Source organism: Mesoplodon mirus (assembly GCF_964341445.2).
Source record: "Mesoplodon mirus genome assembly, chromosome: 7".
NCBI lineage: Eukaryota > Metazoa > Chordata > Mammalia > Artiodactyla > Ziphiidae > Mesoplodon > Mesoplodon mirus.
Window position 1 is genome coordinate 130,866,545 of NC_138983.1, and position 144,179 is coordinate 131,010,723.

General features: G+C 41.8%; 2 protein-coding genes across 4 annotated transcripts; one reads left to right on the plus strand and one right to left on the minus strand.

Moving 5' to 3' along the window:
• Positions 1-11,050: 11,050 nt before the first annotated feature.
• On the plus strand, positions 11,051-74,777 carry JHY (junctional cadherin complex regulator; the record flags this gene model as incomplete). Of its 3 annotated transcripts, none has more annotated exons than XM_082627162.1 (8): positions 11,051-11,364; positions 26,595-27,111; positions 43,917-44,030; positions 58,862-59,523; positions 63,648-63,942; positions 71,118-71,198; positions 72,461-72,589; positions 74,501-74,777. In XM_082627162.1, 8 exons carry the CDS (start codon positions 11,051-11,053, stop codon positions 74,696-74,698), a joined length of 2,310 nt encoding a protein of 769 aa, XP_082483288.1. In that variant the 3' UTR covers positions 74,699-74,777. The 3 variants fall into 3 exon arrangements, with proteins under 3 accessions (XP_082483288.1, XP_082483289.1, XP_082483290.1); XM_082627163.1 differs by having other exon boundaries at positions 58,871-59,523; XM_082627164.1 differs by lacking the exon at positions 43,917-44,030 and having other exon boundaries at positions 58,871-59,523.
• A 17,028-nt stretch (positions 74,778-91,805) lies between these two features.
• On the minus strand, positions 91,806-95,582 carry BSX (brain specific homeobox; the record flags this gene model as incomplete). The annotated part of the gene is made up of 3 exons (XM_082627436.1): positions 91,806-92,045; positions 93,114-93,310; positions 95,321-95,582. The coding sequence occupies 3 exons, from the start codon at positions 95,580-95,582 to the stop codon at positions 91,806-91,808; spliced, it is 699 nt and encodes a 232-aa protein (XP_082483562.1).
• Between the last annotated feature and the right edge of the window lie 48,597 nt (positions 95,583-144,179).

The window sequence follows — 144,179 nt, forward strand, 5'->3', positions numbered from 1 at the left end:
CACCAACAGGATATATCCTAATGACAAAAAGAACTGCAAACAAATCTTAAACTTGTTTCAGTCAGTAGTCATATTGTTAGTTACCACACCAGGACAGCCACTCTGAAAGCATAATATATATTGTGTAGGATAAGGTGCATAATTAATTATGTTAATATCATTGGAACCACGATTTTCAGCACAAGAGAAAGAGATATAAATGTAAAATCAAATAAGTTAAAACCCTGTATTCTTAAATTTGAATTGAAAACAAAAGCATGCACTTATAATGTATTTTTCTCTTGGAAAAATAAATAAAAAAGTATTTTCTAGCTTTTCCCACTGAAATGACCTGGAGATAATTACCATTTCAGTAGCAATAAGCATCCTCAGTGCCCAGATTGTGGTCTCTAAATAACATTTAACTAAAACTACCCAAAGCTCCTTGAAGAAATGGCTAAATCCAGGTTGGGGCAAGAAACGTATAAGATGAGCCTGAAACATTTTATACCAGAAAGCAAGGAATTTATCAAAGACAAATCAGTTTTGGAGACTGCTCAGCTACCAACTCTTTAATCTGAAATTTAAAATACATTTGCAATACTTTGAAAAATCACTGTGCAATAGCCATAAGTGTGTGAAAAGATGCTCAACATCATTAGTCATCAGGAAAATGCAAATCAAACCCACAATGAGATAGAACTTCACACCCACAAGGAAGGACGGCTATCATAAAAAAAGACAGACAATAATAAATTTTGGAAAGGACATAGAGAAATTGGAGCCCCCATAGATTACTGGTAGGAATGTAAAATGTTTCAGTCACTTTGGAAAACAGTCTGGAAGTTCCTCAAAAGTTCAACAGAGTTTCCATATGCTCAAGCAATTCCACTCCTAGGTATATACCCAAGAGAACTGAAAGTAAACTTCCACAATGGTAACTAGACTTATCATGGTGATCACTTTGAAATGTATGGAAATATTAAATCACTATGTTGAGTAACAGGAACTAACAGTGTTGTAGGTCAATTATACTTCAAAAACAAATACACGAACTCATGGAAAAAGAGATCAGATTCGTGGTTATCAGAGGCAGGGGGTGGAGGGAGGCAGGATTAGATGAAGGTGGTCAAAAGGTACAAACTTCCAGTAATAAGATAAATAAGTACTAGGGATGTAATATACAATATGATAATATACAACATGATAAATAAAATTAACACTATTATATGAAAGTTGTTAATAAATTAAGTCTTAAGAGTTCTCATCACAAGGAAAAGAAAATTTTTTTCTGTTTCCTTAACTTTATATGAGATGATGGGTATTCACTAAACTTATTTTGGTCATCATTTCCTGATATATGTAAGTCAAATCATTAAGCTGCACACCTTAAACTCCTACACTGCTGTATGTCAGTTATATCTCAATAAAGCTGGAAGGAAAACAAAACTGCCTAAGGGAATAGGAAAAAAAGAAAGAACTGTCCACATAAAAACTGTACATGAATGTTCATAGCAGCATTATTCATAATAGTGAAAAGGTAGAAACAACACAAATGGCTATCAATGGTTGAATGGGTAAATAAAATATAGTATATTCATACAGTGAAAGATTATTTTGCAAAAAAAAGGGAATGAAGTACTGACACATGCTACAACATGGATGAACCTTGAAAACATTATGCTATGTGGAAAAAGCCAGACACACACACACACAAACACATATTGTATGGTTCCATTTACATGCAATGTCCAGAAGAGACAGAAAGTTGATTAGTGGTTGCCAAGGGCTGAGAAAATGGCAGGGAATGAGGAGTGACTGCTTTGGGAGAGATGTTCTGGAATTAGTTGTGATGATTGAACAGCTCTATGAATATACTAAAAACTACTGAATTGTGCGCTTTAAAGGGGTGAATTGTGTGGTATGTGAATTGTATCTCAATAAAGCTGTTATTTTAAAAAGTCACTGTAGAATTTGTTTGGATCCTGATTCAAACCCACCAGTTACAAAAAGACACATAGAAGACAGCCTGGGAAGTCTGAACACTGACTCAGTATTAAATGATATTAAGGAGTCGTTGTTAATTTTATTTCAGATGTGACAATGCTATTGCAATTATTTTAAAATTGTCTCTTATGGAACTTCCCTGGTGGTGCAGTGGGTAAGACTCCACGCTCCCAATGCAAGGGCCCCGGGTTAGATCCCTGGTCAGGGAACTAGATCCCACATGCATGCCGCAACTAAGGAGTCTGCATGCTGCAACTAAGGATTCCACATGCCGCAACTAAGAAGACTGCGTGTCACAACAAAGATACCGTGTGCTGCAACTGAGACCGGGCGCAGCAAAAATAACTAAATAAACAAATATTAAAAAAATAAAAGATACATCCTTACATGCTTACAGATGAAACCTCATAACAGCTGGGGTTTAACTTTTAAATAATTTGGTCGGAGTAGAGAACAGTATGTGTAGAAACAAGATAGCTCACAGATTGATCTTTTTTGAAGCTGGACGAGGGCTACCTTTCTCTCTACTGTTGTATGTTCTTAAATTGCCATAATACAAACGTTTTTAAATTATTTTTAGAAAAGAAAACCAAGGAATCAAAATAGAAGAAGAAAGGCAATCGTTGATTATTTGTTAATTTGTATTCATAAGAGCCATTATATGGGATCATCTTGTTCCTAAAGCTTCTGATCCCAGCAGGCAGAACTCCCCTCCCTCCCTCCAGGCTCGCCCAGCACTCGACTAGTTCTCCTAGAACAGTGTTAGTGTTCCCTGTACATCTCCCTGTTGAACTGCACTTACACAGCTTCAGTCCTCTAAAATTCTCAAGACTGGTTATGCTAAATAAGTACATTTTTCTGGATGATTGAGAGTTTATCCCTTGAAATTTTAAACATTTTAATATTTTGGATAAAAATCTTTGTAAAATATATTACCTGATTTTTACCTTTCTAGTATGTATTAAACTGATCTATTTTATATGAGTTTTTTTAAAATTAATCATTATGAAAATTAATCATGCTTGCTCTAACACCGTGATTCTCACACAGGGTTTTCAGCTATGCGGTTGCTTGTTGCCTACACCAAAGGACCCCAGGTGGCTCTGGGTCTTTTTGAACATCTCTTATGTTATTTCTGTTCCTTTACTTGCTGGTATTGTCCCTTCTTTCTGTCCTCAGAGTGCCCTTCTCTCCTCATTCCTAAGCTCCTAATTTAACATATAAGTGAAGGAACCAGACATTTAAACTTGTTAGAGTTATAGGGAGTAACCACACTTTCCGGCTATCCAAGACAATTTCAGGCCATACCTATTGTCTTATTTTATTTATTAATAGCATCTTTTTTTAAATTCTTGAATGTATTCTGGATTTTAAGAATAAGTTATTTAATCATCTTAGTTATGTGCCACATATGAGCATATCTCTAGAAAAAGGCCTAATGGGCTATACTTATCTACTCTCCATTCAAGTGCTGAAGTGTAAGGCATTGTGGCTTTTCCTCAGTGTATACTGAGCATCTATTAGGTGTCATGGGCACAACTAGTCCTTGGTCTCTCAGAGCTTATAGTATAGTGAGGAGGTGACAGAACCATTAACAGCTAATTATAAGCCAGTGCCATGCATGTGTCGGTACAAAGACAGAATCATGCACTTGGGTACCTTGTGGCCACAGACCAAGGGCCGTTAGTCTAGCTCAGGGTTTGTCAACCTCAGCACTACTGACATTTTGAACTGGATAATTTTTTGTTGTGCAGGCAGTCCTGTGTATTGTGGGATGTTTAACAGCGTCCCTGGCCTTTACCCACTAGATGCCAGTAGCACTCCCCTAAGTCATGACAATAGAAAATGTCTGCAGACATGGCCAAATGTTCTCTGGTGGACAGAACCACCGTGGGTTGAGAACTACCCTATTACTATCTCTTTTGATCATTTTTTGACGTGTTTTTCTCATTCTTCTTTGTGTTTTAGTTAGTTCAGCGTCAGATTGCCAGTTTGATTCTGAACAGATGACATATGCAAAAGCACTTCGCAAACCCCGGGGAGTTGTTAATCATATGTAAATTATCATCATTATTACCATAATAATGCACTTTACAGCTTTATTTTGTTCATATGTATGCACCCTGTAATCCTTAAGAATTCTGCAGAACAGTGTATCACTGTGCTGCTTATTAAACCACTGTGTCTCCGCTTCGAACGCACTCATGCACTCTGCTGTCATGGGGGCAACTTCTGCAAACCCCATTTCTCCTTGGCCAGTCACTCCTTGTTAGGCTCTGCCAGTAGGGGGCGGTAGAGGGACACTACACAGCTTGAACAGGAAAAGGGACTGTTCCTCCCCTGCTTCTTCCTCTCAGAGTCTTCCTGACATATTTCTTCACCCCCCCGCAGCTCAGCCTGTTTCAGTAGCAGCAGTTGGTGGCAGTTTTCCCAGTGCTCCCAGAACCAGCTTCATTACACCTCTTAAAGACACCAGCACCCATCAGCTTGGAATTTCCTCCTCGTCCCAGCACTGGCCCCTTTCTTCCAGCTTCTAAATGTTGATCGTTACAAATTCTTCCCTGTGTTCCCCCAGAAATAGGGGGGCGGGTAATTGTTTCCTGTAGCTACTATTCTCAGGATACCTGGGCTCCCCTTGCTACTTTTCAGTCAATAAATCTTCATATTAAATTATTTCCATTAAAATAACTGCTGTGGCTTCTGTCTCCTGATTGGACCCTGACTGCCACCTGTGTTTATTATTCCAGCCTTTAGTGACTCTGAGTAAGAATAATCAGGACAGCCATTCCAGAAGAGGAAGGAGGAAAATCAAGTTCAGGGTATTCCATCCTCTGGGCGTGACTAGTCTCTGCAAGTAGCTGCTGGATTGGTGGATTCCTGACTCATAGGAACCACTCATTTTCAGACAAGCAGAATAAACTCTTTTCTGGATAATGCAGAAAATGCTTGAAGAGTCTGAAGAACGATAGCATCAATTTCCACAGACCAGTAGATGTGACAGTCAAAAAGTGTGAATGACTTAGCCCTGATTATATAACATATCCTGTTAGCTGCTATGAGGAATAAATCCTTCTGCTTGGAGTTTGTTTGCATGTTTGCAGTTGCTCTAATGTTAACTGTATAATATGCTGGACAGAATAACATCAATGCTTTCAGCAACCTTGCTTTCATTTCTTCAAGTAACATTGAGGTCCTATTGTATACTCACAAGGTCCCTGCTGTCAAAAAAGTTTTTTTAAAAAAATCTAACTCTAATAAAAAGCAGAATAAAAAATGGTAAAATTGGACTTCCCCGGTGGCGCAGTGGTTAAGAATCTGCCTGCCAATGCAGGGGACACAGGTTTGAGCCCTGGTTAGGGAAGATCCTACATGCCGCGGAGCAACTAAGCCCGTACGCCACAACTACTGAGCCCACGTGCCACAACTACAGAAGCCCGCATGCCTAGAGCCCGACTCTGCAACAAGAGAAGCCACCACAGTCAGAAGCCCACGCACCACAATGAAGAGTAGCCCCCACTCGCCACAACTAGAGAAAGCCCACGCGCAGCAACGAAGATCCAATGCAGCCAAAACAAACAAACAAAAACCTGTTACTCATTTTTTTTAATGGTAAAACTGAGTACTAAAGATATTTTCCAATGCTCTACGTTTCCTATCATTAATGAGGCAACTGGTATTGAAGAATTCTTGCCTCTTTGAATACAGTAATTCAAATCTATTTGTGGTTTCAATGCTGTGTTAATATGAACATAATTCCCAACCAGTCCTTCCTTTAATCTTCTTTGAAGATTTTTTAATAGTGTAATATTCTACACATACATAAATGTATAGCTTAATGAATTATAATAAAATGAATATCTATGTAACCAGCATTAAAAGTCACGAAATACGATCTCAAAGGCTATTTACAATAGCCAAGACATGGAAGCAACCAAAATGTCCATCACAGATAAAGAAGATATGGTACATATATACAATGGAACATTACTCAACCACAAAAAAGAATGAATTAATGCCATTTGCAGCAACATGGATGGGCCTAGAGATTATCATACTAAGTGAAGTAAGTCAGACAGAGAAAGACAAATATCATATGATATCACTTATACATGGAATCTAAAAAAATGATACTAATGAACTTATTTACAAAACAGAAATAGACTCACAGACTTAGAAAACAAACTTATAGGGAATTCCCTGGTGGTCCAGTGGTTAGGACTCGGTGGTTTCACTGCCAGGGCCGGGGTTTGATCCCTGATCGGGGAACTAAGATCCCACAAGCCATGTGGTGTGGCCAAAAAAAAAAAAGAAAACAAACTTATGGTTACCAAAGGGGAATGGTGGTAGGGAGGGATAAATTAGTAGTTTGGGAGTAACATATACACACTACTATATATAAAATAGATCAACAACAAGGACCTACTGTGTAGCACAGGAAACTATACTCAATATTTGGTAATAACCTATGTGGGAAAAAAATCTGGAAAAGAATACATATATATATACATATATATGTAGGTACATATATATACACAACTGAATCACTTTGCTGTACGCCTGAAACTAACACAACATTGTAAATCAACTATACTTCAATTAAAAAATTAATTAAAGAAAAGATGCCACTAATAAAAAAAGTTATTTCCAAATCAGTCAGAGGCCTCTTAGTCAATTCCAACTATATTTATTTCAATAAAATAAGGGAAGGTGGAAGAAAATTACTTTAAGTTTTTGTAATGAAATTTGACCAGTGAATTAATAAATCATTGTGGAACTAAAAGTCAAAGGTGACAGCAAATATTTTTAAAAATAACAGCATCAACCTCAAGCATATGAAACAAAACTAGGATGTAGCTTTAATCAGTCATGCATCCCTGAGTCATAATCAAATCAAATAAATCAAGCAGTGTTGTAGGGTTCAATTATTTTACCATAATAAAGGTTTTAATTCCCTTGTCAAAAAAATCTAACTCTAATAAAAAGCCGAATAAAAAATGGTAAAATTGAGTACGCAAGATTTTTCCAGTTCTCTGTGTTTCCGATCATTAATGAGGCAACTGATATTGAAGAATTCCTGCCTCTCTGAAGTCAGTTATTCAAATCTATTTGTGGTTTTAATGCTGTGTTAATATGAATACAATTCTCAACCCTTCCTTTCTTTACACTTCTTTGAAGATTTTTTAAATAGTGTAATATTCTACACGTACATAAATGTATAGCTTAATGAATTGTTATAAAATGAATATCTATGTAACCAGCACTAAAAGTCAGGAAATACAATCTCAAAGGCACTCTTCCCTAAAAATCCCCACCCTGCCCTGCCCATCAGAACTGACCACAATCCTAACTTTATGAGAATCACTACTTTGGTTTTGTTTTCATAGTTTTCTTTACTAAGTATGCATCCATAAACATAATACAGTTTAATTTTGCCTTTATAAATATTTATATACAAAATTATTTGGGTTTTTTTAAAAACTCAATATTATCAATATATTTTTAAGATGCCTGTGTCATTGCACACAGCTGTGTTTCATTCATTTTCGCTACTGTATTACTATACAGTATACGGAATACTACAGTTTAATTAACTATTCTATTGTTGATGGACATTTCAGTTATTTTCAGTTTGGGTGCCCAGAAGTACACACAGCTGTGGGGTAAATACCTAAAGGTGAAATTGCTGAACCATAGGGTGTACACATTCTAGCTAATGTCAAGCCATTTTCCAAAGTGTCTGCACGGCCTCACACTCCCGTCTGCAGTATATGGGGTGGGGGTGGGGGTCTTTGCTCTCCCTCCTCTCCAACCCTGGGCGCTGTCAGATATTTTAACGCATGCCCAACTGGTGAGTATGGAGCTATATCCACGGTGGTCTTAATTTCTCCGCTTCTGATTATTAACGAATTAAGCACCTTTTCAATCAACAACAGACAGTTATTGGCCATTGGGTTTCTTTTGGGACATTCCTGTTCAAGTCATTTGCCCGTTCTTTGCCTTCTTAACTTGTAGGAGTTCTTCACGTTTCCTAGCAGTGTGTGTTGCAAATATCTCCCACTCGGTGCCCTGTCTTTCCTTGCATTACAACTTCGGAAAAGCCAGTGTGACCTGCGAGCGGCTTCTTCGAGAGCTCCCGGGGTCCTGGGAGCTCTCCCCTGCCACCCTCATCACAACCGTTCCCACCCTCTCCACCAGGACAAGATAGGGCACGGAGTGATCGGGATGCTGGGCCTGGACCGCACCGGCCCCGCCCTCCCGGTGCGGCCCCGCCCTCCCGGTGCGGCCCCACCCACGGCCATGCTGGGGCGCGCGGGGCGAGTCGCGCGGGGCGGGCCCTGTTGGCCCCCGTCTCCAGGGCAGCGCCGTCGACGCGGTGCGGGACCGCGAGGCGCTGGGCAGCCGGGCTGCGGAGGCGCTGAGGATGAGGGCACGCTGGGGTCGCGGCAGCCAGGAGTGCTAGGCAGGTGACAGGAGGGGTGGGCGGTGCGCCAGAGGAGGGGATTGGGAGGGGTGGGACTGGGAGTGGGGACGGCAGGAAACCTCTCGAGGAAACTGGATCTGGACGGGGAGAACTCAAAGGAGCCCGCGCCGGGGAGCACTTGGGACCCAAGAGGGAAGGGCAGACGGTGACCGAGGCAGGGACGGGGCCCAGGTGGCCGGGATCTGGAATGACTTTGGTGCCCAGACTCCCAGAACAGCCCTAGCGTGGGTTGATTAGACCGGTCCAGGGCATCAGACCCACCAGACCCATCACTTCCTGGGCCTTAAAATGCTCCTGGTTGCCCAGTCTTGTCCATCGGAGAAAAGGGGTGGGGGGTGGAGAAAATAAACCCAACTTCCCTTTGGGCAGCTTCGGGCTTGTTCCAAAACAGGGCACCTTTTCCTCTACCACTCATCTTGGTAGGTGAGTCCTTAAAGCAGGGCTCCTTTTCACCTACAGAAGGAAATGTGTCTCTCCCAGTACTAATGGGCTAGGCCCAAGGTCTTGAAGGGACCCCTAGGGAATTAGCCATTTCTTAGTGCCACCGGTTTATCCCTGTCTCTCTTGTTTACTTAGGAGATGTGTCAGCCCCTCTTGGTCAGAAATTTCAGTGAAAAACTTTGTGCCACTAGGCAGCCACATTCACTACATTTAAAAGGCTCACTTTTAATTTATCTCAGCTATCAGCTTTTCCTACTTTAATCTCATGCTTTTATAAAATCACGCCTTCCACAGACGACCCAACTTGGATGGTATCTGCCTTTGCTCTCTTCATAATCTCCCAAACTTCATTAATGACAAAAATTATATCTTCTTCTATGGACATTTTTAATTGATTAACTCCAAGAAATCCTAGTCCATGTCATTTAAAAGAGAAATTGAAGGGACTGAATTATTTCATGAAGGAGCAATTCCAAATTGAAATATAATGATTATTTTAAGTTTTCTTCAAGATCCCAAGTACAGTGACTTGAACTCTTAAAGTAAGACTGGTGTTTATTACAAACTGTTTCAGTTAAAATGTGTTAGTATTTGAGGGATTTGCCACTTTCTAAAAATATCCTAAAAGCAACAGTTGATCTGCTTATCAAAATTAAAATAATACGGTAGAATGAAATTCGTATTTTTAAAATAAGAGAATTAATACAGCAAACTGGTCTGTGCAGTTTGACAATAATATGTTAGTCTACCAACAAGGGGGAACTTTGAATTAAAAAGAAAACCATAGATATTTAAATATCAGATGTATTTAAGTATGATCGTTACCTTTAGTCTGTTTTGTTTGTTAAGGTACTTTCCTCTAAGGAGTTGAGGATGTTCCTTGGAAACATTAGCAACAAGGTCAACTAGGACTAGGAAGAAGGTCGTGTTATTTAATTAAAGAGAGGATTTGCCCAAAGAACAAGAGCAAGCCATTAAAACAAATTTTACAGTAATCTCTGATGAGAAAGGTTGTTTCTGTTACCTGACCTACAGAAACAAAAACAAAAACAAAAAAACAGCATAAAGGCAGTGAGATGGAAGACAGAGCAAGTAGAAATGCCAAGTAGAGATGAAGGGAAGCACATCCAAAAACATCATTTCCTTTCAATCCTATCTGAACTCAAAGCATCCTTTCCGTAAACCATCTCGTGGGTCTTTATGACAGCCCTTTGAGACAGGGAGGGCTCACTTGGAATCATACTCTTAAGCTAGTTACAAGGGACCCGAGCTGTTATTCAGGCCAATCTTCCACCCACCCAACACTCCCCAGAACAGCATTCCGTTCAGGTAGGTGGACACCCAGCCTCTGCTATGAATCACTGAATGGCAGAATTCACAAGGCCACCAAATCTTTTGTTGAACAGTTTTAATCATTATCATGTGTTTTTTTTTTTCCCTCTGAGCTGAGGTTGATCTCCATGTAATGTCCACCTAAATTACACATTCCCACCTAATAGCAATCTGGATATCAAGAAGTCTTCCAAATGATAGAGTCAGCAAATATAGGGTTAGGAGCAAAACAGCTTCCATCAGCTTTACAGTTCCAACTGTGGAAACCATACTCTACTTCTCTCCCCCTCCTTTATTTTCCAAAAGGCAGACCCTGAACCTGTTTTACTCTGTCCATAAATACTACTGAACATGGCATATTTATATCAGTGCCTGGGTCTTGGAAATAAGGCATTGAAGTACTGTCCCTAATTAGCCATTTCGCTTTGTCTGGGCTTATCTGTAACAGGCCCTTGGAAGCTCAAAAAAGGAATCCAGCCATTTAATTTTCTCAATAAAGCTGCATTTGATTACTCAGACTGTTTATGAGCTCTACATCAGATGTGTTTCTGTAGAGAGAAAAACATAATAGTTTTTCCAATAGACCTTTCTCATACACACAAAAGGGGGCATACAAAAGCCTGCAGGTAATAACAAGTTTCTCTTATTTAATTTTTTGATTAACATTGGAATTAAAGAGATTTCAGTAGTCACAGAGTAACATAAATATAATTTTTTTAGGCAAATTCTTTTGCGAACCACGACTTTAAACATTCAGCCAGCTGCTGCCATCCACAAGAGTATCCCTGTTCCTTTTCGTATTTTCTCAAGATGATTCATAGTAAATTAATTCCCAAGCTCTCTATTCAGTCTCCTGTTCATCACACCAACTTAAAGGTCCAGTCCACAGAGCCACCTTTTAAGAATGAAGACTTACAATGGATTTCAAAAGACTCCTTGGAATCTGATTCAGAAAGCCTCACTCAAGAGATCAAGTCCCAGTCTAAACTTGAAGACCGAATTCAGGACAACGACATGGAGCCTGACAGCTTAGAGGAGGAGAACTTGAGTGAGACGGAAGAGGAAGCAAGCAGAAAAGCAGCTCAGAGAAACCTCCATACCCAAGATGCTGGTGCAGATAACAGGTAAGGAATTGGCTTGTGTAAGAAAACAGTGGGTTCCAAAATTCATTGTTACATAATTACTGGTACTGTCCCAAGTGAAAGTAAGGACAGGCTCTTGGTTTTTGTTTTTTTGTTTTTTGTTTTTAATTTTTATTTTATATTGGAGTATAGTTGATTTACAGTGTTGTGTTAGTTTCAGGTGTACAACAAAGTGATTCAGTTATACATATACGTATACCTGTTCTTTTTCAGATTCTTTTCTCGTATAGGTTATTACAGAATATTGAGTAGTGTTCCCTGTACAGTAGGTCCTTGTTGATTATCTGTTTTATACATAGTAGTGTGTACATGTTAATCCCAATCTCCTAATTTATCCCTCTCCCCAACCTTTCCCCTTTGATAACCATAAGTTTATTTTCTAAGTCTGTGAGTCTGTTTCTGGACAGGCTGCTGTAATGAGCACCTTTGTAGTGTGTGTGGCACAGGTGTCCAAGCAGCTAAGGACAGCTTGGAGCCAAGATTTTTGTCACATTCATTTCTATTAAAAAAAAAAAAACGCACAAGATGAGAATAGTTATTAATAATAAGGGCATTTGCCTTTCTATTGCTCCTTATTTCCTGTCATATTCCAAGTGTCTCCACTGCTGTGACCTCACCTTGGAGAAATCCCCAAAAGCCTGGTCTAGCAAAATGCCATGACTTGGAGCCAGGTGGTCTTGAGTTGGTCCAGGCACTGCCGTTTAGTGTATAATTTGAAATAAGTCTCTTCAGTCTTTCTCATCTGTCAGATAAGCCAGGCTGCTTCTCTCACAGGATTGCCATCACTGTCAGTAAATTACGTTCTGGGGGTAGAAGCCTACCTGAGCTAGGAGAGGTCTACCTTCCCGGGCTTATATAATCACATAAAGATTTAATTTCTACTAATCAGTACTTATGGGGTATTAACTTTAGGCTAGAAGCCACCAAAACATCTAAGAGGATTTAAATGAGTACAATATTACTCAGTTTTAATGAAAATATAAATGATATGCTAGAGTACTGAAGTTAAAAGCTGTTGATTAGACAGGGGTCTTGGGATGGTGGTAAAGTACAGAGCATCTGAAGCAGACCATGTGGGTTCAGATTGTGCCCCTGACTAGCTGTGTGACCTTGGCCAAGCCCGATTAAACTCTCTGTGCCTCAGTTCCTCCTCAGTAGAAATGGGATAGTAATAATAGTTACCTCCCAGAGTTACAGTGAGGCTAAAATAAGTCTGTGTATACATATATAAAAAGTGCTTCGAAGATTGGTGCTTTGTGACCGCCAGGAGGGGTGGGATAGGGAGGGTGGGAGGGAGGGAGACGCAAGAGGGAAGGGATATGGGGATATACGTATATGTACAACTAATTCACTGTTATAAAGCAGAAACTAACACACCATTGTAAAGCAATTATACTCCAATAAAGTTGTAAAAAAAAAAGTGCTTCGAACAGTGACTCTAAGTTCTATATGTGTTAGATGTTTTTTTAATTAGGGTTAAAGTAAATTGAGAAAAGTTTATTGGAAGGCCTAGAACTTGGGCAGGCAGGGGTTTGGAGACTAGGTAAGATTTGGGGAAAAAAAGAATAGAATTAGAATGAATGTGTGTGGCACATTGAACCCCACTTGATGGCAGAGGATTTGTTCTGAGTGTAGGGAAAGTAGACAGAGGAGGGGCCTGCGGACAGGGACTGTCGTGGAGTGCCCCCAGCCCACGCCGCAGGTAGGACGTTGAACACAGAACTCAAGTGACGTGTCCCAAGAATGCAGTCACAGCGAAGACTGGTGCGGGAGCCAGAATGAGAGCCCAGCCCTGAGTCTTTTTCTTCCTTTCGTCTTTCCCTCTTTCTCTCTTTCACTGGAAATGTCAAGTTGAATCGAGCTCATTTGCCTCTTAGGGGATCTCACAGTACAGTACGGTAAATCCCCTACATACGAACGTTCAAGTTGCAAACTTTCAAGGATGCGAATGTATTGTAACCCTATTACAGTACAGTACTCTACAGCCGATTGTGTTAGTTGGGCACCTAGGCTAACTTTGTTGGACTTACGAACAAATTGGACTTAACGAACGTGCTCTTCGTATGTCCACTGTACAAGGGATAAATGCTATAACTGAGGTGCAGCCATAGAGCTGGGGGGTGAAAGAGGGGCTTAGGAAGGCTTTAACCAGCCAGCCGCACCTGACTGGACTGGGTTGGGCACACCTGGAGGAGAAAATGCAGGTTCTTGGGGAGGGCAGTGAGATGAAGCAGTGTTCAAGGAAGATTATTCTGCAAGCTGGTGCATTATGAATTAGAGGGTAAAAACACAGCGGACAAAGAGACTACCAGATGGTAATAATTACAATGACAACAATAAGAGTAATGACGTCTCTTTTGAAGAATTTCACTCAATTCTTCATTGTAACCCTGCAAGAAAGTGCTGCTATTCCCATTTTACAGATTAGGAAGATGAAGCTGGCAGAGATGAAGTCACCCAACACCAGAGTGCTTTGTTATTGATGTTGAGGTGTTTTTAAAAATACTTTATTTAGGTATTTTGGCTGCGCCGTGCGGCTTGCAGGATCTTAGTTCCCCGACCAGGGACTGAACCCGAGCCACAGCAGTGAAAGCATGAAAGCGCCAAGTCCTAAGCACTGGACCGCCAGGAAATTCCCTGAGTTTTTTTTTTTTTTTTTTTTTTTTTTCTTTTTGCGGTATGCGGGCCTCTCACTGTTGTGGCCTCCCCCGTTGCGGAGCACAGGCTCCGGACGCGCAGGCCCAGCGGCCATGGCTCACGGGCCCAGCCGCTCTGCGGCATATGGGATCCTCCCAGACCGGGGCACGAACCCGTATCCCCTGCATCGGCAGGCGGACTCTCAACCACTGCGCCACCAGGGAGGCCCGTGAGTTTTTTAATCAAGAAAAAATTCTAACCTACAGAAAAGTACAGAGAAAAATACCACCTCACCCTTATTGCCATGTTTGTTTCAGATATATTTTTTAAAACATAAAATGCTACAGATAGTTTCCTGGTTCCCCTTCTCAAATCCGTCCCCGTCTTCCTCTCAGAGATAACCCGTACATCAATACATACTCTTTTTTTTTGGCCGCGCCACACGTTATGGGGGATCTTAGTTCCCTAACCAGGGATCAAACCCCCGCCCCCTGCAGTGAAAGCACAGAGTCTTAACCACTGGACCGCCAGGGAAGTCCCAACCCACATATACTCTTATGAGTGTATATCCTTCGTAGCAATCTTTTATTCATTTCCTTCATAGGTAATTTATGAATTAATTACTTCATAGGTAATTCTTTATGTTTATAAAGAATTGATAGGACTTGGTGACAGTTTAGAACTGGGGTTGGAAGGAACAAGAAAAGGCACAGATTACTTTAAGGTTCTAACAATAGTATTTATAGAATGCTTGTCCCGAGCCCATCCCTGTGCCAAACGCTTTACATGTATCATCTCATTTAATCCTTATGGCAGCCTCAACAGGTGGACACTATAATGCTCCCATCCTGAAGACTGCAAATGAGGCTTAAAGAAACCAGTTATGTTATACCCATTTATTCCACCGGGTGAGTGGTGGAACAGAAAACTCCTGCAGTCGGACTCTATGCTTTACACCAGGGGTCCCCAACCCCCCCCCCCCGGGCCGCACAGCAGGAGGTGAGCGGCAGGCCAGCGAATGAAGCTTCATCTGCTGCCCCCCATCGCTCCCCATCACGCGCATTACCGCCTGAACCACACCCCCTCCCCAACCCCCACCCCCGTCCATGGAAAAATTGTCTTCCACGAAACCGGTCCCTGGTGCCAAAAAGGCTGGGGAACTTTAAACCATGTTTGTATTGTAGCTCTAATCTAGGAGAGGCATAGTCTCCTAGGTAATAAATGGTACTTTTATTTACTATGGGGGTGGGAGGGGCATCGGCAAAGAAATATCTTTTGCGGTGGACAGGTATTCTTGTCTGTACTTTTACGATGAAGAAACCAAGGCAAGGAGCCATTACGTGACCTCATTTCCCCAATGTTGAGTTTTTGCTCTTTGAGTGGGGCTCAGAGACCTGACTTTAACCTTGCTTTTTACCCAAGGACAATGTAAATACCACTCAATATATTTCAAAATAAAAAACCATACTTACAAAGTCAAAAGCATCATTAGGGCCTTGGTCTTCTGATTCAGAGATCTTTAAATAATGGTATTTTCCTTGGACGGATTTGCCTTAGAAATCCTTAATGATAGACTATAATCCCCAGGGTTAGAATGGGTTACAGCCCTAGTAATTGTTTGGCTGTACAGTGCTTCATACATTGAACATTCACAGGATCAGTTCTGTACTACAAAGGAAAGCCGAACTGAAGCATTTAGCCAAGTAATGCCTCAAAAATATCCTTCAGGTGAGTGTTTTGTTACTGGCCCCTTTTCTCTGCCTCCCTTTAGTCTTGGAAACCTTTCTTAGGTGTATTGTTACTTGGATCTGAGTAGTTTACTAGCCATGAAATAGACAAATTGATCTCAGGCTCTCAGTATGAAATTCAAGACGACTTTCATTTCTGTCAGGTAGATGGCATTCTGGGAATTGTAGTTCAAAATAATTAGTCAAAGCCTTGCCTTAAAACGGAAGAAGATCTCTTTCTTCTTGCTTTTATGGGCAACCGTTTTAAAAGCTGCCTGACAAAATCACTTGAGCCCTACTCTTGTGTTTTGATGTTACTAGAAGCTCCTCAAAGCAATTACTCCCTTGTTCCTCAGCAAAGTCAAGCCACAGTTCGATGTATATGGATTAGAGAAAACCTTTTACTTAATGGAAATTGGAGCAGCATTGACTGCAGTGAATGAATCAAGAGTGGAAAGAGGATCTTCATATGATAATCCTTAAACCCCACTCCAGAACTAGCCCCATGACACTCCGGCACTCAGGAGAAAGAGATCAATGTAATTCCTAGAGCATTAGAGATAACCTCGTCAGCTCTGGGGCCTACTGAAACCTCATATGTTAAAAAAAAAAAAAAAAAAAAATCAGAAAGCAGCAGTACAGTAACTAGTATATGTGTTTGATAAGGTCTTATTTACAAAAATACTTCAATATAATTAGCTACCATTTGTAGGACTATTTGCTTGATATATATTATCTCATTTATCTTTACAAGAGGCTCTTAGATATCGGCATTATTATCCCCATTTTGCAGATAAGGAACCAAGGCTCTGAAAGTTGTGTAGGTGTACGTAGCTACTAAGTGGCAGAGCCAGAAATTTAACTGAATGAACTCTCTTTTAACATCAAAGTCTGAGCCTCTAATTATAAGTACCTAGATAGGCGATCAAGGGCTGATCTGATAAAGGATTCAGTTTTGCTCTCTAGCAAAAATTAAAGGTGTAACGACTTCAGTATGGACTAAACTGAGGCCAAATTAAATATGCATGTAAAATTATAAATTTTAGTAAAGTAATACAAATTTATAAAGGATCCTGTGCCCTCAGAATACTATAAATTTTTTTTTTTTTCGGTATGCGGGCCTCTCACTGTTGTGGTCTCTCCCGTTGCGGAGCACAGGCTCCGGACGCGCAGGCTCAGCGGCCATGGCTCACGGGCCCAGCCGCTCCGCGGCATGTGGGATCTTCCCGGACCGGGGCACGAACCCGTGTCCGCTGCATCAGCAGGCGGACTCTCAACCACTGCGCCACCAGGGAAGCCCAGAATACCATAAATATTAATGGCATTTTACCTTGGGCAGTGAGGTCATAGAGCCTATATTCCTCAGCAGCTCTGCTGGGAAACGGAATGTTTTCATTCATTGAGCTCTCTCTCATCACCTGGGAAGTGTAGCCTTCACAAAAGAGCCCACGTTCTGTCTCATAAACCACCGTGTACCAGAAATTACTGGGTGGCAGATAGGCACCGTAAGGTATTCTTAGTTGAACTGAATTTCAGAATTGTCTGAAGGTAAGAAAAGGACTCAGGAATAATAATCTGCATTTTTATGGTGGTATATGATTTTTCCTCTCAAACACTTGCATATATAGGTGACTCTTGAACAAAATGGATTTGAACTGAGCGGGTTCACTCATATAAGGATGTTTTTCAATAAATAGTACTGCAGTAGTACAAAATCCACAATTGGTTGAATTAGCAGATGTGGAACCATGGATACAGAGGGCCGGCTCTGGGACTTGAGTATCTGTGGAATTTGGTATCCCCTGAGTGTCCTGGACCCAGTCGCTCGCAGATACCAAGGGACCACTGTATGTTGTTTCTGATGAATAATACGAGAATCAAGTGAAATATTGAATGATGATTTCTAGGACTTCAGTAGCAGTATGGGATAAGCAAAACAGAAAGTGGGTAAAGGGAGACTTAGTAAAAACTAAAACTCAGTATTTTAATTTCCCCAACTGTTTTGTAGGACACATTGGATATATTTAAGCTGAGGGGAGATTACTTCCTCTCATAAGTGTTGTAGAGTTTTGTTTTTTTTGTTTTTGTTTATTTTGCTCTGGTTGGGAGAGTAAATGTGACACTTGAGGCTAGATCTAATATTCTAGTATTACCAAGAACATTCTGAGAGCTTCCAGGAGTCAACTCTCATTCTTGTTAGTTTCTAGCAGCATTCATCCATGTTGATTTATACTGTCTTGATTAGGTAGATTTTCAATTTAAGGCCATTGGCTGGCCAACTGCTTTCAAACACATTCTACTATATACCGAATTCTAGGGGTTTCACACAGTATTTGGGGATAGCTACTAGCGTTTTGGTTATTTATTTCTGATCACATGTGTATAGTCATAGCAGAGAGGTAACTTGTCGTAGGCTGTTGTCATTGCTGTTTTTTTAATATAAATTTATTTATTTATTTATTTATTGGCTGCATTGGGTCTTCAGTGCTGCGCGCGGGCTTTCTCTAGTTGCGGCAAGCGGGGGCTACTCTTCGTTGCCATGCTCAGGCTTCTCACTGCGGTGGCTTCAGTAGTTGTGGCACACAGGCTCAGTAGTTGTGACACGCAGGCTCAGTAGCTGTGGCATGGGCTCTAGGTGTGCAGGCTCAGTAGTTGTGACACGCGGGCTTCAGTAGTTGTGGCTCGCGGGCTCTAGAGCACAGGCTCAGTAGTTGTGGCGCACAGGCTTAGTTGCTCCATGGCATGTGGGATCTTCCCAGACCAGGGCTCAAACCCTTGTCCCCTGCATTGGCAGGTGGATTCTTAACCACTGCGCCACCAGGGAAGTCCCATCATTGCTGTTTTATGCTCACTTGCTCACAAACTGTGCAGCAGTCAAACCCTGATGCACTCCTCAGAGCAGGCACGGTGCCATCATGATAGACAAGCAGAGGAGGGAGTAAGGCGTGTGCTTGGGCATGAATTGTGTCTATCAGAGGCACAGTCCCCACCAGAAATGCTAAAGCCACTGTGACTCCTGGGATTTTATTGCCCTCGGAGACGACCACGAGTTCCTTTCTAGCTTATTTCCAAATGGGGATGCATTACTGTATTAAAATAAGTAAATAGTGAGTTTGAAACCTCACAAAGTGTAATTTAAATTTACATCACCTGCAATCCTGCAAGTTTTTTTTTATGTTGGGGGTAGGAGTTTATTAATTAATTTATTTTTGCTGTGTTGCATCTTGTTTCTGTGCGAGGGCTTTCTCCAATTGTGGCAAGCGGGGGCCACTCTTCATCGCAGTGCGCGGGCCTCTCACTATCGCGGCCCCCCCTGCTGCGGAGCTCAGGCTCCAGATGCGCAGGCTCAGTAGTTGTGGCTCATGGGCCTAGCCGCTCCGCGGCACGTGGGATCCTCCCAGACCAGGGCTCGAACCAGCGTCCCCTGCATTAGCAGGCAGATTCTCAACCACTGCGCCACCAGGGAAGCCCAATCCTGCAAGTTTATCAAGAGGATTAGGAAGGTTGTAACCAAGTAATTAAGGAGATAGTTTAATTCATGACCTCCACTGTATTAATCTGTTCCTACTCCCTGACAAATGTGGAAATGTAGAAATCTTTGGTTACTATAATTTTTTAATGGATTGAATTTAAAATAAATGTTTTTTTCCCAACACTTATATACATTGCTGAGTTTCGCATGATAGGCCCAATTCAATTTAAAAATTAGTGAATTCTGAGAGCTGTTAGGACTCTTAAAGGTCAGTCTATTCCTTATTGTAAAAGGAGAAACCTGAGGCCTGGAGTGGATAACAAATTCACCCAAGTTCACACAGCTGCTCAGTGGCAAAATCTGGACCAGGACCCAGGTGTCAAGACCTGTCTAGTGCTTTTGCCCATGAAGTCACAGCTACCTGGCAATTCTGTTGCTGTAAATATCTGGCATTTAAAATACAAGAGACTCTATCTAAAGAAAGTGTATGCACCTGGAAATGTTGTAAATCTTGGTCCCTGGCTTTTAGCCATTGTTTCTGGAGAATGAAAAGAATATCCAAGCCTTCCACAGAAAATGTCTGGCTTGAGCACTGTAAACTCTCACTGAACGAGAGGAATTATGTTTCTAAATATGTTCTGTGTCATACAGCATTTCCCTTGTGAAGATGCAGCCTTGGTTTCACATAAGATAATCTTAATTAGAAATGACGTACTAGAATTTTACATTGCAATTACTAACACGCCCTCTTAAGATAATTTATTTTCATTTAACACTCAGATTGTCCTTGAATCAAGACTGGTACTAATAAGAACTTGGGGCAAATATCTGGTTATTTTGCAGCCATAAACCTGTTGTCAAAAAGAAAAAAAAAGGGGGACTTTAGTTGGAATTATCTAAACTCTATAATTGCAGTAAATAAAATTCACCAGATAACAATCCAGTCCCTTCACTTGAGTGTGTTTCTAAAGACAGTCTTTGGCCTTCGGTTCATTAAACTACCTTTCTTCTATTAAGATGTTTAATATTTTTAGCAGAAGAAATGCCTGCATTAAATGAAATTTTCTGGGTTGTAAATAGCCTCTCCAAAGCATTTCAGTATACTTGTGGAACCATTTTATTTCATACTTGCAAAAGTGATTTTTTAATCCTTTGGATTTATTTCATTTTATTTACTTAAAGCTGTTGATAAAAAGATTAAGATGAGCACAGAACTCAGAAATCCTTGGAAACAATTGTCAGTTTTATAGCTCCTTAAAGAAGCATTAAAAACTTTACACTTAAAAAAAAACAAAACACTTTACACTTAAACAGAAATTGAATTTGCTGTTCATATGCATAAAAGATTTAATGGCATATAAATTGGGAATAATTGTTCTGTTTAAAAGGATTAAATTAAACCTAAATCAATAATAACATGTGCAGTTTCAATTTAACTGCCTACTTAAAGTGGCAAATAAATAACTGCTAAATGATTAATAGCAATGCTTTTATTCACCTCCTCGACAGGCAAAATGGCCAGTTATTGAATATTTTACTGTGAGTGCAAAGGATGTTCATTGTACTAGAAACATGCTCTAATTTTAGTAATTTTTTGATTGAATACTAAACTGAATATTAGGCTCTTCGTCAAATGGAGATTTGATTTTATTTGGACTGAAGTTGTCACAGTCATGCTCAAATATGGTCCATTAGAGCCAGCAGATAGGATGGCATATGCATATGAGACCACCCTCCCCTTCCTCTCTGCATCCATTTCTAACCTGGGCATCTGAAGGGCAGACCTGGCATCTGTTGTCTGAACAGCAACAAAAGCATTGTGTACTCATTGTCTGTGTAACCTTCCTATCAGATGGGGAGGAAATGAGGTATGTGTTTTGTGTGCACAAGATTACTGATGAAGGAGCACTTCACACACATTTTGTTCCAGTGTGTTGACCTGGACCACACAACACAATTGAGCTTCTCCGCACACAAGCTCAGAACAATGCGGTTCTTTAGTATCATGTTCTATTTCAACCATTAGATTTGTTTCTGTGCAGTATTACAGCTTTCCATGCTCTATAGTTTTCAAAACATAAACTCCCATTTGTCTCAACACATGGTTTCCATCAAAAGGGGAAGAAAGGGGGATGTTTTAAGATAATCATTGCAGGTGTACACGGTACAGTGTAATTAAAGCTCTTAGAAGAGCCACATTTTCCGATTCTCATCTTGTAAATACACATTATTAGAGTGTCTCTTCAAACGATTGGTTCAAAAACATCTTTCCCAGCCAGAGCAACTCATTGTGTCTGATTTGTTTCAAACCCTTCTGTATTTTCTAGGTTTCACTTAAAATATCAGTCTTTTCCAGGGCATGTGAGATTGCTTCCGTGGGCATCTAAGAATGGCAATTTGTTGAGGCTAGAAATTACAGCTCTTTCTGAAGGTCTAAAGTAATTGAATTCTCCCAGTTTTATCTTCCTCATCATCTTTCAGCAGTTCTTAAAATATCTCATCATGTGGAAACACTGACATTTCTTAATCCCATTTCCTAAATTACAGTTCAAACAGATTCTCCATGCTGCCTAGGTCGTGGTAAAAAAAAATTGGATTTTTGAAGATAAGTGTTCATTCTTTCAGGCCACTAAGGTCCCACTTAGTGCATCACGAGACAACTTTGTGTCCTGAAAATAACTTCAGCACTAGGGAGAGAAGAATCCCTTGAGATCCATCAGGAGGAAGCATAGTACACACCAATGTTGTGTCATGGTAACAGAACACAACACACAGCAAGCAAAGACCAGTGATGGAGCTTGTTGGCATGTGCTTTTATAACCAGCCCTTCCTGGGACCTTCCTTACTCCATGCCAAGAACATAGTTCTAAGCATATATACGTATATAAATGTGCTTAATACTCTCAACGACTATGAGGTAGGTACTATTATTTTTTTTAGGTAGATACTATTATTATCCTCATTTTATTGATTAGGAAGCTGAGGCACAAGAAGTATAATAACTTGCCCACACTCCCACGGTAACTGGTGGCACCAGGAATTGAGCGCAGGCAGCCTGATTCTAGGACCCCTGTCCTTTGACTTTCTATGGTACCATTTCTCAGAACCAAAATATTCCATATCACCCCTAGACTGAGGGGTGTCTAGAGCCCTGACTGTGGACATCATTCCATCATCAACTAATGCTAGTTAAGTCTGGTGACCAGCCTGGGTGCCAGTTTTCTTAGTATAACTGCAGAGATGGAAGTCAGAGACTCCATTTCCTTCAATCATCAAAGACTACCTATTTGTTAAAAAGAGTGGGCATTCCTCGCTTATCGACTCCTGTGAGTTCATCATAGGATCACAGAACAAGAGAGTTGGAATGGACTTTGAGATATCATCTAGCAGTTGGATCTGGAAATAAGAGGTCAACATATTTTCATTGATAAACAAGGTCTGTCCTCCTAGTTTAAATGCCCATAACATTCTGTACTTCTTTCTGCATCTAGTTTATTACTTGATTATTACTGTTGGTGCATAAGATCCATCTGCCTGTCTTCCTCACTCAGCAGCCAGTTCCATCCGCCTGTTTCTCTTTCACTCACCGCTCTCCTCCAGTGCCTAGTACCTGGGGAGCCACTCAGTACATATTTGTTGACTGGCCAACTGACTGACCGACCGATTCACTAACTCCCCTAAGGCAGGCCCTCCTGCAACAACACCTGCTTCGCCACCACCTCTGGGGTTGGCTGTGTGATACAGGGCGAGTTACTGGACAGGAGCCAGATCCCAGGGCCAACTGCCAGGGTCTGTATCCTGGCTCCACCACGTATTAGCTCTGTGACCTTGGAAAAGTGACACAAGCCTGTTACTTCAACTATTAAATGGGCATAATAATGGTACCTCCCCATAGGGTTGCCATAAGGAGAAAACTAGAGATTCACTGTAAGCTTTCCCTAGATCAGCACATAGTAAGTAGTGTGTGCTATGTGCTGTCTTCCCAGAGCCAGCACTCTACAACCCACCCAGAAAAGCAGCAAGACAGTGGGCTCCAATAACGTGTGTTACTTTTAAAGGTTGCCAACCCCTGCTCTAAATAGTGCAGAGGACAGGGCTACCTGTTCTAAAACTTTGACCCCCAAAACCATATGGCCTCTGTACATAATCCTTTCCAAAAGCTCATCACCTTGCCTACCCAAAAGTATTTGTCTTACTATAACATCTTTGCTCTCTAATTAAATGATTTTTACTTAATTAAATAAATCCAGACTCTCAAGTTAATGTAGTTAAGCCAAACCCTTCACAGAGTTTACAAAGCCCTTCAAGATTTCACCTCTGCTTAACCCTGAGTTCTAATCCTCCCACCCTCCATTTTATCCGGGTAGAATTTGTTCTCTGAAAGCCCCATGTTCTCTCTCCCCTCCATTCCTTTTTCCGTGTTGTTTCCTCAGCCTGGCTTACACTTCCTGCTCTTCTTAGCCTTCGGTCTCAGCTAAGCCATCACTTCCTTCAGAAAGCTTCCCTTTCTCCCAAGATGGGATTGGATGTCCCTCCTGAGTCCTGGTGGCCCCACGCTCCTCATGCGGGCACTCATCACTCTAATCACAAATAGCTCATTTCCTGGTCTGTATCCCCCGCTAGGCTATGGGCTCACCACTGTATCCCCCTAACTTAGTATGTGCTCAATAAATATAGAATCAGTGAACGAGCAAATGCATGAGGAAAGTTAAATTCTGTCGAATCAAGTGAATGAATGAACGAGGAGAGTTAGACTCACTTTTTCCTTTCAATATATCACAGATACGGGAAACGGCATGTTTCTTCATTTCAAAAAATCTTTATATCTTTATTTACTTGAAGATGTACTTTCATCTTTTCTTCCTCATCTAAACAACCACTGCTGAACCTTATACTTAATGCAGCACAAGATAAGCCCTAAAATCATTCACTGATTTGGTCCAATGCAGGAGGTTTTTCTGCATGTTTAGATTCTAATTTACTGCTGCTGTTTTTTTTAAAAATAAATATCTAATGCTCAGTTATTGATTGAAGCATCACTTGTTGCTTCTTCTGCCCATAGCACAGGGTAGAGGTTAGGGAAGGAAGGATAACCCTCTGTCCCTGCTGCCCAGGACCTTAACCAGGTGAGAAGATACGGTTGCCATAGTGAAAAGTGAAATAAGCACAAATACAGAACAGGAAGTAAGCTATATTGTCTCATTTTGACTTTATGCAACCTTGAGAAATAAACAGAACAAATATAATTGATCCCTACTTACAGATGACAGAAACCAGCTCAGAGGTGACATGATTTGCCAGCTGATGCACAGATAGGTAGTGGCAAACCCGAACTTAAGCCCAGGTCTGTCCAGTCCCAAATCTAGATTATGCCCTGCTGGCCCCCTCCCTGCCCCTGGGACACTACATGCCCAGTGACCCTTGGAGCCAAGTGAAAGGCAGGGCCAAAAACTCCTGTAAGTTCACATGAGGGGACATCACATGGAGAAACCCCCTCAAAGCCTCAGAGGCAGGCAGCCCTGTGGAGTTTCGGGAGCAGCGAGCTGCACAGTTTGATGTCGATTTCCTGCCAAAGTGGACCATCTCCATTCAGGCACTCTGCTGGAGGAGGATATCATTTTTCTTCCCTTGGTGGAAAAGGAAGAGCAGCCTATCCCAAGAAGCTTTCCGTCTTAATATGCGAACTAAAAATTCAAAGTGGCAAGGGGAATTCCCTGGCAGTCCAGCGGTTAGGACTCAGCGCTTTCACTGCCGTGGCCCAGGTTCAATCCCCAGTCGGGGAACTAAGATCCCATCCCACAAGCCTCACAGCGCAGCCAAAAAACAAACAAAAAAAAAACAAAAAAGACACTAAAAATTCAAAGTGACAATTAAGCAAGACATAGGAGTTGGGGCTTTCCGCTCTAGTTTTTGCTTTACATCAAATCAAAGAACTCTAGGTCCATATTAAGAAGACTAAATTAACATTAGGGGCACCATTAGTTTGTTTACCCTGCATAAAATGATGTCCTCTATAAATGGGAATATCAAATAGCATAAAAAGCCCAGATGATTTACATTTTCTTTTTGATTAGAGGGTTGCATCTACTGTACCAAGGAAGGAAAATCTCTCCCATTTAGCTTTTGAAGATCAAAGCAGCCATTAAATATGCCATATTACCAGCATTTCGTTTTCTTTTTTGGTTAAGACTAGGAGATACTTTACAAATTGAGATCGTCATGGAGAAAAGGGAGGACTTTATTTGGGGTCATATGTACTGATTACAGACCAGTTGACTCCCCTCGGGCTGGACCCTGTGCTTAACCTTTTATTCAGATAGGGCTGTCTACAGCTTAAAGCTCACCCTGACCTGTCTACTGAGTTTTGTGTACATAGACTTGACCAAGAGAGTACAAACAGAGCTTTCAGAGGCACCATCTGATTCCAAAAGTTAGGGATCTTTCTGTAGCACATTTGATAAAATCTACAAAGATGAAGTCACAAGTAAAAATCACTGATACAGGAGGATGAACCTATGTAGGTATTCAGTTGGGATAAGTCTTGCTTTCCTCCCACGAAAGGCTCAGACTGAGTCGTTCAGGCAACAGTCGAATTTCCCTTCCCAGATAAACAGCTAAATGTGTAGATCACTAGCTAAGTGTGAAATCCATTTTCTCTTCAGCAGCTTGTAACTTATTCAACTTATGGTGTGTCTTAAGTAACAACATTCCTTGCATCAAGGCCATTTACTGGTTTAACATTATAGACATTTGTCTTCCAGCACATATAAATTAACCATCCCCCATTGTTTTAAATCACTGAATTGTACACTTTATTTAAAAAAATTTTTTAAATAAATTTATTTATTTTTGGCTGCGTTGGATCTTCGTTGCTGTGCACAGGCTTTGTCTAGTTGCAACCAGCGAGGGTTACTCTTCACTGGGGGTGCATGGGCTTCTCGTTGCGGTGGCTTCTCTTGTTGCGGGGCATGGGCTTTAGGCATGCGGGCTCAGTAGTCATGGCTCATGGGCACAGGCTCAGTAGTTGGGGCGCATGGGCTTAGTTGCTCCACAGCATGTGGGATCTTCCCAGACCAGGACTACGAACTCGTGTCCCCTGCATTGGCAGGCGGATTCATAACCACTGCACCACCAAGGAAGTCCCCATCCCCCATTTTTATTTCGTATTTCAATGAACTTAGATAATTATGACTTTTTGCCCTTATGTGTAATGTGTAGGTCTAATGTGAGCCTCGGATGTGTCTTTCCCATGTAGATAGTAAAAGGAAAATTGTAGGAGAAAGATGGAGATTGATTTCGAATAAGATGATCAGCTAAAGAGAACGAGTAAATCTGTTTGGATAAAGGACTTGACATTTCTTTTCTGCTTTGGGCAGTCAACAACCCATAGAAGACAAATACTCAGACCTGCGATATGACCCAAACTGGAAGAGGAAAAAAGAGGAGGGGAAGTTGTTGGCTATGGAAGCATCGCCAGAGTCTGTGGACAGCTCTGCAGAAAATCTGACTTTGAATACACTTTACCGTTCCAAGGAGACTTCGATGGAACTCTCAGGGTGGAAAGGTGAACAGAAGAAGAGCCCACCGAGCACAGCCTCCCTACTTGGGAGTGAATTTTTAAGCCCAAACTACGAGCACGGTGCCCATAGCAGCGGGCCATTTTCAGTGCTGAGCAGCAGTGACCTGGAGAAGTCCAGCAACCTCTCTCATTACTTGAAGAGTTCAAGTTCACAGAATGAGGTATTCCTGCCAGGATCACATGGCCCTCGGCAAAGGAAGTCCAAACAATATTTTGTGGAAAAAAACAAGCTGACTTTGGGATTACCCACTCCGAAAATGGACTCTTATCTTCAACTTCACAATAAAAAAAGGCGGGAAACTCACCCAGAACAGGTATGTAGCAGCTACTTAAAAATCCCTTCTGAGCACTAGACAGGAATTTGCCTTTGTTTGAAATAGCTAGGTATCACTTCCTTTGGGATGGTGACGCCACTGTAACCACCTGGCTGAGTAAAATGAACTCCATGTCCCTTGCCCCTCTTTGAAGAATCAAGGGAATATTCCACAAATTCTTAAGAGCAAAATAAAAGCCATCAATGGCTTACAGTGCTGTAATTCAATTATTATATTCAAAATGTTTCTATTCAAGGAACCGTAGAATTTTTTTTAACTGTATGCTCCATTAGATAAAACACAGGGCTGAGAGTTTGATTCCCTATGTTGGTTGCCTTTGTTCCCCCTAAGGCACTGGTTTTCAACCCTATTAAATTCCTCCAGTACATTGGAGGTGCAATGACACACTCATATCAATAACAGCAGCTCACTTACAGAAGTGATTCTCAACTTAGGTTCTGTGTACATATTGGGTGGTAGTGCAAGGAGGGCAGGATACAACATGAGTATTTTTTTTTTAATTATCCAGTCGATTCTATTATCTTTCTATTATCTTTCCAACTTCCATTGATAATCACTGTACTGTCTTTTATCCTGTGCAAATGATGTGATACCATTATAAACTTTAGTCTCCCCATCTATAAAATTGGAATAATAATAAGTGCCGTCCCTTTCTCATCTGATCGTTTTGAGGGTAAATTCTAACCCAGATGATGGATTCAAAACCTGTTGGAAGGGGGCTTCCCTGGTGGCGCAGTGGCTGACAGTCCGCCTGCTGATGCAGGGGACACGGGTTCGTGCCCTGGTCCGGGAAGATCCCACATGCCGCAGAGCGGCTGGGCCCGTGAGCCATGGCCGCTGAGCTTGCGCCTCTGGAGCCTGTGCTCCGCAACGGGAGAGGCCGCAGTGGTGAGAGGCCCGCGTACCGCAAAAAAACCCCCCAAAAAACAAAAAACCTGTTGGAGGACTTCCCTGGTGGTCCAGTGGTTAAGACACCACGCTTCCACTACAGGGGGCACAGGTTCAATCCCTGGTGGGGGAACTAAGATCCCGCATGCTGTGCGGCACGGCCAAAAAACAGAAAGAAAAAAAAAAAGCCTGTCGGAGCCAGTAAACTTAGTTCTATTTCATGGGTGCACATAAAGATCACATCAGCCCACTTCCTAGTTGATATGTTCGTGAACATGGGAAAACTGGCTGGATCAGTGCATCCACCACCCTTATTGAGGAGACAACTTGAAATTCATCACCCACTAATGTGGGATCATTTTCAAATATGAAGGAGAGGTTATTACATTAAATAGGCATGCCCTTAGACCTCTCCCAAATTCAAACTGATATTATGTAGAGCACTCTCACCTGTTCTAACCTGTAAGTATTTCCTGATAGAACAAGAGGGATGAAGTGGGTGAACATTTGTGATTTTTTCTTCTTAACTGAGAAACTCCTTATATGGTCTTAAAAGATTATGTCACATCCTTGCTTTTGTAACTAATAATAAAACAAAGGAATGGGTGTGTATATTTAGTTGATTATCAAAATGAATACTTAGCTGACTTCAAACAATTTTTAACATTTTTGACTCAGTTTTAGTTGTTAATGTACTTTTCCATAAAACTGTGAAATTTTGAATTTTGCTTGGTTGCTCATTTTAAAATATAAATTCTGTGAAACATGATTATAGCCAATAATTTCTCCTAGACTAGGACAATATTTTTCCTTTATTTTTAAATGTGTTCTCAAAAGAGAAGAGGCAAATAGTAAGGCCAAAAAAATTAGTTATATCTCTAATAATAAAAGTGAAAAAAGATTTATTATAAACTCTTAAATTGATTTTGTAATTGCTAATTTTTCTTAATAGTTATAACTTAATTTACAAACAATATCATGGTGTGTTGCCAGTGATTCCATAGCATAATTTTCTTCTCATTATGCCAAGGAGGAAACTTTAAAGCACTTTAGGCTTGCCCAGTCTTTAAGCTTGTGAATTATTCTTTGAAGTGGCCATTGACCTTCTCTATCACTTTCTCCAGGTTCAAATGTTGAAGAGTTGATTGCTAATTATATTCAAAATTGTTTCTTCACCATTTTCCAACCTATATTTCCTTCTTTTACTCCTCTTCTTTTAAAAAGGGATACAAATTAGTTTGACCTTACAATGATAGAATGATAGGTATAACTTGTTTATTGAATTATAGTCAGTAGCATGGAATGTGTTCCTTTCAAATCGTTATTTATATATGCAGTATGTGCAGGTTTTTCTACCAGTGCAGATTATATGTCCCCTGATGGGCAAGAACTATGCTTTGTATTTATTTTTAATCTTCATGGTAATTAGCCTAACACATTGTAAGGGCTCAGTAAGTACATGGAAAATGAAACGTGTCTGTCTTCCATCACCTCCAAACTACTTACCACCTCCTTCTCTTTACTGTGATTTGAAGTTTATGTGGGAGAAACGGTATTTCTAGAGCAGTGGTTTGAAATTCTGGCTGGATATTAGATTCATCTGAGGAAAAAACCCAAAGTGATTCTCAGCTCTACCCAGACCAGTTTACATATCTGGGTGAGATCTCGAGCATCAGTATTTTTTTTTTTTTAAAGATGCTCAAGTGGTTCTAACATGAAGCCAGGTTTGAGAAGCATTGTTCCAGACTAGAGCAGTGGCTTTTGTCCTTGGCTTCACATTGGAATCACCTGGAAAATAAAAAGAACACTGGTTCCTTGGCCTGCAGCTCTGAAACTCTAATTTAAGTCATCTGGGGTACACTGTTAGCATGGGGAGCTTTCAAAGCTCCCCAGGTATTCCTAGTGTTTCATTAAGACTGATCTAGAGCAGTGATTCTCAAACATCAGGTGCATCAGAATCATCAGGAGGGCTTGTTTCTGGACCTAACCCAAGGATTTCTGATTCAGTAGGGGTAGGGTAGGGCCCAGGGATTTGAATTTTCTACATGGTTCCAGGGGACGCCACTTCTGCTACCAGGGCAACACTTTAAGAACCACTGATCCTTTTTTCCCCTCAAACTTTAAGATACTTATGAACGCCCTGAGGATCTCGTTAAAATACAGATTTTGATCCAGTAAATCTGGGGTGAGACTCAATAGTCTGCATTTCTATCAAGCTCCCAGGTGATGCCAAGGCTGTTGGTGCTTGGACCACACAGAAAGAACATAAAGGGTTTTTCAGAAACCTACAGTAACAATTGTGTAAGTCAGTACCCATTGACCCTTGATGTTTGCAATGGCTGATCAGATTATTGTGTTGATTTTGGGGGTGGGAGGTAAGAAGTTGGGGTGGCAGGTTTGGAGGCTGTTTTATATTAAGCAGCATCCATCTGGAAGGTCTTCATATTTGAAAGTCTGTTTTCCCCTACTCATTTCTTTGAAAGAGATGACAAATATCTTAAAACTAGAAATACTGAAAGGATAAATGACCTCTGTTGTTCAATGAATGAATAAATGTCAATTACCATTACATGGCCAAGAAAACCCAGCTTTTTAATATATCATTTTGTTGCAAGCCTCCATGCCCAGTTGAATCAGACAGCGTCTTAAGCAGTGTACTGTATTTGGGAAGATTTGAAAGTAAGTCTAAGAAGTTCACAACATTCCAGTAAAAAATGTGAGCCTTTTTTTTTTTTTTTTTTTTTCTTTTTGCGGTATGCGGGCCTCTCACTGTTGTGGCCTCTCCCGTTGCGGAGCACAGGCTCCGGATGCGCAGGCCCAGCGGCCATGGCTCACGGGCCCAGCCGCTCCGCGGCATATGGGATCCTCCCAGACCGGGGCACGAACCCGTATCCCCTGCATCGGCAGGCGGACTCTCAACCACTGCGCCACCAGGGAGGCCCTGTGAGCCTTTTTTTAAAAAAAATAAAACTTGAAAAGTTCACATTAAAAAAAACAGGCAAGAATAATAAAGCAGGGATTTCCCTGGCGGCACAGTGGTTAAGAGTCTGCCTGCCAATGCAGGGGACACGGGTTCGAGCCCTGGTCCAGGAAGATCCCACATGCCGCAGAGCAACTAAGCCCATATGCCACAACTACTAAGCCTGGGCTCTAGAGCCCGCGAGTCACAACTACTGAGCCTGCATGCCACAACTACTGAGCCCGCATGCCACAACTACTGAAGCCCGCTTGCCTAGAGCCTGTGCTCCACAACAAGAGAAGCCACTGCAATGAGAAACCCGCACACCACAAGGAAGAGTAACCCCCGCTCGCCGCAACTAGAGAAAGTCCATGTGCAGCAATGAAGACCCAATGCAGCCAAAAATAAATAAAATAAAATAAATTTTAAAAAAAAGAATGATAAAGCAAGCTCTGGAAATTAAGAGTCATGAGAGAATCTAGCCCCACTAGATAACAGAGTATATTTTAAGCCTCAATAATTAAATAGTAGGGTAATATTTAATGCATATACAGACAGAAAAATAGAACAGAATAAAAGTCTAGAAATAGGACCAAATTAGTGTGAGAATATATGATGTGATATTGTGATTTGATAAAGGTAGGACCCAATTTGAGGTCCAAAATCTACAAAAGACTGATAGATTTGACTACAGTTGACCCTTGGACAACATGGGTTTGATCTGTACAGGTCCACTTATTTGTGGATTATTTAAAAAATACATATTACAGTACTACGTGATCTTTAGTTGGTTGAATTCACAAATACAGAACTACAGATATGGAGGGCTGACTGTAAAGTTATACATAGATTTCCAACTGCGTGGAGGGTCAGTGCCCCTAACCCCTACTTTGTTTGAGGGTCAACTATACATAAATATCAAAAGCTTCTGCAAGAAAAAAGGCATAAGAAAGCCAAAATATAAAGAACTAGAAAAAAATTTCTAATTCACATCACAGCCAAAACACTAATAACTCTAATATATAAAGAGCTCCTAGAAATCAATAAAAAAGACCAATATCCCAATATAAAAATTCACAAAAGATATGAATAGATAATTCACAGAAAAGTTAATACATATGGCTATTAAACATATGAAAAGATATCCAACTTTGGTCGTTATAAGAGAAATCCAAATTAATACTACATTGGGATTCCATTTTTCATCTATAATTACACCAACAAAATTCCCAGTTTTTGCCCAGTTTACCTCTGGGCAAAAAAGGATAGTCAAGCTGATGAGAGAATAAATTGGATTAACTAGTTTGGGGGACAATTTGTTAATATCTACTTAAAATACAAATACTACATACACTCCTTGAGAAAGCAAAGCATAATGGCCAAGAGTATAGGCTTTAAAGCCAGGTTGGTTGACACTGACACCTGCTAGCCATCTGACCTTGGGCAGGTTGCTTAACCTCTCTGTGCCTCAGTAACCTCATCTTTAAAATGGAGATAATACTAGTACCTTCCTCAAAGGATTATTAAGAAGATTAAATGAGTTAATATATGGAGAGTGCTTAAATCAATGCCTGGCTTATAGCGAGCACTATATACATGTTAGTAATTACTATTTTTTAAATTGACCCAACATCTTCCACTCCCAGGAATGCATCCTAGTTATATGTGTGCAGTTTTGAAATAACCCTTGAACAAAATCATTCATTTTGTCCTCATTTCTAATAACAAAAGATTAGAAAGTACCCAGATAGGGCTTCCCTAGTGGCGCAGTGGTTGAGAGTCCGCCTGGCAATGCAGGGGACGTGAGTTCGTGCCCCGGTCCAGGAAGATCCCACATGCTGCGCAGCAGCTGGGCCCGTGGGCCATGGCCGCTGAGGCTGCGCGGTCCGGAGCCTGTGCTCCGTGACGGGAGAGGCCACAGCAATGAGAGGCCCGCGTACTGCACAAAAAAAAAAAAAAAAAAAGTGAGAAAAGATACATAGGTGGTTAATTGTAGAGGGTGGAGGGGGAGTAGGATGGGAGCAAAACTTTTCACTTTATACCTTTCCATATCTCTTATTTTTGAACCATGCCTATGTGTTTACAATATACAGTGTTTGGTAGGAACCCTGGTAACTTTACACCCCCCTGATTGCTCAGGGTCACCTGAATTGCACTTTTGCTTGAAAATAATGGCTCAGAGTAGAACCACTAATTTTTAAATTCAATTTCTCCACAATCATTTCACCATTTTTCATAGATCTGTTAATCTCACATTAAAATGCACTGGAAAAATCACATTTGAATACATTGCAAGATCTTAATCACATGATGTGTGAGGCAAGGAACTGATGTAAAAACCAACACACGCTAGAAGGCACCTAAGTATCACAGTCGGCCAATAACTTCGCTGGTGAATATTCAGTGCTTACTTTTATTTATGATTTGTTTCATAACCGTAAGTATTTGTGTGAAACTCACTAGAATTTGAGTCAATTTATCATCTACGATTAAAGGAAACTGTCTCTTGAACAATGAGCTACCTTTTTTTGTTTGTTTGTTTGTTTGTTTGTTTTTGCTGCATTTGGGCCTTCGTTGCTGTGTCCGGGCTTTCTCTAGTTGTGGTGAGCAGGGGCAACTCTTCGTTGTGGTGCACGGGCTTCTCATTGCGGTGGCTTCTCTTGTTGCAGAGTACAGGCTCTAGGCACGCGGGCTTCAGTAGTTGTGGCACGTGGTCTCAATAGTTGTGGTTTGTGGCTCTAGAGCACACGCTCAGTAGTTGTGGTGCACGGGCTTAGTTGCTCCACGGCACGTGGGATCTACCTGGACCAGGGCTCGAACCTGTGTCCCCTGCATTGGCAAGCGGATTCTTTTTTTTTTTTTTTTTTTTTTCTTTTTTTTTGCGGTATGCGGGCCTCTCACTGTTGTGGCCTCTCCCGTTGCGGAGCACAGGCTCCGGATGCGCAGGCCCAGCGGCCATGGCTCACGGGCCCAGCCGCTCCGCGGCATATGGGATCCTCCCAGACCGGGGCACGAACCCGTATCCCCTGCATCGGCAGGCGGACTCTCAACCACTGCGCCACCAGGGAGGCCCTGGCAAGCGGATTCTTATCCACTGCGCCACCAGGGAAGTCCTGAGCTACCTTTCTATCTTGATTCTAATGTGACTTTGAAGGCTGATGAAGGCGAAATTTAGTACAGGCTCAGAAAGGAGCAGTAAGTGCTACATGTTATTCTGTTTTTTTTCCTTGAAATTTCTCAAAGAAATTACAGATACTTTGCAGTGTGCATATAGAAAGGTTATTCAATTACCTATGGCCTTCAAAACAATATAAAGTCCTCTATAGAATCCACTACCCATTCTGAGCATCAGCACATCTTTGAGACTGTTGCCGAGGCATCAGGTAGCTCAGCCAACAAGCATTTACTGAGCAACAGTGTGTGCTCGGTACTCTTCCTAGTGCTAGGGATGTAACCGAACACAAGACATGCAGAGCCCGGCCTTCAAGGGACTTACATCCAGTCAGGTGACAGGAAACACGTAACAAAATAACTTCAGGTAGGGATACACATCTCAAAGGGTACTGAATCAACGTTCTTTCATAAAGTAATGAGCAGGGTGTAACGGGGATGTTTAGCGAGGTCCTTGGGGAAGGGCTCTCTGAGGAGATATCATTCGAGTTGAGACGTGAATGGATGAAAAAGAAAAGACTATGTAAGCTCTGGGACCCCAGCCTTGGAAGCAGCATTCTCTCCTAGGGGGCAACACAGTATAGTGGGAGAAGAGATGAAACTGAAACAGAACACTGGTTTGGGAATCAGACTACCACGGGTTAAATGCTGGCTTTTCCATGTACTAGGTGGTACCACTAACTAGATATTTGAGCAAGTGATTCTTCAAACCTTATCTTCTTCATCTATTGTGTGGGGTCCATTTCTGCCTTGGAGGGCTATTGGAAGAGTTTATACAAAGCTCCTGACACGTGGCAGACACTCAGTGAAGCGAAGCTGTTATTACCACTGGTCATTCCTTAAGCCACGAGAAAGGAATCCACCCCGGGAATAGGTTCTCCTAAACAGCTTTTTTTTTTTTTTTCAGGCTACAGTGTCTCAAAATGAAAGGGACATGACTGCAGGTAGAATAAGAACAAAGTGTTGTCAAAAGAATAACATCTGTAGGCTCTTGCAGCCCATTCTATGATGTGACTCCCAAAAGACTGTACACAACGGGGGTGGACACACCTCACACTCACCATGCTGTCTCCTGAGGATCCCCAGTCAATCAAACACTGCCCCATGGATTACAGGACCCTACAGTCTTGTACCCAACTTGCTGGCAATATTTCTTTAATAGCTGCCTTTGGTCTCAGTTATATTTCAAATATTTACACTTGGTGATAAGGAACATGTGAATATTTGACAGTTTGGTTTTGAAGTACAATTTCACATCATAACTCTTTCAAATCTATCTTCTCCACTGCCTTCACAAGTGCTCCTCTTAGATACAAATCTGATCATATCAATCTCCTGCTTAATGAGAGTCCCTGTTGATTTCAAGATAAAATTCTGACTCTCAGAGTGGTACTCGAGGCCCTTTGTGACCTGGCTCCTTCCTGCCATTTTAGCCTCATCCTTTGTCACTCCTCCCTTGCATCCTATGCTCCAGTCGTACTCTGGGAACTCACAGCTCCCAGAACCCAGTGTTTCCCCTGGGCCTCTGTCCAGGCTGATGGGTTACTTTTCCCTGTCTTGTTTGCTTGGGAAAATCGCAGCCTCCTTTGAGATTCAGCTCAAAGTCCCCTATCTTTATGAAGACTCTCTGAGCTCCTCCCTCATCCTTGAACATCCACCGTAGAATCCATAACACCACACTGCACTATTTAGTGTATGTGTCTGTATGTCTTTCATGACTCTGAGCTCCTAAAGGCTCATCTCTGAACTCCGAGAGCCTGGCATACAGTAAGCACTTTCTACATCTTTTATGAAGGAATGTGATTTTTAAATAGTTTTGGGGGGGGTCAGAATTTTACCACTTTCAAAATGAAAAAATTAAAAAGACTAACGAGCTTGTGCTCTCGACTTAAATAATGGAATTTGGCATTGAAAGACCAGATTTGAGCCCCATTAGTATTAGAGCCAATTATTACCTTTGGTAAATAAAAAAAAAAAACTTGCTGAGCTTTGTTTTTCCCTATCAGAGTGAGGTTACAAATGTCTGCCTTCTTCTACAGACCCAGGATTATTTAGATGACCAAATAAGATGCTGTATGTGAACACTTTGCATAATCATATAGCCCTGTATAAATATGTTATGTTTATTATTGAACATTTGATTTGAATTTAGCCTCCTATTGGATAAGATTAATATAGAAGTGATATAACACTCTCCTTTTCCATGGTTTTAAATTTCATGGTTTGTGAAACTTGGTTGTCTATAAAATTAAACTTTACCTTTATTTAAATTATGATCTTTTTCTAATTATGTTTGGTTAGAAACACAGAATTATTTTTTATAGCATTCTTCTAGTTTGATGGTGTTTTTGAGTCCCATGTCTCATATTATACTCATTAAAAATATTCTTCTACAGAGTAGGTACTCTGTGTATGTTCATTGATTGATCTTTTTTTTTTTTTTTTGCCTCGTGCAACCACAACAAGAGCACTTACTTATGACAGCATAATTTAAATTGAACTTTATGGTTTTTCAGTACAAGAAGTTTCTTAAGGCATCTTTCTTGTATGCACTATTCAGCACTTATTCATCTGATCTGTAGAGTGACACTTCATTAATTCGACATTACTGAGGAGGGATCCGTGGAAAGAGAACTTTCCCCATAACTGAAGCATGCCCCTTCAAAACCCAAAACTTTAACAGAATTAATCATGTCTAAGGACAGGTGTCAAAAATGTGCCTGGAGAACCTGATACTTCTGTGCTCTCTTACCCAGGCCATAGTGCACTGTTGTGCAGTAAAGTCGAGAGCTATGGTGATGGGAACCATCCTTTGCCTCTTTACCAAATTCCCCCAAATGCTACGATTCTGTGGTCATTTTATAAACTGCTGTCAGTGTATATGCTCTTCAGGAGCTTCTGGCCAAGTGGGAAGCAGACATGTAAACAGTCAGGACCAAGTGATAACTGATGTCCTGGATACATGTCTGGCCCCAAAGGAACCCAGAAGAAGAAGTACCCAAGTCTGTCGGAGGAAGTCAGAGAGGGCTTCACGGAAGAGGCAGTCATTGAACTGATTCTTTAGGGAGAAGTAGAAAGTAACAGGTGGAGGTGGACAGCAAAGTTACCACAGGCAGAGAGAGTATATGGGATGGCATGAGGGTGAGAAAGGACACTGTTTAAGTAGAGACCTGTGGGTACAGGAGGAACTACTTTGGTGCTGGTCACGAACTGGCAGTTGGTCAGTTAATCAAGTAAAGTGGTTAAAGCAGATATGACGAACGATGACCTTAAGTACTTTACTTTTACTTAAAGTATATACATCACTTAAAGTATATACATACACATTAATTCACCAACCTTTTACTGAAGGGCTGGGCCTTCCTATCAGTGTATATTCCATGGACTACAGTTTTGTATTATCTTTCTCACGTCAGTTTGAAAGATCTATGGTGTCCACTTCTGATTTCTTTCTTTTTTTTTTTTTTTTTTGCGGTATGCGGGCCTCTCACTGTTGTGGCCTCTCCCATTGCAGAGCACAGGCTCTGGACGCACAGGCTCAGCGGCCATGGCTCACGAGCCCAGCCGCTCCGTGGCATGTGGGATCTTCCCAGACCGGGGCACGAACCCGTGTCCCCTGCATCGGCAGGCGGACTCTCAACCACTGCGCCACCAGGGAAGCCCTGGCCCACTATCTTAAGAAAGGACTGGAGAGTGTTACTTAATCTAGCAAGTTAGTTAAGGAGAACTTCCGTGTTGTGCATGACTAGATCATGAGGATGGGAGTGTGCGTATTTAGGCTAGAGAAATGGGCATGGGCCTTTCATGTAGGCCCCTGTGTGTCATTTTAAAGCGGGGGCTCTCAGGATGTGGTCCCCGGACCAACAGCATCAGAATTGCCTGGCAACTCATTAGAAATGAAAATTCTCAGGCCCCAGCCCAGGTCTCCTGAGTCAGAAACTGGGGTGAGGCCTTCACCTCTGTGTTTCAACAAGCCCTCTAACTGATTCTGATACATGCTCAAGTTTTAGAGCTACTGTGCTAGAGAGTTAGGCCTTTCCTCTACATGACATGGAATCACTGAAGGATTTTAGTAATGGAGCAGTTTGAATCCTATGACCATCCAGAGGTCACGCTTACAATATTCTGAGCTGTGTTAACGGGGAGTTCAGGTTGCTAGCTGATCAACCTTCACAGATGTTTCACGACACATTCCTAAAAATCTCTTTCGCGTTCTTGAAAATGGTTGATTGCTTCATTCATTTGCATATAATTATTAAGAGCTTCTTATGTGTCAGGCATTGTCCTAAGTACTTGGAATACATCCGTGAACAAAGCAGACAAAAATCCCAGCCTTCGTGGGGCTAACTTTCTATCAGGAGGAGACAGACAATAGACAAAACAGCTAATCAGCATACTAGTAGGTGATGTAATGGTGAGGAGAGAAATGAAGCACCGCAGAGGGAGAGGGGATGCTGGGAGCGGGGTTACAACTGTAAATAGATTACAGAGGAGGTGGGAGAGAGCGCCAGGCAAATATTTGAGGAAAGGGCTTCCTTGGAAAAGGGAACAGCAAATGCCAAGGGCTGAAGTGCTGAAGGGCCATTGGGCCTGGGGCCGAACCAGGGAGGGAAAGAACAGAGATGGGATCCTAGCTTCCACCTTGTTCTGCTGACAGCCTCCAGGCTTTAATATAAACCACAGGTCTAGCCAGATAAACGACAGATTAGATGTGTTCTGATGTAAAGGGAGCGTCCAGTGAGCAATGCAGATTGATCTTCTCACTCAGTAATATTTATTGAGCACATACGCGCCAGGCACATCTAGAACCACCACGTAGCTCATGGGAGTAGCACCTCTGGAGCTGAACAGTCCATCACGGAGTCCCTACTTTTCCTGCCCTCATGGGACCTAATATCTAGAGGCGAGACAAACATAATGACCAGGGTGAAACTTGTCACACAAGGGAAAGGACAGAGCATGAAGGCCGTGAGCTCAGGCGCATCTGTTATAACCTCCTCCAGGGTATCAGGGAAGGCTAACTATATTTCAGCCAAGGCTAGAACAGTGAATGGGATTGGTCGGAATAAGTGAGGTAAAGGGGAGTTTCCAGTCAAAGAAGGGCCCTGTGCGTGGACCCAGAGCACGTGGCCCAAGAGCAGATCTGAAAAAGTACAGTCTAAAGAGAGCAGGGAGGGGAGGCTGAAGGCCTTATAAACCTTACAAGGTAAGGGCAATGTAAAAGCATCAAAGGATTTTAAAGTAGGTGACTGGCATAATTAGTTTGGGGTTGTTAAAAGCTCAAGTATCTTATCTGGAAAATGAATGTAAAAATAATATATCCAGAGGCGTCAGTGTCATCAATTTCTTCCTGAGCACGTACGTGCTAAATACTGATACATTAGGAAGTGTTCTACAGGATGGAGAAAGTGGCCAGGCAGAGCCAAAACATTTCAGCTTTCAGGTGTTTTGTCTCTAAATAGCTGAATAATTAATACAAATCCCCAGATAATTCAAACAGCTGTACCAAATCCCCGTGTTGGAGCCTGACCGCGGCAGGCTCTCTGTGTTGCCATGCCTCCACCTCTTCTGCTGGCCGTTTGTCAATACAGGGGGCAGTACCATTGATCTTAGCAGGCGCAGACTGACACAGAGCAAAGTGTATTAGAAACAGTACAGAGTTAAAACTGCAGATCACTCATTAGCCCAGTTAACAAAGAAACATCAACTGAGTCCGCTGATTATGCCCCAAAGAGAGGGATTCAATAATTCCATGTGTTGGAATGATGGCAAGCAAATACCACATTTAGAAAAACAGGACCCTCTGGCCTATTTTAACTGGGATATATGATCATTGTTTACACCATCAAGGAATGAGAACAACAAGGAACCTAATAAATTAACGCGAGACTCCCCACGACATCTAAACACAAGGTTATTAACAGAAAACAACAGAGAGGAAAAAAGGACCCGAACCTCCCGCGACCGCAGGGCCACACAGTGATATTCTATTTAAACATGTTTCAGTGTGTGTCTCTGCGGACACACAGTGATTCACATACAGCTCTTGGAAAAGCATCAACTTTTTTTGTGGCGCTGATTCTCTAAGAACCTGATGAGTTTCTTTGAGAGAGAAGGAGCAGCCCAATCTAGCTCAGCTGTACTCAATCTGAGTTGCTCTCCTACATATAAACCCTCACTTCAAAGCCCGGAACATAATGTACAATTTTTTAATGGCTCTAGACCCAGGCACTCAGGCGCTCTGCTCTGTGCCTTACCTCAGTGTAAACACCTAATCAAGACTGCCTGCGCTCCGACAAAAGCAGCCAAATGCAATTCGAGAACCACAAGCCTTTGAAGTCCTCCCAGCAAAGGCCGGTTTTCTAGTCTGGCATAATGACAGGCCATGATTGCTGTCTTTGTTGTATCTTTTCAGTGGAGAAGCAATTATGGCCCCAATTTAACAGAATAGACATTACACAGCTTATGATGCTCAAAATGCAATTTCATTTGATCATTTTCTCGATTTGATTGGTATTAATAGAGTGGTTCACCAAGGAAAAAAAAGAAATAGCTAGCAGAGGTTGTGTCCCATTCCACTTTCAAAGAGATAATGTAGAAGTATGCTTTACTCACCCAGAGACTCAGTGGAGTGATTCAGACACCAAGTTCTACCAAAAAAGCCTGTGGATGGAAATATTATACATCCTATGTTCTCTGGGAAAGGAAGCTGTAGGACAATGTATTTTTCAGTTGTAAACTTTTGATCAGAGCTCCATAAGGGATCCCATCGTTGTTAATCAAACAATTAATATCACCAGTGAAAAACCAAATTAACTAAACTAAGTCCCCTTTACAAAAGCCGGACTCAAACCCCCTAGTGGCAGATCTAGGAATAAACCCAACTTCTCCCAGGCTCCAGCTTGTCCAAGACATTGTATGTTTGAGGTTTAAAAAAAGAATGATTTGGCGATTCCCTCGTGGCGCAGTGGTTGAGAGTCCGCCTGCCGATGCAGGGGGCACGGGTTCGTGCCCCGGTCCGCGAGGATCCCACGTGCGCGGAGCGGCTGGGCCCGTGAGCCATGGCCGCTGGGCCTGCGCATCCGGAGCCTGTGCTCTGCAACGGGAGGGGCCACAGCAGTGAGAGGCCCGCGTACCCGCTCCCTCCCAGAAAAGGATCATTTCCTCGCCTGGTTAGGCAGCCTATTTAGATTTTTTTTCCTGCCCCGACCTTCATTTCTCCTCCAGGATGGAGTTTATTTTTCTTTTAAATGAGTTGTGTATCTGTTTAATGTCATGGCAGTAAGGGACTGAAGCCTTTGAGCAAATGATGACAGAAGCTGTAAAATCTAATACTTTTACTGTCATCCCATGTTTCTGGAACCAGTGAGGGACTGAGAGATGGAAACATGAGAAGTGGTTCCTGACCCTGAGCATTTATAGCATTTATAACTCCAAACTTTCCATCTCAGCACAAGTTAAACTGTTCCATGGTACTGTGAAGTTTTCCATTTGCAGAGTAGGTCATCACTCAAGACCTGTTAATTACTTCCATTTGTCATTTAAACATTGCCATGATCCAGTGGTACATTTTGTACCTCGTATTAGCGGTGAGAATTCAAACATGGAAAAAGTTATGTTTTCATTTTTTCCCATTTTCAGATCAACCTTTAAGTACTGAAACTTTCACACTATTTCCCTTATTTGTATGTATTAGTAGGGCAATTGTGATAGGGAGGCATTCAGGTAGAGAGGGGGTTACACCCAAAACAAAAGGAACAAATTGTCTTTCTTGTGCCAGAGAAGCCACCTTGAGTGGTAAGGAATGAGGTTATCTTCACTGTCAAATGCCTGCTTACTAGTTAATATTGAACAAGTATTTTTGCCTCTTTCTGCACTGAATACTAGTCTGCATAAGTATGAAGTCAAAGTCAGCAGCAGAGGGAGAATTTAAACGCAGCCATGACAGATTCTAAACCCCATGCTCTTTCCGGCGTTCCACCTTGCTACTTCTCACACCACACAGCCCACCAGGGGAAATTTAACAAAACAAGTATCAAATCCTGAATCTAAATTTTTAAATTAAGGACATCAGTTTAGAAATGCAGAGACCAGCATCTTGCAGGTGACAAAGCAGGGTGGCCACAGGACCCCATATGAATAATCTTTCCCAGGAGGAATGACAAAGACATCTTGAGAAGTCTTCTATATAAGAGAAGGCTTGGGGAAGGCATCTTAGGTTCTACCAGTTTAGGGCTGTTTTCCGACAGAGGGATTGACTTAGTCTACGTTATTTCAAAGGGCAGAGGGATAGAAATTACAGACAGACCTATCACTGCTCTTATAAGGAAGAGCCTTATAGCATGTAGGTTTCTCGAGGATGGAAAATAATGTTTATCATTGATAAAACAGAGATTCAAAGGTCTAACATTTTACTCCAGGGAGTGTTTGAAAGGACCAGGTCTCCCACAGAAAGGAACATTCACAAGCCACCTTGTTCCTTCTTTCTCTGCCAAGATCTTTAAACCTATACGAATAGTGACAAGCAGATAACTCCTGCCTGGAGAAGGGGCAAGTGACTAGGCAGTGAGGGGAGGAACGTCTACCAGGAATGGTACAGAAGCACTAGAGGGTGTACTGGATAATTACCGCCAGAATCTTTGCCAGCGTTACTATCGCAGAACTTTAAGTTTGCTTTCTGAAATGCTACCTGGTGGCTAGAATTCCGTATAGCACAGAAGACAATCTAATTCCTTGACTTAAAACAGGTAGCTAATGAGAGCCTCCATAATTTGGGAACCTAAATCCATCAATAATCTGGGGACCTAAATCCCACACAGCTGCCTTCGTCACTGGCTCCCAAACCTGTCTTCAGGTTAGACCCACCTGGGGAGCTTTTAAAGTACGAGACTCATATCTGGGGCCACCCCCAGAGCTTCTGATTTAATTGATCTGGGATGGGACCAGAACATTAATTTTTATAAGCTTCCTAGGTTATTCTAATATTTATCTAAAGTTGAGCACCACTAACCTACATCATTCCAGTTTATGGGGTGTCAAAACTACAAAGTCTCCAAGTCAAAGATGATATTTCTAATAAGTGAGTTAATTTAGCAAAATCGCTAAATGTGCAGTCTCTGGAGTTAGACTCCCTGGTTCCTCTGCTTACTAGCTGTTGATTCTGGGCAAGTTACTTAACCTGTCTGTTCCTCAGTTATCTCATTTGCAAAAAGGGGATAATAAAAGGTACATACCTGGTAAGATTGTTGTGAGAATTAACTAACGTATACGAAGTGCTTAGGACAGCTATCATGAGCATTCAATGTATATTAGTTATTTTTATTGTTCTTATCATCATCTTGGAGTATAGTGTTATTTCATAATTTGTTTGGCATACTTAAACATTAGTTGCAGCATCCAGCTCAGATAACTGTTCTAAAATCAGGTCCCCTGAGTATGTACTGAGCATTTAAAGTATTGGGTTGGACAAAAAATTCATTCGGGTTTTTTCCATAATCTTACAGAACGAATTTTTTGGCCAACCCAATAATTAGTAGTTTGACCTCAAAACACCAATTCTCACATCATCCCTGCAAGAGAAAACATTGTTTATTCCCATTTTCCTTGGGAATAATCCAGATACCTAAGGACTGAGATGAATCCTTGAAATGAACTATAAATAAAATGTAACCCTGCAGGACCTCTTTCTAGAGTACAGACTCGAGCCCCATGGCCGTAAGACTAAAATGAATCCAGTTAACATGCTGTATATGTTTTACCCTCTTAGATCTCCTACCCCATCAGAGTAACTGACAAGACGTCTATTCAGAACACCAGAGAGATTGGAAATGTCACTATCGACCCGGAAGACAAATGGCATCAAAGAGCCCAACAGCTAAAGGTCACCTGCTAGATTGAATTTTAAGTGTGTTTCAAGGGTTATTGCTGGATCTAAGTGATGTTTGTGACTGACATCTTATCACTTAAGGGTTTATTCTTATGCCTGAGAATAGTTACCTACCTTCTGATGGGTAAGACTGCCTTCTGCCCAGATGGGTCATTACTTGCTCAGCTAGCCAACCCTACCCACTTTTCCAACGTTCTATTTCCTAGAGAAAAATCATCATATCACTCTTCAAACATTCAGAGGAATGGCATGGAGAAAATACAGACAGGAAAAAAATATCACAGTTCCAAAATATTGTGCAATACTGTGCTGCTCCCAAGTCTGTTTCCTTTTGGAGTTATCAGTCATATAGTATCCCTAGGTGATGGGGGATATGGTCCCTAAAAATGGGTGGGAATCCCCAGAGCCTCACTGAGCCCTTGGTTTGCAGAACATAAACGCCTACTACCTAGTAATTTAGCGTGATGACATCCCTTTTTTTGGCCATGGGTTTACTACTTTGAAATCACAATATGGTTTCAGGGAAGATTTTTATGAAACCGTCCCCACTGATTGTTTTTCTAGAAGCATCAAGAAAAGCTCTAGCAGCTGATGTCTTCTTAATCCAGTGTATAGTGTTACGTGGGGCAGTTGCTCTTGTACCGGGTTTTATACCTGCTTCATAAGGGATGAAGCCCTTTGAAATCACCCAGCCTGTAGGGCCTGTTGACATCATTAGTTAAAACTATGTACAGTGGAAAAGTAATAAGAAGAATAAAATTCATTCCAGTTTCAGAAAAGTTAGAAAAGAGGGACAGCTCAAATCATCTTTTTGCCTCTGCAGTAGCCTGCAGGCTACTCTTAGAGTTGCCAAAAAAAAAAAAAAAGAAAGAAAGAAATGAAAATAGCCATTCACCTGAAGCTTCCTGAAAGCTGATGCCAGGGAGGCCACACCCAGAAGTTGGGAGGATGGGGACAAATGTCTCCTAGAAGTGGACCTAGAGGACAGGGTCTCCTACCAGACCTGATGGAGAGCCTAGGCAACTCGGCCAACAGGATCGAGGGGACAAAGAAAACGCCTTAAGGCTTGTTATGTGTTGTGGGTAAAGGACTGGGTCAGAAGACAGGGAGTTCTGGGCCCTGACCTGCCGTTTACTTGATGCGTGACTTGGGCAAATCTCAGCTTCCCCCGAGCCTTAAGTTTCTTTCTTCTTAAACGAAGCATTGGCAGAAATGAACTACAAGGTCCATCCCAGCTGCAAAATGCTATAAATCTATGATCCTTTATCTCTAGTTACTTAAATTACTATAGGAAACACAGTTGAAGCATGTAGGATTCTTGCAAACTCTAGCTTTCACACTTGTCACTAGGAGTCTCAGCCAGTGATAAAATAATCAAGGTAAAATCACGGTGCTTAATGCATGGCATGGCCCTAGGCAGAGACAGTAAAAAACTTCGTACAGAAGAAAATCAGAAGAAAGCAAGAAGGATACTGTTTCATCTCTGAGAGGGTACAAGACTCATTTGTTTCTAACCCACTCCTGAGTAAAGGCAATAAGGAGCAAAGCATCTTAAGATTGTTGCATCTAAATGACAGCAAGACCGAGCAGCCCAAGGGATGTTTCCCTTTCTTTATTCAGAAAGGATTTGTTAGGTGTTCCGCTGCATCCTGCATGCTGGCGGGGCACTCAGCATACAAACCTCCAGGCTGACTTTTTTTCTCCTCTTCAACTACCCACCTCCGATGGCTTCTCTGTGGTCCCTCTCCTGCCTCTTCCACCCCTGTCCTGTTGTGCCTGTGGCTGGGACCAGTCCGCCAGGGTTTAATCCTGTTCGGCCACTGTCTCATTAGCTGTTGCCTGTGTTTCTTTTGTACCAGCTACATGATAAGCTCCTTGAACCTTAGCATTGTATTCCTCTCCACCTCCTAGCACATTGCTTTACCCAAAGCTGATCTCAATATTTAATGGTTGATTAAAAAACCATTTAAAGGTCATTTAGTGAATCTCAAGTGAAAAGGGGCCTCATTTGAAATCTTTTTCTTGAAAGATGATTTTCAAAGAATCTGCATATCCCTCAGTAAACTTACTCTAACAATGAGTAACTCACTACTACGAGATACCTTTACGTGAAATCAAAATAATTCAGACAACAAATATTTATTGAGTACCTACTATATTCCAACCACTAGCTTTTAGGTGACTAGCCCAAAAGACATGTTTTTTAAAAAAAACTCTTGAAAAAAGTAAATAAAACTTGACAAAAGATCCTTAAAAAAAAAAAAAAGATTCCTACCCTCAAGGAGCTTAAAACTTTTGGTAGTGGGAAGACAGTTATGTAATCATTATAATGCAGTGATATAAAAGTAGGTATAATTTAATTCTTTCTTTTAATGTAACTAAAAGAGCACCTAATTCTGCCCTAAAAAGACAGGAAAAGCTTCCTGAAAAGAGATAGCACCTGAGCTGCCCCTAGAAGGATGAGTCAAAATATGCCAAGCAGACAAATGGGAGCAGATGTGTAAAAATGCAGGGCAGTCTAGTCTGTCCTGAGTATCACCTGGAGTTCAGTAGCTAAAGGGTAAAGTGTGAGGGACACAGGGCTGGGCAGGTCAGCTAGGGGCCATGAAAGGCTTTTTATGCCGATCAAAAGATTTTCAATTTTATCCTAGGGAGAGCAGGAAGCCACTGGCAAATTGTAAGCAGGTTAATGACATCATCGGGCTTGCATGCTAACAAACTGCCAAGGCCTGAAGAATAGATTGGAAGAGAATAATAAGATTGCAGAGACACAGAAACCAGTCAGGCGACTTCTGCTGTAATTTCTGCAAGAGATGATGAGAGAACTGGAAAGGTGGCAGCATTTGCTCTGTTTGCCCCACACTCCACATGCCATCAGTTCACTTTGCAGGATGGTGGGTATATCTTCTTCCACCGGCTGGACTGAACTCCTGGCAGGTTAGGACAGCACCTGATCCCCCTCAGCCCCTGCCTTGAGGTGGTCAGGAAGTGGAATGAACAAACTTAGCAATTGCTTAAATACAAGGTGAACGTGGGAGAGAGAAAGAGAATAGTTTCTGAGTGTCTGATTAGTGGCACCAACACCACTGAGGAAGAAAAGGAGGGCTTTGGTTCTGGGAGTGAAAGAGGGGTGTGTGAGGCCAGCAGTGGGCCTGACGTTGAGTTAGGAGGTGCCTGTAGGGAGGAGGACCTAGAACTCAGGAGAGACATCTGAGTTAGCCTATGTGCATTTGCATCATAAGAATTCCCTGGTGGGTTGCAGCCATGGGAATGGCTGAGCTGCCCCAGGAATTGTAAGTAGTGGGAGAAGAAAGGAAGGTCAAGAACAGGGCCCTGGAGAAATTGGTAAGAATATTTTAAGGGAGAGCAGAGGTAGAGAAGGTAAAAGATTACAAAGGGATTGCCAGAGAGGCAGAAAGCTGACCAGGATAAAACAGTGTCATGGAACCTGAGACATGAAAACTTCAAGGAAGGGAACTCAGTGAACAGAGTTCAACTCTGCAGAGAAGACAAGTAAAAAGGTGCCATGAAAAGGGAGTGATGTATGCAACTCATATATGCAAGTTTCAAATGATTCAGACAAAGTAAGTAATGATGATACAAACAATAATACTCTAAATGATAGAATGTAGATTTGTTTGTCTACAAATGGAGAGTGGGAGAGCTACAGAAAGAGAGAGAATGAAGAAATGTGGCTAAATGTTAAAAAGTGGTGAATCAGTGAGGATATTTGGGGGTTCTCTGTGCTATTCTTGCCATTTTTCTGTAAGTTTGAAATAATTGTGTAAGTTTGAAAAAATAGAAAGGTAAAGAAAATGGTACCATAGGATTTAGCACTAAAAGGTCATTGGTAGCCTGAGCAAAGCAGTTTCAGTGAGAATAAGGGCTCTCCTGCAGGGTACAGAGGTCAGGATGAGAGCTGGGGAAATGAAGACCAGCCTACATTTTAAGATGCCTGGCTGTGGATTAACAGATGAGGTTTAACCAGAGAATGAGATCAAGTAAGGGATTGTTTCTTTTTTTTTTTAATAGAAGAGGTTTAAACACATTTATATGCTGAAAGGATCAGAAACTGGAGATAGAGGACAAGAAAAGAAAGGGTGATATGCTGGAAACAAGGTCCCTGGACCATTTAAGTCTGTGTGTTTTCACTTTAAAAATACTGAGAATTCAGAGCTCCCACCGCAGGAGCTTCAGCCCAACTTTGGGTTCATGAACCAAGATCACACGAGCCGCCTGGGGCAGCCCAAAAAAACAAAATTAAATAAATAACAAAGTAAAAAATAAAATTAAACTAGGAAACTAACAGATATGTTAGGAAGAATATAAAAATAAAGATGACTCAACAACCAGAAGGTACAACAATACAAAAAAAATAAAATTAGACTAGGAAACTAACAGATATGTTAGGAAAAATATAAAAATAAAGATGAATCAACAACCAGAAGGTACAACAATACCACAGTAGTAAAAAAGAAGAAGCGGAAAAAAAAAAAAGGGTCGGGGGGAAGGCCCTGGCTGTGGAGGGTGGGGCCTAAGAAAGGGTGAGATTTGGGCAGTGGGCAGGGCAAATGCTCAGGACCCACAGGGCTGAAAAAGGCCCTGGGGGCTGTGGAGGGTGGGGCTTACGCTCAAGGAACAGAAGGGGCCCAGGGTGCCCTCCACCCCTGGTCTCAGAGGGTGGGGGACCTCACCTGGGAGCCCAGCAGGCTTCCTGGGCTTGAGTGGGCAGGGCAAATGCCCTCCTCTCCTCTCCTGCTCCTCCGTCTGGGAGGGCCCCTCCTGCCTGCCTCTCCTGATCTTCCTGTCCTCCCTCCTATGCCCCCAAGGAGCTATGCAGCCTGGAGAGGGCTTTGGAGGGCAGGGGATCGGCCTGGGAGCTCAGCAAGCTCCCCAGGCCCAAGTGGATGGGGCAATTGCCTTCTGCTTCTCTCCCACTCAGCTCCTCCCAGAGGGCCCCTCCCACCTGCCTCTCCTGATCTCCCAGGCCTCCCTCTTATGAACCACTGAACTAACAGAGAACCTCAGACCCCAGGGAATATTCATCGGAGTGAGGTCTGACAGAGTTCCTCATCTCAGCACCAAGACGCAGCTCTACCCAATAGCCTACAAACCCCTGTGTTGGAAGCCTCAGGCCAAACAACCAGTAAGACAGGAACACAATCACACTCATTAAAAAAAAAAAAAAAATGAGATGGCAAAAAAATATGTCACAGATGAAGGAGCAAGGTAAAAACCTACAAAACCAAATAAATGAAGAGGAAATAGGCAATCTACCTGAAAAAGAGTTCAGAGTAATGATAGTAAAGATGATCCAGAATCTTGGAAATAGAATGGAGGCACAGATTGAGAAAATACAAGAAATGTTTAACAAAGATCTAGAAGAATTAAAGAACAAACAACAGAGATGAACAACATAATAACTGAAATGAAAAATACACTAGAAGGAATCAATAACAGAATAACTGAGGCAGAAGAATGAACAAGTGAGCTGGAAGACAGAATGGTGGAAATAACTGCTGAGGAGCAGAATAAAGAAAAAAGAATGAAAAGAACTGAAGACAATCTCAGAGACCTCTGGGACAACACTAAATGCACCAGCATTCAAATTATAGGGGTCCCAGAAGAAGAAGAGAAAAAGAAAGGGTCTGAGAGAATATTTGAAAAGATTATAGTCGAAAACTTCCCTAACATGGGAGAGGAAATAGTCACCCAAGTCTAGGAAGCATAGAGAGTCCCATATAGGATAAACCCTAGGAAAAACACACCAAGACACATATTAATCAAACAAACAAAAATTAAATTCAAAGAAAAAATATTAAAAGCAGCAAGGGAAAAACAAAAAATAACATACAAAGGAATCCCCATAAGGTTATCAGCTGATTTTTCAGTGGAAACTCTGCAGGCCAGAAGGGAGTGGCAGGATATACTTAAAGCGATGAAAGAAAAAAACCTACAATCAAAATTAATCTACCAAGCAAGTATCTCATTCAGATTCAATGGAGAAGTCAAAAGCTTTTCAGAGAAGCAAAAGCTAAGAGAATTCAGCACCACAAAACCAGCTTTACAACAAATGCTAAAGAAACTTCTCTAAGCGGGAAACACAAAAGAAGAAAAAGACCCACAAAAACAAACCCAAAACAATTAAGAAAATGGTAATAGGAACATACACATCAATAATAACCCTGAATGTAAATGGATTAAATGCCCCAACCAAAAGACACAGACTGGCTGAATGGATACAAAAACAAGACCATAGGGGCCTCCCTGGTGGCGCAGTGGTTGAGAGTCCGCCTGCCGATGCAGGGGATACGGGTTCGTGCCCCGGTCTGGGAGGATCCCATATGCCGCGGAGCGGCTGGGCCCGTGAGCCACGGCCGCTGGGCCGGCGCGTCCGGAGCCTGTGCTCCGCAACGGGAGAGGCCACAACAGTGAGAGGCCCGCATACCGCAAAAAGAAAAAAAAAAAAAAAAAAAAAAAACAAGACCATATTATGCTGTCTTCAAGAGACCCACTTCAGACCTAGGGACACATACAGACTGAAAGTGAAGGGACAGAAAAAGATATTCCATGCAAATGGAAATCAAAAGAAAGCTTTTGATATGAGTAGCAATACTCATATCAGATAAAATAGACTTTAAAATAAAGAGTGTTACAAGAGATAAGGAGGGACACTACATAGTGATCAAAGGGTCAATCCAAGAAGAAGATATAACAATTATAAATGTTTATGCACCCAACATAGGAGCACCTCAAAACATAAGGCAAATGCTAACAACCATGAAAGAAGAAATCGACAATAACACAGTGATAGTAGGGGACTTTAACACCCCACTTACACCGATGGACAGATCATCCAAACAGAAAATAAATAAGGAAGCACAAGCTTTAAATGACACAATAGACCAGATATATCTAATTGATATTTATAGAACATTCCACCCAAAAGTGGCAGAATACACTTTCTTCTCAAGTGCACATGGAACATTCTCCAGGGCAGATCACATCTTGGGTCACAAATCAAGCCTCAGAAAATTTAAGAAAATTGAAATTGCATCAAGCATCTTTTCTGACCACAACAACACTATGAGATTGGAAATCAATTACAGGAAAAAAAAACTGTAAAAACCACAAATACGTGGAGGCTAAACAGTGTGCTACTAAATAACCAAGAGATCACTGAAGAAATCAAAGAAGAAATTAAAAAATACCTAGAAACAAATGACAATGAAAACACGATGACCCAAAACCTATAGGATGCAGCAAAAGCAGTTCTAAGAGGGAAGTTTATAGCAATACAATCTCACCTCAAGAAACAAGAAAAATCTCCAATAAACAATCTAACCCTACACTTAAAACAACTAGAGAAAGAAGAACAAAGAAAACCCAAAGTCAGTAGAAGGAAAGAAATCATAAAGATCAGAGCAGAAGTAAATGAAATAGAAACAAAGAAAACAATAGCAAGATCAATAAAACTAAAAACTGGTTCTTTGAGAAGATAAACAAAATTGATAAACCTTTAGCCAGACTTATCAAGAAAAAAAGGGAGAGGACACAAATCAATAAAATTAGAAATGAAAAAGGAGAAATCACAACTGACACTGCAGAAATACAAAGGATTATAAGAGACTACTACAAACAACTATATGCCAATAAAATGGACAACCACGAAGAAATGGAAAAATTCTTGGAAGTGTACAATTTTCCAAGACTGAACTAGGAAGAATTAGAAAATATAAACAGACCTATCACAAGATGAAATTGAAACTGTTATTAAAAATCTTCCAACAAACAAAAGTCCAGGACCAGCTGGCTTCACAGGTGAATTCTATCAAACATTTAGAGAAGAGTTAAGACCAATCCTTCTCAAACTCTTCCAAAAAATTGCAGAGGGAGAAACACTCCCAAATTCATTCTATGCACCCACCATCACCCTGATACCAAAACCAGAAAAAGATATCACAAAAAAAGAAAATTATAGACCAATATCACTGATGAACATAGATGCAAAACTCCTGAACAAAATATTAGCAAACAGAATCCAAAAGCACATTAAAAGGATCATACACCATGATCAAGTGGGATTTATCCAGGGATGCAAGCATTCTTCAATATATGCAAATCAATCAATGTGATACACCACATTAACAAATTAAGGAATAAAAACCATATGATCATCTCAATAGACACAGAAAGGCTTTCAACAAAATTCAATACCCATTTATGATAAAAAAAAAAAAAAAACTCCAGAAAATGGGCACAGAAGGAACCTACCTTAACACAATAAAGGCCATATATGACAAACCCACAGCAAGCATCATACTCAATGGTGAAAAACTGAAAGCATTTCCACTAAGATCAGGAACAAGACAAGGGTGTCCACTCTCACCACTCTTTTTCAACATAGTTTTAGAAGTCCTAGCCATGGCAATCAGAGAAGAAAAATAAATAAAAGGAATACAAATTGGGAAAGAAGAAGTAAAATTGTCACTGTTTACCAATGACATGATACTACACATAGAAAATCCTAAAGATGCCACCAGAAGACTACTAGAACTAATCAATGAATTTGGTAAGGTTGCAGGATACAAAATTAATGCACAGAAATCTCTGGCGTTCCTACACCAACAACAAAAAATCAGAAAGAGAAATTAAGGAAACACTCCCATTTACCACTGCAACAAAAAGAATAAAATACCTAGGAATAAACCTGCCTACAGAGGTGAAAGACTTGTACTCAGAAAACTATAAAACACTGATGAAAGAAATCAAAGACGACATAAACAGGTGGAGAAATATACCATGTTCTTGGATTGCAAGAATCAATATCGTGAAGATGACTGTACTACCCAAAGCACTCTATAGATTCAATGCAATCCCTAACAAACTACCAATGGCATTCTTCACAGAATTAGAACAAAAAATTTTACAATTCGTATTGAAACACAAAAGACCCCGAATAGCCAAAGCAATCTTGAGAAACAAAAATGGAGCTGGAGGAGTCAGGCTCCCTGACTTCAAACTATACCACAGAGCTACAGTAATCAAGACAGTATGGTACAATATAGATCAATGGAACAGGACAGAAAGCCCAGAGATAAATTCACACATATATGGTCGCCTAATTTATGACAAAGGAGGCAAGAACATACAATGGAGAAAAGAAAGCCTCTTCAATAAGCGGTGTTGGGAAAACTGGACAGCTACATGTAAAAGAATGAAATTAGAACAATACATAACACCATACACAAAAATAAACTACAAATGGAGGAAAAACACTCTTACATAAACCACAGCAAGATATTTTTTTGACCCACCTCCTAGAGTAACGGAAATAAAAACAAAAATAAACAAATGGGACTTCATTAAACTTAAAAGCTTTTGCACAGCAAAGGAAACCATAAACGAGACAAAAAGACAACCCTCAGAATGGGAGAAAATATTTGCAAATGAAACAACAGACAAAGGATTAATCTCCAAAAAATACAAACAGCTCATGGAGCTCAATATTACAAAAACAAACAATCCAGTTAAAAATTGGGCGGAAGGGCTTCCGGTGGCTCAGTGGTTGAGAATCTGCCTGCCAATGCAGGGGACACGGGTTCGAGCCCTGGTCTGGGAAGATCCCACGTGCCACGGAGCAACTAGACCTGTGAGCCACAACTACTGAGCCTGCACGTCTGGAGCCTGTGCTCTGCAACGAGAGGCCGCGACAGTGAGTGGCCTGCGCACCATGATGAAGAGTGGCCCCCACTTGCTGCAACTAGAGAAAGCCCTCGCACAGAAACGAAGACCCAACACAGCCAAAAATAGATAAATTTATAAAAAAAATCGAAAAAGAAATTGGGCGGAAGACCTAAATAGACATTTCACCAAGGAAGACATACAGATGGCCAAGAGGCACATGAAAAGATGCTCAGCATCACTAATTATTAGAGAAATGCAAATCAAAACTACAATGACGTGTCACCTCACGCTGGTCAGAATGGCATGCCAGTCAGAATGGCCATTATCAAAAAATCTAGAAACAATAAATGCTGGAAAGGGTGTGGTGAAAAGGGAACCCTCCTGCACTGTTGGTGGGAATGTAAATTGATACAACCACTATGGAAAACAGAATGGAGGTTCCTCAAAAAACTAAAAATAGAACTACCAGATGACCCAGCAATCCACTACTGGGCATATACCCTGAGAAAACCATAATTCAAAAAGAAACATGCACCACAGTGTTCATCGCAGCTCTATTTACAATAGCCAGGACATGCAACCAACCTAAATGTCCACTGACAGAGGAATGGCTAAAGAAGATGTGGCACATATATACAATGCAATATTACTCAGCCATAAAAAGAAACCAAATTGAGTTATTTGTAGTGAGGTAGATGGACCTAGAGTCTGTCATATAGAGTGAAGTCAGTCAGAAAGAGAAAAACAAATACTGTATGCTAACACATATATATGGAATCTGAAAAAAAAAAAAAGGTACTGATGAACCTAGTTGCAGGGCAGGAATAAAGAGGTAGACAGAGAATGGACTTGATGATGTGGGATGGGAGGGTGAAGCTGGGGTGAAGTGAGAGTAGCATCGACATACATACACTATCGAATGTAAAATAGTTGGCTGGTGGAAAGCAGCAGCATAGCACAGGGAGATTGGCTCGGTGCTCTGCGATGACCTAGAGGGGTGGGATGGGGAGGTTTGGGAGGGAGGCTCAAGAGGGAGGGGATATGGGGACATGTGCATGCATATGGCTGATTTGCTTTGTTGTACAACAGAAACTAACACAGTATTGTGAAGTAATTATACTCCAATAAAGATCTGTTTTAAAAAAATACTGAGAATTGATGGTCATCCTCATCATTTTCTATGTAAGTGCCATACACATGCCTAAGATCCTTGCTTCAAGCCAAGCAATCCGTCATCACTTTACCTGTCCACATAGGTCTTGTTGCCCTGAATCGCTTTGTGCTCACCTGTGAATCTTCACAGATTTTCCAAATCCCATTTCTACTGTGTGCTCAGAACCAGACACAGTACTGAGCTAAGGGTCAGACCCTTGCTGGCCAGTGCAAGAGGGTACACTCCCACCAGCCGAAGATCCTTCCCAGGAAAGGAGCATGCTGGCAGTGGGAAAGAAGAAAGTTCCCCAAATACATGAGTCTTCAAAAGGATGAAATAGGATGTTTCCTTTCTTGCCTCTAAATAAAATAACTCTTGCCTCTCTAGACAAGGAAAAGAAATGATAGCGCGAAAGATATGTAGCATCTTTGACTTATTTGTGTCAACATCCTTGTGACCACATCCTAAGTGATCTTCCCACCTTTCCAAAGAGCTATTCATTTGGTTTTCCTCCAGCACTATCAACAGAGCTATGCCGCTTTTATTCACCTGAGCACAGAGTCCTTCTATACTAGCACTGAAAATTAGAGCTACTGTGTTCTCTAAATTTTATTAATATTATCGAATGGAATGTATAACCCAGACTCAAAGCATGTGTGTTTTGTTGTTAGTAAACACAAAAGAAACTTCAGAGCTAATCTTGGAGCCCAGGCACAACCCACAGGACTCCAGGGTCGATCAGGGTGACTAAGAACAAGAACGGCTTTTGTTTTAAAGGAGATTAACGTTTTGGCTGACATCAAAGCGTGCATTCTCCCCTCTGCTTAGGTCATGTAAACGGGAAAAGTCGTGAAGAGAAATAGCCGGATGCTGCCTGTCTCAGGGTTGGGGGCAGACTTCCCTTGGATGGCACAGTATGAAGGAGCATTAATAACTGAGCACAGATCCTACTGAGAAATTATCATCCCAGCATTAGGCATCAGGAGACCCCGGTGCTAACGCTCCAGCCAAAGGACTCAGCTTTGTGTGCTGGGAAAACCTACTGCCATTAAGCAGTTATTCTGAGTGCTTGTAGTCCGGACTGACTGTGAGTGTTGGTAACAAAAGAACCCCAGTGAGAGGGGGATGAAATAGAGGATTTCGGTGCTGATGGAGATTAAATAGCCTGAGAATGGCTTTGTATATTAACTTCAGGGAACTAGGGTCTTGCCACCTAAAGAGTGACACCTGATGCCTCAATTGTGGGTAATAAATCTTTAGTAAACCTCAGATCTCAAGTAGGCTGCTCGGAAGGTGAGAGAAATCACATCAAGCCCATAAACGTCTTTCTTTCTGGAGACTGAAATGCCGTCTCTGGGCACTTACATTTACGTGAACAGTGGATTTAACACTCGAGGCAATTGAAGTTTCTCATGAAATGATGAGTCCTTGGCCTTGTTGACAAAGCACCCTGTGAAGAGCACTATTGTCATCTGAATTGTCAGCTGCAAAGGTATAACATGATTAAGACCAAGTGGTAACCCAAGATTTTGGGTCTGGTACCCCAGGAAAAAAATTTATTGATAGGTTTTTTTTTTTAGTGGAAACGAGAGAGAGAACTGGACAAGTACAGTCAGAGGGCAGCAGAAAAAGAGTTCCTGGTCACTTATTTTTCTAGCAATTAAAAGGCTGAACAAGCATGGTTGGACTTAGAGATTATCATACTAAGTGAAATAAGTCAGAAAGAGAAAGACAGACACCATATGATATCACTTATATGTGGAATCTAAAATATAACACAAGTGAACTTATTCATGAAAGAGAAACAGACCCAAAGACATAGAGAACAGATTGTGGTTGCCAACGGGAAGGAGAAGTGGGGGAGGGATGAACTGGGAGTTTGGGATTAGCAGATGCAAACCATCATATATGGAATGGATAAATAACAAGGTCCTACTGTATAGCACAGGGAGCTATATTCAGTATCCTGTGATAAACCATAACGGAAAAGAATATAAAAAAAGAATGTATATATGTGTTAAACTGAGTCACTTGGCTGTACAAAAGAAATTAACACAACATTGTAAATCAACTATCCTTCAATTTAATAGAAGGCTGGGGCTTCCCTGGTGGTGCAGTGGTTGAGAGTCCGCCTGCCGATGCAGGGGACACGGGTTCGTGCCCCGGTCCGGGAAGATCCCACATGCCGCGGAGAGACTAGGCCCGTGAGCTATGGCCGCTGAGCCTGCGCGTCCGGAGCCTGTGCTCTGCAACGGGAGAGGCCACAACAGTGAGAGGCCCGCGTACCGCAAAAAAAAAATAATAATAATAAATAAATAAATAAATAAAAGAAGGCTGAACAAATATTGAAAAGAATGACATTATCAGCATTAATAAATATCTCTAGGTCACAGCAAAGAGGGATCTTTTTTGACCTTCAAGAACAGCGATGACAGCCATGAAAAGAGCTGCTGTGTTTCATGAACACACCTACAAGAGTGTAAATAACAATGTTCTTCTGGACCCACTACAAGGAAGGATGCTCTTGGGCTGTCTGTTGGCAGAGCCTCCTTGCCCACATTTCCCCCATGCAGCTCAATATATTGCATGAAAAGAAAGACCCTTCTTAATTGAAATACAGACAGAAAAGGAAGTTTTTTCTTTTTTGGAGCACTGCAGGTAAACATTTAAAGTTTCGAGGAGCTACTAAGAACCTGGCCAATCCTCCAGAAAGTTCAAATTCTAAGGAGAACTTACTCTAAATTTTGAATTATAAGTCATTCTTACTTGAAAATCTGATATAAGAAGTCATATTGTATATTATTGTTTTAAATTGAATAATCTCAACCTTATCATTATAATGAGATTTCATGAGTAGACTACCATTAAATATTATACAGGAGTAGGATGAGCCTTAGCAATTATATCAGAAAAGTGAAATAATAGTTGAACTTATCCTTAAAACAATTTGAGCAAAAACATGATTTATTCAAGTTTTTTTCTCAAATGATCTGGGTAACTTGCATTTTTCGATTAACGTTGCATAGATACAGGCCACAGAGGCTTTTTATACGTGTGTTCAGCAAGGAAGAATTATGTTGCAGTTATATAACACACTGAGGCATATGGTCCTCTGACTGTTTTCAGTAAGCATTTAATCATTCTTTCCAAAGGCCTCTTAACTCAGCTAGTTTTTCACAAAGTAATGAGCACTTTATTCCTCGGGAAATATGTCTAAATGGCTTAGCACAATATAGTTACATAGTGCATCTATTATACCAGGAGTACATTTTGTTGTTACAAGACTTTGGAAAGCATAAAGACTGCTCTGAAATTGAAATATTTCCCCCAGATGTTTGATTGCCTAAGTACAGGCTATATTAAGGAACAGAAGCAAAACAACCCTTGTGGTTTCACAGATGTCCTATCACCGCGCAGACTCTTTTATAATCCTCTGAATAAAATTTAATTTGTTTCATCTGGTGAAGAGATCATTTCTAGTTTCTGACCTATATGAGTAAGAAGATCTGATCATCTGAATTGTATTTCATATTGAACTTGTACTTGGTGGGTAAAGCAAATTGTTGATGTTCTTTCTGGATAATATTTTTTTAAATATTCATCTTAGTTAAGATAAACTTGCATATTTTGATGTTGATTTGCACTTCCTTTGTATGCAGCTCTTTAGGGGTAAAGCTGCTTTTTTCCCCCATTTGGTAATACTTCATTTTATAACATTTTAAGTCAAAGACTTGCCCTTAATATAATGCCCATTCTAAGCTATTTCTTTCTAGAAAATTCATAATCTGAAACTGCCAGGAGGAACCACTCAGCTAATCACCCTCTCATTGCCCGAAATGAGGAAAGGACCCTCTGTTCTCCTTCTTTATCTCTTTTCAATTCTGTGTTCACCTTCCTAGAAGTCTTAACTCCCAGTTTGAGAACACTAAAATTGGTGAAGAGTGCCAATCTTTTAACTTTATACTAACTAAAAATATCTTTTTTGGATTACCAGGAACATTGGTCTCAATTTGAAAATGCAAAATCAAGCAATGGACCCAGAGGTCAATCTTCAGAAACAACCAATGGCCAGCAAACTTCCAGAAGACCAGCCAAGCACAAGATTCAAAAACAGCATAAACACCGGCACGGCCCAAAGTCTCTGGTGACTGAAGAGCTGGTTGTCAGTCAAGGACACCAGAATAACGCTTCCAGACAGCAGCAAACCCCAAATAAGCCAATACATACTGCAGTGAAACAGGAAACAGTCGTGCTTATGAATGCCCCGAACAATGATTTACAATACTCAGGTATACCAAGAAACCAGGAACCCAAAGTAACCTCCAATAAATTTGCTCCCCCACACCAGGCTTCTGACAAGGTATTATATAAAAATTCTACCAGGTATCACTCAATGATGAATGTTAATACAGAAAGAGGACACAAAGACCAAGAAGAGAAAAGATTTTCATATCAGCAGCTACACATTGACACTCTTTCCAATATGGACTTGAACTATCTTCATGAACTTAATAAGAAGCATGCATCCCTTAGCCAGAAAGGCTCTCAGTCTGTTTCTAACATAAATAATAATGGATCAACTGAAAATAAGAAGCAATCCAAACGGAATTACACAGAAACAAAGTATAAGGACTTAGAAATATTATGGTAAGAATTTCCTGTTCTCAAGTGGTTTTCTAGAGTAATGAGAGGCTGCTAGATAGAGAAAGACAGGAGGGGGAGGACGGGGTGGAGGGGCGGGGGCCGTTCATGGTGATGGTCAGGCAAGAGGAAAAATTCTCCTAATGATGTCCTTGCCTCTGATTTCTGCAGAAAATAGTCCACTTTTGATGTATTTCTTCTTCCCTGTCTCCTCTACTTTTTCCACTGTCGTTAAACCAGAGGTTGGAGGGAGAAGGGCAGAGGGACCCAGTCAAAAAAGATCAGTATATTTTGAGGGTCACAAGTAATGTTCGGAGGGAACAAATTCTCTCCAACTCTGTAATGGTCTATCCTAAGAAAATAATCTAAAATACAGAAAAAAAAACACGTGGGTGTAAAAATATCATTTACAACCATATGATATTACTTATATGAGAAATCTAAAATATGGCACAGATGACCCTATCTACAAAACAGAAACAGACTCACAGACATAGAGAACAGATTTGTGGTTACCAAGCAGGAGGAGGGGAGGGAGAGGGATGGACCGGGAATTCGGGGTTGGTAGATGCAAACTATTACATTTAGAATGGGATAAACAACAGGTCCTACTGTAGAGCACAGGGAGCCGTATTCAGTATCCTGTGATAAACCACAATGGAAAACAATACAAAAAAAGAATGTCTATATGTGTATAACTGAGTCATTTGCTGTACAGCAGAGATTGTCACAGCACTGTACATCAGCTACACTTCAATAAAATATATATCATTTACAGAAATGACAACAATAATTGAATAAGGAAATGTTTAGATTAATTATAATATTTAATATCATGTAACCATTAAAAACCATGTTTATGAGGAAATGCTTCTATAAAGAGAAAACAGTACAGTGCAAAAATTACACCTAAGGAGTATGAGCTCTATCTACTATGTCAAAATGTGCAGAGAAGATGAAAAATGCACCAAAATGTCAATAGTGGTTATTTCTGGCAAGAGAGATTGGGATTATTTTTAATTTCTTCTTTATATTTTCTGAGTTGTCCAAGTTCCCTACAGTGTAGATGCATTACTTCTATAATTAGAAGAAAGAAAAGCTATTTTTAAAATCGGGATATTTCTTGATATCATTCAGTCAAATGTGTTTATTACATACCTGATATGGCTGAATATAGGACTAAAATGCTATAAAAGATACAAAAGTAGTATGATGCGTGGGAACCTTCAAGGAGCTTATTTTCAAAGTCGGGAGACAGTTTGACACACATGAATTAATCAGAAGACATTTAAGTGCTCCACTTGGAGGTATGGAATGTACAATTAATAAGATTCAGAATTCGCTTCCTAGAAGAGATAGTGATAGATAGATAGCAGGCATTCTCGTCTTTTTTTCCTGACTTTAGAGGGAGTGAGTCTAACATTTTTGCCATTAAAAATATTTAATTTTTAGTAGCTAGGGAGATAAATAGGAAATGACCTCCTATTCCTATTTTTTTCCTGCAAAGAACTTCTATCATAAATAGATATTTAATGTTATCAAATTCTCTGCATCAATTGAAAAATTTTCTCCTTGAATCCTTTATGTGGCTAAATGTGTTAACAGATTTTCTAACATTCCATCATCCTTTTATTCCTAGGACTAACCCAACTTGTCATACTATTTTAATAAATTGCTTGATTTGATTTGTTAACACTGTTTAGGATTTAACATTCACATGCAGGAAGTGAGACTGGCTTAAAATTCTCCAATCTGCCATTGGCCCCCGCCTGGATGTGTTATCAAGATTATACCAGCCTTAAAATAATTCCCCCATTTTATATCCTCCGGGAGACTTCATGTACAATTGGAGCTGCTTTTTGAAGATTTCATAGAATTTTCCAGTAAAACTATTTAGTTCTCATGTGTTTTTTTGTTTGGCTTTTCTTTTGTTGTTATTTGTGGGCAGATATTAAACTTTAAACTACTTACTTTTTTGTGATACTCATATATTTGTATTAATTTCTACTATCTTAATTTGTCCTAGCCACCCTATTTTTTCCAATACATATTGTCTTTATTTTTTTTAATATTGTCTGTTGAACTGATAGAACTTTCTGCTACTTTTTCCCTCTACTGATTTGGAAATGCATATTCTCCTTCTATTCTTTTTTTTTTTTAACTTACATTATTAACTAGTCTAGTCTTAAAATTTCTATTCTCCTGCAGACACATTCAAATCATTGGATTGTTCTAATCCAATCACCCTTTGTGTCATACATATTTTTATCCAGCATCTTATATCTCTAAAACTAATCATTGTTTTATAATTGTTGTATAGAGTCAGTGATGTTTTAGATTTAACCAGTTGTTTATTACTGTCTTTGCCTCCCATTCTTTTTTCCATTTTACTCTTTCTTCCTGAAGTAGATCCTTTAAAAGTTCTTTCAGCAAGTACATTTCACTGGTAAATTTACCTGAAATTCCTTTACTTTCCTCTCTCTTAAATTATGTTTAACTTGATAAAGAATTAATCTCTTTGAAAACACTGTTTTTCTATTTCCTGGCTTCTCTATTTCTTTGAAAAGTCTTTTATCAATGTAATTATCATTCTTTTTGTCTTTGTCTTTTTTTCTCTTCTTGGTTTTGAGGTCTCTGTTTTTGGTGTTCTGAAGCTTTGCTGTGATGTATCTAGGTTTGAAATTTGTAAACCTGCTTGTGATTTTTCTGGGATTCCTAAATCTGAGGGTTCATTTCTTTCATAAATTCTGGAAAATTATCACCCATTTTTCCTTTGAATATTATGTCTCCCAAATTTGTTCTAATTTTCCTTCAGGAACACCAAGTAGATGTATATTTGATTCTCTTATTCTAGACTCTGTGTCTTTTTAACTGTTTCTTATTTCCATCTCTTATCCCTCTATGCCTCTTTCTGAGAAATTTCCTCTAAGTTTCTAAGTCTCTTCAGCTCCAATATGCTCTTTGGTGTATCCACTGAGTTGTAAATTTCAGTAATGGTGTTTTTCATGTCTAGGAGTTCTACATGGTTCTGAGAAAAACCTTCCTGTTATTTTTTCAGAATATATTTCTCGGGGTTTTGATTTCTTCTTTCATGTCTCTAATCATTATAAACATGCTTCCTTATGAATGCTATCTAATATTCAGTTACCTTAAGTTCTTAGAAATCTACTACTGCTTTGTGTGTGTGTGTGCGTGTGTATCTGCTGATTCTCATACTTGGTAGGTTATTTACTCACATGTTCTAGGATTTTGGATTGTGAACTTATGTTTATCCATCTTATCTGTAGACACCTAGGCAGGCTTGGGTGGGAATGTATCCTTCCAGAGAACTTGCTTCCGCCAGATATTAGGGAGGTATCCTTCCTCTCGGATCACTTTATGTTAATTTCTTGGTGTTGGATTTCCATGATTATGTGGGGAAGGTAAATTTGAACCCCAAATATTGTCCCATAGATATTCACAGGGAATTTTTTCTCCAGCTCAGAGCCTACATTAAAACAGATAGGCTTGCTTTGTTGTTTCCCAAGGCTGGTGAATGAGTTTTTCACTAATTTGCCTTTTTATTGAAGGTGTAGCTCTTCAAGGGTTACATACAGCCTTCATGCAGGCATCTCAGTTCTGATTCTCTGCCCGACACAGAGCCAAGATCTCACATATCCCATACCAGTGTTGAATGGTGAAACTCAAGCACTTAGGTCCAAACTCCCTCAAAGAAAGCCATAGCTTCATCTAATCTAAATCTGCTTTAGTTTTAGTTTCTGTTTAGTTTGTGGTCTCTGAAGATACCCCGTCTCTCTTACAAATCCAACTATCTAATTAGAAGGGCATTTGTTTAATTTAATCCAACCTGTCCAGGTATTTTGTGGTGGGAGTGCCTTTGATTTTTCAGAATGATGTTTCTTCTATTCTGAATGCACTAAATGAAAGTTCTAAGTAAGAGCTAGAATATCCTAAAGAAAAAATAGAGGATATTAAGAAATTAATGTATTTATGAAAAGATTAAGCTAAAGAACATTAATTTGATTGGGGGAGTGATAAATACATCAAATTAATGGTTCATAAAGACTTTTATGCTAAAAGTCTTATGTATCTAGGTTTCAGTAACACATTTGTGTTTTTTTTCCTTTAAGGAAGTTCCATTCTTCCTCTGAGAGCCAACCTTCTAGTGCTTCTCCAGACTCACGGCTCACCCAGACAATGGAGCAGCATCAGCAGGCCCTAATGCATCTGACTGAGGTGCATCCCCACAAAGGGGCCTTACCTGGCGTCACGCTTCCACCCATACTGTCAAGGGAGGAAAGTGAATCCCAACTCAGTTCAGAGAGAAGCCAAAGAAACCAAGTGAAAATTAGCTGTAGCAATTCTGAAGGCTATCTGTTTCAACTGGAAAAGGGGAAGGAGCATAGGAAAAGAAGCAGCATTAAGGTAATAAAAACATCTTACTTACTTAACCTTTTATTTTGATAATACACAGGGACCTTGATTTTCATTCTCCTTATCTCAGGCCTGGAATAGGGCTGCTGCTGCTGCTCCCCCTCCTTCTTCCTCTCTAGTCCCCACCCCTTCTCAGCCTTCATCTCACCTCAGCTCCTGCAGTAAAACACCCAGGACAGCCAATGACCGAGCTTTCTTCTGAAATGTTTGCTTTACTGAGTTCTGTGTTTACCTAAGATTCACCATGACTAGCACCTTTGTGCACTTAGGTCTTTCCCATCAGGTCTGCTTTGTTAAATAAGGAAAATGGGGGTGGGAGGCAAAGAGGAAGGTTTCCAGGAAGAAATGAAGGAGCGTTGAAGGAGTCTTTTTATGTCCTTTGTGTTTCTCTACTGTTACAAACAATAAAAACCCCTCAGGAAAGATCACTTGTTTCTAGTGTCAAATAGTAAGGAAAAGGCTAGAAAATGCATTCTGCTTTACTGGGCAACAGGGAAATAGTTGCCCAGTTTACTGGCTGGAAGCAATAGTCCTGTGGTGGATTGGCCCCACCAGGAACAGACTCTGAAATGGAGATTTGTGAGCAAGAGAGTTACCGGGGAACCACCCTTGTCGGGGAGGGAGAGGGCAGGGCCGGGTGAGGGAGAAGGGGCGGCTTTGAGGCTGGTGCAAAGGATGCCTCAGCCAAGCCCGTGAGGGTTCTGAAGTTGGGATGGCCCATCAGAGGCAAGGAACCCAGATGTTCCCCCACATGGATCAGCCATTGGCTATTGACTGTCTCTGGGGGAGCGTTGTAACTTTGGGCACAGCCGCTCCACCTGGCTGAGGTCAGTTCTTAGGGAGGGACTCGACTGTGGGCCCTAGCAGACAACACTCCCAGCAGCTGGGGAACCAGTGGACACCAGTGGGGCGTCCACTATAAGGCAGATTTAGGGAGCTATCCTTAGTTCCACTCAACATATATGTGTTGAATTCCTACCAGGAACTGTGTCAGGTGCTGGGATGTATAGCAAACGAGCCATGCCCTTTCCCCAGCCGTATCATGTTGAAATAAAAGAGAGAGGGATGCACAGTGAACACAGAGGAGCACAGAGGGGCACACATCCCCACCTGCGGGTCAAGCGGAGCTTCAGGAGGTGATCGTGAGGCATCTTAGAGGATGATTGAGAGTTAGCAAAAGAAGGAAGACTGAAAGCATTTCAGACAGAGGGACCAGTGTAAGTGAATGTTCTGAAGCTTGAGAGAACACAAAGCATGCTGGGAACTGATGCATTTCAGGGTTGCTGCCATTCAAACTGGGAGGTGCTGAGTGTTGAGAGGCGACAGTGGAGAAGTAGGTCGGGCACCGGGTCTTCGAGGATCGTGCTCGTCATTGGAAGAAGGAGGGCTCTAATCCCTCAGCTGGTGGGGAGGGGGTGGTGGGTTGGCGGGGGGCATGGAAGAATTTTAACCACAGTTAGATTAATGTTTTAGAAAGACTGCTCTGGCTGTGGTGTGCAGGGCAGACGCAGGGCACTCCAGGAATAGGGGATCGTGAAGTCAGTGGACACCCACATGCGGGCCTCAGAAAAAAAGGAAAGGGTGGCCTTGAAGAGAAGAAGGGAAAGCTGGGCTAGAACGACAGTGGGTCATACTGCAGAGAAGAAAAGGAGGACCAGCTTGGTGTGTCCTCCTGAGATAGAACCTCAGAGGCTGATGCACATGAAATGCCCCAGCCCACTGCCGCCACCTGCGAGCCTAGGCCTTCAGCTCGCTCACAGCCCCGGGGTCCTTCCCTCCTCGGCCCCTTCCCACACGCTGACCTGAGGGCTCCTTGGGCTCCTCATGTGACCCTCCCTCACATCCTCCGTCCTGCCGGGGTACCTAATTCTTGCCCAGGCTGTGGAAACCACTACTGGTTGTTTAGAGCTGGGATGATCCCCAGTTTCACAGTAAATAAGAAGAAATGTGTTCCTGGGTTCATAAGTAACTTATTTTTCCACCAAAACATCATTACTTGACAGTTAATCGTACCTAATCTGAGCTACGGTTAGTAGTGTTTTCAAGCACTTCATAAATAGAATAGGGTTTGTAGACTGGGCTAGGAAGCCAGACACTGTGCGTATTATTATTTCTATAGGGAAGTGTATTCAGAGCTTAGGAACCAACACATTCTCAAGGTGAGGGCGTCCTGTCACTCTGGAATTTACGAGTTACCAGGGCCTAAAAAAGAGCTCAAACTCACTACCTCGGAAGAGAACCTTCTGGGTTAGGGTTCTTGCCAACTGTGGATTATTGTTGAAAATGCAAGCTTTTAACAATTCCTAACGAGCAGGGTTTAGCGGAAGTCACGCACTCAGCCATTTCTAAATTCTCATCACCTAATCTCTCTGTGACTCGGACAAGTTAATTCACCTGAGCCCCTATTTCCTCATACGCACAATCAGAATTGTTCTTTTTGTAGATTGGGTTTGACGGTTAAGTGACATATTGTATTAAAACCTTAGCTTAGTGCCTAGCAAAGAATAGACATCAACTAAATGTTAGTTTCCTTTCCCTTCCTTCTCCTTTTGGTAGTTTGAATCTGTGTTTTACCGAGAGAAGGCAGAGGACAGTACCCAGTGATGGTGTATCATGAGACATCTAAGATCGGGGAGGGGAGGGAAGAGGAAGAAAGAGAACTTCCACTTACCACTTCCCAAGCCCTCTTTCCAACTTGGGAAATCCCTGCCTTCCTGCTTTCTCTCAGAGATGTTGCAATCCACACGTATCCATTTTCTCCATCCAAGACTTTCAGCCTACATCCAACAAAGACACAGAAGCACTCTTTGTCCGGGAAGCCATTCCAGAAGCTAAAATGATTTAGAACCGAGCTATTCGTATAGGACAGCAGGTAGCCGGGGCCCCAGACAGAGGGACTCATTACCCACATCATGCCCATTTCCTAGTCAAAGCAAATCTCATGGTTTCCAAGGGAATCGACTCGAATCACATTCAAAATTTGAGGATTTGTCAAGATAATAGGCCCAAGCACCGTTCCTCTTCTCCTGGCAGTTCTGTTGTGACCAGTTTATGAACACTCGGCACTGTCCATGCCACTGAATCCAGACATCAGGCAGTGAGAGATTAACACAGCATAAGTGATGACAAACAGTAATAAAAATATCTACTGCAACCTGCCACAGAATGACTGCTGTGTTGAGCTGAGCTGCAGCACTTAACTCGTGTGTTTGTTGTCACAGACAATCCGGGTATTGCTGCTTGACTGCTTCTAAGACGAGGTTTATTTGGATTAAGTTTAGCAACCACAGAGCAAATTTCCTTCACTTGCTGTTCCCCAGTATTTGAGGCATTGTTTTCTGTCCCGTCTCTGAGTAACTTTCTCACCCTTACACATCTGAGGAATGTTCTGGAGAAAAGCCCCACAGTGTCCCCCACAGCGGGGCACGACCTCTCAGAGCTGAAACAAGTCCTCCCGGGACAGTCAATGTCATTTCCAAGTCAGGCACCTTTTGCCCCACGTTTAAAATAAAAGTCACTCTTCCGGCTTGAGAAGACGTGTGATTGACGGCCGGCAGAAACCTTCCACCAGGAGATCCTATGCCAGACTCTGCCAAAACCACGACCAGTGGACACCAATTCCAAGGGGTAGATCTGGTCTGGTCAGCCGTCAGCTAGAGCCAGGGTTGGCTGATGTCACCCTGTGTGCATCTCACACAAAGACTAGAAGAAGCAAGCCCTGCCGGGGATTTTTTGAAAACATGCTTTTATTTGCCCCGTGTTTGGAGACCTAATGAGACTACTATTGTTGATTTAATTTTAAAAACTGGAGGGGGGGGGCATGGTGCTACTGTGACCTTTTGGTCTTGTAACAGCCAAAGAGAGATAAATCAAACTAAATTCTAGGCATTATTTGACTATGAAAGCCTTTTGAAGAGACAGAAAGTAGCTTAGTGGTTGCCTAGGGCTGGAGGTGGGGGGAGGGAAGGGACTGCTAATGGGTATGGGTTTCTTTTTAGGTCAATGAAAATGTTCTAAAATTGGATTGTGGTGACTTCTGCACAACTTGATGACTATACTAAAAACCACTGAACTGTACAACTTCAAATGGGTGAATTTGGTGGTGTGTGAATTTTATCTCAATAAAGCTGTTAAAAAGAATTTTGATGGAAAGAGATCAAACAAAATTACAGCACTGAGAACCAATCAAGATTACTTGAAGCTGACAAGTAAATCCAGGATTTTTCATTGCCAGTCACCCGGAACAAACTGTTAGGGGCCATCGCTCTCCCTTGAGAAACATCTCTTCACTGGAAGCAGCTCAGCCTGTCAAGGAGTCAGTGGCATTTGGAGATGACCCCTTCGGGCCACTCTCTTTCCTTCGTGTCAGTCTGCAGTGCTAGACCCTCGGTTCTGTTTTCCTGTGACAGCCACGACGTTTATTCGAGGTGATGGAACTTCAGGGGGGATGCAATAAGCAATTATTCATGCTTTGCGTTACATCTTTTGTGAGTTGGTGGAATGATTAAAGCTAAGCTGCTTCAGACTAAGGATGCGATTTCTGGGCGCTGATCATTTCTGTCTCATCAGTTTTGGACAAATTGGATTTATGACTTGGATGTGAGTGGGGTTCTCTCCTTTTTCATTATTGGTTTACTTTGGCAAATGGTAACATAGTGATTTCAAAACAATGGCGGAGATGGCATATGCCAGATAAAGAACAAATCTGCAATCGCAAAGTATAGGATATCTGAGTTCATTCACCTATTAAAAATTAGCAGTGGTTTTAAAATGTGATAATACCCAGTGTCAGAGAGGTCTGGACAAAAAGAGCATTCTTCTACCTTGTTAACAGAAGTGTTCATGAATGGCCCCGAATATGTTCATGATTCTGTCTCAATAATCTCACTTCTCTTAATTTATCTCAAAGAAATAATCAGAGTAGCCCACAAACAATGCTCATCCCTAGGACATCTTAAACGTTCAACATTTAGAAGAATCACTAAATAATTCAACTATAACTAGACAATAGAATGTTATACATAAAAATCACATTTTCAGAAAACATGTAGTGACACGGAAATACAGTGAATGGTAACCTTCTCAGCAAAAAAAATAACAAAATAATTTGTAGGATAGGGACAATTTTATAAAAGTATGAACGGATACATCTAAAGGGCAGGAAGCAGCTGTAGTGGTTTTGCTGGGTGATGACTCTATTCTCTTGAAGGAGATTTATGATTTTGAAATGCTTTCAATGAACAATATTTCTTCTATATACTTCTTCTATATATTATATCCTTCTGTATACTATATTTTAATTATTTTAGTCCAAAGATTTAAGAAAGGCTCTTCTTTGACCTTTTAGAATCAGATGCACTGAAAGAGTTTTGACTACAAATATTTAACATACTAATCAGGCAAATTCTGTTTACAGAACTTTAAATCCTTGCAGTGTAGAAGTATTGCCTAAATGACACATGATTTTGGCCCTGTGAAGCACTATGTACTATAAAAATTTTGTAGGACCTTAGAAATACTGCCTTTAGCTACAAGTCACAGAACTACTCTTTACAGCAATTTCAAAAACAAGGGTTCATTCTTCTTACATACAGTCAATCCACAAGTAGGAAGTTGCTAGCACCGGTGGTTCTATAGCTCAAAACATCAGAACCAGTATTTGTACAATTCTCTTGTTCTTCTTTTCTTTCCTGGCTACAAGACTGCTGCTGCATCTCCAGAAATCACATCCACATTCAAGGCAAGATAAAGGGAAAGGGGGAGGGGCTGTGCCAATCCAATTAAAGGTTTTCCAAGATGCACCCTCTATCTATGCCAGCAAACCTTCATTCATATCTCATGGGCCAGAGTTCAGTGCTGGGGTCTGGAGGCAAGAGCTTTGGGCTCTGAGCCTGGGAAATGGCGATGGAGAATCTAAGTGGTCTGACCTCCAGGTAGTCAGTCAGTAGGCATTGTGAGTAGTAACAGCGGATATATGTGTCTACATAAGTTCATTGTTGAGATTTGAGAATTATATGCAGTAACTCTCTATATGATGAAATGTTCTGTTTTTAAAGTCTCTGGACTATCTCTGCCAAATTCTCTCTTAGGAAAGGGCACATTAGATATATTGTATATTTTAGGACTTCATAATTAACAGGAACTTTCAAAATTTAGAAACATACCATGCCTTGTCATTAGCATATAGACAGGTGGTACCATACATGGTTAGTTCAGTACTGCCTCTGCCGTATGGCTATTTATTCTAAGCACCAATTCTGATGTACCCTAAGATCATTACCGTCACCCAAACCATCTCTTTGGTATTGTCCTTCCTACCCTTCCCAAGGAAGACAACTCAATGAACTCACAAATGCAAAGAAAAAAGGCCTTTGTTTCCCCACAAGGGTATCTGCTGCAAGTAGCAAGTCAGATTTCATGTCAAAAGCGGGAGTTTGGGGAATATCTTAACCTATCCTACAGTCCGGAGCGCGTTCGTATTTTTCCTGCCTGTTACTGTGCTCAACTGACATAATATAATAATTAAAGAGCCTCGGTCTGTTACTCTGTCCCTTTAAATATGCAATAGTAATAAGCATTATCGTATAAAATTATTTGTACCTTTCAAAATATCCAAAATCACACTGCATAAGTTTCTCAGTGGGTCTTGCTTAGACTCTTAACCCTTAAATGTTTCCTTTCTTTTGAATATTATGACATTAGACAGGGTGCTCTCTCTTCGAAGCAGCGTGCTTACCTGATTCATTTAGATCGCCTGTTCCAGGGAAATCAGTTGGTTCAGTGAACAGTACAAAACTAGACATACTATTCATAGCAGCAGCAGCGAATCACTAATGTATCCGTTACGTTAAAAATGTTAATAACAAAGCAGCACTTCACTCAATTGAAATTTTTTATTTATAATTTTCAGAATTTCAGTGTTTTTTATTGCAGAAGTGGAAAAGTCCAAACATGTTAGCTCACCAGCTACAAATTACCAAGGAAACTATTATCAATGACGACCATTAAAATGGAAGAATTGTTGGGAAACACACCCACTCTCCCACGGTCCACACAGGCTGCCATTCTTCATTTTGCTTCTTCCCTTTCTTATGTGGCCATGACAACTCGAGGGTGGAGGACATACAAGTCTTTAAAAGAAACTGTCTCTTTGATTTTATTTTTAGAGTTCCAAGCTGAAAGGTTATCAGAACAGAGACATGAAGCTTGGAGGCCTCGGACCTGACCTTGAGTCCATCAGAGACAAAGTGAGTGTGATGTACATACAGCATTTCCAGGACTGGATTTGCCATTTGTCTTCCAGCAAAACCGTATAAAGATACCCCCAGAACCAAGTCCTAATTCAAATGTCTCCCTCTGAATAGAGACCCTTCTGAAGTAGCATTGGTAATAAGCCCCAGGCACTACTTCTACCATAAAATAAAATTACTCGGCCAATGTTGTTTTATGTATCCACCTTTTAGTTAGTTTTGAAGGCCCAAACAGAAAAGTGGGACACATGCACATGAAAAGAGATGTGCGTGTTATATGGTCCTTGGTCTTTCCCAATAGAGTTATCTTGATAATATTCAAGAGTGGCTACAGAGAAGACACTCAGGGTAAGAGTTTCCCAAGCCACGAAAAGTGCATCCACTTTATTCTCTTTCCTCTAGTGAAAGGAGATCTTCATTTAATGTGTTTTTGTGTTTGTTTGTTTGTTTGTTTTTGTGATACGCGGGCCTCTCACTGTTGTGGCCTCTCCCGTTGTGGAGCACAAGCTCTGGACGTGCAGGCTCAGCGGCCATGGCTCACGGGGCCCAGCCGCTCCACGGCATGTGGGATCTTCCGGGATCGGGGCTCGAACCTGTGTCCCCTGCATCGGCAGGCGGACTCTCAACCACTGCGCCACCAGGGAAGCCCCCATCTAATGTGTTTTAACTGCAGTTGCACTCAAGGCATAAAAAGAGAGTAGAGGGCCTCCCTGGTGGCGCAGTGGTTGAGAGTCCGCCTGCCGATGCAGGGGATACGGGTTCGTGCCCCGGTCTGGGAGGATCCCATATGCCGCGGAGCGGCTGGGCCCGTGAGCCATGGCCGCTGGGCCTGCGTGTCCGGAGCCTGTGCTCCGCAACGGGAGGGGCCACAACAGTGAGAGGCCCGCATACAGCAAAAAAAAGAAAAAAAAAAAAAAAAAAAAAAAAAAAAAAAAAAAGAGAGTAGAGTTCAAAGTTGGAAGCAAAAGTGAAAATAAATTGGGTAAACGCAACAAAGAAGAGGCTGAATGTGATTTAGCCTCTGTTAAGTGAACACTGGGTATGCTACTGCAGTGGCATTCCGCCCCTAAAGAGAAACTGTTTCGAGGAGAAACATTAACTTAACCACTTCACTGCTGTCGCCTTACACACGGTGATCCCATTTCCCCCATGTGGCTGACACTGTATGCCCAGCTCACTAAACTTAGTGTCAATTTAAACAGAGAACAGAGCGATCTAGCAGGACCTGTGAGTCACTCTCACTTTGCTTCTCTGAACAGATGCAGAAATTAATACAGCAAAAGGAATATGCAAAACAAGTAAAGGAATACAACATGAAGGCACTATCCATCCCGTCAAAGCCACAAGTAGCAAAGACTGAAAATAAATCTGCTGTCCCTCGGCAGAAGGTAAGAAATTCTCACCAAGGCAGTTGTCTTTTTAATTAGAATTAAAAGGAAACCTCTGTGACCTCATGACAATAAATTCCCCACATTATTTGAACAGAGGATGTTTTAGCTACTACTGTTCCTGCGGCTCCCCATCATTCACAGATATTGATGTAAAAATGATATACACACATATGATGCTGGAAGGTTAGCCTCTTTTTTTCCCTGAAGTTCACTGTTATCTTTAGTCTTCCACATGTTTTCCTCCAAGTATAGTATTTCGAGTTTCTCACACAAAAATTCAATGGTTAGGTGATTTCGTAGAAAAAAACTAATAATCCTGATTAACCATCAGTTTCCTTCTCTACCATTAAATAAGTTTTAAGAAATTAGCATCTTGCCATCTCTGGGTGCTTATGTCAGAGGAAAGTCCTTCACTGTTTCTCTCAAGTTCATTCCCTATATTTTTCCTAAGGGATGGTACTATATAGGTTCCTCTACCCAATAAAAATGATAAATACAGGATGTTCTCCCTCTCAGAAGTCATCCAACTCTAAGTTGTGATGTGAATGAAATACGTTCTATAGAGACACCGAGCTTTGCAGTACAAGTCTCTGCCTCAGTCCCAGTAAGGACATGGGACCCTTTGCATGAGGGACAAGTGACCCTTTGGTGCTTTTAGGAATTTGTACTTCGTGTTCTCTTTCACAGACTCTCATATTTTCTATCTATTGCCTTTCTTCCTCAGACCTTGAAGACCTCAATCCACTTGATTGAGTTTCCATGATGCCACTTTTTCTTTTTTTCTCCAGTCCATTATTTGTTCATGAAGAGATTCAAGGCAACAAGTCTATAATTAGAAATTCCAATAGAAGTCAACTACACACCCTGAGAAGTCTGGAGTTTTACTGTTTTAGAGATTTTTCCCCTTCTAGGACCTACGTATACTATCCATTCCCATTTTAGCTCTCAAGAAACTCTTATTAAACTGTAAAACTGGGGGTGGGGAGAGATAAATTAGGAGTTTGGGATTAACATATAACACTACTATATATGAAATAGATAAACAACAAGGACCTACTGTATAGCACAGGAAACTATATCCAATATCTTATAATAACCTATAATGGAAAAGAATCTGAAAAAGTATATATATATAACTGAATCACTTTGCTGTACACCTGAAACTAACACAACATTGTAAATTAACTATACTTCAATTTAAAAAAATGGTTAATTTTAGAAAAGTAAAACATATAAAGGCAGATTTAGAAATCATATTCAGTAATCTCATCTTTATTGTAATGCCTGTCAGAACTGACATCACTGAAAAAAAGAGTGCCTTTTTTTTAGTATCCAGGTATCTATAGATATGCTAAAGAAAAAGAAAAAATAATTTTCAACCTCTAATAAATACTTGCCAGAGTTGTAAGAACCCAGAAACAAGAATAGTTGGTGTAATAATGGAGACTCAGTTTTATCTCAATTGCAGTGATGTCTTTGGTCTCAAGCTGTAACAAGTCCTCTTTGGATGGAAAGGTCAGTTAATATCTTCTTAATAGAGGTTTGGTTTTAATAAGACTGCCAGAAGCTAAACAGATCAAACACATAAGAAATCTATTTTCAAGCACTTGAATAAAACTCAGTTTTATAAAGAAAACATCTAGAGTCACAACTGTACATATCATTCTTCAACTCTCTTTTTTTCCACAACATTTTGTTACGTGGCTAATTTATTTTGTTTAAACTCTGTGTTATATTGCATTATTTGTATTTTCCATTTGGTCTCCATTTCCATCCATCGCTTAGTACATTATTGTAGCAATAGTCTCCAATTATATTATTAATAAACCTTTCCTGAGACTAGATTTAATTTAAGGAATCCAGGGTTCACTTCCCATCTCAAATAAAATTTTATCTTTATGCTTTTAGGCTTTGGAATATGCTAAGACCATCCCCAAACCCAAACCTTCAAATCTGCGTGATCAGGCCTCAAAGGAAAAGAAAAATCCAACCCATGCTGGAAAAGGAGACATTTTACCTGAAATCTCACTGTTGGAAGTACTGCAGAACAGACATGAAAGGGAAAAACAAGCTGTGGCTGCTTTAAAAGCCCTTCACATTGTATAGACAAGATATGACCAGAGATGCCCAGGGAATGGACTTGGAGAAGAGAAATTCCAACCCACTACTCTGCATTGAGAGTGATGACCTAGCATCGTCATCTAACTGCAATCCATGTTTGCTTTGTACAGGATTTAAAATATGGGGCCCTATTACATTATGGCGCCGTATTTTACTTTCCAGGAAGAAAAACTATTTTAATTATTTATTTTCAATTCAGTTAATATTGGGGCTGAATAAGAACTAGGGAGTAAAGCCTTTTGGTTTTATACTGGATCCTTTTATTTCTTTTTGGTTTTATATTGGCTCTTTTAATTTCTTAAATGATCGCTACCCTTTCTTAGCATAATGAAACTCTTAAAGTTACCCAGAAGTAAATGTATCTACTTGAGTTTCTTTCTCATTTTTCTGATTAAAAAAAAAAAAACTATAAACACTTCAGTTTCTATCGAAAAGAACTCAACTTGGACTAAACACAGGTAAATTTTGCGATATCATTTCCAAAATATTTCAAAATTCTCTAAATTTAGCCAAGGGTTTATATGTAAAATTTTAAAAATGAAAGTGTTTCTAGATGTGCTACTCAAGTAAAACAAATCTCAATGTTGTTCTAACAGAGCATCAAGATATCCACCGAGTCCAAAAGTACTCAACTCGGGCACCTCTGAGAGAGACACTTTCTCAAAGCTGCTGACTCCAAGTATATAAATTTGCTGAACATCTTGCCATCAAAAATATCTTAAAATATCATCAAATGTGTGCTTCCACACAAAAACATTAAGACAAAAACATCCCACAAAAACATCCTACTGAATGTCAATATTAATAAATATTTTTTCCCTTTTAAAGAATCTTTTGAAACTGCATAAACATTGTGAAATTCCCAGGTCTTAAAATAGTCCCTGGGACTATTTTAAATCCTATTAAATTAGGATTTAAATTTTACTTACTTGCTTGTACTAGATGAGCATTGCATTCTTAGATGGCTACATCCAGAAATGGACACATTTAACAATAATTTAGGGAAAATCTGTTTCTCTATACAGGTGGCATAAGGACTGGCTTTGGAGATTTATTCCTATATTGTATAAATTTTACATATACCACAATGTGGTAGAAAAGCTGCCTGTACAGAACTTTTTCTTAATACTGGAAACAGCATTGAAAGTCTGGAAAGATAACAAGTATCTGTGAACATAAAACAGTAAACTGGAGAATCACGTTTCAGTAGTATTTGGAAAATCATAGCATATATGAGGAGTTAGTTCAGGAAAATCACAGCCCAAGCTGCTCCTAAAATGTATCTGTAAAAGAAAAGGACCCTTCAAGGTACATGTTTAAAGACTTTTCTAGAAACATGAGATAGAATGATTTTCCCCCCTATATTTTAAAACTTGCTCTGGAAGCTAAAAATAATGCATAAGAGACATTTCCATATTTTCATTTTTAAAGGGACAGGGTAAATATTTTAAACATTCCATTTCTACTAAATTATCTTAAAGGAATTTAGAGCTTGGAAGGGGTTTATCTTGTTCAAGTGCCAATTTTTTTTTCAGAAGCGGAAATGGAGATCAAGAAAGGATAAGTGGGGCTTCCCTGGTGGTGCAGTGGTTGAGGGTCCGCCTGCCGATGCGGGGGACACGGGTTCGTGCCCCGGTCCGGGAAGAACCCACATGCCTCGGAGCGGCTGGGCCCATGAGCCGTGTCCGCTGAGCCTGCGCGTCCGGAGCCTGTGCTCCACAACGGGAGAGAACACAACAGTGAGAGGCCCGCGTACGGCAAAAAAAAAAAAAAAGAAAGAAAGAAAGGATAAGTGACTCTGAAGTCCTTCAGTCCTACAATGGGAGACTAGCCAGGTCTAAACTCCAATCTTTCAACAGCAAGGGGAGCACTATTGGATTATTTGTTTGTGGGAAGAGAGTTCTTGTTTTTCTGTGTGGGCAAAGAGTATGTAATTATATGTTTCAATTTGGGACATGAACTGCCATCATTTACGTTCCATTTTTAGAAATACGCTTTACTATCTACCTTGCATTTTTAACATGTACAGTCTGGCAACTTTATTACTACATTGATGAAGTTGTAAGAGACATCTACAATGCAACTCAAATGTTGACCAATAAAAGAGACACTATTTCAATTTTTTTTTTCAGAACATTTAAAAACCTCTCCCTAACCACTTCTCTCAGCCTAAGCATTAAATCCTCCAGGCACTTTCACACCTACTATTAAGAACCCACACCCAGCTGAAGCAGGTTCAATGATCCAGTTGATATCAAACAACATTTCACAGGAACTTTACACTCAAGGCAAAGCTCTACCATCCAGTATATATGACCCTAGAGCAATCAAAATTCTTTGTACACAAACACGGAAAGTGACAGGTGGCACCTAAAATGAGTTTGACTAAAAAAGAGAACATACTTGCTGAAAGCTTGGGGTTGAAATCAAAGAATAGATCAAAATAGGCTTCATCTGGCCCCAAGTCATCCCACAATGGTAAGATCCAGCAGAATGGCACTAAGGCACCATGATACTAAGACAGGGTAGAGATTCTGCAAAAGCAGTAAATGACAAACGCTTGTCTGGTTCCTCCTTTAAAGGCAATTGTACTATTAACAATAACATTGATCTTTTATAGACCTGAGTGGATCAGTGATCAATTTTTATCATATTTCTGTTTCAGATATTTAGGAAATAAAAATAATCTGCCTATTAGAAGACAAGGAACCATAAACTTGAGTGACGTAATGATGGAGGGCCTGGATTTGACCAGATGTTATACAAGCCATTGAAAGACATAGTGCCTAACTCCCTAATCTCTATGAACTGGTATAAAGGACCTTTAAATCATGTATTCTTTCTTATTATAGACTCCTTTTATGATGTTTTTCCATCTTGAGTTTCCAACAAGAGCATCCTCCTAGAGGCAGCTTTTGTACAAGTAGCTGAATTTAATGACAGCTGTCATCATGATATTGCTTTGTATAGTAAGGAGTCTCTTGGGAGTTATCTAGAAACCAACTGAAGAAAAGACAATATTGAGGAACAAAATAAAAGGTCAGCCTAGCAAAGGCATCGATGTCTAATTGTTCCAATTGGGGCCTTATTATTGGTTAATGAATCATTGTCAAAACATCACAGCAAGCATGAGCATGCACAGTCTAGTCTAGAGCGAGAAAATGACTCTTCATCCCAACAGTTATTAGCTGGAAGTTGCTTGAAAACACATCCAGTAATTAGAACAACACTGGAGCTAATTGAGAACTTTGAATTGATAGCAAATTGTCTACAATATCAGACTGGATAAACTCAGGAGGGATTCTTTTTTAATTACTTATTGAAAAATTGCATAAGATGAATTGAATTGGGGTGATAGTCTGCACATACCAGGACCAGTTTAACTAACTCTAACATGTGCTTCAAAACATATATTACCATTATATTAGAAGTTGCACTTGAAAATATAAAGTTCTTAAGGAAAAATTAAGGTTGCTTTCCTAAATATGCCTTTTTAAAGATCATCTTTTCCTATCAGAGTAAGAATAAATCTTGAATAATACACATTTCCTCTAACACTCAAGTATTCTACAGGATGACTATAGGACTTCTCCCTAATGCTAAGTGAGTTTTCATAACTTTTATTCCTAAATGGATAAAAACAGAAAGACGAAAGGACACATGAATGCTGCATTGCCTCTTTAGTTGTTTTCCCCGTGAGACAGGATTTAAACAGTAGCACAAAGTCAGTTTTTCATTATTGTGGATTTTGTCTATCCAGTATCTCCTCCCTCTGTATCCCTCATTATAAGAAATGGTCTATATTGTCAGACAAAATTTCTATATTATAAAGGCAAAAAAGGAGAATTATGTATTCTAATAAAATTTTATTTAGCTATTTATTCCACTTTTTAAAATATACTGAAGTACGATCTCAGAATAGCTAAAAATCTGATATTCAGAATTGTCCCCGCAACTCACTGCCTCCAGATTAAGTACAGTATTTGTTTCTACTCCCCCTCTCAACTTCATTAAGCAAAGGCACACATCTTTCTCACAAAGGTACAGAGAAAATACAAAATGTCTCAATTTCCTAAGCAAACATCCATTCAATGGAAAGCAAAAGGTTTTGGATGGCGGGTTTTTCTTTCATTCATTCATTCGTTCATTCATTTTATTCTCTCATCTTAAAGATTCCCATTCTTCATGTTTGGTTACTTAATTTTGGTTCAGTGGAATAACTGAAAAGTTGGGGCTTTCCCAAAAGGTTATGAAAACATCACAGTGAGAGATGCAATAAGATGCAAAATGAACAGACTTTTCAGCTCTCCCTACCACTCAATATAGGGCCTCTTTGGGTAAAATGAAGAGAAGAAAAAAGAATTTGGCGGGCAAGGTTTATCTCCCTTGCTGCCTCTCCACTGCCTTTTCATTGTCCCCTTGCAAACCTGGGCAATATAAGTAATTAATTTTCAATAAGCTGAATAAATGGTCTTCTGCTATTAAACAGCTCTAACAGCTTGAGAGGATTACAATGATATGAGCATTTCAGGCAAATAAATTTAGTGAACCCCTGGAAATACCTGATAAGATTTCACAAATTTTCTTTACAGAGTTGACAGCTCGTAGAGACCAGACCTGCTACTGGGGCTGCTAGACTGGCTTTTGAGAGTACCTCTTATTGCTGGAGTCCCAAGCTTTTGCAAGAGATGCTTAAATAGTAGATATCCTTATGGTGCAAATTTGACACTGGGAGAAATAACCTTCAGAAATTTAAAACCCACGAAGTATAATCAGTTATCCTTTGGGAAGCTGTCTATACAGGAGAAGGAAGTAGAGAACAGAATGCATGTCCAGTGAAAAAAACCACTGTAGATCTCTACACCAAATAATTTGGGCCCCAAATGGACTCTTTCCTCTGTGGCAAATTTGTCTCCTAAATTAATCCTTATGCTTTCTTTTTTGTCATGCAGACAGTGATCCAAATCACTATCATGAATCCTGGTTGGCCTTACCTTGTATCTCTAACCTGTCACCTGGCAGTGATGTCTTTTCCCATTTCCCCTGCTTCCACACAATGGTGACACTTTGAATCAGTACCAAGGATGCTGTCTCTACTTAAAATTGATAATCTATCCTACAAACCTCAAGTACCCATTTTTAATGAAACCTTTAGATGAATATCAAAGAACTATTTGCCGTGTCTAATGCTTTAATTAGATTATATTCTCAATTTAACCCATTAAACCTCCTTTGATGATCCCCATATTTAGTGTTTAGCCTCAGATGCACGAGGTAATGAATACTGGACCTTTTGATTTAATGAGAATTTCGGCTCTTCCAGCCTGCGCCTCTTTGTATACCTTTTATTTTGCCAGCTATAGAATTCAGTTAATTGAAGGAGTCCCTTACCCTCACACATTAAGGAGTATAAATTAGCATCCCCATTCTGACTGCAAAATGCAAGCAGACACTTTTGCTTTGATCTGCGGATTGAGCTGAAGAAGGCAGCAGCCCTCTGAAAATGAGCTGATGGCCTGTTATCAGGGCAAAATGCAGACGCGTCCGTGCGTCACAAAACACTTAATGTCTTAACTGATCACCTTCCAATTCTCCTTGTCCTGTTTGCATCATTCTCTTTATAAGCGCGCCCGTGCATGTGTGTGTGTATGTGTGTATTTCTGTGTGGCTCTGTTTTGCTTTCTCTGTTTATCTTTTCTGATTCTCTACTCAGAGAATTAAGGACCCAGGTTTTAAATTAATCTGAGACCAAGGAAAATGAAATAACATAAATTCCCTCACCTTGAAATTTCTACGAATATCCTGCAAAACTATTCAGGACCTTTCACAGACAAAGATTCTTAAGGACTAACTAACCTCCAATGCTTTCAAAATGGATAGATCCCAAGCCGTTGGTAGTACATCACTGAATATGAGGTCAGAAGGGCTATCCTGTGCTTTGGTAATGAAGTCAGCCTTTTAATATGTTCCAATGATAAGGCAACTCTCTTGAACTTAACAAATTCAGTTACATAAAAGAAACATCAAGGTAAAAGATCAATACCTCCATCACTCATTGTAAAAGCCAGAATAAAATAATCTTAGATTCAAATTATGAGACATCTGGATAAATACGGTAGATTGAGCACCCACACACACATGCACACGCACGCACACATCTGTTTCACTCCCTTGGCAAGCCCCCACTAAAATCACAGTAACGGGTTTTTTAAAGGCATAAACATATAAGAACCGGGAGAACAGGAAGAGGGATACCAGTAGCAACTTTTTAAAAACTGGAAATCAGATGAATAAACTGCAAAATAATAATAATAATTGGAAGCCTCCAAAAATACTAAATCGTAACCAGGCAATGGGAAAATCCAAGAATCAATCTGATATACACTACAGAATGCCCCAAATGCTCAGGAACTGATGGTGTCAATTACTGCTGGAAGTAGGGGGGGAAGAGGGTGAGGGGGTTAAATGAAGGATGACTTCCCTCCACCACCCTGGTAAAAGGCTGCTTGACCCTCTACAGAGTCTCAGGAGTGAGAAACAACGGGCTGTTATGAGGCACCATCCTGAGAACAGAGACAACAGTGAGCACAGGTGTTCTAAATACAGAGACCTCTGGTCCTCCTCTGACACGTGGTCCCAAGAATGATGGGCCTTCATCCTATAAGCAGGAATTTGGAAAACTCTTCTCTGGGGAATCTGACCAGACTAAAAGAAAAGAGCTAAACATTCTGATTTCAGAGGTTCTCCAACTGAAGAACTCAACCATGTTATCCTATACGAAAGTTCACAGTCAGCAGGTCGCACTGGGTATTCAGAGCTTCCTATTAGCTTTTTATTTCTCCTACTTAAATATGAACACACAATCAAGGATTTCCAAACATCTGAAGATATTATATGTGATACCATTAAAAAGGAGCAGGAGGAAATTAAAGAGATCTTTGGAATTAGAAACATGATTGCTGAAATAAAAAATTCAAAGGTAACAAAATAACATTCAGAATTTTTTCAGAAAGCAGAGCAAAAAGGCAAAAATATAGACAATAGGAGAGAAAGGAATAAATTTAGAGGATAAATCCAGGAGGCTGAAAAAAATCAAAATAATAGGAGTTCCATAAAGAACATAGAAAAAAAGGAAGAGAAATCATCAAAGAATTCAAGAAAACTTCCCATAACTGAAAAAAATGAGTTTTCAGACTGAAAGGGCCTATTGAGTATCCAAAAGAGTGGGTGAAAACAGACCTCCAACGCAGGCATATCACTGCAAAATTTCAGTACACTGGCTCCAAAGAGAGTACCCTACAAGCTTCCAAAAAGGAAAACAAATGAATAAATAAAACAGGATATATAAAGAATCAAGAATCAAAATGGCGTTAGACTTCACAGCAGCAACTGGAAGCTAAAAAGCAATTGAATGATGCTTTCAAAATTATTCAAAAGTATTCAAAATGATTTCCAATTGAGAATTCTATACTTAGCCAAAATACTAATAAAGCATGAAACTAGAATAAAGATGTTTTTATACAAGAATGATCTCAAAACATTGACTTTTCATACACCAATAAGGAAACTACAGGACCGTGTGCTCCACCAAAATGAGAGAGTACATCAAGAAAAAGGAAGATAGAGGAAACAAGAGTAAAATGAAAGGAATGCCTGAAATGAAGAGGAAGGAAGATGCATTGACCCAGAATCCATAGGGGAGCAGACCAGGGGGCTCTGGGAGAAATTTGTTCAGGAAATCAAAATGTTAAGAATACATGCACAGCAAAGGAAACCATAAACAAGATGGAAAGACAACCCTCAGAATGGGAGAAAATATTTACAAATGAAGCAACTGACAAAGGATTAATATACAAGCAGCTCATGCAGCTCAATATCAAAAAAACAAACAACCCAATCCAAAAATGGGTGGAAGATCTAAATAGACATTTCACCAAAGAAGACATACAGATGGTCAACAAACACATGAAAAAATGCTCAACATCACTAATTATTAGAGAAATGCAAATCAAAACTACAATGAGGTATCACCTCACACAGGTCAGAATGGCCATCATCACAAAATCTACAAACAATAAATGCTGGAGAAGGTGTGGAGAAAAGGGCACCCTCCTACACTGTTGGTGGGAATGTAAATTGGTACAGCCACTATGGAGAACAGAACGGAGATTCCTTAAAAAACTAAAAACAGAACTATCATATAACCCAGCAATCCCACTCCTGGGCATATACCCAGAGAAAACCATAATTCAAAAAGACACATGCACCCCAATGTTCACTGCAGCACTGTTAACAATAGCCAGGTCATGGAAGCAACCTAAATGCCCATCAACAGACAAGTGGATAAAGAAGATGTGGTACATATATACAATGGAATATTACTCAGCCATAAAAAGGAACAAAATTGGGTCATTTGTAGAGATATGGATGGACCTAGAGACTGTCATACAGAGGGAAGTAAGTCAGAAGGAGAAAAACAAATATCATATATTAATGTATATATGTAGAATCTGAAAAAAATGGTATAGACGATCTTATTTACAAAGCAGAAATACAGACACAGACGTAGAGAACAAACGTATGGATACCAAGGGAGAAGGGGGCTGTGGGATGAATTGGGAGATTGGGATTGACATATATACACTATTGATACTATGTATAAAATAGATAACTAACGACAACCTACTGTATAGGACAGGGAACTCTACTCAATGCTCTGTGGTTACCTAAATGAGAAGGAAATCCACAAAAAGAGGGGATATGTATATATGTATAGCTGATTCACTTTGCTGTACAGTATAAACTAACACAATACTGTAAAGCAACTGTACTCCAGTAAAAATTTTTTTAAAATGCACGAACATTTGGGAGGGAGGTAGAGACAAATGGTGAAGAATTGGAGTTAAATTAGTCACAGGTACACTAAAAATTAAGAATAATAAAATGAGCCTTCATTCCAAGAAAAACAAAAAGCCTTGCAGAAAAAGTAAAGTAATCGCAGCTGGTTACCTGGCTTAGCTGAGAATTACACGTGCACACCATAATAATGCTCTAAGCAAAATTACAGTTTTGAGAGGAGAGATAAGAGAGGGTGCACATATGTGGTGGGAACAGGGGAGAAAGAGAACTACATCTTCATCTTTTATAACATGAAGTACTAGATAATGCCTGAAATAGAAACACCAAAAAGCAGCAATTCAGTGAAGTCATTTAGAAACATGAAGGTAGATGAGATACCAAAACAATCAGCCCAAAACAGAAACTGGTTGCCTCTGTAGTGAAGAAAATAGGGAAGGGGACAGGGGACTGCTTCCTTTTTAAATAATCCTTGTAGAACTATTTGACTTTTTAAACACTGTGCACAGGTAAATGATAAAGCTCAAATCTTTAAAATTAAAATTAGAGAACTTAGGAACTGGAGAAAAAAACAGATGAGAAAAGAGCGGAGCAAGCATAAAGTATTCATTATTTTGTTTTTAGCTTGTAAGTTATTCCCATCTTAAATTCGGGATAAAGAGCCATCTCTTATCTTTATTCCCATTGCTTTCTATAGTTTGTTTCCCTTCCCAAGTGAAGTACTGAGGAGGAATGAAGATTATTTGGTATATGTATGTATGTACGTAGGTACTGATTGCCGCCCTGCAGCTTGGGATCTTGGTTTCCCCAACCAGAGATGGAACGCACGCCCTTGGCGGGTGAAAGCACGGGAGTCCCAACTACTGGATGGCCAGGGAATTAATTCCCTATTTGGCCATTCTTTAACTTCTGGCTAGAATATTGGCAAGCACACATGATTACTCCATTATCTGCAGCCCTGGAGGCTAGGGACAGCACGGATGTTAGAAATGTTCAGATAATTCCCAGGGATTATATTAGTTAATATTTCTAAACAACTCTTTTATTTATTCTTGTTACAGAGATATATGCAAAAGGTGTGCCTTTTTTAAACTAAAAATATTTTCTTAAAGGCTTCAGAAGGAAGCTTAAATCCTGGATTTCCCTCGTACATTCTGTATTGGAATCATAGGCAATTCTTTCTAACTTGACTCCTTATATAACATCATGTCTGTCACCAAATGGGATAACAGAAACCTGGGGCAGAATGGGGCTGGGACAGGTAAGGGGGAGAAAAAGGAGCTTTCTAGATAAAGCATCCTTAATGACACTTTCTGACTCCTATTTCATCCAGGGCTGTCTTGTCCTCTCAGTCCACACGGGAGGTCAGTGACAAAGAGAAATTAAGATGAAGTTATAAAAAAAAAATAAAATTCCTTGGAAAGAGACACAATATCCCCTTTGTAATGATAGTGAAGGCACACAAGACTAATACTCATCTTTTAGGTAACCATACTGCTACAGCTGATGTCCTGTGAAGTTTGGTATCAATGAACAAACTGATATGTTCAGATGTATATTGTAATTCGTCATCTTTCTCTAGCACTTTTCATCCAAGATATCACAGTATATACTTTTATAACTGTTATCTCACATCCCCTCCCCATTCTTAACTGATTTATAGGGTATTCTCCTCATATTTTGGATGCCAAGTAAGAGAAATAATGTAATCATTAGCTAAAGTAAGATTAGAATTGAAGTCTCTAAGCCATCTAGCCAGTGGCAATGATGCCAAATCAGATGTGGTTCCATAATATTATAAAGAGAGTAATAAGAAAGAGCTCACAGAATTATTATAAATGAAATCACGGAGGGACGGTTATCTAATGTACACACCAGGAATTCTGAGAGGGAAGGAGAAATCCCACTTTTGGGAGGTGGGATTAAAATCAGAAAATACAACAGGGAGAATTTGAATGAAGAGAAAACATGGGGGTCATTTCAAATTTTCATCTCACTTCTGAATATTTATCGGAATTATCTCTGACCTCTGCATGTATTAATTCTGTAACTCACCAAATTAATAGCTTGTATGACATTGGGCAAGTCAGTCTCTGACTCTCAGTTGCTTTGTCTGTAATTAAAGGAGATTAGGCCAAAAATTTTAGAGAAAAGTGGGGGGATTTGAAGTAGCTTAGACATCATCTAGCTCATCCTACAAGAGGATACATGAACCTCTTCTAAAACATCCCAGCACTATATGTTAAATGTATCCTATGATCATTTACAACATATATTAACACAGCAAAAGTCTGTAGTTAAGAAAAAAATAAAACGTAAGCATAATATAGGGATTGGCATAAATTATAATAGTATAAATTTATTTTATGCCTTATTCAAATAAAACATCATTTTCAATTTAAAAAAAAAGAAAAAAAAGAAAACATCCCAGCAAGTGGTTATTCAACTGTGGCTTGGATGAAAACAGGGCTAAGGGATTCAGTACCTCCTAGGAATGTCAATTTAAGTTTCAGATTGCTCTTAATTAGAAGGTTTTCCATAAATTGATCTAAGAATTTGCTAGATAATTTCCAGCTAATTAAAAACATTTTTACATCCAAAATTGCTCTGCAAAATCCTCTCCTCCACACGATACAATGACAATAGCCCCACTGCCACCGTTATCATAATATGAATTAGTGGTGAGCTATGATAAGTCAAATTGGCTCCTAGTCTTAATTCTGCCGCGACATTAGCCAGACATTCATTATATCTAGATCTTAATGTCTTCGTGTATAAAATGAAGGGCTTAGATTTTTGTCAAATGTCTCTTCTAACACTGACAATTCCTTCCTGACTATAACTTTGTCCTTAACTCAGTGGGATATCACCTTGTTTTCATTTACTTTCTAGAATGAGGTTTTGGGACTTCTTTAACGAATAAAGTAATATCCTTTTCTTCTTTTTCTTGTTTCCGTTAACTCTTCTAATTGTGATAGGTCTATTTATTTATTTATTTATTTAAATTTATTTTTTTTGATTTCTATCTTTTTTGGGGGGGGCCGGGCCACGTGGCATGTGAGATCTTATTTATTTTTGTCTGCGTTGGGTCTTCATTGCTGCATGCAGGCTTTCTCCAGTTGCAGTGAGTGGTGGCTACTCTTCGTTGTGGTGCGCAGGCTTCTCACTTCAGTGGCTACTCCTGTTGTGGAGCACAGGCTCTAGGCACGTGGGCTTCAGTAGTTGTGGCTCGCGGGCTCTAGAGCACAGGCTCAGTAGTTGTGGCACATGGGCTTAGCTGCTCAGCGGCATGTGGGATCTTCCCAGACCAGGGATCGAACCTGTGTTCCCTGCATTGGCAGGCGGATCCTTAACCACTGCGCCACCAGGGAAGTCCTGGTCTATTTATTTAAATTAGAGTGTATGAAGTAAAATCTTATTCTTAGTAAGATGACAAATAATTTTAAATGTTTTGCCTTCCAGCTTCTGATCTAACTTTGCTAGTGAAAAGTGCTTAGTGTTTTGTGGACTTAGCCTGTTCTATGGATGGACAACACAGTACCTGGCCTATAGAAATTGCTCAAATATTGTTCCAAAATCTGCTTGCCTGGAACCATCCATTGGTTCTGGTTCTGCCCTCTCTAGCAGGACAGACTAGACATACCCTCCCGATACGTAATTGCTCTGTAGCCATTGAAATACAACTAACACAGCCAATCTCCTCTCCCAACCCTCTCTAAAGCCTTGCTTCTCCAAGCTTAAAAGCTCACACTCCTCTGTTTCCTATACCTTTTACTATCTAGGTTCCTGTATTCATTCCTGGATGAATTTTAGTTTGTCAATATCCTCTTTAAAATGTGCTGCCAATATACCCCGAGAAAACCATAATTCAAAAAGAGACATGTACCAAAATGTTCATAGCAGCCCTATTTACAATAGCCCGGAGATGGAAACAACCTAAGTGTCCATCATCGGATGAATGGATAAAGAAGATGTGGCACATGTATACAATGGAATATTACTCAGCCATAAAAAGAAATGAAATTGAGCTATTTGTAATGAGGTGGATAGACCTAGAGTCTGTCATACAGAGTGAAGTAAGTCAGAAAGAGAAAGACAAATACTGTATGCTAACACATATATATGGAATTTAAGAAAAAAAATTGTCATGAAGAACATAGGGGTAGGGCTTCCCTGGTGGCGCAGTGGTTGAGAGTCCGCCTGCCAATGCAGGGGACGCGGGTTCGTGCCCCGGTCCGGGAGGATCCCACATGCCGTGGAGCGGCTGGGCCGGTGAGCCATGGCCGCTGGGCCTGCGCGTCCGGAGCCTGTGCTCCGCAACGGGAGAGGCCACAGCAGTGAGAGGCCCGCATACCGCAAAAAAAAAAAAAAAAGAACATAGGGGTAAGACAGGAATAAAGACACAGACCTACTAGAGAATGGACTTGAGGATATGGGGAGGGGGAAGGGTAAGCTGTGACAAAGTGAAAGAGCGGCATGGACATATATACACTACCAAACGTAAGGTAGATAGCTAGTGGGAAGCAGCCGCATAGCACAGGGAGATCAGCTTGGTGCTTTGTGACCGCCTGGAGGGGTGGGATAGGGAGGGTGGGAGGGAGACGCAAAAGGGAGGGGATATGGAAACATATGTATAACTGATTAAATTCGTTATAAGGCAAAAAAAAATGTGCTGCCAAGAATATAACATAAATATAAAATATTTCATTATTTTTGCACACACTGAGCCCAATTCAATAAGACCAGGGAGTCACTGCTTCAACTAAGTATGTTTATTGCACGATTCTCTTAGCAGAAGAAAGCATTCTGCTTGCTCTGTGCCTTCACACCTCTTTATCTCTAGTTATCAAATCCATGGACAAAAGCCAGTTCTCTGTCTTTTGAAGTGGTGTCATGGATTCCAATTAATCATTTCTTAGTGCCACTATCAGCTAATACTGGGCTTAATGATATGTTGTCGATTTCTTGTGTTCTTATGTCATGTGAGTAGAAATATTATCGAGTCCCTCTCTGAGACGCTATGAAATGAAGTCCATCAGAAACAGCATTGAGAACAAATACTGAACAAATTATTTACTACATTTGGGATTACATGTAGGATGACTTGTCCACCTTGGCTATTTTAAGATGGTTTTGTCCCTTCAGAATCAGACCTATGTATGTCTTTCTTTACTTTAATACATCCTAATGAACATGGTTTTGTCAGATCTTCGCCACCGATTGAAACTGAGTTGAGGCAAAAGCCTGGGTAATTCAGACAAAATATCTTTTCAGCCTATGGAGGCTTTGATCAGTATTGAAGGCCAAAAGCGCTATCATGTTACATTAAATTGAGACTAAATTGTGTCTCTCCTCTACTATCATCACTAACTCCCTGTGTATTGAAAAAGAAAGAAAGGAAGAAAGAAAGGGAAAAGAAAAGAAAAACTAGGAGAACTTGGCTATTGAGTTGTTTGCCCCCAATTTCAGGGGATACTGTCTGAGGAGAAAATGGTGCCACCGTCAGTGTGGCTGGTGCGGCATGTCTGAGCTCTTCCCTTCCTAACTAATCTATTCAGGAAGAGCCACAGAGGGAGACAAGGACGAGGCAGAATGAGCATCTTTTTGTGTTTGATGCTCATAAATGAAAGACACAGCCATTCCCTGAGCCCCAGGATTCATCCTGCCTATGATCAAGCACAGCTGTGCCTATGCTAACAGTGTTTCCTCTTTACCTGCCTTTTCAAGACAGAGTCTTAACATGTAGCTAATCTGCTACTCTGAGACCCAGAATAAGCCCTGCCATCTTCTTGTGAAGACAAGAGAAGAAAGAAAGAAATGCCTGGTGCTTTGGGGTTTGTGTTAACCATCTAATTTAATTGTTTTTATTTCTCCCAAAACATAGTATTTCTACTCACTTCAAAGATTCTCCCCCAAAATCCCTTCTAGTAGCTGTTCTTCCTGGGATTAGAAGTATTTGAGATGTTCCCCTTGCGTAACAGGACCCACTTTCTCTCCCAAGTTACTAGAAACATTCTTATTCACAAATTGCTTTCTTTCTATAACCAAGTCTTTCACAAAGCATTTGCCAAAAACTCCTGCTTTAAAACAGTACTGTCATTATCTGAACAGGGAGAGAGAGGAGAAATCTGAACCTAGACTTGCTTTTGTAGCACAGCTACACAATCTAAATAGATACAAGAGGCGTCCTTATAAAGTGTTAGAAGCAAAATGCCAACCATGTTACCAGAAGAAAGCAAAGTGTTTTGGGCAAAGAAGTGATCAAGGAGTCAGAAGAGATATTTTCTGTCCTGCTTTGGCTCTTAGCTAGTCCTGATTTCATGGGTAAGTCCTTCCATCTCGCCAAGCCTCTATTTCCTTATCTATGAAGAGAAAAATAATCCTTGCCATGACTCACAGCTTGTTGACTGACAGCACTTTGCCAAACCCAAATAGTATATACAATGCTTGTGTTTTTAAAGCAATAGCTTTGCCTCCTAAATGGTGCAGGTTGGATAAAGTTCTCACTCTGACGCTTATCTTTGCTTAAGTTAATGTTTCCCCAAACAAGCCTACTGGAAAAAAAAAAATCTGCTGCTACATTCATAGAATCATAGAACTTTGACCCAGAAGGATCTTTAGGATTCATCCTCTTATTAGAGAAATAAGGAACCGAAAAGTGTAATTAAATGTAACCCAGGCTCACACCCCTCTGTAATTTTCCTAATTACTATTAGTCATTAGAACCCAGGAGTCAGTACTAGCCACAGACACTCTTTTCCAGCCTTCCTGGTCTCTTTTACCTAAATACACAACCAGGGCGAAAGGCAGATGGGAAACTGAGGTCGCCTCTGGCACGGCTGCTATATTTGATAAGTGTACTGGGTATGCAGTGTCGTCACACAATTCATTACCATCACTTCACACTCCTAATATCAAGAGATCCCTGTCCTTTCAGCACTTCAGAGTCAAAAAATACTCTTTGCAGAGGCCTTTTTCACGTAGGTGGAACTCTAGACTATTAAACGATTAAAAACAGAAAAATCGGCGACGGGGAGACGGGAATCTGTTAAGGAAAAGTTATTAGCCCTGCTCCTTCCTGCGGCGCAGGGCGGAGGGAGGGGAGGGAGCGTGCGCGCAGGAGGTCGCGGTAACAAACGATTCCCGGAAACTCGTGTCTGTTCCCAGTTTTGCCCGGCGAGCCCTTTATTATCTAAAGAGAGTGCAAACCCGGGAAAAGAATAGGAGACCTCCCAGGGGAAAGGGAGGGGGCAACGCGCAGGGCCAAGAGGACTCCTGCCCCACCTCAAGGGTCCCCAAACAGCTGCACGCCTGTAAGGGGATGCGTATTCCCCTTTAGGTTTCATTTTGCTAAAACTCCGAGTTCCCTAAAATGCAATGAGAATGAGCACTTCCACACACAACCCGAGGAACACTCGCTTTTAAAATATCAGTAACCGGTGGGACATGGAAGAGTTGCTGGACTGGCGCGCAACAAGGTCGGGAAGCAAAATTGCTCGGTGGGTTTGCTCTGCCCAGGTGTCTCGACTCGCGTGAGCGCCGCTCAGAACGGGGGCGGAGGGAGAGGGAACCAGGGTAAAGAGCGCGGGTGCCTGGGGGACCACAAGCTCAAAAAGGGTTCCTGGGTGCAGAACCACGAGCTCTTGAGGGGAACTGTGACGCTAGAGGATGGAAGCGCCGCCCTGAGAAGGAGGGAGTCGCCTTAGTATTAGTTAGAGATGGGGGGGCGGGGGCGAGTGGGAGGTTAGTGGCGGGCCGCGCCCGAGTCTGTCCGGGAGTGAATGTGTTAAGGATCAGGTCCGGATCCGGATCCCCGCAGAGCGGAGGGCCCAGACACCCGGTCCCTTACCTGCAGCCCGTCGGTCTGCCCAAGGAAGGGCAAGGGGTCCGGTGGAGAGCCTGGCCAACGGAGCGGGGACAGGTGGCTGAGGGGCGAGGGCCGAGGGGCCTGCAGTCGCGGCGGGGAAGAGGTCCCCCACCGAATTAAGGAGCCAAGAGCCCGTGCTCCCGTTTGCGCTGCCGAAGACGCGGGGCGAGCGGACGAGCCAAGCAGGCGCACACTCGCCCCCGCACGGGCGCTGCGAGCTGGCGGGCGGGCGGGGGAGGGGGCGGGAGGCCGCGCTGCGCAGGCCCCGCAGGTGTTGGACGGTTAACAGGTGTGTCGTGTTTATCTTCCCGGAGCCGATATCCCTGGCCCGCCCCTCTGCGTCCTCCCCGCCTTCCCTGGCCCGGCGGCTCAGAGCACGTGCGGCCCTGAGCCCAGCTCCCCCTCGTCCCCAATGTCCACCTCGTCCTCCGGCTCGGTCAGCACGAAGGGACCCGTGGGCAGGTCCAGCCGAGCCTCGGCGGGTGCGGCCTTCGGGCCATGGGGGCTGCCCTCACGGCTCTCGGGCCCATCAGATGCTTTGGGCTCATCTTGACTTTTCCTCAGCTGTTTTTTATGCTTCATCCGCCGATTCTGGAACCACGTTTTCACCTGATTCCGGGGAGAAACAAAGAAAATCACGTCATTCCTTCAGACCCATGGTTATTGAGCTAAGACAAAAGCGATTGCTGGAGTTTAAGAAAATAGACCGCAATCCACTGATGAATTATCCAGAAGTTGTGACAGTCCCAACCTTGGGTTAAGTCACACCTGTACGGCTCACAAGTTATTGTCTTAGCTTGAATGAGAATCAAACATCCTAGCTCTCAGAAGTACTTGTCCTGAAATAACGATGAGGCTCAAAATGGTGTGTTTAGTAAATACTAATACTGCTATTAATTAGAATTTCTAATAGTAAGTGCTGCGTGGATAAGTTTCCTTTCTGTTCAAAATACGTTCCTCTGACTGTGACATCTAAATACCTGGTCCAGCAAGACTGCTGGACAGCAAGATGAGAAGCAGACTTGCTGCTTCTCATCAGAGAGAAAAATCACTGGGGCCTGGCAGGGCTATGATTTCACAGCAAGTTGGGTTTCCAGGTACAGGGAAAAGGAAAGGGAGTGGAGCGAGGTATTTTGAGGTTGCAGGTGAATAGCATCTGGTAGAAGATGAAAACAGTTCTTCCACTCAGGGCAATAGAAAGGAGGCTTATATTTGTGTGTGTGTGCGTGTGCGTGTGTGCGCGCGCGCGCGCGCTGGGGAGGGGTGGCTCTGAAGACTCGCGGCTGTGAGAGTTTAAAGAAGAAAAAAAAATCTTGTGTGGGCTTCTCTCGGGTCAAGAACCCTCTTATCTCTTACCGATTTACGTCTGACCCGGGTTACTGCCCTGATCAGAAATGGGTGGGGAGGCACAGAAATGATAGTTCTCAAGCGGGGAGTGATCATCAGAATCACTCGAGGGGTTTTTCCTCCGAGTCCAGAACCCGCTCGAGAGATTTTGCTTCGGTGAGTCGACAAGAGATTGGAGGTGTCGGTACTTTTACTACGGGTCTTCGGAGAAGCCTAGAATAAAGGGGAGCGGGGTCGTTGCACTCAAGAACTCCGCAGCCGGTCCAGAGGCGTTAGGAGTCGGGGGGAGAGGAGCGAGCGGAGATGGGGCCTCCCCCTCCTCCGGCCCACCTGCGTCTCGGACAGGCTGAGGGCCGTGGCCAGCTCCACCCGCTCGGGCGTGGACAGGTAGCGCTGGATCTCGAATCTCTTCTCCAGGCCGGAGAGCTGCGAGTCCGAGAAAACCGTGCGAGCTTTGCGGCGGCGGCAGTGCTTCCCCGGCAGCTCTGGGTGCTGGGGGTGCGGGAACAGCGCCGGGACAGGCACCCCTGCGGAGAGAAGAGTGGTCAAGTGGGCAGAGCCCGACCTCCCCGGGCGACCCCCGCTCCACTGCCCACCCTCGTCCCCGGCACCCGCTCCACCTCGTGCCCCCACCGGTCCCCGCCTCGCCCCACAGCTTCTCCAGGGCTTCTCCCAGGAATCGCAGGGCAGGGGGAATAAATCACAAGAATAGCGCTTGGAGATCTTTATCAGAACGGCCATCTACACACACAAACAATAAACAGTAAGTAAAACGGAAAAGAAAATTATAAAATAGATCCGGAGGCCTTAAATACTGTCTTCTTGGAGAAACTTCTGGATAGTCCTCGGCTGCGCCTCCCGAAGTTTTCTTGCAAACGTCGGAGGGTCCAGCAGCTATCCTCCTCCCCACCATCCCCTCCCCCCAATCCTCCAGACCCCTGACGACAATCAGTGATGTCCTGGGGCTGACAGAAGTGTGAACGTGAGCCTGCTTCCCAACCTCACTAAAAAACACCGTTCTCTTCCCTGAGCCGCCTCCATTCTCCCGCCTGCGGCCACAGGGAACAGGCCAACACTCTCACGTGCGGGGAAGCTCCTGAGCGAGAATGGAAGGGTAGTTGCCGCTTCGCACGTTTCCTATCAGTCTCGGGGTCGCGCTGGGGACCCCGCTCTCTAATCTAGTTCTCATTCTTACCCTCCAACCCCACGCAGAAGGATTGAAGCTCTTTTCCCGGGCCGCGGGAGACTTCTCGTGTCTTTCCTGACCTTCGCAAGCTTTACCATGTCTGAGATGCACCAAGCGGACCAACCGCCGCAGACATCAATATCGGCTGATCCCAGGGGGGAACAGCAAAAACAGAAAACTAGTAGTTCCGGTATCTCTGGCTTTGGCCACTACTATTTGCCTTCGGGAACATGGGTGCAGCGCAAAAGAGACTGTCTCTGGCCGGCGGTGAAGCCAAAGCAGAGAAGCGGACTTGGACGCAGGCTTTACAATTGCCCCTCCAACCCAGTGCCCCGAAGTCTGGGTTTTACCGCTTCACAAACGCTTTAGCTTTTGTCGTGGATTCCAGCGCCCACATTTCACAAACTGGCTCACGTCTGTGCAGCCCCCACCCCAACTAGGGTTGTTTTTCTGGCTGCGCTCTGCATCTGGACTCAACGAATTATTCGATTCTGTCTGGAATGAAGATGCCGGAAAAGAAAGCGTGAATGTGGCCTTTCAGAGAGAGGCACAAAAAAACCCTGGGTATTTCCCCGCATCTCCCTGTCCCAACCAGACTTTGCTGGTCCCCGCTCTTTGCCATGCCTGGGAAATCAAAATACTTTGGCTCTGGGCTCCAGAGGTATCAGCAACAGGGGCAAAGGAGGGCAGCCCAGCCCAAGATTGTGAATTCAATGCTAGATGTTGGGAGTAAAGAGGGTTAATGCGCAGCTGCGTCTCTCCCTCTTTTTTTCTTACCTTCTCTCCCTTATTCGGGCCAGCCCAAACCTTCAGTCCTCAGAATATCCCAAAACCCTCCTTCACTTCCAAACCCCTGCAGTGTCTACCTGCAAATGCTCAGCGCCTGTGAGGAGAGAGCTGGCCCCACTGGAGCCTTTTGAGCTTCTGCGCTGGAAAGTTGAGTTCCTTTCCATGGGGTGGGATAGTCAGGGGTCTCCCTCAGAGTGGGAGAGGTAGGGATGGGGACTGAGAGATGGACCAAAGTGGCCCGGAAGACCAAGAGAAGGGAAACTGAACACTGCCCATCAAGAATATCGCCAAAATCTACAGCTACTTCTTGGCTCGGCACGTTTCCTCCATTATAAAAAGTGAGGAGTGACCACGAGTTACTACCCTGGATTGGCATGCCTCAGGGGAGCTCCCTGTGTTCTCGGTCATATCCCCAACCTTCCACTGTCACTTAGGGAAGGAGGCCCAGCCAAGCCAGGCCCAGCCAGCTCTGGCCTTTCCTCTCGTCTGTCACAGGCTTAGGGTCTATGCTGGAAGACATGCTCTCTCTCTCTCCCCATACCTTGAGACCCCTGTTACTTACCCGCGGTGGTGAGGAAATAAGGGTGGTGGTGGTCTCCCTTATGTAGAGGGTGATGGGGGTGAGGGGCCAGGAGGGTGGGTGTGGGCATGAGGGGGTAGCCATAGTCTAGCAGAGGCACCCGGGAGGCCAGAGAGCTGGTGAAGTGGTCAGAGGCCACCTCCCTTAGCGGCTTGGGCTTGTGCAGCAGGATGTCCTCGATGAAGAAGGACGTGGGCCTCTGAGATGACGCCGGGTGTAGAGGGGAGGTGAAGTTGAGATTCATCTTGGACCGAGCGCCTGCCACAGGGCGAGGGCCGGGGACGGCGAGTAGGAAGCAGGCAGCGTCTCAGCACGCCTGGTCGAGAGCCAACCACCCTCGAGGCTCGGATCCCTGATGCTCTCTCCCCGGCCTGGGCTACCCCCAGCGCTGGAGAGGCAAGGAGATAAGCTCTTGGGTAGGTTGGGTCTAAGTGTAGGAGAATTGGCAGCTTGGAGAGGGGAGCCGGGAGAGCCAATGGCAAGGCTGCCAGAGGCAGAGGGGAGGGTGCGGTGGGCGCGGGGCGGGGCGGGGAGGGGAGCTGTCCGCGGTGCTGAATACGACCGGCCAGGCCCGGGGAGAGTGGAGCCGAGCGGACCGGGTTCTTGCTCCTACCAGGTTTCTCGACCTCAGTTTCTGCCCGCCACGGCAGCAGCTGCCTAGCTCCCGGCCGTTTTTTAAAGAAAACGAAAGAGATAAAGTCTCTACCCTCAGACAAACTCCTCTTTAGAGAGCAGAAGGCATTTAAAGGGCCCCGAAGCAACAGGAATAAAGCACTTATTTCAGCACTGGGGCCTGGGCTTTAAAACTTTAGAGAAATGATAGCAGAGTGGGAAGAGGAGAAGTGAGGAGAGAGTCCAAATCTGCTAGACCCAACTTAAGTTGATGACTGAGGGGTGACTGGATTGTCGAGGTAAATAAATACAATGTTGATGATGATCGTAACATTCTCTACCTCAGTTTTAGAGGGTGGTGTGAGGAAAGTTATACCTACATTAGTCAAGTAATTTGGTCTGTGTAAATATGTCCAGAACTACCTCTTAAATGCCAGCCTCCACCTCCTCTCAAATTTCCATTACTTTCTCCTCATTCCGCTCACATAGGCTGCTATTTCTGCTATACTATCCTTTTCAGCCCTAGCGCCCCCCAATAATCGTACTGTGTTTTTGTTTCCCTTTCCCTTTTGCAGCCTTTCTTTTCATTTTCCTCTTTCCCAATCTTTTGTTTTCTAATGTTTGTCTTTTTCAAATCTGTCACATTTATTTCCCTGGAGTCAATTTGCTAAAATTAAGGTGATCATCTACAGCACAGCAGGGGTAATTTCAGCTCGCATCTCTGAAAATTGCTCTAATTATTGATGTTAAACTCAGGGAAATTAAAAGAAGCCACTTCTCTTCCATCTCCCCATTTTTAAGCTCTAATTTGTTGAAATCTAGTCATCATCACAGTTCCAATCACCACTGCTAATAGTAAAAGTGTTTTAATAGAGACTGAGTCCTCACAACCCATGCTATTAGATAATTAGAGGAGGTGTTAGGAAGCCAAGTGCTAATCCTTGGGCGCACGGGTAGGATTTCCATCTGATCTAGCAGGTAGAACAAATTAATTACCAGAATCAATTAGGCCCCAAACTACAGAGCTCCAAGAAGTGGGAGCGTCGTATTCCATACGGATGCACTGGTAAATGGTAAACAGACGAGGAGAGCGAGAAGAAGGAGGAAGAGGGGGAAATAACTTTAAAATAAGCTCTTGGCAAGTAAGCCTCTCAACCAAGTCAGAACTCTTTGTCCTGGAGTGTGAAATGTGATCTTTTTAAAGTTTATAATTGTAAGAACTGAAGACCGGAAAGCAGGTGGCCACGGAGAGGGAACATAGACGACTTCCAGGAGTCGCTGCTTGGTCCTTAGCCCTGGTCCAGTCATCTCCGGCAGGACCAAAGGAAGACCAAGGAGACACGTGAAGAGGGGACCGTCCACACTTGACCCACATCCACCCTGCTGCCAGAGAGCGCTTACTCTTTCCTGTGAGTGGAAACCGAGGCATCCTGTCTCCTAAGGATTAGAGGCTATCGAGGGCATGGCGGGTTTACAAGCAGAAGTAGCCTCTGTAAAGAGCCTTCCCAAGCCGGCGCGAGCTTACACTCCATCCCTACACAGACCGAGCACAGATTTGCACCCAGCCTTGGGGGTGGGATTTTAGCTTCACTCTGGGGGCAGGGACTAACTTCTGCCTCAGAAACAGAAATGACAAGATTACTGAATGTCCCTTGGGACCAGGGGCAGTAAAAAACAACGCCTTTGGGTAGCAGTTACCTTGGAGCCAAGGCGCTGCAAACCCTTTCTCAGAATTCATTCTTACATGTCTCCCAGAGTGTCCGAGGGATCCGAGGAGGGAAGGGAAGGGGCGGGGTAGACAGCCTGCTCAGTCCTTACCCTCCCCCTTATTTCATATACTTTTATTTCACATTCCCTGCTGTCCCCCAAAGCTAAGGCTATCTGCCCAGGCCCTGCTCGCTGGCCAAGATGCGCGGGAGGAGGGGCCGACTGCCCATGCTCCCCTTTCTCTACTTCTGCATCATGCCAGGACCCGCCTGCCCAAGAGCCCAGCGCTGCCGAGGGAGCCTTTCCCTCGGGAGTCCGGCTCTCCAGCCTCCGCCTCCGCCCCAGTGGGAACCTAGGAAGTGAGAGACGGAGGGAGGAAACTGGACATCTCTGGGAAGTGGAAGGACTTCCAGGACTGCAGGAGTTTTCCTTCCCTCTCCCCTTTCAGCGATGCTGGGAAACCAAGCTCCGTGGCTGAGAGAGTGCGACCCGCCGTCCGCACTAATGCAGGCCCCTAGGGGCGCGGAGGCAGGAACTGGGGGATCGGAAGTGGGGCAGAGACAGGGATTCCTCGGTCGCCACCCTTGTCCATTAAGGAGAACCCCTTATCCCAGCGCATTCAGATAATCCCAGCTGAGCTCGCCAAGGGGGCTATGGGGCCTGAGCACAGCGCAAGGGGCAGGCTGTGCACGCTTGTCCTGGAGAAGTTCCTTTCGGGTCCCGGCCTCACATTCCTCTGAGTTACGACCCAGACCCTCGGGGAACTCGCGAGGTGAAGAAAGCTGGCACGTTTCTCTATGATGCTGGCGCTCTGGCCTGGCCCATTCTTCTTCCCCGGTGGGGTGAAGGAGGCCCCCAAGGTGCCCAGCCCCGTCTTGAGATTCAATTCGGGTAAATCTTAGGGTAAAAGGAAGAGGCATTCCAGAGCCAGCAGGCCTCCCTCTTCCCTCCAGTCCCGCCAGCCCAGGTAAGGAGTAAATGGCATATTTTCATATAGCTTGCAAACAGTTCGCCCCTTAAAAGCAGAAATATTTCATTGCCTAGATTATCTCTAAAGTCTAGACCAACGATGTCTAATAAAAATATAAAGCAAGCCACATAAGTCATTTAAAATTTTCTACTAGTCACATTTAAAAAGTAGGAAGAAACAGGTGAAATACTAATGTATTTCACTTAACCCCAATATATCAAAAATATTATTATTCAACATATAATCAATATAAGTATCACTGAGATTTTTTTGCATTCCTTTTTTTATACTAAATCTTCAAAATCCACCGTGTATTTTACATTTACTGCACATCTCAGTTCAGGAGTTCAGACTAGCCACATTTCAAGCGCTCAATAACCACATATGGCAAATGGTTACCTATTGGACAGCATGTGTCTAGTAAATTGCCATAATTCCTTTTACCCTTTTCCAATGTAGGTAGACACACATAGAAAATGAAAAGCAGGGACTTCCCTGGTGGCACAGTGGTTAAAAATCCGACTGCCAATGCAGGGGACATGGGTTTGAGCCCTGGTCCGCGAAGATCCCACATGCTGAGCAACTAAGCCCGTGTGCCACAACTACTGAGCCCCCACGCCTAGAGCCCGCGAGCCACAACTACTGAGCCCGCGCACCTAGAGCCCATGCTCCGCAACAAGAGAAGCCACCGCAATGAGAAGCACGCACACTGCAATGAAGAGCAGCTCCTGCTCGCCTCAACTAGAGAAAGCCAGCGCGCAGCAAGAAAACCCAACGCAGCCAAAAATAAATAAGTAAATTTTTAAGAAATGGAAAGCAGGGCTTCCCTGGTGGCGCAGTGGTTGAGAGTCCGCCTGCCGATGCAGGGGACGCGGGTTTGTGCCCCGGTCCGGGAAGATCCCACATGCCGCGAAGCGGCTGGGCCCGTGAGCCATGGCCGCTGAGCCTGAGCGTCCGAAGCCTGTGCTCCGCAACGGGAGAGGCCACAACAGTGAGAGGCCCGCGTACCGAAAAAAAAAAAAAAAAACAAAAAAAACACACACACACACACACACACACAAAAAGAAATGGAAAGCAGTTGCTGAAGCCAGCCTAGCACACTCTCAATACTTGCGCTTCATCTATCCACTATATTCTATTATTGTGAACATTCATTGAGCAACTACTATCTTCCAGGGTACTCACTACCCGTCTTAACAAGCTTTCCCCAAGCTTTAGGAGATTAAATAAATGCACTCACATTACATTTATTTTTCATTCTCATTTGACTGAAATTGATCACCCGGAGCCAGCAGGCTATAACCGTATGCCAGGCAGACACGTAAAATCAGATCCCGTTCACTGCTCTGAGCAAAAGTTAAGGATCAAATAAATTTCCCCCCACCCAACCCACAAGACCTGATTGAGCTCCCGTTTTTGGTTTCGTCTGAAGAATTATTAATTTAAAGAGAGAAAATACATGTTTTTCAGGGAGCTGATAATTAAACAGGCCTTCTCTCTTTCATGTCAGCCTCATCTAAAACTGTCTTCTGAGCTGGGACTTAGTTTCCCGAAAAGATAACCCTATTGATGATCAAAGGAAGAGACTGATTCCATTAGCCAAGGTACCTATACCGCGGCCTTCAAAATAAAGGGAGAAATGTATTTTAGAAGGATCTGAGTAACACACTTTACTCATAACATTTTGTATTATATTGCTTGTTGTCTGTTTCAACTTACCTTCTATCTGAGTACTTTATTTTAAGCACTACCAAAGTGGATGACATGCCTAGAAAAAGAACAGGAGTCAGTGAATGCTTCCTGCAAATGCATCTTCAAATAATGCTTTTACACTGAAAATTAGGATGTGAATTCTATGAGAACACATTCAAGGATAGGGTATTCAAATCACAATATTCCTAACATAAGGAGGACTAACTCTATCCAGTTTGCTCGTTCAGGACAAGGTCAGTCTGAAGAGTTAAAAACTTTCATTTTGTTTCTTTCTTTAAGTTTTCTATGCTGCCTTTGGCATCTCAATTCAAAACATGCTTCAAAAAGTGACAGAAAAAAAACACCTGAAGTTAAAGGTTTGAAATACGAGAGATTACCTATCATTTCTTAATACTCTAAGAGGCATATAGTAGAATAAGAATGAGGTTTGAATAGGTTTCTTATTAGTATTCCACCATTTCCTCACTGAATCCCTAGAAGAGTAGCCAAGTGTATTACCAGAGGAAAAAACCCAATAAGCTAACAAAATGCCTTTTAAGTATTCTTTTCTCCCATTCCAAACTATTCAAATTCTATGTCAGATTTTAAATTTAGCACCTACTAGCATAATGTACTTTAAACAATACAAAATTAGATGCATAGTTTTAAAAATAAAAGTTCATGAGTTGCTACCGTAATACAATGTGAATTTCTAATGTTAGAGATTGTAAGACCCTTTCAAACTCTATTATTGGGTATAGAAATTTGTAAACATTTCCCAAAAGGACTATGTACATGGAACTAAATATTTGGTATGTTTTGTTAAAATGCTGGGCCGTTTATATTTTGTTTGAGAATACTGTTCATGAAACAGATTGATATTTATGATATTTATTCTTTAAACTCTCATTGGTAATGCAATCAAGTTAGTGGACCAAAAAAATGGGAGGTACAAATGTTGTAACTATAAGAGAATAATATTGAATTTGTCTTACAATGACCAAGATGGTAGATAACCTGTGTATAACATAAAAACCTGGAAGTCAGAGAAGAAAACATTGATTAAAAAATTAACTAATTTTTAAAACTTCTGCATGGCAAAAGTTATCATAAGCAAAGGAAAAAGACAAACAATAAACTGGGAGAAAGTATTTGCAACTCATATCCCAGACACAAGGATAATTACTTATATATAAAAAGTTCCTACAAATCAATAAAAAAAAATCAAGAGTACAATTTAAAAATGGGCAAAGGATTGAAAGAGTTCACCAAAAAGAAAATATAAATAAATGGCTGTTAAGCATTTTAAAAGATGCTAACAATAATACTAAAAATAAGACTAATAAAAGATTACACTGAGACATCATTAACCTGTCGAATAAAAAAAAATTTTAATCTAATTGCCTACTCTGTTGGCAAAGCTGTGGGGGAAAGAATCACTCTCATATATTGTTGCAAAGAATGCAAATTTGTACAATCTCTATTGAGAACAAGTTGGTAATATATATCAAAATTACAAATGCACATCGTAATTTATCCGACAGATATGATTTGCACATCATGGCTAAATTACACAAACCCAGAACAAAAGGAGCTCTAGGATGTATTTTTAAGTGAAAAGAGCAAAGTATGCTAACATTTGTTTTAAAGGGGGAAGGATGGGGGAAACTATACAAATTTGATTACATATTCTATATATACCTCTGGAAAGGTACAAAAGAAACTCATAGCATTAGTTGCCTTTAGGGACTGAGGTCCTGGGGACTTGATGGGAAGCAGGTTTTTCCCTAAATGCCCTTTTTGTATCTTTTGAGTAAGAATCATATAAATGTAATATTTATTCAAAAGTCATTTTAAAATTAAAATATAAAAGAAAAAAGAATTATTTTACTTCAACACCAAAATGTTCAAATCAAAATTCACTACATTATTTTTATTATGATTTTAGCTTTTCTCCATAAGTTACTGGACCCAAATTAGAACATAGTTGTTTTTAATTGATATTTGCCTATAAGGGACATGAAACTTTTATTCCTTAGTAAAAGTTCTGCAAGTCTTTATTTTCATATAAACTATACGTGATTTCAAAGTTGATCACACACCTCACTCTCATCCATAAATTAAGAATAATATCGATTTAATCACTTAAAGTCTTTGAAGAATGTTTTTTAGCAATTTCAATGATGGCACTAGGGATAATGAGGTGAATTTCTTGCATTTATATTATACATCATATATTTTGCTCTGCTTTCTCATCTGAGTATCACAACTCTTCCTTACTACATACAAAGAAACAGAAGATCACTTAGGTAGACTCATGAGCTCAAGATCATTCAGGTTTGTATATTAGGATTTGAACTCAGGTTTATCTGACCCCAGTGTCCATACTCTCTTCATTCCAACCACATTATCTTTGAAAAATAGACAAGTAAAGCAATAATAGATGCTGCTTATTTCTCATCTGGAATGGAACTTGAAACTATCGCCCTTGATTTAAGAGCACAATCTCCCCAATTCTTCTCATTGGAGGATTTATAAATTCATACCATGACCTGTAATAACTAGAACCAGAAAGGATGTTTTAAAGTTTTAACTTTGGAATATGAACACACACACACACACACACACACACACACATACACTTCAAGATGATGAGGGCAGTATACATAACCAGTTGAAAATAGAACAGGGTTTAGAGTCAAACAGACTGAGATTAGAGATCTGGCTCCATCACTGCTGCATACTAGCTGTATGACCGTGGAAATTTTGTTTAATCCCTCTAAGCTCTATTGTTCTCAATTGTAAAATGGGGACAATATTTGTATCTCATAGGGTAGTTTTGGAGAGAATTTAAGGTAATGGATATATGTCACTTATGTCTCAATTTTATTTATTTATTTATTTATTTATTTATTTAGGCTGCGCTGCTGCGCCTGGCTTGTGGGATCTTAGTTCACTGACCAGGGATGGAACTGGGGCCCTAGCAGTGAAAGCACCAAGTCCTAACCACAGAACCGCCAGGGAATTCCTGCATCTCAATTTTTAAAAGGTAATACATGTAATGCATTTTGCTCAGTGCCTGGCACACAGCTAATGCTTAATAAGTGGCCCTGGGCTTCCCTGGTGGCGCAGTGGTTAAGAATCTGCCTGCCAATGCAGGGGACACAGGTTCGAGCCCTGGTCCAGGAAGATCCCACATGCCGCGGAGCAACTAAGCCCGTGAGCCACAACTACTGAGCCTGCGCGTCTGGAGCCTGTGCTTCACAACGGGAGAGGCCGTGACAGTGAGAGGCCCGCGCACCGCGATGAAGAGTGGCCTCCGCTCTCTGCAACTGGAGAAAGCCCTCGCACAGAAACGAAGACCCAACACAGCCAAAAATAAATAAATAAATTAAAAAAAAAAAAATAAGTGGCCCTGCTACTGGTGATGATGACGGTGATAGTGCAGGTGGTGGTGGTTATGGCGACGGTCGTGCTGATGGAGGTGGTGATGGAGACGGTGGTAGTGGTGATGCTGGTGGTGAGAAAAGCAAGCGCAAATGATCAATACTGGAACCTTAGGGCTACCACGGACATGAGTGAATAATGAATCCAACACCATGTCGCTACATAAAAGCAGGCTTATATAATCCTAGGAAGAGTTTCTTGTCAAGAAAATTTAAAAAAGAATGTATCGGGAAGGTGGTGATGTCTACGAGCTATGAGGGAGTGGTCTCCTGGATACAAATGGGGAATAGCTATTTAGCTCTAGAAGATACCTTGAAGATGATTTTAAGATGACACCTTCTTATTGGATGGCTGCACGCTTCATGTTCCTACTTTCCCCCAGACAGGGTTCGAAAACATTAAGTTAGAACATGATATCCACACCAGGTCTATTTTCTTCTGGTGGAGGGTGGGGAGAACCAATCATACAAAGACTACTTACTGAGTGTCTACCAGGTACCTTACCTTTGCTAGGCTCCCTGTGAGGTGGTTTGGAGAGATAGGGTAGAGAAGTGCAGGGAACAAAGACATTTCAGAAAAGTGTAAGCCTTATTTCCTCTTGAAATACACACACCTCAACACATGAAACTAAAAACATGCAAAACAACCAACCAACCAAGAGGTTCTCTGTGCATTTTACTTAATTAGCAAAATATTTTCATCACTGAGATGATGCAGGCTCAATTGTAACTAGGAGAGAAAATTATATTGGGAGACAGTGAAGCCAAGAGCTCTGTGATTTATTCAGTTTACATCTGCAAACATTTATTGAACATGTACCTTATAAAAATGTGAGTGTGCATTTGGAGGCTTTTTCTCATACGTATATATCTTGCCTCCACTTTTAAGCCACAGATTTAATTTTATCTACTGTGTCTTTAATATTTTCCAGTATTGGAATCCCCCAAAATTGACACGAAAATATTTCTATAATTGACTGCAGTATTATTTGACAGTTACCAGGTAAGAGAATAATTTAGTGCAGGTTACCAGAGCCCTCCTTATTGGCTGGAAGGTGGGCAGCCCCTCAAGATGGTGTGGTAATACCATGTGCTTTTAAAAAAATACCATGTGATTTTTGGGGGGGAAAGAAATATGGACTGGCAAATGTAGGGAAATCTCTTCAAAACTAAACTAAAACAGAGCCTCCACTTTGCAGACTTTTGTGAGGTCTTAGCCTCACAAAACTTGATTATTAAAAATTGCTTTCATCTATCTTCTTTCGGGAAGGATCATCCTTATCACCTCCCATCTACGTAGATAATTTCCATCCAAATCTAGATCCAGTTCATACCCTTTTCCCTCAGAAAACCAGTCCGATCCACAGTATTTAATCACCATGCAATTAGCAGATATTCTATTCACTGAGCTTTTGGAATAGGCTAAATACTACATTGATATGTTTTATGTCTTTTTATGGCCAGGTTCTGTTTTTCCAACTAGATTACATATCATTTTTTTCTATAGGAAATATATTCAAATAATGCAAAGTGAAAAATCATAAAAGTTACAAAATGAAAAATTTTCCCATCCCACTCTTCCAGCCACCCAATACGTAATATATATTGTGAATAAATAAATAAGTGTATAAGTGAAATATAAATATTATGTAATATATCTATATTTTTCCTCTCACATACACACATCCTTTCTCTTTTTATACAAATTCTTTTGCATTTTGGTTTTTCTACTTAACTTGTTTTTGGTTGCACATTATAACATTTATGATGACCAGGATTTTATTTAACTAGTCCCCTTCGATGATAATAAGGTATTTAGGATGTTTCCAATCTTTTGCTATTACAAACAATGCTGCAATAAATGCAATAAATAACCATACACATGTTATTTTGCACATAGGCAAGTATGTCTATAGGAATTCTTAGATGATAAATTGCTGGATCAAGTTTGTAATTCTCACTGGCTTTGCCAAATTGTACCCCATAAAGGTAGTATCAGTGTATACTTTTTTCTGTAGCACATCAGAGAGCCCCAGGTGATTCTCATGCACCTGATCTAAGGACAATACTCTTGTGTTTACTAGATCACTTAACCCTTGAAAGGCTTAGTTACTCTATCTGCAAGGTGGGGATAATGTCACCTACCTCGGAGGACTATTGTATGACTATTTTATGAGGAAAATATGCAAAAGATCTTTCAAAACTGTCAAGCAGGATGAAAATGTTAATTATTATTAAGGATAATAGCTTCTAGCATTTACTCTGTGATTGGCATTGTATTACATGCTTTAATATATTCTCTCCAATTTATACAGCAAAGTAAACATAATTAGCTTAGATTTATATTTCACAGGTGGGTTTGCAGAATTTCTCATTATGTTAAGTTTTTCACTTTATTCACTCAGAACCTCATGTGTCCATCCATTCGTTCATTCATACCTTCAACCAGTATTTTTTAATATTACTACATCTCTTCCTATGAGGTGCTGCAGAAAACAGGAAACTCTAATGCACATCCTTGGCTCTCACTTGCTGTGAAATAGGGAAACTGGGTTTTGTTAATGGCACCAAAGTAATACCCTTCAGATTACTTGCTGTTTACAAACAAGGAAATGTAACTTTATATAGTGCCATCAGGCTGTCAACATTACAACCCAGTGATCCATCTTAGCATCCCTAATGGTGGGACAACCAGACATTACACGTGCCCTTGTTGTGATGCTACACGAAGCACACATCATTGCCTGTGAAGTATCCCTGCCAAATGTTTAACCCGAATCCAATCAGGCTTAGATCCAACTTTAAGTTACAGAAAATACAAAGGATACAAAAGCAAGCTAAACTATACTGCATAGAAGCAGTGAGAGAAATCCAGGAGATCCAGCATTCCATGGGACAATTCCCCATTTCATTCCAAAAGGCAATGCCACAAGGAAAATAAAAATAAAGTGAGGACTGGAGACTTAAGACACAAAATCAAGCACTATGTGTGGTCCTTGATTAGATCCTGCTTTGAACGCACCAATCATAAAAAATACTTTTAGAATAATGGAGAAATGTAAGTAAATCGCAGGGGCTGGGTCAGGGGGTATGAAATAAATATGACAAGAGGTTAATAATTGTTAAAATTTAGTGATCAGTACATGGAAGTTACTTATACTATTTTCTTTGTTTTTCTATTTGTTGAAAATTTCCATAATAAAAAGAAAGAGCAAAAATACCATTCAACCATAAAAAGAAAGTTGGGCAACGGTAAGTTAGTGTATGCTCAGTATCAAGTGTCCAGAAAGCATTACAGAAACGTAGTAGACCAAAAGCTTTCTAGGAGTCTAGGAAAAAAAAGATCTCTTGGCCTGAGGTAGGCAAGGAATACTTCATGGAGGAGGTGGGACTTTGGGTGAATGAAACTGAAACATACACGAGGGTCAGTAATCCTAGCAGAGCCAAGACAGTGCCAGTTAAAGACACATTCACAGTAATACTCTTCTCACTGTGGGCTGCAGGAGGGACGCTGGCAAGTCTAACTCTCAGAGATGCCAAGCCCTAGTGCCTAATTTGATATTAAAAGTCCACTCACTGTTGTTCTACGGAGTGAACCCAGAGCCTGATCTCCCGCACAGCTGTAAGCCCCCAGCCGAATAATCAAAGCTAATTACAAACACAAAGGGATGCTCATTTGCAAAGAAATGACCTCCAGCTACTTGTTGCATCAGCCAGAGGTCAACTCAGTCCAACCCAATTAGTACGTTACCCGAGAGATTCCTGTGCCATCCTCGCCCATCCCAACAGCAGGCTCTCGTTTGAGCCCCAGCAAAACCACCCAGAGGCCTTTGAAAGCCAGAGGAGCATGTTTTCTCTGAAGTTCAATGCCGACCAGTTTTACCAACCCTTATCCCTTAAGAACAAACTCAGTGAGCCCGCATCAAACAAAACAACAGGCGAATGGATAATGTTGCCATTTAAATGCTCTGACTAATGCAGTTCCTGATTTCCCTTCCAAATTAAATGCATTTCGCTTAGTACATTTTCAACAGGCGTTACTCATCTGCTCGATTAATGAGTTTGCTGTGAAAGCTACTTCGGTAGCAATTTGAAACAAAAGCATCTCAACGTGACTGAGGCCCCCTTCCCCTTCTCCCTCCATCTTAGCCTCCCTTCCCCCCCTCCCGCCCCAGCGTAAATGCATCACCAAGCGAGGATGGCGAAGCTGGAGTCCGCGAGGGTTCTCTTCTGTGTCACTACACTACATTAGGAATAAAACCTTCCACTTAAACACTTAAATGAAAACATCGAGAAACTAATTTACTATTTGCAATCACATGATTTAAGCCGAAGCTGCCTTAATTTCCTTCCCATTTTGCTTCATATTCAATGTGAGCACACACTAGATTGGTCTATGAAAAGGCTGTCTTCGAATCACAACACTTAAGACCTCTTTCATTTTCTTTTTGATTAAATAATTGAAATTCCTGTCAGGGCCTGCACTTTACTGACGCACAGATTTGGTGTGTGAGGATAAAGACCACTTTTTGTTTGCTGCCTGGGTCTTAAAAGCCAGCGGGCTTTACTTCATTAAGGGGCTGATAAAATGGACCTACGCTATTCACCCATTTCGCAGAAATTTCCTGCGCCCATTAAGTGATTGTTTGAGACAAATTATGAAGCATCTCCTTTCATTTAACCATCCTCATTCATTGGGAGGCTTCTGCCTGCTGCAGAGAGCTCAGCTTCTCCCATGCCAACTTCGTCCATTAGGAAAATGAAAACAAGAACCCATGTGTATATGCACATATGCACACAAAACGCACTAAAACCAAAATGAAATAAGGCACAGAAAACTTCATTTGCTTCAACTAAAGAAACCTGAGGTTATATCTATTCTGTGATGGGCCATGGCAGGGAAACCCCAGACCAACATCATGGCCCAGCCTGGCCAGCCCAGCCATGGGCCTTTGGGCTCCTTGAAGTTGAGTAAGCAGATCCTGAAGGAGGTGGGGATCTGAAGAGAAGCTACACCACCCACTCTGCAGTCCCGCTGTCCCATGAGCCAGTGACTAAATCGGACAACAGCAGGTATGTATGTGGTCTCTGTAAAATGCACAGTCTCAGAATGTGTGTCTGTGTTTAAATACAAATCACAGATCCTCTTTTATGAGGCTGATCATCAGACACTCCTGGATGTTCAACCCAGGTCTACCTGGCTGTGTGCCCTTGGGTATGTTATCTGGGACCTCTCAAGAGTCTTTGTCCCATCTGTAAAATGGGGACGTAAATAAATGGTCCCACCTCCTCACAGGATGGTTGGGAGCTTTAAATGAGACAATGCGTGGAAAGTGGTTAGTGAGTCCAGCACGTGGTGCTTAATAAAAATTAGGAAACACTGTTATGTGCTTCTGTATCTTTACATGCATATCTACGTATCACCATATTCACATTCCTTTAAATAGTGTACTTTCAGAGAATAAATGGTCTTACCTACATTTACCCATTAATAAAAATAAACAAAAAGCTATGTCTGGGTACAGGAGGAGACCCATATGCTACACACACATATATACATATAGGTAGTATAATTTTATAACAGGAAAGGGCATTACCAGATATTTTGTCCAACCTCCACCCAAAGTAGGCCTCCCACCTAAAAGATCCGAGACAGTTCGATGACTCCCTCTTATGAAGACTCAATTTACTTCCATGTCACCTGTACTACGGATCCCTGTTCTGACCACCAGAATCACATAGAAGAAAACTCACTGCTACAGAGAAGCCTTTCCAATATTAAACAAACAAACAAAAATTCCAAAGCTCTAATGTTTTCTCCAAGTATTCTCTTTCCCAGAATAAATATCCTGGAACCTGCACTGCTCCTTGTAACACATCATTTTTTAGCCCTCTCACCACTATGGATCTCTGAACTTTACAACAGAGCCTGCCTTGAATTGAACATAATATTCCACATGTGGTCTGAATAATGCTGGATAGAAATACATATTGTATTCACTCATTGATTAACTAATTGATCCAACACTTATTGACAGCAGAAACTAAGCTCATCACATGTTTGGACATATATATTAAATAGCATACATAATAAATGCTATATATAAAAAGTGACCTCTTCAGCATGGTGTCTATAGTTAATAACATTGTTTTGTATATTTGAAAGTTCCTAAGAGAGTAGATCTTAAACGTTCTCATCACAAGAAAAACAATTTGTTACTATGTGTGGTAATGGATGTTAACTAGACCTCTTGTGGTGATCATTTTGCAATATATACAAATATGGAATCATTATGTTGTACAGCTGAACTAATATAATGCTACATGTCAGTTATATTTCAATTAAAAATAATAAAATATTCTACAAAAAAAAATCACCTCTTGGTTGTGCATGTTGAAGATCATCCATGGCCAAGCATTCATTCCAAGGATGTTGCTCCAATCCCAGCCATGCTTCCTGGTATTCTTCATTTTGTTTGCAGTTGTTATGGGCTCAGGAACCACGAATTCATTTTTAGCCTTTGCCTAAAAAACAAAATAAAAAGAGATGCATCTCCCTCAGAAAATTCCTTCACACTTCTCAGCACCAAACAGAAAGATCTTGGTATCAGGTACTGTTTTGTACGGTCACCCAGTCAACCCTTCTCTGTGGCAATAGCACCAGTGACTGAGAATGAATTCCATAGTTAAAGAAGGAAGTATAATGAGCATTAACAAGGTTAGACCTGTGAAGGCCCACGCTCTCATCAGCCAAGGAAGCTTCCGTGGAAGGTCACTGGGAAGAGCAGGAGTTTGCATGGAGGGCTGAGGGCTTGCACAGCCCTGGCTGGAGGGAGGGGAGTGCTGTCCAATGGCACTCACCAGGACTGGTGCAAACGCAGGCTTGCCTGGAGGCCAGAGGAGAGACAGGATGATGCTTGAAGCTCCCAGCCAGACTTTCCTTTCTCTAAAGCAAACTTAACAAAGCTCACGCAGAGTAGGGGAAGCTCAGTGTTTATTTTCCAACTGTCAAGCTTGGCAAGGATCCCGGCCTCCTCATTTCCACCTTGAGGATTTTGGTGGCCTGGGGAGCTCCTTGAACAGCCTTCCAGCCTCAGACTTTCAGGCCTGCTTCTCCCCCTTTGCTCCTACCTCTTCACTGTGCCCTCTCTCAGGGACACTTTTTCAGTGTTTGAGTCTTTTTTTTTTTTAATATTTATTTATTGGGACTTCCCTGGTGGTCCAGTGAAGAAGAATCTGCCTTCCAATGCAGGGGACACGGGTTCAATTCCTGGTTGGGGAACCGAGATCCCACTTGCCATGGGGTAACTAAGCCCGTGCACTCTAGAGCCTGCGTGCCACAACTAGAGAGCCCACATGTTCTGGAGCCCACGCGCTGCAACTACTGAGCCTGTGTGCCACAACTAGAGAGCCCATGCTGCAATGAAAGAGCCCGCATGCCATAACTAAGACCCAATGCAGCCAAATAAATAAATAAATATCTTTTAAAAAAACACAAAAAACAAACAAAAAATTTATTTGGTTGTGCTGAGTCTTAGTTGCAGCAGGAGGGCTCCTTAGTTGTGGCTCGCCAGCTTCTTAGTTGTGGCATGCATGTGGGATCTAGTTCCCTGACCAGGGATTGAACCCAGGCGCCCTGCATTGGGAGTGTGGAGTCTTATCCTCTGCGCCACCAGGGATGTCCCAGTATTTGAGTAATTTTATTGCCATTTCCAAGCCTGCTGGATAGCTCAGCAAGTAAGAGATACTAGCCATGCAAACGCATTACCCTGAACTCCTAGGTCACTGCTTCAGGCAGAGTGGGAAGGGTGATTTGGAAGAGGTAGAACCCAAACAATCGAGGGAAAGAAACAAACAAGGCTGTTGGTACAGAGGCCTGGAGATGCTTCTGGCCTTTTCTATTCTGAACAGAGATAACTCTGACTTGTCGCATGAGTAGATCCATGGACGAAAAGCAGAAGAGCCGGGACTGGTCCTAAAGAGCCGGGATTGGTCCTCTGCCTTGCCAGGTGACCTCTTCCTGGGGCTCAATTTCCCTGTTTGGGAAATGAACTTAGCCTCCCAGGGCTGTTAATGAGCTTCAATGAACTGGGAGATGGAAAGGTGCTTAGAATGCTTTGGAGGGTTTCCAGAGCTATCCGTGAAGGTGTAGAAAAAGCAGGCAAAGTGAGGTGGACATCGCCACTTTACCGATAAAACCAAAGCGTCAGAAGTTGCACTCATGGAAACCTGGCTCATGCCACCCAGTGGTGTACAAGGCCATGCCCCATTTCCCATTTGAGCCCTGTGAGAATCCAGACAGCATCTAAATTTTGATCTGATTTTCTTCCATCTGAGGTAACTTCAGGGCTCTGTCTCTGGAAACAGACAAATGCATTAGATGCAGAATTCCCAAATGCTGGTCTGTGGACCAGTGCTGCCACACAAGGATTTTACTAATTAAGATGAAAAGAGAACAATAAGAACACTGGAAGAATCTTTCATAGAGTTAAATTTATTTCACTTAAAGAACAGAGATTGTTATTGCAACGTCAGATCCAAGAGGACAAGGACTTTGATATTCTCATTCTCTGTTTTTTCACCAACACCCAGAATACCTGTATGTAATGGGCACCTGATAAATATTTGTTGAATGAATGAAGGAATTAATTATTTCCTTTCTATTCTCCTAGCATTAAAATATCCTTTCTTTGCTGAAATGGTATTAGTAGTGTCAGGTTTTGGGGTTTTTTAAAAATATTTTTTTCCTTGGAAAAAATCAAAGTATATAATTAAAAGGTTCATGGATCTATCATGTTTAAGATTGGAAATCTCTGGACCAGATGATCCATCAAAGAACATTCAATCCTATGATCCATCAGATGCTGAGTGGAAACACGCTCACAGTCCTTAGGCCACATCCCGGAAGAGATGTTTCCTTTCTGACATCTTAGAGGTAGGGAGATCTGGGCTCAGATACTGGAAAAGATATTAGCCATATGACTTTGGACAAGTCGCTGAAGTGTGTTTTCTCTTCTGTAGGATGGGAGTCATGCTACTTGGTTTTTGTTTTGTTTTGTTTGGGGGAGGGGTGTACCATTTGTGGATTTTCAGCCCTGTGAAGGAAGGATGTCCCAATGGCCTGGCTGCCTGAAGATTTTCTCAGTCTTCTCTGGGAAAGATGCTCCCTTTTCTAGGCTGGTCCTTGGATCCAAGATACCCTTTAAAGAGAAAAAGAGCAACATTTGCTTCTAAATTGGGCACGTTCTTGCCAGTATGAGGGGAAACTGGAGCAAATCCTAATGCAATGAGTTGAGGGAAAAAAGTGAGTTTTTTAAAAAGCTGAACATATTTTACTTAAAAGATCATTCTTATTAAATGTATTTGGTATTAAAGGGTCTTCCCTGGTGGCGCAGTAGTTAAGAATACACCTGCCAATGCAGGGGACACGAGTTCAATCCCTGGTCCAGGAAGATCCCACATGCTATGGAGCAACTAAGCCCATGTGCCACAACTACTGAGCCTGTGCTCTAGAGCCTGCATGCCCTAGAGCATGCACACCACAACTACTGAGCCTGTGTGCTGCAACTACTGAAGCCCACGCGCCTAGAGCCCATGCTCCGCTGTGTTGGGTCTTTGTTGCTGTGCGCAGGCTTCTCTAGTTGCGGCGAGCAGGAGCTACTCTTCATTGCAGTGCGCGGACTTCTTACTGTGGTGGCTTCTCTTGTTGCGGAGCATGGGTTCTAGGTGCCCAGGCTTCAGTAGTTGTGGTACACGTGCTTGGCAGTTGTGGCTCACGGGCTCTAGAGCGCAGGCTCAGTAGTTGTGATGCACGGGCTCAGTTGCTCCACGGCATGTGGGATCTTCCTGGACCAGGGCTTGAACCCATGTCCCCTGCACTGGCAGGAGGATTCCCAGCCACTGCACCACCAGGGAAGTCCCTATTAGGTTCTTTTTGACAGATATTGGTAACTTCCCTCCAACTTCACCAGCAGGTCCTAAATTACAGTGAAAGAGAGGCACAGACTAAATTCTGCCACACATGCAAACATTAGCAATTAGCTACAAAAACAGTCCTACAGCCAGCTCTGTGGGCTCAATGAAGTTGAAGCTCTATCCTTTTCCAGGGTTTCTGGGCACTATTGACGTTTGGGGGTGGGTCATTCTTTGTTGGGGAAGGGGACTGTCCTGTGCACTGTAGGGTATTTAGCAGCATCTCTGGCCTCTACCCACAAGATGCCAATGGCTCCCCACAAAACACACACACAATTGTGACAAACAAAAATATCTCCAGACATTGTAAATGCCCTGGTTGGGGGCAGGAGGTGCAAAATTGTCCCCAGCTGAGAATCAGTCACTCCATCAAGCATCTTGCAAGCAAGTTTCACTCACAGGAGACTCCACTTTTTTTTTAACATCTTTATTGGAGTATAATTGCTTTACAATGGTGTGTTAGTTTCTGCTGTATAACAGAGTGAATCAGCTATACATATACATATATCCCCTTATCCCCTCCCTCTTTCGTCTCCCTCCCTCCCTCCCTATCCCACCCCTCTAGGTGGTCACAAAGCACCGAGCTGATCTCCCGGTGCTCTGTATGCGGCTGCTTCCCACTAGCTATCTATTTTACGTTTGGTAGTGTATATATGTCCATGCCACTCTCTCACTTCGTCCCAGCTTACCCTTCCCCCTCCCCGTGTCCTCAAGTCCATTCTCTACGTCTATGTCTTTATTCCTGTCCTGCCCCTAGGTTCTTCAGAACCATTTTTTTTTCCAGATCACTTTTTAATCAATGCCAGGCAGCCAGATCCCGTATAAGTTTCTTAAAATATGACCAGGCGAAATTCTGGGCCTAGGCACTGTTCTGAAGGGTGTAGGCTACCGGGCTACGCAGTTCATTCATGAAAAGTGCCTCGTCAATATTTCTAACCAATCCACATGTCTTGAACATGATTCATTTCACAAGTAAAAAAAAAAAAACATTTCTGATACCAACTGTGCGCATTAGCAAAGCTCTGATGTTAATAGGAGATAGAGATCATTAAAGCGCTTATAGCGGCCACTTCAAGGGTACGAACTTTTGATTAGAGATTTTCAAATGTTAACTAACCGACTAAAGTGTGAGAGATACACCACACTCTTCATCCCGAAATAATTTTCAATAAAGACAATATAATAGCTCGATATGACAGCTATTTAGATATCCCAGATCCTTCATTATTATTATTATTACTTTAAAGATATTACTGATCCATGAAATCCAAAAGGCTGAAAACCGCTGCCTCATATCAAACCTCTTCTTTGTGAAAGGCTATTCAGGTGGACACAAGTCCCCCCAAAGGGAAATGGGACTCTGGCACTCAGACTGTTCCTGCATGCAATTTGTAGCCAAATTTTAATGAAAACCAATGTCCCCAGCCACTTTTCCCAACTGACAGAGAGGAGGGTTTAGAACAGAAGTCATCCTAGGGTCCATCCTGAGGGTGAACTGCATGATTGCCAACCGGAGTTTGTTGCTCGGCGAGTTTGTGTGTATAAGAATGCACAAGTTGCAATTAATTCCCAGCGAAGTCACTCCTCAAGTTAATTAGAAATGCAAAGTGTGAGTCTAAATGTTATGAGATTATAAAATGGCTTTAATAATGGGAACAATGAGATTGAAGCATATGCATTCTGGCCATGTGAATATTTCACGACAGTGTCAATCTGATTTCATTTGCCTAATCATGCCATTGATATGCAGCCACCAGCCTGCAAATAGAAAGGCTGAATTGCAGCAGATCACCCTTCTAATGTCATAATTATTAATACTGGAGGGAAATGGAGCTGCTACACTTCAATGGAAACTGCTGGGCCTTTGGAATTGAGATGGGGATGGCCCAGCTGGGGGAGGAGGAGGAGGGGAGAGGCGCACCAGCCTCAACATCCCCATCCTGCTTCTCGGCCAGAAGTATTTAGGTAATTGGGCAGCTCCACCAATTAAAGTGACGAGAATGCTGGGGAGAAGGGCTGCAGGGCGTAAATTCTCCAGTCCTCAATCAAAACCACGATGAAACACGCTCGCAACTCTAAAGGAAAAGGAAGAGCCATTTTGTGGCCATAAAGGATTCTGCGCGTGAGGGTTCAGCGGGGTGCTGGATGACAGGGTTGAGGGCTGTCCAGGGCAGCAGGCTCTCTCCCTTTTGGCTTCTTCTAGTCGGTCAGCATGTTCCATGTAGTTTGTGCACAAATCTCTTTTATAGGCACAGAATATGTCTTCCTCCTTGACAGCTGAGAACTGCTTTCCCTTTATTTCCGATTACACTGCTTTGGGACGTTTTTTCTACCATTAACTCAGTTCCCCGTGTGCCTTGTCTCTCCATTTGAAGCATAAGGAACGGCTAGTCCAGATGCTCTGATCCCTCCATGGCACTTAGTACAGTGTCATGAATATGGTGGCTTGATTGACTACACCAGCAGAGTGTTGCGAACTCTTAGGCAGCACAGGGTAAGGAAAGGCTGCTAGATGGAGATCTTAAGACACAGGTTTGAATCCTGGCTCTGCACCGAACTTAGGCAAGTCACCTAAGCCCTCCTAGTCTCAGTTTCCCCATTTATAAAATGAGGATCTCACAGTTGTTGTAGGGGACTCTTCAAGAAAAAGAAGGTGACATCACTATTTATTTAGCTACACAATGCCTTGTTTCAAAAAGGATCTGGTGCAACCAGAAAGCACTTAATAAAATGCCAAGTGCTGTGCACATTTTCCCACTTTCACATTTGCACAGTTTAAGATGTACATCTTCAGTCTTGAGTTTCTCTGCTTCCTTTTACTCCAAGCAGTCTCCTCCCAGCCTAACAGGTCATTACCTGGAAATAAGCACTAGAAGGGTTTCCTTTTAAGGAATAGTTCTGGGAATTCCCTGACAGTCCAGTGGTTAGGCCTGGGTTCAATCCCTGTTTGGGGAGCTAATATCCTACAAGCTGTGCAGTGAGGCCAAATAAAAAAAAGAATAGTTCTTATACCCAGAATTTCTTGTCCATAATATTCACAGATTTTTTTTTTTTGTGGTACGCGGGCCTCTCACTGTTGTGGCCTCTCCCGTTGCAGAGCACAGGCTCCGGACGCGCAGGCTCAGAGGCCATGGCTCACGGGTCTCGCCGCTCCGCGGCATGTGGGATCCTCCCGGACTGGGGCACGAACCCGTGTCCCCTGCATCGGCAGGCGGACGCTCAACCACTGCGCCACCAGGGAAGCCCATTCACAGATATTGACATAGGATTATATTAAATCTAGGCAGCACATTTTTTTGTGCTTTTTAAAAGTGAACAAATTAGTTAACTTCTCTAAACCTCAGGGACCTTATCTGTAAAATGGAGATAATAATAGTCCTTGTCCCAGAGAATTAATGTGAAGACTGAGATGATATATAGAACACATATAGGATGGTGCCCAACTTACAGAAAGCTCTCTCTCTATGTAATCTGTTACTATTATTACTTTTAATTACTTTTATTATTATTAAACATTGTATTACATAATAAATAATACTATTACTAATTATTTATTATTAATAATTATAAAATAATAAGTAGTGAGATAATGGTGAACTCCAGGGAACCTGGGAAGTTAGAGATATCATGACAAATGTAACTCTTGATTACCTTCTTGCTGTCAGGCTGCATACAGAACTGTAGGTTGTCATTGCATGTCCACAGCATCTAGAACTTGTGAAATGTGCACTATAGATATAATAATTTTTAACACTTATATGGCTCTAAATGCGTGCGGGACACTGTTCTAAGCACTTTACATGTAACTCATTTAATTCCTACAACGGCTTTCATGAAGTGGGTGAGTCCTACCATTCTCCCCATCTTACAGATGAAGACACTGAGGCAGAGGAAGGCATATAACTTGTCCAAGGTCACAGAGGCAATAAATAGCAGAGCCAGGATCAAAATCACGTAACCTGCCTTCAGAATCCATCCATGCCTTTACAGTGTGGATGAACCACACTGTGCTGCTTCCTTACGATTAGGAATTCACAGGAAAGGAGAAATTCTAGGTCTACTCCCATTACTCCTCCTCCTGGGGAGCTAAGAGCCTTGCACTACTCAGCAGTGTTTTTTTGTTTGTTTTTTTTTTTGCGGTACACAGGTCTCTCACTGTTGCAGCCTCTCCCATTGCAGAGCACAGGCTCCGGACGCACAGGCTCAGTGGCCATGGCTCACGGGCCCAGCTGCTCTGCGGCATGTGGGATCCTCCCAGACCGGGGCACGAACCCACGTCCCCTGCATCGGCAGGTGGACTCTCAACCACTGCGCCACCACGGAAGCCCTCCTCATTTTTTTAAACGAGAACTAATAACAATACCTAACTTGGAGACTTGTTGTGGTAATCTGTTAATCTGTTAATCCATATACAGCATTTAGAATAGGGCTTTGTGGAAATTCCCTGATGGTCCAGTGGTTAGGATTCAGCGCTTTCACTGCCGGGGCCCAGGTTCGATCCCTGGTCAGGGAACTAAGATCTCGCAAGCCAAATAATAATAATAATAATGCCTGGTGCATAATAGGTGCTCAAAAAAGAATCGTTTTTATTCTTTTTCATCACATGTAAATCAGCCTCTCAGGCGCTAGGTAGTTCCTCCATCTCTGACCTCTGCCCCTCTGGCCAACCACCCTGTTTCTTGACTGCCTTCTTCTAGGCTGGAGACAAAGGAAGGAGAGAACCCCTTCCCTTCCACCCTCCCTCCCTCCCTCTTCTCTCTTGGGGCTACAATTAACACATGACAACAGCACAGGTTGGACTCAATTAGGACCAGATCCCAAAGTAGATGCTGCTTATGTGCAGAGGATGGAGTAAAAGAATTGGCTCCAGAAGGCTTGGGACTTACTCGTAGAAGATACTAATTGGTCTTTTGCTGGTAATTTTTCACCCCTAAGTGAACAAGAAAAAGGTCATCTCAGAGGCTCATCTGCTTTGCAGGTGATCGGGCAAATGAATATCTGTGTCTAGGGAGAGGTGAAGATTGTCTTTTTTTTCTCTCTAAAGGGAACATAATCTCATTTGTCCCGGGACTTAATATCTGCAGATCTGCTGAGCTGGAGGGGGATAAAGATCAACTCCAAAACTGTATGGGGGGCTCTGACTCCTGAACATTTGTGGCAAGTCCTATAGGGTCATGGAAGCTTGGAAAGAGTTATAGTCTTTTTTTTTTTTTTTTTTTTTTTTGTGGTATGTGGGCCTCTCACTGTTGTGGCCTCTCCCGTTGCGGAGCACAGGCTCCGGACACGCAGGCCCAACGGCCATGGCTCACGGGCCCAGCCGCTCCGCGGCATGTGGGATTTTCCCAGACCGGGGCACGAACCCGTGTCCCCTGCATCAGCAGGCGGACTCTCAACCACTGCGCCACCAGGGAAGCCCTATAGTCATTTTATTGCTGAGGAATTTGGGGAGATATAAAGAGAGCTTGGCTGTCAGTGGCTGGTATGAGGTTGAACAATAGACAGGCATCCATAAGAATCACTCTCCTTTAATTAATCTCAAAAATATATGAGCAGGGCTTCCCTGGTGGCACAGTGGTTAAGAATCTACCTGCCAATGCAGGAGACATGGTTTAGAGTCCTGGTCCAGGAAGATCCCACATGCTGCAGATCAACTAGGCCCGTGCGCCACAACTACTGAACCTGCGCTCTAGAGTCCACATGCCACAACTACTGAAGCCTGTGCGCCTAGAGCCCGTGCTCCACAACAAGAGAAGCCACTGCAATGAGAAGCCTGCTCACCACAACAGAGTAGCCCCCACTCACCGCAACTAGAGAAAACCTGCATGCAGCAATGAAGACCCAATGCAGCCAAAAATAAATAATAAAATAAAATAAATAAATTTATTTTTTAAATAAATAAATAAAGACGTGACACTATAAAACTCCTAGAAGAGAACATAGGCAAAACATTCTCAGACATAAATCATAACAATATTTTCTTAATCAGTCTCTCAAGGCAAAAGAAATAAAAGCAAAAATAAACAAATGGGACCTAATCAAAAGCTTTTGCACAGGAAAGGAAACTATCAACAAAACAAAAAGACAACCTACAGAACAGGAGAAAATATTTGCAAATGATGTTACCAACAAGGGGTTAATATCCAAAAAGCTAATAAAACAATATCCAGAAAAAACACAACTCAATCAAAAAAATTGGCAGAGGACCTAAACAGACATTTCTCCAAAGACATACAGATTGCCAACAGGAACATGAAAAGATGCTCAACATCGCTAATTATTAGAGAAATGCAAATCAAAACTACAATGAGGTATCACCTCACACTGGTCAGAATAGCCATCACCAAAAAGTCTACAAATAATAAATGCTGAAGAGGATGTGGAGAAAAGGGAACCCTCCTACACTCTTGGTGGGAATGTAAATTGGTGCAGCCATTATGAAAAACCGTATAGCAGTTCCTGAAAAAACTAAAAATAGAGCTACCATATGACTCAGCAACCCCACTCCTTGGTATACATCCAGAAAAAACAAAAATTCTAATTCAAAAACATACATGCACCCCAATGTTCATAGTAGCACTATTTACAACAGCCATGACATGGAAGCAGTCTAAACGTCCATCGACAGATGAATGGACAAAGAAGATGTGGAATATTACTCAGCCATAAAGAAGAATGAAATAATGCCATTTGCAGCAGCATGGATAGACCTATAGAATATTATACTTCATGAAGTAAGTCAGACAAATACTATATTATATCACTTATATGTGAAATCTAAAAAATTATACTAATGAATCTATGTACAAAACAAAAACAGACTCACAGACATAGAAAACAAAGGTTACCAAAGGGGATGGGGGAGGGACAAATTATGAGTATGGGATTAACAGATACAAACCACTATACATAAAATGGATAAGCAACATGGATTTACTGTATAACACAGGGAATAATATTCAATATCTTGTAATACCATATAATGGAATATAATCAGAAAAAAATAACTGAATCACTATGCTGTACCCCTGGAACTAATATAATATTGTAAATCAACTATACTTCAATTTTTTAAAAAGTTATGTTTACACCATACTGTAGTCTATTAAGTGTGCAATAGCATTATATCTAAGAAAACACTGTATATACCTCAATTTAAAAATGTATTATTGCTATTAAATGCTAACCATCATCTGAGTCTTCAGTGAGTTGTAATCTTTTTGCAATAGTAACATCAAAGATTACTCATCACGGATCACCATAATAAATATAATAATAATGAAAAAGTTTCAGGACTTCCCTGACAGTCCACGGGTTCGATGCCTAGTTGGGGAACTAAAATCCCACAAGCTGTGTGGTGCAGCCAAATAAATAAATAATGGAAAAGTCTGAAATATTGCAAGAATTACCAAAATGTGACACAGAGACACAAAGTGAGCAAACGCTGTTGGAAAAATGGCACCGTTAAACTTGCTTGACACAGGGTTGCCACAAACCTTCAGTTTGTAAAAAAAAAAAAAAAAAGAAGAAGAAAAACACCGGCTGCAATTGCAATAAAATGAGATACACCAGTACCTTCACCTCTTACTGTGATCTTGGGCAATTCGTTTCACCTCTCTGGGCCTTAGTTTCTTCACCTGTAAAATGGAGAAAATAAACAGTAGCACTTATAGGGTTGTTGGAAGGATTAAAGGAGATAAGATGTAAAAGTCTTAACATGGTACCTGGTGTATTATAATTACTCAGGAAATGTTACCTATAATCCAAGCACATCAAAAAGGTCACAAACCCCAAATGTACTTCCCATGCTAGCTGGTACCTAAACTCTACATTGTTAAGGAGTGTGGGCTGAGGAGCCAGACTGCCTTGGTTCAAGACCTGCTCCCCTAATTACCAGCTGCGTAGCTTTGGGTCAGTTCCCAAATCTGAGAGTCCATTTCTTCATCTTTAAAATGGGGATGATGCTGATAAGGTGCTTCCTCTTAAGGACATTGCGAGGATCAAATAAATAAATACATGTAAATTTAAGATGATGTCTGCTACACAATAAATGCTCAGTAAATATTGGAATTCAAGTACAGTCACCACAGCTCCATCCCATTACCAGTGTTCTGTCCATCTGTACACACCAGGGCAGAGAGGATGTATTTGTTCTGGTCTGCTAATGAGCCCACAGTGATAATGACTCTTCACTTCCATTCAATCAGATGCCCATAGCTGGAGTCTGAACGCAAAGGTGACTCAGACATGCTTCTTGTCCTTCAGGAACGTCCAATCTGGTCCAGTCGATATGGTCCATAATTGCTAATAATTATGTAGCAACTTGCAGTTTACGTAGCACTTTCTCGTTTACAATTCTGTGCTTGTTCACAACTCTGGAAGATAGATGTTATCAATCCATTTTGCAATGGAGGAAACAGGTTCATTTAGTGTAAGTGGCTTACAAAGGTCACACAGCTAGGGAGTGGCCAAGTCAGGATTAGAATGTGAGCCATCTTCATGAGGCACGCTTGCAGCCCGCAGAATGGATTTAGACGGGTGGGAGGGGACCAAGGACCCGGGATTCCTGAGGGAGCCCAGAGGCAGCTCAGACAGCAGGAAGGAGAGAGCAGATGCAAGTCACAAGTTCTTCTTACTTCATCCGCCAGCACTGGAAGGCAAGTGGAATGGCCTCTGGGCAGATGCTGGAGGAACAAGCAGGGAAAGATTTGTCTGCAGGATTCCCCATCTCTGATTATTGGCCTTGCCCTCCTTCTTGTCTACCCCATCCTGGTTTTCTCAAAGGGTATTTAAGCCCCTCTCTCCTAACTGTCAGGGAGGCTGCATTTGTCATTCAGGTCTTTTCAGGTCTGCGTTCTCCTCCCTTGTTTGGCAGCTAATGAGTCCTCATCTAACTAGATTTTTACAGTCACCTATAATTAGGCCCCTTCAGTGCTTCTGAATAGGATACCTTTAACCTATTTTGCCTTGTAAATGGAGGCCTCCATCCAGGTGTACACACATGGGAGCAGGCACAGGTGAGGGTAGCGAGTAAGGGGGCTGGGTCAGAGGCACACATGCGCATATATATATATACATATGCATATACACACGTACACATATACATATATGCACATACATAAATGTACATTAAAGCACACATATTCACACACGGGACTCTCGTTGGGTACATGCATGAGGACTCCTGGGCGTACCACAGACGCATGGCTGCCTTCGTGTGCCTAGCTGGGCCTGTGGTACAAGACAGAGCATTTGCTCTATGTTAGCTGTTCAAATGCACGTGTGGAAGGAAGGGGTGTGTGTGCAGAGAATTCTAGTTGTGAGTGTGTTAAGGGAGGGGAGTAGGGAATAGTATACTGTTGGTGAGCTCCTACCATCTCTTTCCAAGAAAGGAATTTATTTTTAATAGATAATACATGGACATGGACTTAAAAAGTACAAAAGATACATAGTAAAAGGAGAGCTCCCTCCCACCCCTGTCCCCAACCATCCAGTTCTCTTCCCCAAAGGCAGTCTTTGTTACCAGAGGTATTCTATGCCTGCACAGTATATATTTACAACAGTGATAGCTAAGTGGACACGTTGTTCTGAACCTTGCTCTTTTCCTTTAAAAATAGATCTGTTGCCTGTTACTATTGGTCAGTGTTCCACATCTATATAGAGAGATTTTTTTCCTATCTTTTTGATGACTATATATAGTGTTTTGTTTTCATAATATTATCACTTAATTAACAATATGCTTGTGTAAGGATACAAATGAACTTATTTACAAAACAGAAATAGACTCACAGACATAGAAAACAAATTTTTGGTTACCAAAGGGGAAGGGGGGAGAGGAATAAATTAGGAGTTTGGGATTAACAGATACACACTACTATATGTAAAATAGATAACTGACAAGGACCTACTGTATAGCACAGGGAACTATACTCAATATCTTGTAATAACCTATGTAATACCAATAATAATGGAAGAGAATGTAAAAAAAGAATATATATATTTATATATATATAACTGAATCACTTTACTGTTCACCTGAAACTAACACAAGACAATAACTCAACTACATTTCAATAAAAATAAAATAAAATAACCTAAACTGGGCAAAAAGCACGGCCCATATCTAAAACAAACAAACGAACAAAAAACCCAATATGCCTGTGAAGTAAATGTTTCTTCCCACTTTAAAAAAAATAGATTTTTCTCTCATCTTCCTCCTAAGGAATCTTAGTTTGCTCTTTTTTAAAATTAATTTCTATTGGAGTATAGTTGCTTTACAATGTTGTGTTAGTTTCTACTGTACAGCAAAGTGAATCAGCTATACGTTTACATATATCCCCTCTCTTTTGGATTTCCTTCCCATTCAGATCACCACAGAACACTGAATAGAGTTCCCTCAGCTACAGAGTAGGTTCTCATTAGTTATCTGTTTTTATATAAAGTATCAATAGTGTATATGTGTCAATCTCAATCTCCCTAATCCTCCCACTCCTCCCAATCTCAATCTCCTGATTCATCCCACATCTCTACAAATAACTGAGTTTCATCCCTTTTTATGGCTGAGTAATATTCCATTGTACATATGTACTACATCTTCTTTATCCATTCCTCTGTTGATGGACATTTAGGTTGCTTCCGTGTCCCAGCTATTGTAAATAGTGCTGCAATGAACATTGGGAAGCATGTGTCTTTTTTTTTTTTTAATTTATTTTTGGCTGCATTGGTTCTTTGTTGTTGCGTGCAGGTTTTCTCTAGCTGCAGTGAGCGGGGGCCACTCTTCGTTGCGGTGCACGGGCTTCTCATTGCAGTGGCTTGTCTTTGTTGTAGAGCACGGGCTCTAAGTGCGCAGGCTTCAGTAGTTGTGGCACGCGGGTTCAGTAGTTGCGGCTTGAGAGCGCAGGCTCAGTAGTTGTGGTGCAAGGGCTTAGTTGCTCCACAGCATGTGGGATCTTCTGGGACCAGGGCTCGAACCCATGTGCCCTGCATTGGCAGACAGATTCTTAGCCACTGCCCCACCAGGGAAGTTCAGCATGTGTCTTTCTGAATTAAGGTTTTCTCCAGGTATATGCCCAGAAGTGGGATTGCTGGGTCATATGGTAATTCTAATGTTAGTTTTTTAAGGAACTTCCATACTGTTCTCCACAGTGGCTGCATCAATTTACATTCCCACCAACAGTGCATGAGGGTCCCCTTTTCTCTACATCCTCTCTACCATTTACTGTTTGTAGATTTTTTGATGATGGCCATTCTGACTGGTATGAGGTGATACCACATTGTAGTATTGATTTGCATTTCTCTAATAATTAGTGAGTTGAGCATCTTTTCATGTGTTTGTTGGCCATCTGTATGTCTTCTTTGGAGAAGTTTAATATCAAAACAACAAACAACCCGGACTTCCCTGGTGACGCAGTGGAAGAATCCGCCTGCCAATGCAGGAGACATGGGTTCGAGCCCTGGTCTGGGAAGATCCCACATGCAGCGGAGCAACTAAGCCCATGCGCCACAACTACCGAGCCTGCGTTCTAGAGCCCGCGAGCCACAACTACTGAGCCCGTGTGCCACAACTACTGAAGCCCACGTGCCTAGAGCCCGTGCTCCGCAACGAGAAGTCACCGCAATGAGAAGCCCGCGCACCACAACAAAGAGTAGCCCCAGCTCAGTGCAACTAGAGAAAGCCCTCGCGTAGCAACAAAGACCCAACGCAGCCAAAAATAAAAAAAATAAAATAAATTAGTTTTGTTAAAAAAAACAAACAACCCAATCAAAAAATTGGCTTAGTTTACTCTTAAGCTCGCTCATCAGAGCGGCTCGGGCAACTCTAGATCCTGAGAATCCAAGGCAGGAATTCCAAGGAGGGGCTGCGGAAGGGCAGGGAATTGGGCAAAAGACCCAGAGGATCTGTCTTTAGGAGGAGTGAGGCTGCCTGCTCATCTGAACTCCGGGACGCCAGAGAATAAGGGGGCGGAGGTGGCCCGCGTGGTGGCCATGCTTTGGGCGGCCAGGCAGTCCCTAGACATTTGCTGCGCACTTACTCCATTTGCTGTGTAACAAACTACCCCCAAACTCAGTAGCTTACAGCAATAATAATTTCTTAGTTCATGATTTCTGTAAGTCCGGAATTCGGGAGCCGCTGGTTGGGTGCTTCTGCTCGGGATCTCCTGCGAGGCCGCAGTCAGGATGTTGGCTGGGGCTGCACCTGAAAGCTCGTCCCCAGGTGGCAAGTGGACGCTGACGCTGATTGTTACCTGGAGTTCTTAGCTCCGCCCCACAAGGGTCTCTCCACAGTGCTGGCTGAGCGTCTGTATTAGGTTTTTATTGCTGCATAGCAAATTACCACACTTAGTGGATTAAAACAGCACCCACTTCTTATCTCACAGTTCTGTAGTCAAAAGTCCAGGCAAGCTCGGCTGGGTTCTCTGCTTAAGGCCTTACAAGGCCGAAATCAAGGTGTCTGCTGGTCTGGGCTCCTATCTGGAGGCTCTGGGGAAGAATCTGCTTCCGATCTCATTCAGGTTGTTGGCAGAATTGTTCCTTGCAGGTATATAGGACTGAGCTCCCCATTTTCTTGCTGGCTCTCAGCTGACGGCTGCTCCCAGCTTCCAGAGGCCAATTCCAGGCCCAGTTAAGTTGGTGACCATGCATCAAGTCCTTCTCATGCTCTGAATCTCTCTGACACCCTCTTCTGCCACCAGCTGAAGAAAACTCTCTGCTTTTAAAGGACTCAAGATTAAATTGAACCCACTCAGATAATCTTTCTGTCATAAGGTCAGCTGATTAGTAATCTTAGTTACATCTGCAAAATCCCTCTTGCCCTGCAATGTTAATGAAGGGAAACCCTAGAGGGCAAAGTTATGGGGCCAGCGGAGCACTGGAGCTGCTCTCTGTCTTCCCACACGTTTGATATTGACTGTCTTTCTTTTTTTTTTTTTTTTTTTTTTTTTTTTTTTTTTTTGCTGTACGCGGGCCTCTCACTGTTGTGGCCTCTCCCGTTGCGGAGCACAGGCTCCGGACGCACAGGCCCAGCGGCCATGGCTCACGGGCCCAGCCGCTCCGCGGCATATGGGATCCTCCCAGACCGGGGCACGAACCCGTATTCCCTGCATCGGCAGGCGGACTCTCAACCACTGCGCCACCAGGGAGGCCCTGACTGTCTTTCTTATTTTCATTATTCTCGTTCCTGCTTAATACCAGCCACTCAGCGAACATTTATTGACTCCCCACTACTACATGCTGAGTGTAGTGCCTAAAATCATGTCTAGCACAGAGTAGGAACTCAGTAAACACTTGTTAACTGATTTTCTAGATGGTGAAGATACAAAACACAATTAGACAGGGATTCTGCCCTCAAGGAGCTTAAAAATATATATGTAGGGAAAGACTGGTGACCAGCACATAAATAAACACAACACAGTAAAAAAGCGGTAAGAGCCATGAAGAGGGTATGTCAGAAAGCTAGAAGAATTCAGAGGAGAGAGAAAATGTTTTCCAATTTACAGAGGACAAACCAGGGAAAACTTCCAGGAGTAGGTGGTATTTGACTGGGTTTTGTAAGAAGGAATTAGGGTTTAGACACGCAGAGGTGATGGAAAAGGATGGCTGTGGCTACCAAGCAGATAGAAGAGGATGAATAAATTATAGAGTAGTCACAGAGCCTGAGACCTAAAAGAAACCTTAATGAAAGATTCTCTAGTTCACAGACTGCAAACTGGTGGCTTTCTGGACACAATGTCCAAATGTAATTTTGTTTGGTCTACTCAATGTTCTTTAAAAGTTTAAATATGAATGCATTTTAATAGGGCATGCACTTTCCAATTCAGCTTTACTTAGATTTATGTTATCCCTACCCCCACCCCCCGGCTCCTGAGGGATTTGTGTTTAAGACCACGGAGTTCAGTAATCCCTCAATTTTACACACAAGAAAACTGAAATCCAGGACAGCCCAGTGACCCCTTGAGGAGGTGCTGATAGTGGCAGAGTTCCTGCATGAATTCCAGCCTCTTGATGTTCTGGCTACGATTTTTTTGCAGAGAGGCTGACAGACCAAGGCCCTCAGTCACACTTACTGGGAAGGCCCCCGGCAGGTAAACCCATTACAGCTGTTAACTAGCAATAAAAGTTTGTTTTTCCTTGGAGGAAGTTTTAATGAAAGGAAAAGGGAAGGAACTCACGGTTTCTAGGCAGAGACAGGACAGAGACTAAATTGTGGTTCTTCTGTTGTTTTGCCAAGAGCTGAGCTGAAGACCTAAACGGAAAGAAATTTTTTAACTAAATTAAAAATACAATGAGAGTGTCCCTCCCCCTTCTCAGGAATGCAATCACTTCCTACAGCCAAACTCACCACTCCAGAAGCTGACTCTTAAAATGGGATTGCAGTGGACTCTGAGGCGCCACCTGGTGGCCTCCTGCAACTCAAGATAAAGGAAAGGGGGGTTGAATTAAGAGGTTGATCCAGGTAGGACTGATACTGGGTATGGAGAACTCCCCATGGATGAAGGTGGTGTGACAGGTATCAAAAGGTTTTACTTGGGCTGAGCCCAAAGCACTGGGGAGTTCAGTGAAGGTGGGCTGGATTGAAATTCAGGACTTTTAAAGCACTTCTCAGAGCATTAAAGAAACAGGAAATAGGGAATTCCCTGGCAGTCCAGTGGTTAGGGCTCTGCACTCTCACTGCCGAGGACCCGGGTTTGATCCCTGGCCGGGGAACTAAGACCCCACAAGCCGCGTGGCACGGTCAAAAAATAAATTTAAAAAAAAGGCGATACAGGAGCAGAGAAGGGCATTGGTGAACGGAGTAGTGCAGGGTGATGAGGGTTTGACTCTCCCTACAGAATAACCTGCAGGGATCTCCCTAGGAGTACCTAGCCTCGGAATATTTCTCCAGGCCTTTGGGTTATGAGAGAGAAACAGTCCATATACACTGTGTTTTTCAAAATATTTTTACAAATACTATTCATTTTTAAAACCATGTATTGACTTTATTACAAGTTAATAACATAACCACAATAAAGGGTGTGAAGAAAAAAAGAAGTAACCTAAGTAACTTTAGACAGTAATTTACCATGTATACTCTAAGGCTAAAGAGTACACAGTATTGTACTCTAATTAGTAAGTTGTTTTTCAAATGGGTTATAGGTTAGCAATTCCGAAACTGCTTTATGTATAATCTAGGGTTGAGCAAATAAGTAAATATATTGTTAACAATAAGCACCAGGTTTTTGTACTGTGAGAGAAAGTAATCACAAATAAAGGGAGAGGGTAGAATGAACCCTGAGTGTTGGAATGAAACGGGAGGTATCAGTATAAAGCCATGTTTTTAATAGGTAGACAGATATGAAAATAAGTAGAGGTGTGTATATGTCACACATACATATATTTCCTAACTCTGCCCACTGAGTGAAGAAACAGTGACACCCCAGGAGCAATAAGTACCTCGTGTCCAGATCTTTGTTTCTAAATATTATTCTCCGGGGCTTCCCTGGTGGCACAGTGGTTGAGCCGCCTGCCGATGCAGGGGACACGGATTCGTGCCCCGGTCCGGGAAGATCCCACATGCCGCGGAGCGGCTGGGCCCGTGAGCCATGGCCGCTGAGCCTGCGTGTCTGGAGCCTGTGCTCTGCAACGGGAGAGGCCACAGCAGTGAGAGGCCCGCGTACCGCAAAAAAAAAAAAAAAAAAAAAAAAAAGTATTCTCCAATAAAAAGGGATCAGGCCTACTTAAAGAGATGGCTGATTACATGACTGGGGCAGGGAAAGTACAGAGTGAACATGGAACATCTTGTGGGACCAGCAAGTAAGGAAGGACTCAAAAAATCATGGGAATGTATTGAAATGACACAAGCTACCTTGATGGGGCTTCGAAATCTGGGATAATTTGGGCAATAAAGTAAGAAATGATAATAAGGCATTATAATCTACAGAATAAGACAATATTGAAGAGTCCATATTGATATAAATAGATTATTGAATAAATAAATCAATAGACAAATGGTGGAAAAGGGAAAGTTCTTTCTTACTGTAGCACTCTAATAAACACAGAAGTGATGATGGAAATGGAGAATCATCAGCTGCAAGCACCACAGTAGTAATTGTTTCAAGGAAGTATCATCACTAGATGCTAAAATTTGTGGGTGAAAATATGGCTGGAAACAGGATATTTACATAGTCTCAAAGTATCTCTCCACAAGATGCTTATTAATTACAGTGAGAAACGTAATACCTTCACAGTGAAGAAACCCGGCAGATATCTCCTTAAGCAAGTGGTCAACGTAACAAAACATGCAGACACTCTGTTCCTCCTGATGTGACATGCTAAGAAGGACACAGCATCACTTGGGTGGAATCCTTACCAAAATGCACAACCTGAATTTAATCACGAGGAAACTCAGACAAACACAAATTGAGGAACAGTGTACAATTTAACTGACCAGTGCTCTTCAAAAGTGTCAAGGTCATGAAAGATGAAGAAAAACTGAGATACCTTCCCTTCAAGAAACTAAGGAGATGTGCCAAAGAAATGAAATGTATGATCCTAGACTGAATCCTAGACCATAAACAGGACAGTAATGGAACAGTTAATGAAAATCAAATAAGGTGTATAATTAGTTAGTAGTATAGTTGCAATGTTAATTTCCTGGTTTTATCATCGTACTGTGGTTATGTAATATGTTAACATTTGGGGACGTTAGGTAAAGAGTCTATAGGAATTTTTTTTACTATTTTTGTAAGTCTTACATTAATTTGACATGAAAAAAAAACTTCTAGGGCTTCCCTGGTGGTGCAGTGGTTAAGAATCCACCTGCCAAGGCAGGGGACACGGGTTCGAGCCCTGGTCTGGGAAGATCCCACATGCCGCGGAGCAACTAAGCCCGTGGGCCACAACTACTGAGCCTGTGCTCTAGAGCCCGCGAGCCACAACTGCTGAGGCCCACACACCTAGAACCGGTGCTCTGCAACAAGAGAAGCCACCGCAATGAGAAGCCCCTAATCGCTGCAACTAAAGAAAGCCCGCATGCAGCAACAAAGACCTAACTCAGCCAAAAAAACAAAACAAAACAAAAAATTTAAAAAGAAAAAACTTCTAACTAAACAAAGATTACTGATCATCTGATATGTATAAAGTACTTTACCAGAACATAAGTTCTTGAGACATGTAACCAGCAAATTAAAGATCTTTTAACATAATATCAAACAATTATCAGAGCATCATTGTTCCACCAGCTAGAAACCCCATGACTCTCTTCTTGTACATCTCACATGTAAGTATCAAAATTAATTAATTGCTTTGTTCATTCATTGATTTTTAAAATTAAAGGACTAGGGACTAAGCCTCACGCTGGGAATACAACCATGAGGAAGCCTGACATAAATCCTCACTTTCAGTGAACTAAACGTCACATGGAGATAAACAGTCAATTACAAATTGTATAATAGGTGCTGTGATGTATTAAGCAATTGTGGCAGTGTAACATTACACACAAACTCTAGGGCTATATTTTCTGGATTGAAATCCTGGTTCTACCACTAGCTGTGTGACTTTGAGAAAGATACTGAGCTTCTCTGTGCCTCTATTTTCTCATCTGTACAATGAAGATGATAATACTATATCTGTATCCTATAGTTGTTTTGAAAATTAAATGAGTTAATTTTATAAAGCTCTTAGAACCGTGCCTGGCACATAGTAAGCTTTATAAAATAAATGGGAACAATGGGTAGGGGGCATTTAACCCAAATAAGTAAAGAAGGGGAGTATTTAAGAAAAAAATGTTCCAGAGCAAGTGACATGTAAGCTGAGACCCCAAAAGCAAAATGACTACCAGCCTTTGCAAAGGTAGAGAAATGAGATAGGGCAAAGAAATTCACAAACCTGAAAGAAGATATAAATGTCTGGAGTTATGAGTGGTGGGTAGTGAGAAATGAGGATAGGGAGATAAATAAGCAGGGACTAGATCATGCAGGGCCTTTTATGCTGGGTTAAAGAGTTTGGACTTGATAGCTTTAAAACTATGGGAAAGAAAAAAAAAAGAAAAGAAATAAACTATGGGAAGCCAGGACAAGATTGAGGCAAGAGGCAATGTGACCAGTTTGCCCTTTAGAAAGATTTCCAAGGCAGCAGAGTGGAGATTTACAGAGGATCACACTGGAGCCAGGATAGTCAGAAGGCTTTTGTGGTGATCCAAATAGGAGAGGGTGGCAGGCTGGACAGAGAGAAATGGACAGATTTGAAAGATACTTAGTAGGCTGAATTAATTTACTTTTCACTAAGATATGAACACTATGAGAAGAGAACTTTTTTAAAATATTTATTTATTTATTTATTTTTGGCTGCATTGGGTCTTAATTGTGGCACGCAGGATCTTCATTGCAGCACATGGGCTTCTCTCTAGTTGTGGCGTGCAGGTTTTCTCTCTAGTAGCACGGGAGCCCACGGGCTCTACTTGTGGCACACGGGCTCAAAAGCATGTGGGCTCTGTAGTTTGCCGCATGTGGGCTCTTTAGTTGAGGCACGCTGGCTCAGTAGTTGCGGCATGCAGGCTAAGTTGCCCCACGGCATGTGGGATCTTAGTTCCCCGACCAGGGATTGAACCTGTGCCCCCCCGCATTGGAAGACAGATTCTTTACCACTGGACCACCAGGGAAGTCCTGAGAGGAGAATTTTTTAAACATCTTTATTGAGATATAATTCACATACACACAATTCACCCATTTAAACTGTACAGTTCAATGACTTTTAGAGATGTGCATCCACCACCACAATCAATTTTAGAACATTTTTGTCATCCCATACCCTTTAGCAATCATTCCACGTTTCTCCCCAAACCTCTTCCCAAAACCCCTCCCCCAACCCTAGACAACCACCAGTCTTCTTTCTGTCTCTATAGATTTGCCTATTTTGGATATCTCATATTAATAGAATTATATAATATGTGGTCTTTTGTGACTGGCTTCTTTCACCTAGCACGATGTGTTCAAGGTTCATCAATGTTTTAGCATGTATCAGTACTTCATTCCTTTTTATGGCTGAATAATATTCCATTTATGGATATATCACATTTTATTTATCCATTCATCAGTTGATAGATGTTTGAGTTGTTGACACTTCCTGGCTATTATCGATAATACTGCTATGAACATCTGTGTACAGATTTTTGTGTAGACATATGTTTTCATTTCTCTTGAGTATATAAGTAGGAGTGGAATTCCTGAGTCATATGGTAACTCTGTGTTTACCTTTTTGAGGAACTGCTAAACTGTTTTTGAAAGTGGCCACACCATTTTATGGGAGTTCCCTGGCGGTCTAGTGGCTAGGATTTGGCACTTTCACTGCTGTGGCCCGGGTTCGATCCCTGGTCAGGGAACTGAGATCTCGCAAGCTTCATGGTGTGGCCCAAAACAAACAAACAAACATACAAAAATGGCTGCACCATTTTACATTCATACCAGTAGTGCATAAGAGTTCCAATTTTTCAACATCCTAGTCAATATGAAATGGTATCCTGTGGATTGGAGGTGCATTTTTCTGATGGCTAATGGTGTTGAACATCTTTCCATGTGCTTCTTGGCCATCTGTATATCTTCTCTGAAGAAATGTCTATTCAGATCTAGTCCCCATATTTAGATTGGGTTATTTTTCTTTTAATCACTGAGCTGTAAGAGCTCTTTATGAATTCCTTTTTTTTTTTTTTTTTTTTTTTTGCGGTACGCGGGCCTCTCACTGTGTGGCCTCTCCCGTTGCGGAGCACAGGCTCCAGACACGCAGGCCCAGCGGCCATGGCCCACTGGCCCAGCCGCTCCGCGGCATGCGGGATCCTCCTGGACCGGGGCACGAACCCACGTCCCCTGCATTGGTAGGCAGACTCCCAACCACTGCGCCACCAGGGAAGCCCTTTATGAATTCTTTTTTTTTTTTTTTTTTTTTTTTTGGCAGTACACAGGCCTCTCACTGTTGTGGCCTCTCCCGTTGTGGAGCACAGGCTCTGGACGCGCAGGCTCAGCGGCCATGGCTCACGGGCCCAGCCGCTCCGCGGCATGTGGGATCTTCCCGGACCGGGGCACGAACCCGCGTTCCCTGAATCGGCAGGCGGACTCTCAACCACTGCGCCACCAGGGAAGCCCCCTTTATGAATTCTTGATACAAATCTATCATCATATGTATGATTTGTAAAATCTCTCTCCCGTTGTTTTGGTTGTCTTTCACTTTCTTGATGATATATTTTAACATGCAAAAGCTTTTAATTTTGATCATGTCCTGTTTGTCTATATTTCTCTTGCTGCTTTTGTTTTTGGTGTTATATCTAAGAAACCATTGACCAAATCCAAGTTCACAAAGATTTACACCTATGTTTTCTTCTAAGAGTTTTATAGTTTTAGCAGTTGCATTTAGAACTTTGATCAATTTTGAGTTAATTTTTGTATATGGTGTGAAGTAGGGGTCTAAATTCTTTATTTTGTATGGCTATCTGGTTGTCCACCTTGATGAGATTTTGATAGGAATTTTGAAATCACTTCCAAGAAGAGTGGGGCGGGAATTCCCTAGCGGTCCAGTGGTCAGGACTCTGCGTTTTCACTGCTGAGGGCCCGGGTTCGATCCCTGGTCGGGGAACAAAGATCCCACAAGCTGCGCAGTGCAGCCAAAAAAAAAAAAGAAGAGTGGGGAATGGAATCTAGGAGCGTTCCTCGAGTAACACTATTGGTTAAGGAATGCAGAGAAATGCTGGCATTTCTGTTATTCTGTAGATAGAAGAGAGAAAACCCAGGAGAGCGTGATGTCAGAGAACCCAAGGGCAGAAAATAGTTCATAGAGAAGAGAGACATTAACAATGTCAAAATTCTCAAAGAGTTCAAGCAAAATAAGAACTGAGAATATCCATTGACTTTAGTGACCAGGTGGTCACAGGAAATAAGGAGAGAGCAGTGTTAGTGGAGGGTGGGGTTCACAGCAGAGTTGGGAATGAAGGCGAGGAGGAAGGAGAGATGGCAGAACAAGGATGGATTGAAAGTCTAAAGTAGAACGACTAGTATTTATCATGCATCTACTATGTGCCAAGAACTTTCATAAATTTCTGTTATTTATTCTCTTCAACCACCCTATTACATCAAGACTTCCTGTGTCTAGAGCATGGCCCTGTCAGAATGGAAATTACACCTCATTCTTAGTGAGGTATCTTCTTTCAAAGGTACGTCTCCTTCAAAAATGTCAGAAAACATTTTTTTTCATGATTTATTCTATAACTTTGCCATGATCAATTTCATTATTGGTCTATAGTTGGCAGAATATATCTTTCCTCTGCCATATTTACCTATTTTTTTGCTTTCTGAAATCAATTTTTTTTCATAATGCTGTAGCCAGGACTGATATTGTTTCTGTGATTAAGTGGATTCAAGAATATAGCTTCAGGGGCTTCCCTGGTGGCGCAGTGGTTGAGAGTCTGCCTGCCGATGCAGGGGACACGGGTTCGTGCCCCAGTCTGGGAAGATCCCACATGCCGCGGAGCGGCTGGGCCCGTGGGCCATGGCCGCTGAGCCTGCGCGTCCGGAGCCTGTGCTCCGCAACGGGAGAGGCCACAACAGTGAGAGGCCCGAGTACCACAAAAAAATAAAAAATAAAAGAATATAGCTTCAGAAATACACAAGACCTAGAATAAATAGCCTTATGTCCTGCTTTCTTTGCTTCCCATCCTCCATAACTTCTAACCTGCCCCCCATCAGCTCAAAGAACACAAATGTCACTTCACAGACAACTCTTATAAAAGCTCCCCAGCTTCCTCCTAACATTAAAATACAGCTTGACATTAAACCCAGACCAAGAGAAACTGGGCAAATTTTGTTACTCAGTTTTATCCACTGCCTGCCTTCCCATATCCTTGAGCCCCGCTGCCTGGTTTTTAAATGGGGCCCACTCTGATTATTTTTAGGCATATGGGGCCAGGACTGATTTTCTGAGCTTGTTTTCAGCACCATAGGGCATTCTCACTTCATACAAAAAAAAACCCATCATGCTTTCTTCACCTGCTCAAAGATGCAGCCCCACCCTCCCCATCTCCCTAAAAGCTTTCTGCAGCCCACTAAAAATATCCAATGTTGACAGATGCAAACTATCAATACAGAGGCTCAAGATCCCAGGGTGAGAAGTGGCCAGAGGTGAAGTCTTGATAAACAGCTCAAATTGGCTCTTACTCCACAGGTGATGCCTAGTTTATCTGGGTAATTGTAAAGGGCATTTTACAGCAAATCAATTAAATGAAAATCTTTTAAACCCTTTTTAAATGGGGGAGGAGGGGGAGGGTGGAAAGGGCCAACCTTTGTAAGCTAACAGGTGATTTTAATTGGAACCAGCAGTGTTATACCATGGATTTGACCCATTCGGTAAAGGCAGAAAAAGAAATCAATAAATTTCCATCAGCATTTGCCCTCCTGGAGTCTTATAAGTAGAATGGAGACACGAACCCCAGTTAATGGCTTCATCAAGCACCTCACTGATTCTCTAACAGAATTAAATAGGTTGCAGGTCTCTCACCACTGTCCTCCACCAATGAAACTCAAAAGGCCCCAGTGTGCTGGGTGCTGCTAGGTGACACATCGGGTACCATCCTCCTGTTTATCAGCACAGGTTCCCCTGCCCTCCACTAGGCCCAGTCATGGCAGAATCTCCTAAAGCAGCCCTGTGTCAGGGATGTGACATCCACATGCTGATCCTTTATTAAAAGCAAAACACTGAAGCTCCAAGTTTCACTCCTGGAAATAGATCCATAGAGAATCCACAGGGCCTGTCAGTAGTGTGACTTCAGCCACATATTAGCTGTGTAAACTTGGGTAAATGACTTAACCTCTCTAACCGGCCATTTTCTCATCTTTATAAGGGGAAGTAGTGATACCAGCCCGCTACCTCATTGGTTGTTCTGACATTATTACTGTATGTCAATATACTTAAAAGTCCACGCAAAGATCTGAACAGGCAGAAAAATGAACACAGTCATCTAATACATGGGAAAACTCACTACCTCGTTCATACTAAGGGCAATGCAAAATAAAACTATACTGAGATACTGCTTTACATCTATCAGATTGGCAAAAATCCCAAAGTTCAAGAGTATATTCTATTGATGAAGTGGTGGGGAAATAGGCACTCATTCGATGTTGGGGACTCAAAAAGGCATCACTCTATTAGAAGGGGATTTGTAAATATCTGGAAAAACATGTGCATTAACCCTTTGATCCAGAAATCTCACTACTAGGAATCTACCCCAAAGATACACTAGCAAACATTCAAAACAAGTTATATAATCTTTGCAGCATTATGTATAATTGCAAATAATCGGAAACAATTCACAATTCAAATGTCCATGGATGTCTAGTTGAATAAGTATGGTACATGCATGCAATGGATACAGTGAAGCTGTAAAAAGTAATAAGATAGATCCGTATATGCTGATGTAGAGTGATCTCTAGGATATACTAAGTGAAAAAAGCAAGATGTGGAACATATATGTATATAGAATGTCACCTTTTGTGTAAAATGGGGGAGGAGGAACCAAGTGCAAATATGCATGTGTATTTGCTTATATTTGCAAAAAGAAACACTGAAAAATAGATCAAAAGCTAATAAAAGTGAGGGAGGATTGGCAGGGTGATAGTTGGAAGATTTCTTTAAATATAACACATCAATTTGACTTTGGAAACATATAAATGGTTTATATATCAAAAAATGGCAGTATGTATGTTAAAAAGTAATTTCTAAAAGTTAAAATGAGCAAAATTAACTATAAATCAATTTGATGAATAAACACGCAGAGAGAAGAATTAGTCCAAGTGACTTTAGACCACAGTAATAGAGAAATGTATTCTAAAGGCAAATAAAGCTGGAGAGAAACTTTAAACTTCATTTGGTAGTTCAATTGTTAGTAATAATATTAATGCAATTATTTTAAAACTATTTTATGTATTGTAGAACAATGCTAATAAGTAATTATACTAATATTGTCAGAAACCAAGATTTTTAATGTAAGAAAAAAGATGTAAAGGGTAAATTTTTAAAAGCTAGTAAAGATCTTGGCAAATAGAGATTATGCAATAAATTCTAATTTCTTCTTTTTTTTTAATTTTGGAAAGAGACCTTCCACCTGGATTGGGTATGGACCAAGGGGTCCAGAATACGCTGAGTTTCTTCCCTTTGCCTGGGGTTCTCTTATACTGAGTATTCATTACAAGCAACAGAAATAGCCTCTGACTGCCTTGAGGGGAAAAAAGACCTATTAGCAGGATAGTCACAGGATCAAAGGAAGTGCTGACCAGTCACACTTTGGGGACAGCCCTTCAAGCAGGGCAGGCTGGGAGCTGTCTTGTTTTTCTACTGCAGCAGAGCAAACCAGCACAAAACTTAGTGACTTAAAATAATAGCATATTACTTCTCATTCCCCTTATGTGTTGGCTGGAAATGACTTCGGTTGGTTTCTCCTGGACTCACTCATGTGACAACATTTAGCTGGTGGACAGACTGGGGCTGGGCTCAGCTGGGAAGGCTGTGAAGACTGGCCCTCTCTTTCCACTGATCTTTTATCTTCAAGGAGGCTAAACCGGCCTCTTCACGTGGTGATGGGAAATGCTTCAAGGGGGTGAGAGTGGAGCTGTAAGGCCTGTAATTTCTGTTATGTTCTGTTGGTCAAAGAACCTCACCAGAATAGCCCAGATTCCAGCGTTGAGAAAACAGACTCCACCCCTTAATGGGAAAGACCACAAAATAATTTGTGTCCATTTTTAATCTGCCACAGTCCATCCTTGGGCCACAATTGTTTGCAGCTCCTCCCATCAAGAAATGGAGTGCAGGGCTTCCCTGGTGGCGCAGTGGTTGAGAGTCCGCCTGCCGATGCAGGGGACACAGGTTCGTGCCCCGGTCCAGGAAGATCCCACATGCCGCGGAGCAGCTGGGCCCGTGAGCCATGGCCGCTGAGCCTGCGCATCCGCAAAAAAAAAAAAAAAAGAAATGGAGTTCAGGGACTTCCCTCATGGTCCAGTGGGTAAGACTCCACACTCCCAATGCAGGGGCCTGGGTTTGATCCTTGGTCAGGGAACTAGATCCCACATGCATGCCGCAACTAAGATCCCGCATGCTGTGACTAAGACCCGGCACAGCCAAAATAAATAAATATTTTTAAAAAAGAAAAAAAGAAGTGGCGTCTATGTCTCCACCCCTTCACTCCAAACTGGCTTGCAGCAGGTTTTGAATGGTAAAACATCGGGGAAGACTTGGACTGCAGTGTCTTGCCTTTTCCCTCTTGGAACACTGTCTCAGCATGTGAAGAAGCCTGGTCTAGACTTTATGAGGATACAAGACCACATGAAAAGAAAGCCACCCCAGGCTCAGTTCCCAGTCAATCTGCCGCCTGAATGCAGCTGCATGAGTGGGCCCAGAAAAAGAGCTGCCCACCCAGCCAATTCACAGTTATAGGAGATCATAAATGTCTATTTGAAGCCACTACACTTTGGAGTATTTGTTACACAGCAATAGATAACTGCTACGGGGGCTCTCCACAGCAGGAGTTGTGCAAAATCTGAGTTGTCATTATGTGACTGCTCCAAAACCTGGTGTCCGGGTCTCTTGGCTTCAAGTTTGAGTCAGGAGTCTACCTCTGAATCAACAAGCTGGGAGGTGAGGGGCCAAGTCTCCTGGCACAGACAGGTGCCCAGGAGTCACCCAAGTTGAAAATCTCCCATCACCTCCATGCTGTATCCCAAGGAGGTTGCTATCTCTGCTTTTAACCTTCAAACCCAAGCCCAGGTAGGGTGAGTGTCCTTCCTTGCTTCCCTTTAGCACAACTGAAAAATGCTGAAACTTAAAAAAAAAAAAACTGCCAAAACCTCAAGAGGAACAAACAGACCAAAATAAAGGAAAATGAGAAGTATCTAATAATGTAAATAACAAGGTGTCTGATGTGTACAGACTAGACATGGCTGTCATGATGAATTCTATCAGTCCTTACATCTCACATGCTGAGAACAGTTCTGTTCCTGTTGTAGATCGGACAGCATATCAATATCTTGACCATGCAATACACGTCTGTAGAACTTAGGTCTATTCCAGAAACTTTTCATTTACAAATTCCACTAGGGAAAGTTTTTTGGGAGGAGACAGTATTGCACAGTGTTTAATATTATGGATTTTAAAGAATTAGTCTTCTCATTTGTAAAATGGGAATAAAATGTATTACCCAAGATTATGGGGCAGTCTAAAAGAAAAAAGCATGTACAGGCTTCCTCGGCATCTGTGGGGGATTTGTTCCAAGACCCCCACAGATACCAAAATTCACAGATGCTCAAGTCCCTTATATAAAATGGCCTAGTACAGCTGGCCCTCCACACCTGCAGATGCAGAACCCCTGGCAAGGGAGGGTTGATTCTTACAGCATAGCTGGCCAACAGAAAGTGCTCAATAAATGCTTACTGTTAATAATAAACTGAAAACAGCTTTGAGCACAGGGATTGCCCCTTCATCTTTGTACCCTCAGATACCCTCAGCATATCCTAGGGGTACAATAAATGTTCACTGAATGAGTCACCATCTCCAGGGGTTGGGGAGCACAAGGACAGCCAGCAATAAAGACATTTGCCACTCTGCCACTTCAGAGCAGAGTTCATAAATCTCTCCAGTGTGGGTTTCCCTTTAAGTCTCTTGCTTCCTGTGTGTTTAGATCGTACCTGACTGAGCATAAGTCTTGGGGAGAAAGATTCAATCAAGGTTCCAAGTCTGATTCTATTCCAGCCAGAGCTGAGTGTCTGTCTCTCCTTTTCCCTGGGCCTGCGACAATCTTGACAAATAGGCTTTTAAATTAAGTAGTGATTTGGAATGTAAGTGAGTGCATTTAAGATGATAAGAGACAGAGAGATCCTAATGGCTGAAATATTTGTCATATCACAAGTAAACGGAGTGTTTCGGGGAGTCACTAATATAACTAATTTTTTCCAAACCCTCCTGTGCTCTGTGTGAGAAGATGAGGTCAGCGCGGGTTGAGCCAGCCCACAGTGAGCAGCTGTCGGGGGACTGAAGAGAATACTGATGGATGGCCGAGGCACCCGGACTGTTTTCCTCGGGAAACCGGGTCCAATTGTGCAAATTAAGCTGCGGCTGCCCAACAACCAGCGGCAGCTTGCTGCAAATGAAAAGGTGGGGGAATGAGCCTACAGCCCAGATGGCTTCCCCCCAGAGAGCAGACATGCTGATGGTTTGGGCTCAGCTCCATGCTGGGGGTTCTGAAGGAAAAGTAGAAATAATCTCACACAACTCCCTCCTCCTCACTCCCACCCCCTACTCTTGATTCTCCTGTGCAGCAAACCCAAATCATGTTTGGCAAACCTCTTCTTGACTGCTCCCAGAGCCTGGGGTCTCACTACCTCCAGGGCAGTCCACTTCAATCAGCACGTTCAGCAGAACCCAGCAGTGTCCTTTACAGCAGCCTTATTAACATTCTGCTTGTGTTGGCAGTGAACCCAAAGGTGGACAGCCCGGTCAGTAGGGCTTGGTGCTTGGAGTGTTTACACTTCCAGCCAAAAACCTGAGTTCGGGTCTTGACACCACCACCAAATCTGCTGTCCTACCTTCAACTACGAACAATGCTTGCTGAGACCCTTCTGGTTTGTAAAAATGGGGATGACATCTACCCCATGGACTTTCCCAATGGGAAGTGTTGATGGAGAGAGAGTCATTTCACCTGAGTCTCACATTAATGACGCTCCCTAAATTTACATTTTGACATTATCTCAAAATTAGTATACATTCAACTGCAGAGAAATACTGACGAGAGTGAAAGATGTTCATCCTCCACTTTCAAGCTGATGTGTCACACAGCTTCACACCTTCTGTGGCACATTCTAAAGGATTTTTTAAAACAAATTTTGTCTGGGATAAGCATATGGCATTGCATTTTAAAAAGTATTCATTTATTCCATGTAATAAAAATGTTAATATACCACAATTTTTAAAATCTCAGTTTCAGGTTTCTTAATATCTTCAGAGTCTAAAAAAGAAAAATGGAAATGGTCCAGGACTCTCTCTAAAAGGCTCTGTCCTACCTGCTTATAAGATTATTGTTGTAGGACTTCCCTGGTGGCGCAGTGGTTAAGAATCTGCCTGCCAATGCAGGGGACAGGGTTCAATCCCTGGTCCGGGAAGATCCCACATGCCATGGAGCAACTAAGCCCGTGCGCCACACTATTGAGCCTGCATTCTAGAACCCACGAGCCACAACTACTGAGCCCGTGCACCTAGAGCCTGAACTCTGAAAGAAGAGAAGCCACCACAATGAGAAGCCTGCGCACCGCAAGGAAGAGTAGCCCCTGCTCACAGAAACTAGAGAAAGCCTGCGTGCAGCAACGAAGACGCAGTGCAGCCAAAAATAAATAAATAAATTTATTTTTTAAAAAAGACTGTTGTAATCAAATAAGATTAAGAAGGTAAAAATTAGTTGGCTATAAAAAGGTCTTACATGTTATATGAGGTTTCTAGAATAGTCACCGTTAGAAAATACAATGGTACTTCTACTTTCCCAGAGGCTGGGGGGAGTGGGAAACAGGGAGTTGTTGCTTCATGGGTGCAGAGATTCAGTTTTATAAGATGGAAAAGTTCTGGAGATTGGGTGTACAACACTGTGAATATACTCAACACTACTGCACTGTACACTTAAAAATGGTTAAGATGGTCACATTTGCTATATGTATTTTAATTTACCCCAATTAAAAATATTTTAAATCTTAAAAAAAACCTTTGTAACATTTAATATAAATATTAGGTGTTGCTGATAATATGAATACTAACAATAATTATATACCCAGCCTCTCTTTAAATACGTCTTTGAGTATCTACTCTGCACAGTGCCGGACACCAGGCAAGGCCCTAGGGAACTTTTAACCATAGGTGGTGAATCAATATAACATAGAACTTCTTGAGATACGTGACAGGAAGTTTATAAAAAGGTAATATAAATTAGTATCCAAGTGTTGGAAGGCTCACCTAACGGAATTCCAGCCTAGAGTGGCAACCTGCCCTACCATCAGCATGGCAGCAGGAGAATGCTAGAATGAAGTCAGTTGTCCTAGACTCTAACCTGGGCACTACTGCTAGTTAACAGCAACAGAGAGAAAACGGGTAAAAGTAGGAACTGAAGCCAGAAATCTTTGGTCCAAACCTCAGCTTTGCGATTTATTATCTATGTGATCTTGGGCAAGTTACTTACCCAGTCTGTATTTCGGTTTCCCACCCTAGGAAAGGGGGATTTATGACAGTACCTACAGGACAATGTGATTATGGTTTAAATGAGCTATTTATCAAAGGGTTTAGAACAGTGTCTTCTTATAGTAAGTGCTATATATAAGTATTAAATGAAACTTTCTCGATAGTAATTAAGTCAGGGTCCAGTGAAGAAACCAGAAACCATACTAGTGATTTCAATGGAGAGAATTTCCTGTAAGAAACTAGGTATTGGATAACTGACAAAGCTAAAAGGGGACACTGAGGTAATACAGAGATAATAACTTCAGTCACCTCATCCAAGGCTGGGGCACGAAGGGATGAGGAGAGGCTACTTGAGCCTAGAAGCTTAGATGAGTCCCCAACAAAGCTGGACCCAGACCTCTGAGGAAGGGCTCTGCCTCGTTATTGCTGGAACCTCAGGAGGTTGGAGAGGAGCCCAGTGGAGCTGTGATTCAGACCTCTGAGGGGGCAGTTTTACCCAGTGCTGATAACCTCTGAAGGGCCACAGTGATATTTGCTCTGGGTATGCTGAAAAACAGCTGAACACTAGAACAAATTGCCACTGTCATGGTGGAGGGCCACTGCTAAGTGATGCTATCAGTAACAGCAAACCAGAATATGGATGTCCCTTATCCTTCCTCCTGCTCTCCAGGCTCCCTTTGATGCCCCCTAACTGGCGAACTTAACGGGGATCCAGCTGGAAAGGAGAAATATTATTTTCAGAGTCCCAGGCCCTACACCAAAAAGCAGACTCTAAAAGAATTGGTTTGGCACTAGAGAAAATAACTTCATAACTGACAGCCCCCAAATTGCTTCCTGTTACTTCGACTCAGCCACAGATGCCGGTTCTGACCTCCACAGTAACCCTGATATATTCATACTCTTCAACTATCAAGAGTAGGTAGCCCACAGATTCAATGCAATCCCTATCAAATTACCAATGCATTTTTCACAGAACTAGAACAAAAAATTTTTAATTTGTATGCAAACACAAAAAACCCCAAATAGACAAAGCAATCTTGAGAAAGAAAAATGGAGCTGGAGGAATCAGGTGCCCTGATTTCAGACTATACTACAAAGCTACAGTCATGAAAACAGTATGGTATTGGCACAAAAACAGAAATATAGATCAATGGAACAGGATAGAATGCCTGGAAATAAACCCACACACCTTTGGTCAATTAATCTATGACAAAGGAGGCAAGAATAT